Raw genomic sequence first — 105,146 nt, forward strand, 5'->3', positions numbered from 1 at the left:
CTCAGGAGGGAGGGGATGTGGGGACATGTGTATGCATATGGCTGATTCGCTTTGTTGCACAACAGAAACTAACATAGTATCGTGAAGTAATTATACTCCAATAAAGATCTAATAAAAAAAAAGAAGATACATGTGGTAAATCAGATGTAAATAATGCCTGGTAAATAAATACACATTATTGTGAAAAAAAAAGAGAAAAGAATCAGAGATTTGACAGCAGAGGGATGGGGTGAGGGCCACTTGGCCAGGGAGGTCTAGAGGGGACATGTACCCCTTATGAAGGGGCTGGGGGAGAGAGTCAAGCAGTGGTCTGCAGAAAGGGCACACCAGACAGGGGGAACAGCACGTGCAAAGGCCCCGAGGTGGGAATAGAGCTATTTTTATACTTACCCTTCCAAGGTCACCTTTTTGTGTTAAAATTTTGTCTCAAAAGTCCTCAGAATATCTAAAAGGAAACAACCCAAATGTCCATAAACTAGTGAATGGACAGAAAGTCATCCCTCCATACACGGGAACATCACTCAGCCATGAAAAGGACAGAAGCCCTGACACTCCTACAACGTGGATGGACCCGAGAACACGATGCTCAGTGAGAGAAGCCAGACACAGAAGGACACGCAGTGTGTGATTCCATTGATGAGAGACGTCCAGAACAGGCTGATCCAGAGGTACAGAAAGTGGGTTCCTAGTTGTCAGGGGGTGGGGAGGGGGAGGGCGCTTCTTTTTGGGGTGATGGAATGTTCTGGAATGAGATAGTGGTGATGGTTGCACACCCTGTGAATGGATAAAAATTGTGGAATCGTACTTTAAACGGATGGATTGTGTGGTATGTGAACTATATCTCAATAACTTTTTTTTAAATAACAAAATCAAAGTTAGCTGCTACAATTCTGCCCCACGACCCCTGCATTTAATCCTCACCTTCCAGTTTCCTCTGTCCCCGTGGCCGAGTTGGGGTGTTCGAGTGAGGGGTCTCAGGGGGGTGGACATAGGGGGGCCTCCTCCCTCTCTGAGCCTCGGGGTCCTCTCCACAGAGTGGGGGGATCCCTCGGCTCTCCCTCCGTGGTGCTCGGCAGTGGCCACCCTCCGTCCCACTGCTGCTGGGCAGGGCAGGCAGGGCACACACAGGGGTCTTTGTGCCGCTTCCTGGCCTCATTAAGAGGCAGCCCCCGTCGCTGGACCCAGCACGGCCGAATTAATTAGCTGAGAGCCTGCCCTCTTGGCTAATTGTGCCCTGGACGCCGCAGTCCCTGCGGGTGGCACTGAGGCAAGGAGCAGCCCCGAGGCCCCAGTCTCTCCACCCTGTTCTGTGCCTCTCCGGGGCCAGGCTGGGGTGAAGGCCCCTGGGACCCCAGAAGCCTCTGACACATGTCTTTTGGAAAGCCAGGAGGGAATTCGAGATGACAAACCCCCACCCTTGCCTGGAGCAGTTGGAGAAACTGAGTCACCCCTCCACAGAACTTGGCGACCAAGATGGCACCGAATTTGGTTAGATCCTAAAAGACCTGTCATAGAACCCAAGGACCGCCCCCAAGTGAGGACGAGGGTACAGGAGGTCTTGACTGGCCCTGGGGTCCAGGGATTCCCACCTGCTCAGGTGCATCGGGTGACAGACACTTAACAAGCCCCTGCTGTGTATTCAAAGCCAGCCCCGTCTCTTCCTTCCATCCTCCCAGCTGCCCCAGGGGAGAGGGGCTTGTTCCCCTCTCCTAGGGGTGGTATGAAGGGCACAGCACCCCATAAGATGCTCAGTTTGGGGCCAGGCACCCAAACAATACACAAAACCAAAGGATCACAACCGGCCCCGGGGTCTCCAGACATTCCTTAAAGACACCCCTCCCCAGCAGGTTCCAGACCCGACCTGCGGCCCCAACACAGACACGCAGCCTGGATGCTTATGCTCATTTTATTATAAAAAAATACAGAATCCAAAGTTGACTGTGATGGGTGGGGTGGGGGGCCCGTCGCCAGCTCCAGGCGTGGCAATGCCGCCCGCCCACGACCCCTACAAAAGTCCCCTACTGGTGTGCCCGAGCCATTTCCCGGCGGCCGCACACCATATATATTTATATATAATATATATAAAACACAGATCAGGAAAGGCGGGTAGAAATATGAAATCTGTATAAATGCGCTGTTTACTTCATTAGAGTGTTTTTGGGAAGGGATTTCTCTTTTTTGGTGGTGATGTTCCCCTCCCCCTCCGTTTTGTTTTGTCCTGTTTTCCCTTTTCTTACAAACATTATTAGTCATACAGTAGAGGGAAGGGGGTCTGACAGACAAAGGAGCTTATTGTGAAGTGCGGCTTCTACGCTAAAAAGTCTACCCCAACCCCCCCATCAAAATAAAAGCCCCCCCCCCATGAAGGGGTGAGAGAAAAAGAAACATTCCAGTCCATCCTCAGGAATACAGTAAAAATAAATCACAGTATATACTTGCTGGCTCTATTTACAGAAATATAACGTCTTCTCGGCCTCGGGGGCGACTGTGTGAGGCTGGGGGGACAGGTGGGGCCTACGTCATCTCTAAGACGTTGTGATGCTATGATTTCGAGGAGTCCAGGGCTCCATGGTGGCTGCTGGTGAAACCCCGTGGTTTTCTGCTCTAGGAGACAATCACCAGGAGGGAGGAGGGTAGAGCTGGCAGGACAGGGGTCTGAGGGTCCCGGACCAGAATCGGGGGGACTCACCAACCACCCCTTCTTCCTCAGGCCAGCCTGTCCCGTGGCACCTGGGGTTCCACTCCATGGTTGCCTCCACCCAGGACCCAACAAATGGAGTGACCAGGCCAGGGGTGCCCCAATTCCCCTCCCCTCAAGGGGGCCAGGGACCCCTGCCCCGTCTGTCCATTCTGTTTCCTTCCCAAAGTCACAGGCGACAGCAAGGAATAAATTAAATTAAAAACTCAAGTCTTTCTGATGCAACCATGAAAAATACACTTAGAAAACAAAAACAAAAACAAACGTCACCAAGAGATCCCAGGGTTCAGCATGTCCCCCGGACAAAACAGCATGGCCAGCTGAGCAGACACCTGGCCCCTCTGGCACGGGGTGGGGGGACCTCAGCTGCCCTCACCCACCTCCAGCCCTGGGGCGGGTGGACGGCCCCCTGCCCGGCGAAGCAGCACCAGTCGTGGGAGAAGCGGCGTCTCTATTTGGTCTCGGAGGCGGGCCATCAGGGCGGGGCCAACGTCCCACTGGGGATTAGGAGCCCAGGAGGGTCCACAGCACAGGGACGGTGCTGAGGAAGAGCTGGCAGCTGCGCAGGCCACTGCATGAGTTATTGCTGGTGAAGATGGGCTCGGGGGCCTCATACAGGGTCTCGTCTGAGGGGACAGGGAGACAGGGGGTCAGGGGCAGGCCTCCCACCCCCCACCCTGCTTCCTAGACCTCACCACGACCTGACATTGTTAAACATCTCCATTGCGGGACTTCCCTGGCGGTCCAGTGGTTAAGACTCCACGCTCCCAATGCAGGGGGCACAGGTACAGGTTCCACCCTCGGTCAGGGAGCTAAGATCCCATATGCAATGTGCAGCCAAAAATAAAAATTAAAAAAAAACACTCCATTTCGCTACACCTCCGAGGGCACAGAGATTTCTGTCCACCTCGGCTGAGGCTGTGCCTCCAATGCGGAGCATGGCAAACAGAAGGCACCGGGTGAAGTGGCAAGGCTGCAGGACCCCCCTTCCCTATGTTTCAGGAGCTCAGAACACGGACCCATTGGTCCATCTCAGAGAACTTCCGTGATACCCACTCACTGGGTGAAGGGGGGCTTTGGTCTCAGTGAAGCCCAGCCATGGACTTCAACCCTCATTCTTGAAGGTCTGAAATGGCCCCATTTGCAGATGGAAAAACAGAGGCTCAGGCAGGGCCTGTCCCAGCCATCGCTCAGGTTGTGGGACTTCCCAGGCTATGTCATGACGGCCTCCTAACTCCGCTGATGACTCAGTGGGTTCTGTGAGTTAAGGACCCTACATGAACCCCCACCGAGAACTTACTGGTCGGTCGCACGTAAACCTTCAGCCGCAGGCAGGGTCGGTCCACAGCATTGGGGGGTGTGGCAGCTGGAAGAGAGGAGCTGGGGGTTAGTAGGGCAGGAGGCTCTTGGTGCCTGAGACCTCTTGGGGCTGTATCCCCTTCCCTATGCCCGTAACCCAACCCTGACCCCAGGTTGGGGAATCCACCCATAAAACTCCTCATCAAACATTAAAGCCCCAGACACAATGCCCATGATTTCCCAGAAGTCCTCTTGCACTCTTCCCCTACCTCTCACTTTGCTGAATCCTAACCCCAGAGACAGGGGTCAGGTGAGGTGTCAATGTCACCCCAGGGCTCCATCTCACCCCAGGGCATCACAGGGCAAAGTTCAAAGGTGATGAATAAAAATAGGTGTGTTTCCAATCAGCAAAAAAAGGGAATTCCCTGGCGGTCCAGTGGTTAGGACTCAGCTTTCACTGCCAGGGACACGCTTCCATCTTTGGTCAGGGAACTAAGATCCCGCATGCTGTGCAGCACGGCCAAAACCAAAACAAAACAAAAATCAAACAGCAAAAAAAAAAATCTGTGTAACCAAATGATTGACCAGGGATCAAATCCCTGCTCTCAGGGTGCCTGTCGGCAAGTCACCCCCTATCTGGACCTCATCTGGCCCATGGGAGGTGCTTTGGAAATCATTCTTTCCATCTGGGTGACGCCGGAAACCCAGTTACCCCTGGGAAGGAGGCAGCTTCTGGCCTCACCTGGAGAGCGACCCACACCACCGAGTCATGTGCAGGCCTAAGTGCATTGAGTCCTCACACCTAAAATTCCACCATAGGGCTCCCAGCTTCTTGGCCCACTTGGCAGGCGGGGGAGGTACCAGAGCATCAGCCATGAGTCAGGAGGGAGGAGCTCGAGGACCAGGACAGGGGCAGGGAGGGAGGCCTGAGGCCCTGCGGGTGGTGGGGCTCACACACATGAACAGGCACGGGCACCCACACGGCTGCGGCTGGGCCTGCCCCCGCCTGTGCTCTCGGCCGGTCCTCTCTGTGGCCATCACCTCTGCCCGCCCCCCAGAAGCCCCTCGTGCTGGGAGATGAAGATAAAAAGCACGTAATAAAAGTAACACTCATCACAGAGATAGGACGAATAATTACAATAATTATCTTTATGAAACTCCCGTCTCAGAAAGAAAAATGTAATTTTTCTTATATTATGGAGACTTAATTTAAGCACCTTCTTCCCCTCCCCCACCCCCTTCTTCCCTGAATTAAAAAGAAAAAATCCAGATAGAGCAGAGAAAGGAGGAAATGGGAACCTTGTAGAGTTTAATTTGACTCAGCAGGAACCGGGGTGGTGAGGCGCTGGGTTCCTCTCCGAAGCCCCGGGGGCAGACACCCCCCTCCCACCTGCTCCCCATCAGCCCCCAGGACGCTGAGAAACGGGACCCCACAATCCGTTGAAGTCTCACCGCCTCGGGAGAGGCATGAGTCCGATGACAAGGTGGGCTCCCTGATACCCCCCCTCGGCAGGGGCGATGCCTGGACCCCAGTATTCCTGGTTTAGGTTCTCAGACTACAGTCTGCCAAGACCCCACTGAACGGGAACTTGAACCCAGCCCCGACTCTGCCGCCTCCCCAGACCCTGCCCTTGGCACTTGATGGGAAGGAAAAAGGGGCCCCTTGGGAACCCCTGATGCCCAGGACAGGTGGGGGCAGCCTACCCGGGCCCCCCGCAAGGCTCACAGCGGGGCACGCATGCCCAGTGTCCCAAGGCTGCCACCAGCCGACAGTGAAAAGCTCCTCGGGGAATCTGGGCGCGGATGGGCCGCTGGGAGATGGGCGGGTGGGCCCGGGAGACCCCTGCCGGGTTCAGGGTTGGTCGCCCTCACCCCCTCCCTCAAGATTCCACAGGCCTCAGTTTCCCGCCTCAGTGCAATGGGGGGACGGCACCCCTGGTCTCAGTGTGGGACAGGCTGACCACATGGTCCCAGTCCAGAGGCCCAGAGGCCGAGGTCACAGGGGGGTTTGCGGGGAGGATGGCGAGACCACCGGAGCGCCCACCCGGAGACAGAGGCCAGCGCGGAGGAGGGGCACCCCCCCGCGCCCCTGCCCCGCCCCCACTCACAGATGTAGTAGTACTCATGGCCCGGGCGGAACTCGAAGCCCAGCGAGAAGGGCGTGAAGAGCTGGAACTTCTCCGAGAACTTGAGCGGCCCCCCGGGCGCCGCGGGCCGGTTACACTCCCAGCGCTTGAAGCCGCGCTGCCGGTGGTCGCAGGAGGCGTGGCCCTCGCCGTTGACCATGTACAGCACGTAGTGCTCCATGCGCTCGGCCGGCGGCAGTGGCGCCCCGTAGTGCGGGCAGTAGATGTCCAGGTAGTCGTTGATGCTCACCTCCACCGTGTAGCCGCCGCCGTCGTCCGCCGCGCCCGCGTGGAACCTGGGGGCGGGGCCGGCGGTCAGCGCGGGGGGAGGGGCGGGGCCCGAGATGGGGATGACAGATCAGCGTAAGGGAGAAGGGGAGGGTCAGGGATGGGGTAAATGGAGAGGGGTCAGCGGTCAGTGCGTGGGAGGGGACGGGGTAGGGGACAGGAAGCACGAAGGCGGGTGGGGACGGGTCAGTGCAGGTAGAAAGGGGTAGGTCAGAGATGGGGAAGGGGGAGGAGTTAGGGGACCGATGGGCGGGCACCCTACCCACAGACAGGTACCAGGGTCGGAGCCCCCAGCCCCCTGCCTGGCACAACCCTGCCCCACCAAGGCCACAGCAGGTTCCTAGAGACTGGGACTAGCGCTGAGCCCACGAGATGGGTGCTGGGGAAGAGGAGCTGCCGCCAGGCATTCTGGGTAACCACATGCAAACAAGCAGGTGCCACGTGACTCGGAGCCCCCCAGTCTCTCCATCCCCTGCAGAATCCACATCTGGGCCCCTCAGCCGCAACAGGCCTGGCACAAGATGTCCCCCCCCACGAGGAAGCCCCTCTCCAAAAACCTTACTGCTTGACTTCGATGCCCCCTCCTCCAGGCAGCCCCCCACCCCATCCCCAGATGCAGCCTCCTCAGCTTTCCTTTTGCAGATTTGCCTGCCAAGAAGGCCGAGGGCAAGACTATACTTTCAGGAATCATTTCTATAGTTCGTTACTAGAGAGGTTTCAATATTACTCAGCCATAAAAAAAAATGAAATTGAGTTATTTGTAGTGAGGTGGATGGACCGAGAGTCTGTCATACAGAGTGAAATAAGTCAGAAAGAGAAAAATAAATACCATATGCTAACACATATATATGGAATCTAAAAAAAAAAAAAAAAAAAAAAAAGGTTCTGAAGAACCTGGGGCCAGGACAGGAATAAAAACGCAGACATAGAGAATGGACTTGAGGACACAGGGAGGGGGAAGGGTAAGCTGGGACAAAGTGAGAGAGTGGCATGGACTTATATACACTACCAAATGTAAAATAGATAGCTAGTGGGAAGCGGCTGCATAGCACAGGGAGATCAGCTCGGTGCTCTGTGACCACCTAGAGGGGTGGGATAGGGAGGGTGGGAGGGAGACGCAAGAGGCAGGGGATATGGGGATATATGTATATGTATAGCTGATTCACTTTGTTATAAAGCAGAAAATAACACACCATTGTAAAGCAATTATACTCGAATAAAGATGTTAAAAAAAGGTGGGGGGCTTCCCTGGTGGCGCAGTGGTTGAGAGTCCGCCTGCCGATGCAGGGGACACGGGTTCGTGCCCCAGGCCGGGAGGATCTCACATGCCGCGGAGCGGCTGGGCCCGTGAGAGCCTGCGCGTCCGGAGCCTGTGCTCTGCAACGGGAGAGGCCACGACAGTGAGAGGCCTGCGTACTGAAAAAAAAAAAAAAAAGAAAACGAAAAAACAAAAAGAAGGCGGAGGGCAGTGTGGGACACAGGCCAAGTGTTCCCAGCCTCTCTGGGGCAAGCTCTGCCCCTCCCCTAGCCTCAGTTTCCCCAGAGGGGGCGGGGTTTGGCATAAAGGATGCTCAGGCCCTCCCTCGCTCAGTCCAACTCAGGGGTGCCCTGGGTTCAAGACCCCCAGCTCCACCCCTTCCATCCTGTGTGACATCCTTCCTTCTTCCTCCAGAGCCTCCAAAATCTGGCAGCTACCCCTCAACTTCCTGGTCACCCCACCAGCTTCCCCACCCCTGACACCTCCACCCCCAAGCCCTGCCTCCCAGGCTTTGCTCTGGAGGTCTCCCCACACTGTCATGCAGCCTGCACCCCTTTCTCTGGGGGGGGCCCTGACCCAGGCTCATCTGTCAAGGATGGAGGTCAGCTGAGCGAGGGACTAGCAGCTCCCCTTCCATCACCGCCTCAGGCTACAGAGTCAGGAGCTCCTAGACCTCCTGGACGCCGTGCCCCAGGCCCCTGTCACGTAAACGTGGCCTGGACCGAGGGGGGACAAGGGGGCCTCCCAAGAGGGGCTTATTAGCACATAAAAGGCCTGAGCATCAGAGGGTTGGGGGTCGGGCTCCCCCAGCCTCCTCCACTCCCTGTATCGGCCGGGAAACTGAGGCCCATTGTGGGTCAGAGGCAGGGAGGGCTGCTAGGATCCCAGCCATGCCGCTGCCTCCGAGCCTGCCGTGCCAGCCGCCCCAGCCTATGGGAGGGAGCAAGGCGGCCCCCATGCCGGGTGCGCTAATTCCCACAGCTGGCACCTGAGGGGGCGGCTGGATTATCAGATGGCATCGGCTGGCCCCCCGCCGCCTGTGAGACTGCGCCAGGTGGGGGCGAGGGCTCCTGGGAACCCAGAGCTGGAATGACAGAGACAGGGGACCAGCTCACGGTGCCTGAGTCTCCCCCTCCGTCAGCAGGGACCCAGCGTGATGATTCATGTCTGCGGCTGAGGTCAAGGCTCGCAGAATTTCAGCTTGGGGAGCAGGGGGAGTGGATTCACCTCCAGCCCCTTCCCTGCTCCACTGGGTTCGTCCGGGGATGGGGAGGCCACCCCCTCTCGCAGAGGTGGGAAGGCGTTTGCAGAATAAATGTGTCTGGCCTCGGAGGTCAGCTGGGGGCCGAGGAACCTCGGTGGTTCAGTCACAGGTTGGAACCCAGCTGGGTCTCAGCTCCTCTTCTCAAAGCCTCAGTTTCCAACTCTGTGCCGTGGGGATGGTCCTCGAGGCTGATGGGAGAACTCCAGCTCTGTACACAGCAGGCACTGCATAGATGCATGCGGGGCAGTCCTGGGTCGGGCTGGGACCCTGCCCGTCCCTCAGGCAGCTCCACGGCTGGCCAGGCACGGGCGTCTCATTGACCAGCCGCGTCCTCCGGCCCCTTGGGCACGATCGATGCAGAAGCTGCTCCAGGCTTTTTGAAAAGTCTTTTTCGCTCCTTCCCGGCCCCACTGAAAGCCCCATTGATCAGCTGATCGATGGCAGCTGTGGCCCAGCAGCCGCCCAGGGACCCAGCCTCACCCAGGTGGGCCCTGCAGGGGAGGCTGTGACGCGGAGCCACGGGCAGTGGGGGGAGTCCTGGTCCTGGCCTCCGGCCCTCAGTGTTCCCTCTTGTCCCTGGCACGATGCCGAGGGATGTATACTCAACCTGAGAACGTGACTCCACGCGTGGTCTTTCTGGAGAGAACGGACTCCAGAAGGTGGGCTTCCCTTTCCTCCTGCCTGTCCCATCAGGCTTGCCTCCCTCCCCCCGTGACACCTGCACCGTCAGGTCCCCCAGCTCACTTTCTGAAGAACATCAGAGACTGAAGCTGCTTTGCTGCCTCAGAGGCTGGACGCCTGGGCCCCACTAGGGCGGCCAGACTCCTGGCCTCCCAAAATCCAGGTCTCACTTTTCTGAGTGTATATCAGACCCCGTGACCCACTGCCTCAAAGCCCTCCATTGGCTCCCCCCACACAGAACAAAATCCACAGTTCTCCCAGGCCCACGAGGCCCTGTGTGGTCCCCATCCATCCCCAACCTCATCGCCCTCTGGCTCCCCCAGCTCACTCCCTTCCAGGCACACCAGACTCCGGGCTGCTGGTCCCACCCCAGGGCCTTTTCTTTTTGGCTGCGTTGGGTCTTTGTTGCTGCACGTGGGCTTTCTCTAGTTGCGGCGAGCGGGGGCTACTGTTTGTTGCCGTGCGTGGGCTTCTCTTCTCTTGTTGCAGTTGCAGAGCACGGGCTCTAGGCGCGCGGGCTTCAGTAGTTGTGGTGCCTGGGCTCAGTAGTTATGGCTTGCGGGCTCTAGAGTGCAGGCTAAGTAGTTGCGGAGCATGGGCTTAGCTGCTCCACAGCATGTGGGATCTTCCCGGACCAGGGCTCAAACCCGGGTCCCCTGCATTGGCAGGTGGATTCCTAACCACTGCGCCACCAGGGAAGCCCCTACCCCAGGGCCTTTGCACATGCTGTTCCCTCTGCCTGGCACGTTTTTCCCTACTTTTCCCAACTCATCTCGTTTGGACATCATCATATTTATACCTTTAAGCAGCCCATTGTCTGCCTTCCTTGGATCCTGGGGGTTGGCCTCCTTCTCTGCCCTTTTCCCTGTAGCCCACACAGGCCCTGTATACAGTGGTGATCGATATATGTTTGCTAATCAAACAAAGGCCAAAGACTCGAGGTCTTTGAGGTGCTAGAGTCATGGGGAGCAGAAAGCTGCCCCCAGGTGGGGGAGTGAGGACCCCAGACAGGCAGGTCCCCAGGAGAGGCCTACACCCACACACACACCTGAGCTCTGGCCGCCTAAATGGACCATTTTTCTCCCTTCCCTGCTCTAAAATAGTGAGGGCCTTGCTGCGTTGGCATTCCTGTTCCAAGTTGGCGCCTCACCCCTGTTCAGGGTGACGCTTATGCAGGAGAGTGGGCCCCCACCCCAAACGGAGCCTGGTGAGAGCAAGACAAAGCCTTCATTTCCTCTGTTAGTGCCGAAGCCTGATATGCAAATGCTCCGCAGGAGCGCAGATAGAGATCGAAATTCTCACTAAGGGGTTAATGACTGACTTGGGATGGTTCCCAGACAGGGGCTCCCCGAGGCTTTCAGACCTCCCCGCCCCCGCCCTGCCACACCTTCACCCCCAGCTGCTCACCCTGCCATCCCCCTGCCAACATCCACCCTGCAGGCAGCCACCCCAAAACCCAGGTGACCCTTACCCGCCACCAACCCACCCACCACCCCTTCCCCAGCAGCACCCAGCCCGCAGCTAATCAGCTCCAATAGGACTGTCAAGTCATTAGATGCTAACAGCAAAGCCACTAATTAGGAGTCTCACCCAAAATGGGGGTGGGGTGCTGTGCCACCTTCCCAGACTGGAAACTGAGGCACAGGCAAGGTGGGCAGGGGAGTCCGTGTCCCCCTCACTCCCTGTGGCTCTGCCTCTATCTCCCTGGTCTGAGTCCATGCACAGCTCCTACTAAAGGCGCTCAGACATGCCAACAAAGACCTCAGCAAACAGCACGCCCAGGCCAGCCTGAGTGGGCAAAACAGCCCCAGGGCCCAGGGTGGGCCGAGCTCACCCATCCCGGCCTGCCACCCCCAGCAAGACCCCTGAGACCTCAGGGTCCTCCCCCAGCTTTTCTAGGGGCCAAGAAGACATGTCCCCCATCCAAGGCCTGGCTGCCTTCCTCCTGCTGGCGGGAAGTGGGGAGGACCTCCCAGAAAATTAGGGCCCCAAGGTGGCGCAGGATCAGCTGAGAAAGGACGATTATGGCCTTGTGTGTGGATGGGTAAACTGAGGCACGGGCCCCAGAGCTGAAGCAAGAGGTAAACAAATGGGGCTGGGTGGGCGGGAAAAGTAGGGGGAGGGCCTCAGGGCCACCCCACCCCTCAGGCCTTGGTCTGAGGCAGGAGGAGGCCCAGGTGCACGGTCCACGGGGCACACCTGCCTCGGTCACCCCGCCCTCCTCTGACCCCCGGTGTGCACGGTGTCCCTGATGCTCCTCGGCCAGCCCCAGACGTGGCTGCCTCTTGGAGGGGGTCACCCCACTGGACCTGACTTCCTCATGACCACAGATGAGTCACTTTCTCTGGGTCCATGCAATGGGGGCCTAAGGGGGAGCCCGACCCACGGGGTGGGCAGATTAGGGGATGCATGGCTGGGTTGGGGCAGGCGAGGGGCAACGTGGCCCAGGCGGTGGAACGAGCCCCTCAAAGCCAAGGTCCCTGCGTGGGAGGGGGTGTGGGGACAGGCCCCCCCACCGCAGGGCCAGCCGGCGCAGAGCTCGGACTCTGGCTGCTGTGCTCCCAGCCTTCGGCTGCGCGTCTGCCATGGGGCAGCCACAGAGGCGGCTGTGCTCCTTCCCTGCATGGCCCACCAGGTGGGGGATGCAGCCAAGTCCCCTCTGGACCCATTTTCCAAAGAGACAATTTCCCCAAAGCAGCACCTTGGGGGGGCAGGGCTGGCTGAGTGCCGGGTCCTGAGGAGGAGGAAAGGGGAAGGGGGGTGTCCCGGAGAAAAGCTGCTGCGAGGCGGGACCCCCCCAGCAGGCCCAGCTCAGGAGCTGCAGAACCAGCCGTCGGCCCTGCAAGAAGCCTGTCTTCCAGAGCCCCGTTCACGCACCTGCCGTCCCGAGGAAAACCAACTTTGCACCCATGACCTCGAGGGACCCGTGAACCCCACGGGACGTCTGCTGGGGGGTCCCAAGATCAGAGACGGCCGCCCCTTCCCCGGCCCAGCTCCCAGGCAGGCTGGAGGGCCCGCACCGCCCTGCATCCTGAGCTGGTCCCCAGCCTCGGTTCCTTTCTCTGCAAACTGAGCAGCCTGGGGAGGGGAGAGGCCCATGCAGGGAGGGACCAAGGCTGGGGACAGGGAGCCTGTGGACCCCAGCTTCAGCGCCCAGGCCCCTGGCAGGGTGGGGGCATCTCAGAACCAACCCCCAGCCCCGGCACTGCGGTTCCCCCCCTAACGTCGCGACTGCTGCAGATGTGAGGGCTTGGTCCCCGAGGCTCCCCCGCTTGCCCACAGGAGCTGCATCGGTTTCCTCTCCCCCTCCGGGGCCTCTGATTCCCTGGGGTCACGCCCATGCCTCGCCCGTCCACACTGCGCCCTGCTGCCATCCGCAGAGCTGCCATCCACAACCCACCGGCTCACTTCCTGGAGGAGGCGCGGGGGCTCCGAGCAGCCAAGCTGCCCACCCGAGGGCACAGCCGGGCTTCCCGGATCCCTGAGTCCGAGCCCCGGCCCCCCACGGCCCCCCAGACCCATGGATCCTCACTCTCCAAGCCACCCCCCACCCCACCCCGCAAGCCGGCTGGTCGAGCCTCTTCCAAAGGAAACAAAAAAGCCTCATGCGGCAAAATATGGCATCGCCCGCTTCAAAGCCCGTTCCCCGGAGGCCTGGGCGAGGCTGGCAGGGACCGGGGTGCCCGACATCCCCCCCCATGGGGAAGATGCTGCCCCAGTCGCCATCTTCCCACCCGGTCGTTTGAGAGGGGAATGTGGCTGCTGCCCACACCCGAGGGCGATCAGAGCCTCCACCCGGGTCCGCACTGCTGGGTCCACCTGGGTTACAGGCCCCCAACCAGGTGGGGGCCCCGGGGATGGTGGGTGTCCTGCCGGTGCCAGCTCTGAACATCGATGGCCCCTCTGCACTGAGGGCGGCACGGTGCCTATGGGACCTGGCCACGTCCACCCAGCAGGAACCCACTGGGCTGGAGGAGGGGGCGGAGGAGGAGTGGCCGGGCAGGCAGGGAGGGCAAGCTGTGCCCCCACTGGTGTGCAGTGTCTGCCCCCTCACCGGAGCCCCCGGGATGGCCAGAGCCGGGCCACACACGCAGACACTCTAAAGACATGCATGCATCCCACATACAGATGCACCTGCTCCCCAGGTGCCAATCTGCACACACAGATATACACACGCACCTCAGACACCACGTACATTGCACACCCAGACACACTGCTGCAAACATGCATGCACCCCGCACATGTGTGTACTCCAGGCACACTCACGTGGGCACGTGCAAACGTCCAGGGCCAGGGTCGCTGTGCACACGTAGGCACACGAGCGTCTGTGTGGCGGGGTGACACATGTGTTCCACACACACAGTTCTGCACCTCCCAGGGCCCCAGGACCCCCGAACATCATGGGCGAGAACACGCAGCTACACGCAGTGACACATGCAGACACACCCTGCAGCCCAAATAGACTCCTGGGTGCCCCCGGGTCCCCCACGTACACAGATGCACCCGCAGCCCCACGCTCGGCCCGTGAGCAGCCAGCCAGGACCCCCGGCCCAGTCCCACCCGGGCCGCGGACAGGTCCAGAGACACCCAGCAGCCAGCCCTGGAGTGCCCGGCCCAGGCAGGGGCTGGCCAGAGAGACGGCTGGACAGCCGGCTGGTCGGGGTGCCGGGGCCAGGTGGCTGGACTGGGCTCCAACCTTTGGCTGCGGCGGAGGTGGGTGCAGGGCTCCCTGGCAACGTCCGCCAGCCTCACATGTGCAGGAAATACATGGCACAGCAGGAGAATGCAACTGGGGAGACATAGCCACATACGCATTACCTCGGCGCGGGTACCAGGCCCGGCAGGGCGAGGGTGGCCGGCCTCACTGCGGCACCGCCTGGGCCTGGCGGTCCCCCACCTGAGCGCACTCATCCCCTCCCACCCCCGCTCCTCCGCTGGCTGCCCAACCGCCCACCACCCAAGCCTGCCCAGCCCTGGCTCCGTCCCCGTCCCCACGGTGCCTTTTGTGTGCACCCCTGTCTCCGGCACGGACCCTGTCCCTGCGTTCCCTGTCTCCTCCGCCTGCTGCACCACCAACTCTCTGTTTCGACCCCATCCTTGTCTCTCCCTGCACAGGCCCGTCTCTGCCCATGGGACTGCCTCCTGCATGGGGCCCGCTCAATGACTCCACACCTCTCCCCGCACCCCCCTGACCCTGGCAGCTGCCCCCGGGACTGGGCGCTCTCAGGAAATCTCCATTCCGGGTGCCCTCGGACCCCAAGGCCGGACAGCACCCCTCCTCCCGTGACTGGCACACACCCTGTCACCGGACGCAGATTCCAGTCCAGACACCCCTGGACACGAAACCTCCTGAGGAGCCCCCGGGCCTCCAAGGCCCCCTTTGGAAGAGCCCCTGAACCTCAGCGATGGATGGAGCCCCAATTCTGGACCCAACCGGGCTTCTTGGGCAAGTGACTCCCCAGGGCCCCAGACCCCATCGCAAGAGGTTGGGGAGGTCATCTCCTACCCAGGATGCCCCAGGCGGAGAAGGGGGAGGAGAGGTAGGAGAGGAAGGCCCTGACAGCCAGGGTCTGCTCTGGACAGCAAGGCCATCCCCTCGGGCGGCTGGTTGGAGCAGGGCTATCAGGTCAGCAACAGGAGGCGGCCGAATGGCCGACCAGAACCCGGCCCCAGGGGCTGCCTCCTTCCCAGCCGAGATCCTGCCTGCGGCCCGGTGGCAGGTGGGGCAGCAAGCGGCCCCAACGACCCCTTTCTGTCCCCGTTTGAGGCTCCTCGCGTGTCTGGCGTTTGCTAGAACAAAGGACAGGCCATGCCGGGACGGAGATTCCGGAGCTGAAACCAAAAACTTGGGCCGGGGAAGTGCTGCCCGCTGGGCTCCCTGCTCGGCCGCAAGGAAGAGCCTTAATCAAACCCACATGTGACCAGCGGGGCGGGCCGCGTGGGGGACCAGTTCCATGGTGGCCCGGCCAACCCTCTTAGGCCCGGGGTCTCTGCCCTCGGCCCCGGGGCCCAACCCCAGGGCCAGGCAATGGAGGGGGGTGTCTGGGCATGCTCCCTGCTCCCACCCAGGACCCTGACTGCCCTGGTCCCAGGCCTGCCTCAAAGATGGCCCATTATGCAACTTTCCAGTGGAGGGTGGAGAACGGTGGGGTACAGTGAGGGGACGGCGGTCTGTGGAAGGCGGTGCAGCTGGCGCTTGAAAACCAAGAGAAGGTGACTGCTAGCAGAGGGTCATGGGGCGGGGAGGCCAGCGGCTCTGCCCCCACGTGCAGCCCGGCTGGCTTCGATGTGACCGCGGGGCTGACCGGGAGCAGCAGGACCCCGAAGCCCCATCTCCCACGGATCCCCAGCCCGCTCCAGCCTCCCAGACCCTGGGTGGCCTGAGGCGTCTGCTGCTGTCCAGGATGTGGTCAGTCACCAACAAACTTTTCTCACTCGATAAACAAGGGCTGCTGCTGCCCCCCAGATGGCACTCAGCGCCTGACACCGAGCAGGACTGCAGGCAGGCGGGCGTGGCAGGCTGGGCACAAGGCCACCTGGGTCCCTGCCCCAGCTCTGCTCCCCTGGCCGTGACCTTGAGCCAGCCGCTCGGCCCCTCTGTGCCTCAGTTTCCCCACTAGCGCCAGGACAGGAGAGGACGCCACCTGGTCAGGACTCCCGGGACAGACCCCCAGCCCCCTTGGTGCCTCAGTCTCTCTGTCCCTGCAAAGCGGGGGCCGGGGACCCCCTGCAGCGAATGTGGACGCCGGGCCGCAGGGAGGGACATTCTAACTTCCCCAAGTTCATCTGGGGACCCGCCGGCAGAACGCACCCCTGGACCCCTCCCCCGAGGGGCCACGGCCCCCCACCTCCGGGCGCGGCTCAGTGACAAGGTTCCCGGGAATCCCCACCAACTCTAAAGCCAGCGGGGGTCCCTGGAGAGGCCAGAAGATGGGGTGCCCCAAGTCCGGGGAGGGAACTCAGGGCCGCACTGCATCTGAGAGTGCCAGAGGGGATCCCCAAACTCCAGGGCCGGTGGCGCGCCGGGGCATGCAGGGCGCCCAAATCTGCAGGCGGCGGGGCGCCCTGGGGGTAGATGCACACGGAGTGCGAGTCCCCCAAACTCTGGGGGCCGGAACTCCCTGGGGGCGCCCTGGGAAGCGGGCGCCCCTACTCCGGGGGCAGCGCGCAGGGTCGCCCCGAGCCCGGGGCGGGAGACCAGGCTAGGATGGGGGCGTCCGGAGTCTCCCGGCGCCCGGTCCCCGCCCGCGGCCACGCTCACCTGGGGTTGCTACGGTTCCAGTAGACGGCGTAGCGGTCCGAGTTGGCGCGGGCGGCGTCCTCGGCGCGCGCGAAGGGCGGCGGCGGCGGCGGCAGCGGCAGCAGCAGAAGCAGCAGCGGCAGCAGCGGGCGCTGCGCGGGCGCCATGGCCCCGGTCCGGCCGCCGCGCTCGCCTGGCCGCCGCCTGCCAGCCGTCTCCGCCTCCTCCGCCGCCGCCGAGCGGGCGGGCGCGGGGCGGGCGGGAGGAGGGAGCGCCGGCGCTTGGAGATCCCCAGCCGCCCCTGCCTGAGCGCGCGCGACCTCGGGCGCCGGAGAAGTCAGGCGGCGGCGGGCGGGGCGCCGGGGTCGCCCCGGGCGCCGGCCCGGCCGCTCGGACTCTGAGAACGCAGGCCGTCGCCGCCGCACCGCCGGGGAGGGGCCGGGACTCCGGCCTTTGTCCCGCCCGAGCGCCGGGAGGGCCGCGGGCGCCCCCTCCTGCCGTGCCCCAGCCGCGCGGGGGCTGGGCGGGGGGCTCCAGCCCCCGCCGCGCCCCTACATCTCCACCCCCCGCCCCGCCCCGCCCCGACTTTCCGGGACGCGTCTCCCCCCGTCGGGCTGCCTGCACCCCCGGGGTCCTGCCCCCCCGAGCCCCCCCGGCCACCCCAACTCTGCGGGGCCCTGCATCTGCCCCTGTCATCACGGGACCAGGCCGGGGTCCATGAGTTGCTCTCAATCACCTCCATTCAAGCCACCAAGCCGGTCTCCAGAGCCTGGCCCGGTGCCAGAAGCAGAAGACACAGAGATTGCTCACCCCCATCTCCCCTCCCTCATTCAAACCCAGACCCCAAAATCCTAAACCAGGCCCAGCCAATGCCGTACCACCCTGCCCAACCTGGTGAAGAGTTTTACAGTCAGGCTGACCAAAGTCCAAAGCCAGTGTCCACTGCTGCCACCCAGGGGGACCCCAGGGCAGTCACTTCTCCTCTCTGAGTCTCTGTTTCTTCATCTAGGAAACAAAATAGGAATCCTGACCTCAGCCCCTAAGGGTGCCAGGCATAGTAGGTGCCCAATACTCCCAGCAGCCCAGAGTTGGGTCCAGGCCAACAGCATGTGGGAGCACGGGGAGTCTGACCCGGTCGGAAGCTAGGAAGGGCGACAGGTGGAGGGTGCAGCTTCAGCAAAGGGCTAGAGTGCCTGATGGGTTCGGGGCACTCAGTGACCACTCCCGGAGGAAGGGGGCAAATTGCTGACTGTGGAACTGGGAGACTGTCCTTCACTTCTGTCCTTATTCATGCCATAGTCTCCCTCACCAGACTCTGAGTTTGTGGAGGTACGCTGTCACCAAGTGCTGGCAGGAAAGTCAGAGGTGCCCAGCCAGATTCCACCTCTCTGGCTTTGTTTCACTCTCCCAGGCCTGGCGCAGGGTCTGGGAGTCAAGAGCTGGAAGGTCCCCATGTGAGGGATTATCCAAACTCCTCACAAGAACCTTGAGAGGCGAGAGACCGGCAAACTAAGCTTTGCCCCAACCAGGCAGGGATGGTAAATACACCCGCCCCAGCTACGTACACATTTCCGATATACTGTGGCCACGTTCCACATGTGCCTTGAGCTTCCTGCTGTCGTCCCGGCACTTACCCCTCTTTGCTTGGGCTGCACCGTGCCTGGGAGGCCTTCCCCGCTCTTCCTGTGAAATTCTGGTTCCTCCTTCAAGGCCCATCGTCCTCCCTGTACTTCAGCCACCCCCCAACACCCCCCCACAAGGTTCTCTGTTCTCTGCCCTCCAGGGGACTCTGCCCATCTCTTTGGGGTGTTCTGGCTTCTGGGTCTTGTCCATTGACTGCAGGTGCCCATGTTTGAAGTCCCAGGGCTGGCTGAGGTGGCTCCACAGAGGAGGGTGGGAAGGCCGAGAGAGGACCAGAACTGGCCCAGGGTCACCTGGCAAGGCCCCGAACAGACCATCTGGACACCGCTGGAGTGAGGGCCTGGGGCTCCAGCCACACAGGCCAGGCTCGGCCCGGGCTGGCTGGTCTGGCTCTTTGAGAAGTGATGGGGCCACCACTCTGGAAGGCGTGGGGCCTGAGCCCAGGAAGAGGGGCTGCGAGCCCAGGGGTGCCAGGTCTGGCCAGCAAAGGGGTCCACCCAGAAGCTCTCTCTGCCCTGGGACAAGAGCACCCTCCATGGCATGGGACCTCATGGAGGGGTGAGGGTCTCTTCTGTCACACCCACCGGGACTTGGACCCGCAGGGTTGCAGGGGTGTGGGAGACAGAAGGGCACAGCAGGTGAGGGGACATCCGGCAAAGGCCTGGATGGGTCGGCTCATTTGCATGCAGGGGCCACCGAGGCGAGAGCCACCACCGCCGAGCGGATTTGAGCAGAAGCTCCGTTTTCCTTCTGTTCTTGTCTCTCTCTCAAGGTCAGAGCCCGAGCAGGGACAGGAACAAAGGCGCACGTCCCCCATTCAACCTCCCTGCGCCCGCTGTGCTCCCGGAGGAGGGGCCCCCGGGGAGGGGAGGGGAGGGCAGAGCTGCTCCACGGTCCGGCCCTGGGCAAGGCGGGGACGGGGGTGCGGGAACAGCTGCCCAGCTGCCCTCGCGGACCCCTGACCGATGGGCCCCGCTGTGGGCCCCCAAGAGGCTCTGTTGCCTCCCAGAGTGGGTGGCCATCCCAGCCTCCAGGCTCTGCCGGCGGGGGGGGGGGGTCAGCTAAGGTCAGGGGTCGTTCTGGAGTAAGCTTCTGCTGGAATCAAGGGTCAGTGGTCAGGCTCACTTTGGGGACCGGGGTCAGTCTTAGGTTCAAGGCTCAGTCAGGGTCAGGGGTCACTCAGGGTCGACTGTCAGCCCCAGGCCCAGACCCAGGGCAGGGTTTTTGATGGGATCTGTCCCTATCCACTGCAGTGTGAACTCCTGGGCTCAAAGGTCCACCTCAGACTCAGGGAGGGTCTTGTCTGAGCCAGGCCCAGACCTGCCCCTAGTCTGTGCCCAGCACCCCCTGCCCACCGCCCACCAACCCTGACCGATCACCCCCTACCCACTGGCCCCTGCCCACCCCCACTGGCTCCTGACCCACCACTGGTCACCCACCTCCCACGAGCTGCAACACATCACACACCACCCATCACCCTCTGCCCACTGACCCCCGGCCCAGTGCCCACCACCCATTACCTGTCGCCCCAGTCCACAGGGTAAATTCCCAGGGCTTGGCCTCAGCGACCAGCGCCCCCTCAACCTTCAAAGGCCACAGCGCCTTGGAGAAAGCTAAAAATATGCGGGCAAAAATTTCTCATTACAGAAAATATTGGACGCAGTCCACCGCCCGCTCCGGTTCGAGCGCTTTTCAAGAGGCGGGAAGGGGTCGCCAGGGAGGGCGGGGGGGCCTTGGCGGGTCTGGGGCTTCACTGAACCAGGTCAGAGCAGGTCTCAAGAAGAGTTCTCCAGGCTGTGACCGAGCATAAATGAACTAACCTGTCCCTTTCCCTTGCTGGTAAATTAAAATTCCCACCCTCGTGTCCAGTGTCCAGTCAGGCCCTTGAAACCTCAGCCCGGACCTCAGATTCCTGCAAGCTCCACAGCCAGGCCAGCGCCGGACCCAGCTATTCCACCCCCCCTCCTCCCTCCTCCCCCTCCCAGCCCCAGGGCCCTGGACACAGACCCCCCTCTTCCCAGTGGTCACCTGACAGTCTGGGGGCTAGACCACTACTGTCCAAAAGAAATTCCCACAAGGATGGATAAGTCCAACACAGGCACCACCAGAAGCTCCACATGGCTACTGGGCACATGAAATGTGGTCAGTGCGATGAGGAATAAGACTTTAGACTTCACCTACGTTTAATTAACGTGGATATAAATAGCTAGTCATGGGCTTCCCTGGTGGCGCAGTGGTTGAGAATCTGCCTGCTAATGGAGGGGACACGGGTTTGAGCCCTGGTCTGGGAAGATCCCACATGCCGTGGAACAACTAAGCACGTGAGCCACAACTACTGAGCCTGCGCGTCTGGAGCCTGTGCTCCGCAACAGGAGAGGCGACAACAGTGAGAGGTCCACCGCGATGAAGAGTGGCCCCCGCTTGCCACAACTAGAGAAAGCCCTCGCACAGAAACGAAGACCCAACACAGCCAAAAAAAAAAAAAAAAAAAAAAAAAAAAAAAAAAGCTAGTCATGGTCACCATACTGGTGGCACAGTTCTGGGTGGAGCCGTGCCCGAGTGGGCACCTGGACCGCCACTCTTGTCCGGGACCAGGACATCAAGGCCTGCGTGGAGAAGGGAGGTGGCGGCTCAGACAGCGCAGAGAGGAGATGGGGCAGAGAGGAGATGGGGGGCGGGGCTGAGCCCCCGGGTAGGATCGGGGATCAGTGGAGGGGTCCTAGGAACCCCAGGGAGGGCACAGCTCCCTCGCCTGCTGACCCCAGGAGAGCGGGGGCCACGTCCGAGGGAGACCACGTCAGAACCAGCAGAGGGGCCCCCACCTACAGGGAAGACGCCTGGCCTTGACCAGCTTCCCCGCCCCTTCCCGGCCCCAGTCCCCAGACGGAGAACCGAGGTTGGGGGCGGGGCCGTCTAGCCTCACAGCGAGCCTCCCGGGAGACAGAGACCCCCAACGTGGCCCCCGGGCCGAAGGGGCTGCTTTGCTGCGTGTCCAGTGGGCACTCCCAGGGTGGGCGCTGGGGGACGGAAGTGGTGGGAGGGGCCTCGAGGGCGCCGGGCTGTTGGTCTGCGCACCCTCACCCGGCGCGGGCTTGGGACCCGCTGCGGGCGACACCCATGTGCGCGCGCGTGTGGGCTTGTGCCCTGTGTCCGTCCCGCACGCCTGGCGACCGTGTCGCCTGTCCTCGCAGCCGTGTCATGCCTGTGCCCGTGTGTGAGTGCGGAGAAGGTGCAGGAAGGCCTCCCGAGCCAGCATGCACATGCACACGCACACGCGGCCCTCCAGCCATCCGGGCCCGAGGGTCTTTCATCTCGCGCTGACAGGCCCCTCTCCCGGCTCTTAGCCGCCGAGAACTTCCCGCTAATAGTGCATTAACCTTGGCGGGGGCTGCCAATTACTCGGCACTAGCGCCGGGGTTGCGGTGCGCGCGTGTACGGCGCTGACAGGTGCAGGGGCCGGGAAGCGGGCGGGGCTCCCCCCACCCGAGGGGGAGGGCAGGAGGCGCGGGGCTGCGGGGGCGCGCGGTGTGTTCCCGGATCCGGATGGCGGAGCGCCGGGTCTCTCCTGACCTCATTAGAGTAATTACTGTGCCTTTTGAAGCTCGAGAAATCGCTCAGAGCTGTGGGAAAGGGGCGCAGATCACGGGGTGGGGGCTGGGGGCGGGCCGTGGACGGTGTCTGAGCGCCTGTTAAAAGCGTGTCCCCCCCCCCCAAAAAAAAGCGTGTTCCAGCGGGTCAGACACGGAGACAGAGTGACAGAGAGGGACAGAAACCCATGGAGGCTGAAAGGCAGTGCAAATAGAGACACCAACAGGGAGACGAGCAGAGGTTCAGACAGAGACGTAGAGACAAAAAGAGATGCGTGGAGAGAGACCCACAGGGGGAACAGATGGGGAGAAAGGGCGGCCAGAGCCCGGGGGTCAGGGGGCGTGACATCTCAGGGCCTCCCAGGAACTCTGGCCTCACTTCCTCAACCCTCCCTGGCTTCTGGGGACCGGCTCGCCACTCCGTACAGGACCCTCCCAAAGAACGGGGGTGGCAAAGGCAGTTAGGACTTCCTGGAGGCGGCAGCTGCTGGGCACCAGAGGGGGAAGAGGAAGTGTGAGCAGACTTGGGGCAGGGTCGGGGGCTGCCAACAGAGATGCCCAAGGAAGCCAACTGGGGGCCAACGCAGAGGACCCCGGCTGGAGAGAGGGGTGGCCAGCTGACCATGACAGTTCTTCTGCAGGAACCCAGGCTCAGGCTGAGCCAGGAGGATCAGCAGGACTGCAAGGTAGACGGGCCGCAGGGGCTGATGGGTCTTGAGTGGGCAGCAGGCTGGGACCAACCCATGGTAGACATGGCAACAAGGTGGGGTTGAGAAGGTGTGCGAAACAGGGCCCCCGACTTCGAAGTACTTCCCCACCTCTACAACGGTTTGCCTCAGGCCACGCCGGGACCACAGGCCAGCATGGCACAGGCCGGGCAGCACAAGGCTGCCACCTGGTGGCAGCTCCTCCTAATGACAGCTCCTCCTAACGACACGGCCTTGGTGCCTCCAGCCAGCAGCCCGGGGGAGACCTCAGGCTGTGGGCAGCCACAGGCCAGCCCCACCTCTCCCACTCTCCAGGACCACAATGACAGGGTGCGGGCGGGGGGAACAGGCCAGAGCTGGACTCTGCCTAGAAACAAGGCCCACAGAGGAACTCATCAAGCCCCTCACCAGGGATGGGGACTGAGGTACCCCGATAGGACTCAGGTGCCCAGTATGGAACTCAGATGGCCAGTATGAGGACTGAGGCACCCCAATGGGGTGCAGGTGCCCGGGATGGGGCTCAGGTGGGAAAGGGGTTAGGTGCCCAGGGTGGGGGTCGATTGCCCCAAGGGGATTATGGTGCCTGAAAGGGGTTCACATTCCGGGGATGGGGCTGAGGTGATCAGGATGGGGGCTGAGGTACCCCCCATGGGACTGGGGTGCCTGGGATGAGGGTCAGGTGCCCCAGTGGGACTCAGGTACCCACGATGGATCTCAGGTGGCCAGAACGGAGGCCTGAGTGCCAGAATAGGTTTCCTGGGATGGGGGATCAGGTTCACCAGTGATTCCACAAGAGGCTGATGGGGGAGAGGCAGGGTGGGCACAGCGAGCCTCAGGCTGCAGAAAGCTCCAGACCCATACACTACAGCCTGGGGTTCCTTAGGAAACACCCCCGAAATAGTGGTGTGAGTGTGGTGAGGCAGAGAGCATGAACTTTAGGGGCCCCAGGCTGAAGGCATTATGGACAGGGGAGCCCTGAACAGGAGCTTTGCTGGATGAATAGGAGTTCTCCCTAGGCTCAACAACAATGACTGGCAGGGTCTTTTTCCAGGCAAGGGGGAGTAGTTCTCCCCCATCTCTTTGTCTCCTTTGTGGGATTCCTCACGGGACCCTCTGGACACCTGAGGATGGGACCAAATGGTCACAGGTGTGAGAACTAAGGCCCACATGGAGCCCAGGTCTGCTGCCCACCCCCCACCTGTGAGCCAGAGCGCTGGGTCTGGCCCACTGTGGAGCTGGGTACCAGCTACAGAACCACTGATTGCCTTTATTGTCCTCAGCCCAGGGATACGGTGCTCCCAGACAGGCCCCCTAGCCCACCCGCCTACCAGGCCTCAGCTTGGGGCTGCCGCATCCCCACCAGGAAGGGTGATCGGCACAAGTCACAACGTGGCCAGGGGACCTCAGAGTTCTGCGTGCTGCTGCCGGGGACCCTCTGGCTTCCAGCCGGTATCCTGGGCGGTCTTGTCCGGGGGTAGGGCTGGGGCGGCTTCTGGCAGGCCGGGCAGGCCCCACACAAGTTCTTTGGTGGCAGGAAAATCAGCAGGGCATTCCAAGCACTGGGAGGGGCCCTGTCTCTTGTCTTTCCCACAGGGCCGCTGGAAATGCTGCCTTCCCGACCTATACATCTGGAAACGAGGGGTAGGAGGTGAAAAGTGTTGGGTGGGGAGCCCACCCTGCCCCCGCCCCACTGTGCCTGTGCCTCTAACCTGCCCAGCCCCCACCCCCAGCCTGCAGGCCCTGCCAACTCCCTACCTGGGGGAAAGGGGTGCCCCAGCCAGGAGACGTCTGAGACCAGAGGGATTCCCAGGCCATACCCACACCTCCCTCGGGGGCTTGGAAAGTCAGAATCGTCCTGTGGTCTCTCAGCTACTGTGCCTGAGCCCCAGACAAGCTGGGGTTAAACAGGCCATCCCTCCCCGCTCAGGCCCTGTCGCTGGCCCTGCGCCCAGTGGCCACTGGGTCACTGCCGTTGTCAGCCCTCTTTCTTTGTCTCTACCATTGCCTCTGCCTGGGATGCTCTACCCCTGGCTGGAGCTGTGGAGAGGCCGTCTCTGACCCACCCCCCCACAGCTTTGCTAGCACCTCGCAGTTCATTCTCCATCTCTGACACTGATCTTGGCCTTCAGAGTCAGGCCCAGAGCAAGTGCCCACTGACTCAAGCACTGCAGCCCGTTCCCATCTTAAAAGAAATGAGAAACTGAGGCTGGGAGATGGACGTGCCTGGGACGAGGCCACACAGCCTGCGACGGCAAAGCCAGGCCCAGCCACTGTTGCGTGCTGACTGCACTGAGGACCTCACTGGCCAACAGTCTTCCTAACTCTCTGGCCTGCTGACCCCACCCCCCAACCCAAGGAGCCCCTGAAGGTGTGTGGAGGGCTGCCCTACCATCTCAGGTTCCTTGTTTCAAAGACCGTCTCCTCGTCGCTGTCCAGCGATGCCATCTCGGTGGGGTCCTCGGTGTTGGCCAGGAGCCCGTACCTCCTCCGCTGCGGCTTTTTCAATCTGGAAGCAGACCCAGGCTTGCTCAGAGGCCCTCTCATAGCCCTTCGGTGGAGCTGCTGACACCCTGCCCTGCTTCCCACCTTCTCCGATAATGCTCGTCTGCTCGACTCCCAGAGTCTTGCTGTGAACTTTCCGGTTCCAACTGCGTTTCTTCTCATAATGGTCACAATCATCATCAGTTGCTGTGGACATCTCCCTTGGCAGGGCCCCAGGGCGTAGGCCCTTGGGCGAGGACCCCTGGGATGGGGGCGCTGTAATTCCATTTTACTAATGAGACGACTGAGCCTTAGAGAAAGTTTGCCAAAGACATCAAGTAGAAGGCTGTCACGGGCAGAAGCCCCGGCTCCTGACCACCACCAGGGAAAGCACGGGACCCTCTGTGGTGGATGTGACACGTATTCAGATGGGAGACGAACATTGTGTACCCACAGCAGTGTCAATGCAAGACAGAAAAGGCCCCTTCAGAACATCTTGATATGATCAGCTCTGCGTGACAAAAGCCCTCTGGAGATCAGCCCCAGAGAGGAAGCCAAACGGGGAGGACAGGAGCCTGAGGAGGGGGTCACGGGCCTGCAGGAGGCAGGGCATATGCCGCGGGGAAGACAAGGGGGTCCTCAACTCTTGGGGAGAGCGTGTGCAGAACCTAAACACTGATGATCACGGCCAACTCTGGGCTGAAGAAACAGGAGGAGCAAGGTGCGGGGGGCAGGCTACCGCCAGGCCCTGGTCACGCTGTGGGCGTTAACTACAGGGAAGGTTGCGGCCAGGCCTGCGAGGCAGATGCAAGTTGGGTTACTGAGCGCTGCGCTCGTCGTCACCGGGCTGGGGGAGCCGCAGAGGGTCCCGGGAATTCCCGGTGCCCTCACCACCCCGCAACCTCTAGTCTCGGTGGCTGCGTCTAGAAAACCGACCCCAACCTCCCGAAGGAGCGGCGCGTCACGTGATTGCCTGACCCCACCCACTCATCCCCACGTCCCCACCCACTCACCCCCCACGTCCCCACCCACGTGACGATGGCGCACCGCGGCGGAGAGGCGGGGCTCTCGCGCCGCAACACTTGGGGCGCAAGGCGCGCGCCGATTGGCCGCGCCAGGGCGGCGGCGGCGGCGGCGTGCGCCTGACGCACCTGAATGCCCGGATAAGGAAGTATAGCACGGCCAGGACGATGAGGCCCGTGACCACGTAGAGGGAACGCAGAAGCGGCGAGTCCGGCGAGCCCAGCGGCCAACGGTGTGTACTGTTGTGCGGAGCGCCCGGCTGGCTCCCGTTCGTCACGGCGGGCTGCGGCAAGAGCGTGGCCTGCGTGCGGCGCAGCGACGGGGTCGCGGCGTCCTCGGCACCGCACAGCCGCGCCGGCAGCAGCAGCGCCGACAGCAGCAGGAGCCGCGGCGGCAGCACACGCAGCCCCATAGCCCGGCGGAAGCAGTAGCCGCGCCCCGCCCCCGCGCAGTCACTCACTGGCGCGGGGGCGGGGCCAGCCAATGGCCCGCGGGGGCGGGGCCTGGCTCCCGGAAACGCTCGGCCCGCCACCACCCCCGGCCGCTCACCTCGCTTCACCCGAAGTGGGGAGGAACCCCGCGCCCCGCCGGCTCCGCGCGCACCCCGCCCCCGAAGGCTCGGAGCCGCAGTTCTGTGTCCCCTGCCCGGAGCGTGAGCACCGCGGCCGCCCCGCAGGGGGGCTACGATGAGGGGACAGGCGCGACCCTGCCCTGCGGGCCTCCCTCCCACCTGGGCCCTGGAACTCTCGCGTCCCCGCCCCTAGTCGCCCTGGGCTTCGGTGACACCAGCATGGTGGCCCGGTGTCCCTGGCCCTCCCGTCTGTGGCGAGGGCCAGGAGGGACCAGACACACCCCGTGGGAAAAGGGGGGTACCGGTGACCTGGACCTCACCCGGCCGCACCCTGCTGAGACTTGAGGTAATCCGCCTAGAGCCCAAGGCAGCTGGAACCGGGTCTCAGCCCCAACGTTCTGCACCCCCAGACCAGGCCTGGAGACAAACTGCCTGGAAAGGCAGGCCGGCTCCGGGGGCGGACAAGCTGAAGGTGCCCGGGGTTACTCTGACAAGGCCTCTGCCTGGCCCTGGGGGACGCGCCGCCAAGGGACCACCTCCTCCTTGGCTCCCTCGGCCTGAGAGAACTGCCCCAGGGGGAGCGCAATGAACTGCCGCCTGGCCTTCCGGGTCTGGATCCAGCTCGTGGCCAGAACGAAGGCCCCAAGAGGAGGCTATCTCTAGTGGACTCCCCGCCACAGCCCCTCTGGCCAAGCCTCAGGCTGAAACTCAGTGTCCGCCCTCCACGACGCACCCCACACCAGACTCAGATTTGTGGGTGGACACACCATCCCTTTATTCAAATGCACCTTCCACATTTGTCTTGTCACATCACGAGTGAGGACTGGCCGCCGTGCCAGCGCCACATGCCCATCCTCCTGGAGCACCTTGAAGCCCCGCACCCCAACCTCGCCAGTGAAGCACCTGCTGGGAAGACGGGAGAGGTGAGAGGGGGGACACGAGGGCTGCTCGAGCAGGAGATGAAGACGCTGCCCCCGACAGGGGTCACACAGCCAGGACGGGGAAGAACCCACCGCAAGGGCCAGGGCCACAGGGCCACATGTCTCCCCCGCCGAGAAGCACTTACAGGTGACGGGCTGCAAGGGCAGGCAGCTGTGCCGCTGGCTGTTGCTCCCAGGTGAAGTTCCTCCTGGGGCAGTGACCCCCAGGTCATTGTTGCTCTCGGGTCACCCTTCCGGGTCGCACTGGCTTCCATTCAACCTGCCAAAGCAAAGGAGTGTTAACCCTGACACCCTGGCTGAGCTCACAGCCGCCCCTCCCCGACTCCCCCGAAACCATCCATAGCTCCTAGGAGGGTCTCAAGCTAGTCATCGGGGCCAACCCAAGAGGCCCCGCCACGGGCCAGCATGCCCAGGGCGGGCCTGCGCCTTTCAGATGGGCCAGGCCACTTTGTACTCTTAAGCAGAGCCAGCTACCCACTTGGGATGGAGCTGCTTAGAAATCGGCGCGGGCTCTGAGAAAAAACTCATGGCAGCAACAGACATCAGAGAGAGCTAGTTAGGACTGTGACTCAAAGAGGTCTGGAAAAGACAGTCAATTGATGAACAAAAAATTCCAAAAGGCGGGGCGTTTGGTTGTCTCCAATCCTGCTCAACTGCCCGGGCCGCTCGCCTGGCTGCAGGCAGGGAAAGGCAAACGGCCGGGGTCTGCCTTTAGTTCTAGCTTGATTTTTTTTTTTTTAAAAAAGAAAAAGAAAAATCGAAAAGCGAAAAAGTCAAAGGAACATTCCCCGGGTACACGACTTTACTTTCAAATGAGCTCTCAACAAGAGGAGGGATGCGGACGAGCAAAAGGAGTTACCTCGAATTACAGGACTATCTCCACATATGAGCTAGCCCAGGGAGCAGCTTGCGTCTCAGAGGTTTCTGTTGGGCGCACAACACTTCTGTCCTCCGAGGGGCTGCAGCTTCCATAGGCTAGCAGAGAACGCTCAGAACTTGTAAAGCAACAGCAGAGCTAGCTAATGAGCCGGTCAGTCTGTGGTCACCCGGGGACCCTGCCTGTGTCTGCTCTCTGGCCTGCTACTAGACTAAGGGGTTCAAGGTCAGCGTCGGGCGCCCGCGTGTCCACCGTCCCTGCTAGGCTGCCCGCCCCATCGAGCCTTCCAGCTGCCACGGCCAGAAGCGCTCCGGGGCTGCCCTGCGGTCCGAGAGCCCGCTCCCGTCACCCACCTGCTTGCCTAACTGGGGCCGGTGGCTGTCGGCTGTCACAGGGGCCCAGCCAGCGTCACTGACCCTGCCTTTCTCCTCTAGCTGTGGCAGCCTCGGGAGGGACTGCGAACCTAGTCCTCTAGCTGCCCTCTCTGCTCAGGTCTGCCTGCCTCGAGCCCCTGCAGGGCGCGTGTGGTGCAATCAAAGGGAGATGGTCAGAGCGAGGTTCATTCAGATGGTCTTTTAATCGGCTTCGTGAAGCCAAAGAAAACTGCGTACAAGAACTCCTTCACCACTTCAGATACAACATTGACGGGATATGCGTACGTCTTCCGGCAAAAAAGGACAATATAAATACACATTTTCAAGAACCTCTCGGGGATGTCTGCAAGTCTACTGTGGGTCCCACAGGACAGGTGGGGGCCCGGGCCGGGCCAGGGCAGCCCGGGTGCTCTGCTGCCGCCCGCACGGTTCTACCACGCTACACTCAGAAACGTGACACCGAGTTGGAAAAAAGCTACAACTTGCTCAGCTTCCGACAAAGAGCAGATTCAGTCTGTTCAATCTCAAAGAGAAGTGACTCGGGGCACCCAACTTCATGGGGCCGACCCCACTGAAATGAAAAAGAAAAAAAGCAACACAACCGAAAACAAAAAAACAAAACTCTCACAACCCCTGGTGATTTTCTAAAAAAAAAACCTCTTGGCTCACGGTAAAAAGGTAAAAGTAAAACTGGAAGTGCTCTTCAAAACGTTTTTAAGACTCTTAAAAACTGACAGCACTTCCTTAAAAAGCAAAGTGTAATAACGAGGCCATCTGGGGGCCAGAAGCAGTCAGGCTGTGTTTGACAAGATCAGAACCAATAAGACTACAAAAGTGGGTACAAGGAGGTGTGATCACTACACATTAACGATTCAGCGGAGCTCCCAAAATCTTTAAATATACGGCCATTGGAAGGACGATCTCGAGCAGGAAGGATTTTTACTCGTTGTGTGTAGCTGAGAACAAGAAGCAGGCACAGTGTAAAGGCGCTGAAGCACGCGACGAGAGGCAGCATTCCACTCCCGGCCCAAACCTGGGGGCTCAGCCCTGGGGGCTCGGGAGCGACCAACCCCCCCCATGGCCGAGGGTGGCGGGCACGGCCCACATGCACGGATGCGGCCTGCTCTGGTCGGTGGGCCCTCGCTCTCCCTTTCCTCCTTGGTCAGCCTGGTTTTGCCTTTACGTTCTGTGGCAGAAGTGGCTGCTGGCACCGAAACCCAAGAGGACAGTCTCGTCCCTTACGGGGCAAACATAGTGACCGGGTCTGAGCACTGCCCAGAGGGCACCGAGGCTCACTGAGCTCCCACCACAGGCCCTTGGAGCGCCGCTTACCGTAACTGTCATAGCTGTCTCTGTAGGACCCGCCCGAGCTCCGGTCACCGCAGCTGCCACTCTGACTCCGGCTGCAGGAAGGACACAGTTGAGCGCCGGGGGCCACCTCGGGGGACTCTCACCAGTCCCTGTGCCAGCGTCCCCACAGAGCCTCCCAGGCCCCCCTGCGCAGGACCGCCGCCCGTACCTGCTGTAGTAGTCTCTGGAGCCTCCATAGCCCCCACTCCTGGAATCGAACCGGCTCCCCCCGTAGCCGCGGTCCCCTCCTCCTACAGACGGGACGGAAAAGAGAAGTGAGTGTCAGCTCCTGCAGCAGTGCCCCCACCTTGTCCCTGCAAGTGGCACTCACCTCTGGAGAACCCACGGCCCCGGCCTCGGCCCCCGCGGAAGAAGCCCCGGCCCCCGGCAGAGCCACCTCGGTACCCGCGGGATCGGTTATCAGACGATTTGCCAGCCTGGTCGACCCGGATCTGCCGCCCATCCACAGACTGGAGAACAGAAGTGGACACGGTTAGCCTCTGCACTTCCCGCCCTCGGTTTGCAGCCCGGACCCACTGAACCCCAGAGCAGCCGGCCCTCACCTTCCCGTTCATGGCCATCATGGCGTCCTTGGCATCGTCGATGTTCTCAAAGGTGACAAACCCAAAGCCCCTCGATCGCTGGGTCTCCCTGTCCTTCACGACCACCACTGTGCAGGGGAGAGGTCCGTGGTCAGCACCCAGCCCTCCCCGTGAGCAACCTCACTCAGCCAGCAGTCTGGCACCAGCCTCACCTTCTGAGATCTGTCCATATTTTGAGAAGACCTGCTCCAGTGACTGCTCGTTGGTGTCAAAACTCAGCCCTCCGACGAAAAGCTTGCCTTCATCTGATGCCATGGCGGCCTGTGACAAACATCAGCAAAAGCCTCAGAGGTCCTGAAGGGGCTTTGAGACTCAGCGCCTCCCCCCCACTTTACTTTATACAAATAACACATGTTTCGGGGGGAAACGTTAGGAAACTATTTTTCTGCCCTTTAACCATCCCAAGCCCACACCCAGGACTTAATTCAAACAAATCCTTAATTCCTGTATCACTTTGGGTCCCTGGCCGCTTTTCTGTGTTTGGGCCAACTCCGCTCCCCAGACTGGGGGGTCCCTGAAAGTTGGGGCCACACCGCGGTTCTGCAGTACTCCTCAGTGCTGCCTGGCTGTGGGGCCCCAAAACTCCAGCCACGGGACGCCCTCGTGGGACGTTTAGGGCTGCACCCTGAAGGCAGGTATCGACCACCATCGTCAAGGGCTGAGTGCACCTTGGTTTCTGCCCGTTGCAAACAGCGGGGGGCTAACTCCTAACCCGACCGTCGCGGGGCGGGCGGAGTGGCAACGTGCTTGGTCCACTGCTGGGCGCTGTGCAAGCGGGGCGGGGACTCTGCGCCGGGATATCAAAGCGAGGCGGTGCTTATACCGACCCTTTACAGGCTGGTAGCCTCCGCTGAATGGCTCCGAAACACAGGTCAGAAGGCGCCCTGCAGCCACGCAACTGGGACCCAAACTTGGGGCGTTGGGGGTGGCACCGGGGTTGTGTCGCCCTCGCACTACTCCAACGGGAAATCGGGGAGGAGCCCCAGCCTGGCCCCACCCACGCGCGCATGCGCCCCGCGCCACTCCATCCGGGCACTCGGCGCTCCCGCCATTTCGCAGGGCGCAGCTTCGCGCTCGCGGCCGCCATTTTGCGGCGGTGTCCCGCTCGCGAATACCCTGGCCCACGGGGGATGCCCTCCGACCGCGGTTCGGCCCGGTCTCCGCTGCCCCTCGCCGCCGGCGGGGCGGACTACACCCCGGGCCCGCCCCGGCACCGCCCCCGCCCAGGGGCGTGCCGCCGCCGCCCCGCCTCCTCCGGCAGGCCGCAGGCCGCCCGCCGCCCCGGGCCCGTGGAGCCGGTGCCGCCAGGGCCCTCACCACTGAGTCGGGCAGGTCCCTGGCGCAGGCGGGAACACGGAACAGCACAACGACCCGAGCCTCCTAACGCACGAAGTGACGGGGGGGGCCGCCCTGCGCCCGCCTTATGTACTTCTTCGCTAGGCCCCGCCCCCGAGCCCGCCCCTCCGCCCCGCGCCGGCCAATTCGAAGCCCTGGAGGCCGTGGCTGTGCCTCATATTCATGAGCTGGGGGCCGGGCCTGTACAGGCCCCGCCCCCTCCCGCGAGCGGGCGCGGGGCACAGTGTACGGCGGGGACGCGCATGGTCCGTAGTCCCCCGCCCGCGCGCGGGAGGCGGGGCCAGTGCTCGGCGGGGCGGAGCTGACCCACTTCCGCGCGCCCGCCCCCCCCCCCCCCGGCCTGTGGCGGAGAACAAAGGGGTTCGGGCGGCTTCTGCCAGTGGCCCAAGCCTCCTGGGAACCTTCTGGGAGTCGCTGGAACCCAGACCTTTGCGGTGCTCCCGCAGTTGGCGACTTACCGACCTCACCCAGGTCCCCACACCCACCCGAGATCCAGTTCTCGGACACCCCAACTTCATGTGAACCCCGATATCAGTCATTATGTACTTGCCAACATAACCGACACCCCAGAACTCTCAGAACCCCAACGCTCCACTTCGTGTGATCCGCCCCAAGGCCTGCCCAAACCCTAACACTGAGGCAACTCCATTTATGTGGACCCCAATATTCTCCACGATCCCAATTCTTCCTGCTTCCCAACTTTGGGTCACCGCAACTTCACCCAACCCAGTTTGCCTACGAATCCCAACCCGCAACCACACCTAACTCCCACCCCAATCCAGACTTCACCCAGTTTGGTGCAGCACCCACACCCCACAGTCACTTGGCCAGACACTTTTTGCATCCCAGCTCTAAACCTCAGGCTGACCTCGACTTGGACTCTCAAACCCATCATTGTGCCCAACTCTCGAGTCTCCACTGCACCCCAAAATTCAGCTCAGCCCCCCATCTCCCTTTCACTGCTGTGCTCCAGCCGCCCACCAGCACACCCAGAACCCACTTGGTTCCTCCCCCTGAATCTTTTTTCTGTCTGGGGGGTCCTTGAGACCTCTGCTATCGGAAGAACCAGCTTTGCAGAGATCTTCACCCCCAAGGCTGTTCCTGGGGGCCCCTCTTGTGGTCACCCCTTTCCCCCTGCCCAGGCTTGGCTTACGTTACCTTCTGTGGCCCTGGACCCTTCCATGGGTGGAAGAAGCTAGTGCAGACCCCTGCCTGCCCAGACCAGAGGCCCAAGCTATACCCCTGCCCCAGAAAGTCTTCAAAGGGCATACCTTCTGCATAAAAGTTAGGGGGAATTTGAGGGACTTCCCTGTCTATACAGTGGTTAAGACTCCGAGCTTCCAATACAGGCGGCGTGGGTTCCATCCCTGGTTGGGGAACTAGGACACCGCATGCCGCACGGCGCGGCCAAAAAAGCTAGGGCGATTTGAGAACAGAGACCCCTGTTTTGCTGCCTACCCCGAGAAAGTTCCAGCCCCACTCCAGGCCCCAGACTCGGTGGGTCTAGCTGATGCAGTAGGAACGAAAGCATGGACACTGTCTCCTGTGAAAAGGCCGCTGGGACCCCTCCTCGGGCTCAGGACCCCTTCCCCCAGGCAGCAGCTCATGACTCATGGCGCACCTCGTCCCCCCACGCCACAGCCCCCCCATACAACTCCCCCGTCAGCCGCAGCCCGCTGCTGCGTCAGCCACTCACGCAGGGCGGTTACTAAAAGGAGCAGAGAGAATCAGCATTCAGCTCTCGCCCTCCCGCCGGGGCCCATGCAGGGGGCCTGGGGTCAGGCATGCCCAGCCCAGGAGTAATCCTCTCCCTTCTGATCTGCTCCCCCAGCAAAGTCAGGTCGGTGGCTCCTGTCCCCAGACCAGGCGAAGGGGTCCTTGCAGTCACTGGGGCCCCTCATCACTCTTTGTCCGCCCCCCGTCCCCGCCCTCACTGTTCTGTGGTTCCTAGTCTGCCTTCTCCTGGTTTTGTGAAGTTCTCTGGTTCATTCATTCATTCCACCAGCAGTTATCAAGCGTGTACTTACTATGAGCCTGTTGCTGGGTACGGGGCTCCATGCGTACCCACGACTGTCCTGGGTTCCCATCACGGTGTGGACCTTTACCTATGGATACGTATGGATACCATACCTTTACCTATGGATATCTGTCTCCAGGTGTGCCTGCACCGGACATTGTGTGGGAACTGTGTGCTTGCGTCTCAGATGTGTTACCTGTGTTTCTGCGGCTACCGACTCCCTGTGACTCGGTGTGTACCTAGGACCTTGTGAACCCGTGAGGGGCGAGATGGGGGGCTGGTCTCAGGGGGCTGGCACCACCTTCCTCCCTAGAAGGTGGTGCTAGCTCCCTCGGCCGCGACTCCACGCTCTTCCCGCGGACACAAGGGGGAGCTACGCCTCGCTGTCAGCCTGGCCGGGGGCTCCCGGTCCCGCCCCGCCGTCCAGCCGACGGCCGCGAGCACCAGCGTGGGAGGGGGTTCCCGTCCCGCCCTCAGGCCCGCCCTCGCGTCTCCGCCCGGGCGCTGGGGGTGGTCGGCGAGGAGGGGACTTAAAATAGCCGCGGGCGGGGGCGAGGCTGCTATTCACGGCCGGGACACGCGGTGCTCACCGCCTGCCCGGCGGGACGGGGCTTAGGCCGGAGGTCCCTGTCTGCACACTCACAAGACTCCCCTCCCCGGGCGCCCGCCGAAGACCACCCCCGGGGCTGCGCCGGCGTTGCCACGGAGACGGGGGCGGGGCTTCCTTGCTCCCGCACCGCCCCCTCTGTCCTCCCCGCTGGGTCGGGCCCGCCGGACGCCGGGTCCTCCCCAGACCCCGGCTAATGACCGGGCGGGAGGCGGTAATGAGCGTCTGGGCTCGGGTCGGGCGTGGACGGGATGAAAGGCGCGTGGTGGGGGGGAACCCCGGGGCTGCGTAATTACAGGCCCCTCCCGGCCGGCCAGGAGGGGGCAGGGACGGTGCACCTGGAGGCCGCCCGGCGCGGGCGCGGAAGGGGACCGCCCTGGCAGAGACTCCAGCCCGCCAGCCTGGCCCAGATCCCCGGGGCTCAGAGCTAGGGAGGGGGAAAGCGGGGACTGGATGTGTGTGTACGTTGCCAGGTGTGGTGCACATGTGTGCCCGTGGGCAGGGGACTCGTGGGTACAGAGATGGAGAAACAAGGTTTCTGGGGACCATGCCTGTGTGAACATGAAAATGGGGCCGTGTGCCTGTGCACATGGCTGTGGAAGTGTGTGCATAGAGCTCACACGTGTGTGTGTGCAAACTGGCATGGAGGGGTGTGTGTGCGTGTGCACACATGGAAACATGTTTGCATGGTCATGCCTTATGTGCAAGAACACAAGGGGTTGTGCGTGGACCCCAAAGCATGTGCATAACCAGGATGTGGGATCAGCCGGGGACAGCGCTGCTGCGTGTGCATGACGCGGGGGAACCGGGACTCACAGATCATATGTGCCCATGGCTGGTGGCGTGACTCATGCCCCTGGGGTGGGAACATGCCACGCGCTGTCAGCAGCCGCCGGGGTCTCTAGGGCAGAGGAGAGCTACAGGAGGCCAGAAGCCAGGAGGAGGAGTTTAACTGCCCCCCCCACCCCGTTTCCCACCTGCATGAGTAGGTGGGGACATCTGAGATCCCTAGGTGGCTGCCAACTGTGAATTGGCAGGAGATTCAGCTGCCTGCGCCCTGGCCTCAGTTTACCTCCTGTTACTAGGAGGGGTCTTCCTGGTGGAGGGGGACGTGGGAGGGGGCACCTGGGTGGAGCTCCCTGTGACTCATGGCCCAGGAATGTGGAAGCTGCCACTCTTCTGCTCCTGCCCCAGCCCCCATCCCAGAAGTGCAAAGGCCAGGCAGCGCATGGGCCGTGCTGGTGACTGCAGTCCCCACCAACGGCAGGCACACGGGCTGTGGAATGGGACCCGGGGGACATCCGGAGGCCCACACCAATAACATGCATTCATGCAGAGGACATACGTCAGGTGTGTGTGAAACGCCAGGGCCTGTGCATGCGCAGGGACCCCTGTGTGCTTGTGGAAACCCCAAGGCTTGCCTCGGTGGGGGCTGGGGATGCAACCCCCTGGGTTTCTGAGACGGGGGGAGGGCTGAGGTCCACAGCCCCGCCCCAGGGGCGGGAGGAGCTGACCCCCACTGATGCCCTGTCCTCTCCCTTGAACTTGGCCCCATGTACAGGCTCCCTGCAGGCACACAGAGGGGTCGAAGCACCCCTGACTGGGGCTGTGGCATCTCCATGGCAACACTGGAGTGGCAGTCATGGAGAGCACACCGCCCTGGGGCAGCTGCCAGGGGCTCAGGGAAGACACCTGTGTGTGTCCAGGTGGCCGCACACAGCAGTCCCACGTCCTGGCCTCCACACCCAAGCAGGCGGACACAGGTGCCCATGGACCTCGTCCAGCCTTCGATCACCATCCCACCCTGGAGGGTCAGCGACGGCCCGGTGCCCAGCTGTGCAGGTAGGCGGTGTCCGGGCTCCTGTCTGAGCCTAGGGTGCATCATCTGAGAAGTGGGCACAGCAGCAGCATCTCCTGGGGTCAGCGGGGGTGATGGAAGGGCAGCCGGTGACAAAAACACACCACGGAGGGGCTCCCAGTTCTCTGCTGTTCTCTTCTTTCTCCGTGTCTCAGGACACTCAGGGAATCGCTGGCCATGCCGGAGGAAGCCCCACTTCTTCTGAGGGCGCACACAGGCCCCTGCACCTGCCCCAGCCCAGTGGCCGGCTCTGCTCGGCTGGGCCTGCAGGCGCGCACGGTGCGTGGGTAGTGTTTGTGGCTGGAGCGTCCGCGAGTTTGGGTGCCGCCTCGGCTGAGCTGCGTCTCTGAGGGTCTGAGTTTGGGCTGCCTGGTGTGACCTTCAATTTTGCGGGTTTTGTCAGGGAGGTCTTGGCCCAGGGTGAGAGTGGGTTTTGAGGGTCACACAGTTGATTGAGGTTGTGGCCCCCAAAGTGTAGCTTGGGGCGGGTTTGGGGGTGTGGGGGCAGTGTGCATTGGGGTCCCTGTGCTGCAGAGCCAGAGCCTGTCACTTAGGTGGGATCGGTATGTACCCGTTGACTGCGGAGGGTGTGCAGCGCGTGTGTGGGACGGGGAGACGGGTTGGTCTGGGTCTGGTGGCGGTAAGAGGCCCTGCGTGGGCGTCTGGGCTTGTGTTGATTTTCCGCGAGGCCTATGGATAGCGTCTGGGGTGTGGGCCGTGTGCAGGGTAGATGTAGCCAGCTGTCTCGGGCCACCGGCTCCGCCTGCCGGCGGGCGACCTCCTCCCCCAGACCCCGTGGGGCCGGCCCCGCCCACATTCCAGAAGAGTTAGGGGGTGCCCTCCCCAGCCCCCGCCCGCTCCCGACCTCTGACCCCGGCTCAAACCCACTCCCAGCATCCCGGGCACCGAACGCCGCAGCAGCTGGCCCCAGGGAGGGGCGGCGAGGCGAGGGTGGAGGCTGGAATGTGTGCGGGGGGTGAGGGAGGGTGCCCCCGAGAGGGGGCGGAAGCAGGGGAGGGGCCGGGAGGAGGAGCCGGTGAGACCGAGAAGGGAGGAAGATAGAGAAGAGACCTCCAGGGAGAGATGGAGACCCGGACAGAAATACAGACAGGCCCAGAGATCGAGGAAGGCGGAAAGAGGAAAACAGAAAGACACAGGAAAAGAGAACTCAGAGGGAGCAGGGGGAGGGGCACACGTGGGTGGGGAGAACAGAGGCAGCAGGCCTAGGACAGAGTCCCCTCCGAAGGGCAGTCTCCAGTCGTGGAAGGGCCCCAGGTGACAGCGGCCCCGCCCGCGCCTGCGGGCTGGACGATCTCCCATCCCGAGTGACACCGGCGGCTGCCTGTCCTCTGCCCTCCCAGGTCTGGGCGGCCGTGGGTGGGGCCCCAGCACCCTCGGCCGTAGCTCGGCGACTCCCGTTCCCAAGGTGCCTGGAGAGGAGGGCGTTCCCGCCAGGCGCGGTAGGGGTGGCTGTGCTGGGGCAGCCGCCGGGTGCTGGGGGTGCCGGAGCTGGCCCCAGCGGGGCACCACTCCCTCTCATCTTCCTAGAGGCCTGGCTCCTCCCTGCCTTCTTCCCAAGCCACCCCTCACCGCGTCCTTTGGCACTTCAAAACCGTGCAGCTTGCCCCAATTACCCATTTGACCGCCCCCAGGGGACTCTGGCCTCCAGCAGAAAGACGTGACCCCAGTGACCTTCTGTTGCCCGCCCACAGCTGCCTCATCACCCCAGAAGTCAGCACCTGGATCCAGGCCTCCGTCCGGACTCCACACTTTGGTAGCCACACCTGTCCACACCGCCAGCCCCAACCTCCATCAGTCTCAGGGCTCTCTGCCCGCCCGGCTAGCCCCAGGGGCTAACCTCGGACCAAAGGTTTGCTCACATCCTCGCCACCCGGCAAAGGCGACCCTGTTTACGACGACCGCAGCCTGCTGCCTTTTCAGAGTGGACTCCTGGCCACAGCAAAACTGGGCCTCAGCCAGGCAGTGACGAGGACTTCCTGCCGCCATAAGCCCCCACGGGCCCCCAACTGTCCCGGCTCCTGGCTTGTAAGCTTCCAGGTGCACAGGGGCGTCTCCAACTGCTCCCCTTCCTCCAATCTCCGAGCTCCCTGCAGCCCCCTTGCCAACCACCACACTGTGACCCAGAGGCCACGTTCAGACAATGCCCCATCGGTCCCTTCCCAGGCTTCTTTAAAGCCCAAGCAGAGCGTCCAGAAAGCTCCTGGGATATTCTGGCCTTTGCTCTCTCCACCCGCCCCTGCTCCTTGGGGTTCCCATCTCATCACCCCCAAGCCAGACTTGAGGAATCACCCCTTTCGAGTCCTTGCCTTCGCCTTTCGGTTTAGGCCCCCCAAATTGACTTCCCAGTTGTTCCCCAAATGCACCCGCTTTCACGTCTTCAGACATTTGCACACGCCATGCCCCCCACCTGGGGCACCAGTTCCCTCTTCCTATCCTTGGCAAAGTCCTATTCCTTTGGCAGGGCCTCAATCCAAGTGCCCTCCTCCCGCTCCTCGCCCTGCGTTCCCCCCAGCCCGGGGCTCGCGCACACGGGATCGTGGGGAGGGGGCAACAGGCAATGGCCCGGCTTAGAAGGGGGGTGCACGTGCAGCGCCCCCGGGTACGCCCCCTCTTCCGTCCCGGAGCTGTCGCAGGCGTCAGACCCCTTGGCGCACATCCCACCTCCAAACTGAGGACGTGCGGCCGCCGGGGCCGCACGCCTCCGCGCCGCGCCGCGCCTGCGCACTCAGCCGGGCCACGCCGCAGTCCCACCTCCGGGCGGCAACCCCGCGCAGCTATTGGTGAGTGCGGAAGAGGGAACGACGTGGCCACCAATGAGGCGTCCCAGGGGTGGGCGGGGCCTCGGCCGCCCGACGAGAGGGCGGGGGCGGGGGGGCGCCCTCCCCACGGTGACGTCAGGCCCGGTTCGCGGCGCGTTGCCATGGAAGCCGCGTTTCCATCCCTGCGGGCTTCCGGGGGCCGCCCCCTCCCATTCAACTTTTTCCTCAATGGGGGGAGGGGGCGATGCAGGGCCGTCCCCGCCCCCTGTGATTCCGCGGCCCCTGCCTACTCCGGGCCTCGGTTTACCTTTCCGTGCTGCCCACGCCCACGTGGCCTGGCCTGCTGCCTCTCCGGTCGCTGCACCCCCTTGGCTGGGCACCTCTCCCCTCTCAGCCCCCGCCTCAGGTGTGTGCGTTTCAGGCCTGCGCAGTGGGAAGGGGCCAATGGCCGCAGCACCCAACCGGGGTGGGGTTCTTCTAGGATTCCCGGGCAGGGCTGTGACCCTCAGACCCCAGGGCTGGGCGCCAGGCAGCGCCCTGAGGATTGAGTTCCCCGGCAGTAGACCAAGTGTCCCCTGCTCTGCAGCGTGCAGACACAGCCCCCGTGATTCAGCGGGTGCCACCATCTACTCCCTCCTTCCGCATCTCCCACCCAGCCCTGTAGCGGCCACCTGGGTCACAGCCCTGACCTCCGGGGACCCGGTGCGTGGGCAGGGGGTTCGACCTGAGCTGTCCCACCCACACTTCGACCCTGCGGTCCTCCGGGCCCGCGGGGACGTTTGCGCCTTTGACCTGAAGGTCTGAAGGGATCAGTCTGACCTGGGCATCCTACCTTCCTGGCGTGGGCGTGCGATGATTTGGGGGTGACTGGGTGGCAAGAGGGACAGAAAGGCCTTAGCAAGCTGCTCCCAGGACACTCCTGAGACTGCACCTGTTTCCCTTCCCCATGGGCGGGACTCCTAGAACTGAGGCTTGGGAGGGCAGGGTCTTGGGGTATAAGAAATCAGCCGGGGGATGGTGGTCACTAATGTAACAATCACCCCAGTGCTCTGGAGCAAACGGTATTTCTCTTCGGGCCTCGGTTTTCTCATCTACCAAATGGGAGGGTAATTAGTTCTCTTAGGTGGCTGCGTTAAGTGAGGAAATACATGTGAAATGACCTTCAGTGTTGTTATGATTGTGTGTCTTTGCCCAGCCCCAAAGTGGATGAAGGTGGGACTCGCCACCTGGCCCGGCCCTCAGAGAACTCCAGGTGGGCAGGGGTGGGAGATTCAGACCGGGGACGTTCCAAGGCAAAGCAGGGGCGCTGGCTAGGGGTGTTCCTGGGTAGGGCACGGCCCGGAGGCTCAATCACGATGGTCAGGGATGGGGAGCGCTGGAATGCAAGGCCGGGCAGGCCGAAGGGAGTCCACGCAGGGCTGGGTGGAGCCAAACCAGGAGGCCTCGAGCGCCAGCCCCAGGCCCTGGCTTGACTCTGGGAGGGAGAGGGGGTGCTCTGGAGGCCTGGCGCCATACCCCAGGGGTGGGGCTCGGGTCAGGGGTCCTCAGGCTGGGCCCCCACGCGTGGGCGGACGGATGGAGCTGCTTCCCCCTTTCTGGGGCTGGGGAAACCGTGGCGCAGAGCCTGCGGCCAAGTCTCCCTAGAGACTGAGTCCCTGGGCTCGCCTGCAGCCCACTTTAGAGCCTAGAACCGAGAGGCCCCACCCAGGGCACACAGGCGGGCAACCCCGTGCCCACACCCTGCAGGACTTCCGGCCTTGGGTACCGGGAAATAGCCGGCCCCTCCCTTCCCCGCCAGGCGGCTTCCTGCCCACCCTCACCCCAAGGCGGGGAGGGGGCGTGGGAACTGTTCCGGGACGCGCCCCTACCCCCGCTGGGCGCCCTGGGAGCACGTTCCGCCTCCCACTCCCTGGGGTGGCGGGCTACCCCAGCATCTAACCCGGCCCTCCTGAGACAGATCACCCCCTACCGTACTCAGCCCACTCTGTGACAACCAAGACCACCCCACCCCCCGAGATGAGCAGGCCGGAGGTTCACTTGTTTCATTTTCTGTTTATTCCTTGAAATCACGGTGTTTGTGTAGGCTTTTTTCTTTTCCAATTTCAGGTTTTCATACAGGAAACTCCCGCAAGGTGCTGGGACACCCCACAGCCCGACCCCCCGAGGGTGGGTAATGCTTTCTTGGGGGGGGGCCCTGGCGAGGGCAGAGAGGGGTGGGCGGTTCCTGCCTGGGGCCTCCACCCTCAGACCAGCGGAGGCACAGACGTTATTTAAAAATCGTTAAAAAAAAACCCCCATCAGAACACACATTAAATAGATATCCAAGACAGCGCTTCAAAAACAAACCCGCCCCTTTTTTTTCTTTTTTTTTTTTTTGGAAAAACGAAAACAAAAACAAAGATCCTTGACCCCCACCCTCTGACCCCTCCCTGCCCACCCCCCCCCCACAAAAAATTTACAGAGCTACAGTTAACACAAGATGTTCACATCTGAAACCATTAACTTTAAACACATAACCGGGGGCAGGGTGAGGACCTGGGGTTCATCTAGGAGGGAGGGGCAGGCAGAGGGCGAGGGGTGTTGCGCAGCACAGAGGGGCGGGGCCAGGACGAGACTGACAGGTGGGGGGCAGGGCCCAAACATCTCCATTATCAGTAAAAAATAAAAGTGAATGAAAAAAACCCTCCACCCCCACTGAAATGGCCCCAGTAAGGGGGGGGGGAGGTCTACCCTGGGGGATGCCCCTGGGGCATGGGCATGAGTGGGGAGGGTCCAAATTAGACCAGCAGCGAACCCCCCCCAAGGGGGTTAATGCTACACAGCGTTGCCCCTCCTGGGGTTTCACAGCTCAGCACCCCCTCCCCTCCCCTCCCAGCTGCCGGAGGGCCCCCAGACACAGTCCACAGGCCCAGATCCCTCAGGTTGGGTGGGGAAGGAGGGCTGGGGGCGTCAAGCCCGCCCCCCCAGCCATTGCTCTCCGTATTTTTCAAGAGATTCCCAACCACTATTGGCTCAGTCAGAAAATTAATAGTCTATAAATACCCCAAGCTCAGAAAAACGGGGTGGGGCGGTGGGGTAGCGCTGAAGGAAGTCGCACAGTGCGTGGACGGGGTGCAGGCTGGCGGCGGGCACCTCCCCTCCCTCCCTCTCCTTTCCTGGCAGGAAAAGGTCCCCCACCCCCCACGCACCCCAGCGCACACCGCAAGGCAGGCTCTGGCCAGCCTCTCCCCTGAAACGGCTTTTCTTTTCTTTCCCAGGAAAAAGGAAGATGGAAAAGGAGAGACCAGGAAGAGAAGAGTATGGATGTGGAAGAGAAACAGTCCCTGGCGGTCAAGGTCGCACCTGCCGAGTTGTTTTAGGGCCAGGGTTTGTGGTGGGGGCCTCTCCTCTCCGCGGCCCCCTTCCCTGTCTGTAAAGTGCATAATGAGGCATCTACATTTTTGACTTCAACCTGAAAAGGGTGGGGAGGGCGGCAGAACGGAAGGGGGGGGCGGCTTCCTTGTCTCCGCTCTCAACCATCTGGAAAGAGTGCTACATATTTGGAGCTTGGGAAGGTGGGCGGGAGGGACCCGGCCAGGTCGGGGATGAGGATGGGAGATGGAGGGAGGGGCGGGGAGTGTGAGCCAAACCGAGGAGGCAGGAACCCAAGTCCATGGAGAGTTCAGAAAACCACGGTAGGAAGTGAAATTTCAAAAAAAAAAAATGGCCGCGTAACCGGGAGGAGGAAGCGCCCCACTGCACTGGCCAGCCGCTGGCCCTCCTGCGTGGGGCCACGCTCACAGGCCACCTTGGGCTGGGGCGATGGACAGGGTTCCTAGGCCACCACGAACTCTGACTTGATGTCGGGGTTCACTTCTGGCTTCCAGACGGCGTCCTCGAAGTCGAGGCCCAAGCCGGCCGCCTCACTGGGGCCGCTGCCTCCCCCGCCGCCAGTGCTGTCGCTGCGGCCGGCCTTGCGGCTGGGCGGCCAGTGGTAGGGGCCCCGGGCGTCGCGCCGGGCCTTTCTGCGGAGCCGTTTCTGCTGGAGCAGCAGCTGCAGGCGCTCCACCTTACAGCGGGTGGCTCGGTTTTCCGTCTGCCGCAGCCGGTCCCCTGCAGAGGAGGCAGTGACCATGACCCTGAGGGCCCCTTGGAGGCCAGACCCCCAACCAAACGCGAGGACCTGCAGCAGATGGGCATCAGGCCCGGTCCAGCCCTCGTGGACGCTCCCTCCAGCGAGTGAGGGGGTCAAGAGGGTCTGCTGAACTTTTAGGTCGTTAATTCCACGTCTGCTGACCAGCGGGCTGTGAGCTCCATGAGGGCAGGGGCTGGCCTGAGCCAGGCGCTGGGGACACGGCTAGCATAAAAATGAGTTGGAGCTTGAACCCTTTAGGCTATTTCTGTGACCCAGGGTAGGACTCAGGCTGTGCCTTGGTTTCCCCTTTGAGACCGGGCCTGGGGTCCCACATCACGGTTCTACAGGACTCCGGAGGCGTCCGGAATTACCACATCTCTGTGGTGGCGGGGCGGCACAGGCCGCCCTTGAGCGGGAGGGGAAACTAACCCCCTCCTCGGCCTGACTGGCCCATTCACAGAGGCCCCACGCACCATCTGGAGAAGGTGCCTGAGGGGGGCGAGGAGGAAGTGAGGATGGACCCCCCCCTTGGAGGGCACAAAGATGCTGTGTGCCTCCAGCACACACACTCCCTTCTCTACACGCGCCTGCGGAGCAGGGCGAATGGCAGCTGGCGGCCCCCTCCCCGCCACCAGCGGCTCAGCTGCTCTGAGAAGCGCACAGAGGGGCCTTGAGAGACCCAGAACGGGGTGGGGTGGGGGCGGACACTCACCCGGGGGCTTGCACAGGCGGGCCTGGCTCAGGGAGGCCGGGGCCGCGGCCGCCAGCTTCTCGCAGGAGGTAGTTTTGGGGGCGAGGTCCGGGGCACACTGGGCGTGGCACCTCAGCTGGGTCAGCGATGGGGGCATGCCCTGGTAGTGCCGCGTGGCACTCAGGAGGTCGTTGAGGATCTGCAGGATGGTGCCGATGTCCCGCCTCGGCCGTCCGCTGCTGTCCTGGCAGTTGGGGTGCAGCGTACCTGCAGTGTGGATGAGGACCCCAGTGGTGGACGTGAGGCCTCAGCAGTGCCCGGGTCCCATGTGTGCAGGCGGAACCCCTGGGTGACACGGGCACTCGCACCCACCCATGAGGACACGGGGCCTGCTGTATGGCCAGGCACATGCATGGAGATCCCGGGGAGCGTGTCCCATCCCTGGCGTGGGTCCATGTGACTGCTCGCGGGGCACGCCACGACACCTACCAGAGAAAGTCCCTGAGAAGACCCCCGGGGCATGGTTCACGAAGCTCTCGATGACTGCGCCAGGTTTGCGGGAGCGGGACGTGGGGCTGCCCCCGGCGGGGGATGTAGGGCTGGCACTGGCGCTGGCAGGGGGGGAACAGTCCATCTGCTGATGGGGGAGGGAGGCACATGAGCTTTGGGGTTCAGGGTCAGGGGATCACCCACCAGACCAGCACCAGCTCAGGGTCTGGGGACGGCCCTTGACACAAAAGACATATCCGGGGCTCTGACGTTCTCCCACCACGTCCTCCCCCAGACTCACCTCGGGGCAGGTTGCAGAGGCCGAGTGGGAGCGGAAGGAGCCGGCTGTGACAGGGGAGGACGCAGGCGCAGGGCCGGTGGGCACTGGGGGGACGCGGGCAGCACTGGACACTGGCCGGCAGGGAGAGGACACAGGGGTGGTGGTCATGCTGGGGTCTCCACGGGCAGCAGCGGCGGCGGCAGCCAGTACGTGGCGGTGCTGCAGTGGGGCGTGCTGGGCTGCGAGCTGCAGCTGGACGAACATCATATGGTCACCCACGCGCAGCGCCAGGGTCAGCGGCGAGCGGCCCGACAAGAAGTCACTGACCTGCAGAGAGTAGCCCGTCAGCCCAGGGCTCCAGCCTGCGGTGCCCCCAGCCCGGCCCGGCCCGGCCCCCCGCGCTGCGTGACCTGGGGCCTCTCGCCGCCCCTCTCTGGGCTCTGGGGTCCCTGTCGGTGCCACGGATGCTTAAATAAAATGAATCGGTATTTCCGGAAGCTGCCTCCGCCAGCCCGGCCCGGGCTGGGCGCCGCTGGGGGCTGTGGGGGGACAGAGGCGGGTGAGACGGGGGCCTGGCCTGCCCTGGCCAGCTTGGTTCTTTCAAGGGGAAACCGAGGCCAGAGGGGGCGGGGCCCAGCCAGCAATCACTGCCCTCAAAGAACCCTCATCTCACACCTCTTCCCCACCCTCTCTCACCGGTGAACACTGCAGGGGCCTAGCTCAGGCCCCCTCCCAGCTAAGCCACTGGAGCAGAGAGTGGGCGGAATTCCTGGACAAATTCTTGTCCTAACCTTTGCTTTCTCAAGATAAATATTTATCTGTTCTGGGCGGGGCCAGAGGCTGAGGGGGAGGCGTTGCCTCTGTGGGCGCTGGGGGGGCCCTGACCGGTTCCCTGGGGCCCGAGTCTCCCAGGGCCTCAACACAGCCCATTCAAACGTGAACCTCCAATCTGGCAGCCCCTTCGCAGCGGGCGAGGGGTGCATACGACCCCCACCTGCACTGGACCCCTCCTCTGGGGCCCGGCCAGTGCTGTGCTCTCCCCAGGCCAGGATGGGGCGGAGGTTTCTGAGAAGTGACACAGGCCGCGATGACTCAGAACCACCCCCTCCCTGCTGGCAGCGACTGGCGTAACCTTCCCTGCTTGGGGGCCGTGGGGAGAAGGCAAAGGAGGCGGGCCGAGCGCAGCCCCCACCCCGCAGTCCCTGTGCACACGCCCTCCCCAGCCCCAGAGATGCCCTTTGCAGGAAGGGCCTGGGGTGGCTTCCCAAGAGCAGCTGGAGTGTCCCCCCCACACTCCACCCTGCAACTTCCTCCCAGGGGAGGGTGAACGGGCAGGCATGACTCGGTGCCAGGAGGAGAAGCAGCTCTGGGAGCCCAGTCACTCCGCCCAGAGCCTCCCATCTCCCTCCTGACGTAGACACCCTGCAGCGGATGTGAACCAAACACGCCCAGGGGCCCCCTGCCAACCACAGCCCCTCCAGGAGCAGGGAGCTCAGTTCACAGCTGCCCCAGGAAAGCACACGCCAGCCCCACCCGGCTCCAGGGACCCTGGCTCTCCCCCCACCCCACTGCTCCTCCTGTCAGCAGACCACCCAGCTCCTGGGTTCCCCCCCCTCAACTCCTCCGCGCCAGCCGGTTGGTGAGGGCAGGATGCTACACGCTGGGAGGGGGCAAGGGCCTCAGGGCAGGAGGAAGGGAAGCCGCTGAGCAGGTTCCTGAGGCCGAGAGCCAGCCCAGCCCAGCCGGGGAGGCCGGGGACCTGCCACCCCCACCCTGGCAGCGGGCGGATAGCTGAGGCCTGTGTCACCCTCCTGGGAGGAGGGCCCCGCTGCCAGAAAAATGAGGAAAGGAGGGGGAAAGAAAAAAGAAAAAAGCTGCAACAAAACCGGGAACCCAGTGTGGGCCAGCCCCAGCCTTCCTCTTCATCGCTCTCCCGGGCGCTTACTAAATATTTTCCTAACATCCTGTCTGGTCTGTGCTGGCCCCAGGGGCTGGGCGCCCCCGCCCCCTCCCCCTTTTGGGGCAGAGAACAAAGGGCAGAGGGAGAAGGGGGAGGGGTGACTCCCCACCCCTCGCAATGGGGTCACAGAAGGCGGAAAGAGTATCACCCAGTCCTATCCCTCCCCCATCAGAAATGTTAAAAAGGTCGCTCTGGGGAAACCGCAGTGGGGCGGGGGGAGAGCGCCTCAGCAAAGCTGGTGGGGCTGGGGACGCAGGCCTGGTGGTGTGGGAGCATGGGCCAAGGTCACCCCGCAGGCAGGCTTGTGAAAGCTAGGCCCCCTCCCCCATGGCGGCCACCGTGGGAGAGAAGGCTCTCAAGGTCAGGTGGTGAGTGCTGGGGGGGCGGGGAGGAGGAATAGGAAGCTGGGTGACCAGGCCAAGCTGGCACGAAGGCGGAGCGGCGCGTCCCCTCCCCTCCTCACAGGCCTGCTGGGAGCACAAACAACCCCCAGGCTCTCCAGAGTGGCCGGGCACTGGGCCTGCTGCCCCCAAGGGCCAGGAGGGGGCCGGCGCGGGTCTTACCTGGGTCTCAGTCAAGCTCTCGAGGGCCTGCATCACAGACTGTTCTGGCCTGGAGGCCTGAGACTAGAGAGAGGAAGAAGAGACCCTGAGGGCGCACCCGAGCCCCGGGGTTGGGAGGGCCCCGCTTGGGTGGGGTGGGCGGCCCTGAGGGGAAGGGGTCCAGTGCATGACGGGGACTGTGCTCGAAGGGGAGGGAACTGCCTGTCAGTGTGGGGCCTCGGGGCGCACTGCCCCAGCCATTTACCATGAGGCCGGCCTCCACGGTGGGCACGAGCGTCAGCTTGCTGCCATCCCCCACGCCGAACTCCTGCAGCTTCCCCGAACTGAGCCGGCTGAGTGGGGAGGAAGGAAGAGGGTGAGGCTACACCAAGACAAGGCAGGGGCTCGGAAGCGGAGTCCGCGGGGGAGGGCTGGGCTCGTGGGGTAGAGACAGGAGTCCATCACCCCCGCCCCTTGTGGCCTCCAGATCCAGAGACCTGAGTGTGTGCGTGCCTGAGGTCAGACCCTGGGAGCCCCTGCTGACGGTGCAGACCCCTTCTTCCAAGGAACCCCAACTCTGGACTGGGGGCACTCCCTCTGCGCCTCAGCGAGGCACGTTTTTCACCATCTAGGCCTAGCGAGCCCCTTGGCACCTTCCCCCCACCCTGGGGCCACCCCCCTGTAATTCAACCACCGGGACCTGGGCTGTCCCTGCGGGACAAGCGCTTAGCCTTTCCGGGCTTTGCCGGGCGGGCCTCCCCTCCTCCCTCCCTCCCTCCCTGGCGCAGGCCGCCGCCGCGGCCGCCGCTCAGACAAAGGAGACCCTCCCCCTCCCGCCCCTCCCCCACCGGGGCCCCTCCGCTGGGGATGGACACTGCGTGTCCCCGGAGGCCCGCGGAGGGAGGGCTCCCCGGCCTGGAGGCGATTTAAATGGCGGGGGGGGGGAGGGGGAGACTGCGGGAAGCGCTTGGTGGCGAGAACAAAGGGGGGCAGAGAGACGCAAGTGGGGGGAGAGGCAGCCAGACGCAGAGGGGGCCGCCGAGCAGATGCGGAAGCCGGCGGATCGCAGGCAGAGGCAGCCGCCGCGCCCCCCACCCCCGTAGCTGGGACCCCCGCGCCACCCGGGACTCCTGCCTTCCGGTGGGGGACGCCGCCTAAGCCCGACCCGAGGCGCCCTCGCAGCCGCCTTTGTGCAGCGACCCCGGGCGGGGGAGGGGGCCAAGACTGGCAGGGCCGAGCAGAGGGCGCCCGAGAGCGCGCGGCGCGCCCCCGCCCCCCGTCTGGCCGCCCCCTTCCTTCCCCGAGCGGCGCGCTCTTTGTTCCCGCCCCGGGGCCGGGGCCAGAGGGGGCGGCGGGCCCGGGGGGCGCGGGGACTGGGGGCGCGCGGTACCTACGTGTCTTTGTGGAGCAGCGCCAGGCGCTCCTTGGGCACTTTGAGGCGTTGGGACAGCCGCTTGCGCAGCCCCTCCACCGTCTCGTCGGGGGGCACCGACAGCTCGTAGCGGGTGCCCGTCGTGCTGTGGATGGCCAGGCTCATGGGCGCCGTCTCGGCCGCCGGGCCCAGCTCGCAGGCACCGCCGGGGGCACCGCGCCGGCAGCTCCGGGCGCCGCCGGGCTGCGGCTCCATCCCCGGCCCGCGCTGGGGGACTGGAGTCCGCGGGGCGCCGCCAATTCTTGCCGCGCCTCCGAGCAGGGCGGGGGTCTCCCCAAACAGGGGTCCTCGGGGCCCCTGAGGGCGGGGGGCAGCGCGCTTTCCCTTCGAGAAGGTCCCAGGAGCGGAAGGCGAATCAAGAATCAAAAATCCGAGTAGCGCTCCGGAGTCGCGTCGGCTCGTCGGGGCACCTTCCTGGGTGGGGACTACACTCTCAGCTTCTTTCAAGGGGTGCGGGCGCGGGAAAGGGTCCCGGAGGAGAGGGCGCCGCTCAGCCTGCCGCGTTCAGGGCCGTCTGCCGCTCGGGACGAGCTTCTCCGCGCGTCCCCTCCCTTAGCAACAGCCGCCGCCGCCGCCGGAGGATCTGGGGGTGAAAGTAACAAGAAAAAAAAGTTATAATGTATCAACGTCCCGAGGGGCGGGGGCCTCCGCCCCCTCCCATTCACTACTTACTCCGCCGGCCCGCGCCGACCAATCAGCGCGCGCCGAACTCCCAGTAGGCCACACGGGCCGGCCAATGGGAGCCCCCGCGGCACCGCCCCACGTGGCCGCGTGGACCCGCCCCTCGCTCCGCCCCTGTCTCGGCGGCCAAGCGGAGCGCGGAGGGGGCGGGGCCAGCTCCGCTCTGCCCCGCCTCCGCGCCCCCGCCCCGCCGCGGCCATTCATAAGGCCCGGGCCCGCAACAAAGGGCGGGCGGCCCGGCCCGGGGGGCGCGGGACCCAGGCTTGGGGCGGTGCGCCGTGGGGGAGGGTAGTGGCTCCGCGCCGAAGGAGCAGGAAGCCGGGGCCTTCTCCCAGCGCCGATCCGGGAAGCCGCCGCGAGCGGAAGCTGGACGCGGTCCCCGCGCCTCGTGGCCGAGCCCAGGCTGGGGGGCTCGCGGGAGGGTCGGTCCGGGGCGCCCCCACCCGTGAAGCGTGAAGCGCCGGCAAGGGGTGGAGCTGCGGGCGGGGCCTGCACCCCCGTGGCCGGTGCCGTGGTGACGTGGCCGGTGCCGGAGAGGCCCTCCCGCGCCGGTGCCACCTCGCGTCCCACCCCAGTCCCGCGGGCCGGGCCCGCTTCCCGACTCGCGCCCGCCCGAGCCGTGACGTGACGCGGCGTCCCCGGCTGCGCCCGCGCGCGCCGCTCGGGGCTGCGGTGAGTCAGCAGCGCCGGCGCGCCCTCTGCCGGCCCCACCTGGGAGCGCTGCCCGGAGACCCGGGGAGGGGTCGCCGAAGCCTCCAGGGACAGGGGGCAGTCCGACGGGACTGCGGGCGTTGTGGGAGCCTCGCTAGGGGCATGAAGCCTCCAAGTCAGGAGACTGGGGCGTCACAGTCGGGGAAACTGAGGCCGGAAAGGCAACTAGCTCAAGGTCACTCTCGGGGAGGGGGAGTGCCCGGGGGGCGGGGCGGGGGCAGAGGTCCCTCCCGGGCTGTGCTGGCTGCGCCGAGTGCCTCCCACTCCACGTCCCGGGGGGCTTCCCAGGGCTGGAGACACCTTTGAACACTGCCTGCTCAAAGAACAAAGAAAAGTGGGGCACCCTCAAGAGCCTAGAGTGGGAACCCCCTTCCTCGGCCCGCGAGGTCCCGCCCCCCACTCACCGGGAGAGGCAAGTCCGACGTCCCAACTGTCCTGAGTGTACCCACGTCCGGGGCAAGTGCGCGGTGGCGGAGCCGGTCTGGGGCCGAGCGGGCGGCCCCCGAGCCTTTATCCGCGCCGCCTTCCCTCGGGGTGGAGTTTGGGCGGCCAGGGGGCGGGGGGCCGGGCAGGCGGTGACGCAGGCCGGCCCCCGCCCCTGCCTGCCGGCCAGGGCCCTGGGGCGCCGTCGGGCCTGGGCCACTCGCCCCCTAAATCTCGCATTTTAAACGGGGAGGGGGTGGCGCTCCTTGAATGCTACGAACCCGGGGTCACAGTCGGCCGCGTTGACCACTCGGGCGCACCCGCACTCCGGCCCGTGCTAAGGGGTTTCGGGGTGCACAGCTGGATTCCCTGCCCCGCCCCCTTTCTGGCCGAGTGCTTCCGCCTGGGGGCGCCCGCGTGGGGGAGCGAGAAGGGGGGCCTGAGTCAGCGGCCTCGGTCCAGGAAAACAGGCTGGGGTCACCTGCCTGCAGTGGGGGGGCCCCTGCCAGCTGCCCTGGCGGCCGGGCCAACTGCATCCCTTAACGGTGACCTCAGAGGGCATTTATGGAGCGATTCACCAGCGCCAGGCCTGCCTTGTGCATCCAGTCACCACCCGCTGGGCTTTGTGACCCCATAGGGTACTGACCTTTGTGAGCCTCAGTTTCTGCAGGGTGGCAGTAGAATGAAGTGAGAGAACACAGCAGACATCACTCTGGAGCCTGGGAATGTGGGGCCCTCACCTAGGCCTGACAGTATTGCCATCATCCCATCAGGCATGCTCACCTGCTGGTGTCCTGCCTTTGTGGTGGGGGTAATCACCCTACCCATTTTACAGGTGAGGAAACTGAGGCCACGCAGCCATTAACAGGCAGAAGCCTGGCATGTCCTCAGGTGTGTCCCTACAGGTCGCCCTGTGTCAGGGGGCTTTCTAAGGATGACCCTGGCTGAGGGTAGGGCCCTCTTGTTCGTCCCTCCCTCTCTGTCCAGAGGAGGGGGACCCCAGGCCACTTGTCCACTTATCTGGTGTCTCCCTTTATCTGACCTGACCACCTCCGCCCCCAGCCTTGCCCTGGGGGCCCCTCCCAGGGCTGTGCTCCTTTCCAGGTCTGCCTCCTGCTCCTACCCAAGGGTCCTGCAGCCTCTGGCCCCCCACCCTCTCACAGGCACACCCAGACACTCCCAGCCCCACAGGGTCAGGGCTGGGCTTGAGGGAGGGGATCAGGAGGCTGGGGTTGAGGCATGGATAGGAGTTTGCCAGACAAACAGAACACTGCTCGGGTGAGAAGCAAGTCAGCGCAAAGCACCAGAGGCTCTCATGAGTGCCCCGAGACCCGGTGATGGGGCCGGGCTGAAGGTCTGTGGGCCTGGCCTGCTCTGCCTGCAGGGAGAGCAGGAAGGCAGCACAGGGAACCATGCGCTCTGAAGCTGGAGCATCTGAACGCTGGAGGGCTCACGGAGGGACAGGCCAGGTGGGACCCTCATGTGGGCAGGTGGCGCTGGGTGGGGTGCGGCTGAGACCTCCAGCGGGTCTGTGATCTCACCGGGCCTGGTTCGTCTGCCTGCAGGGAAGTGGGCTGTCTCCTGGTATGGGGCCCCTGAGGGTCACACACACAGGGGAGGGGACCAGTGGCCCCTGCCTGGCTTTGCAAGTCCAAGTTGATAAACGTGCCAGATCAGCCTAAGGCCTGTTCTCTCCCACTCATAGCATCCCTGTGCTATGGGGGGCAGTCCCAGGCCATGAGCGCACTCAAGGCACGAGGGGACCCCTTCCTGGGAGGGAGACGGACCCTTGGGCACCGCCTGGCCCCACAAGGCCCAAGGCCTGCACTCTCAGAAGGAGTCGTGACCCCTGGTTCCTGGCCCTGTGGCCCATCCCACCCTGGGTGCCTCCCACCCCAGGATGCAGCCTGGCCAGCACAGGCTGTTCCTGAAGCTGTTCGGGCACAGGTGTCCCCAGGCTGGGCTCTGAGGCGTGCATGTCCCCCAGAGGGCCTGCACCGTGCTGGGGGTCCTAGCTGTGTGGCTATGTCCCATAGCCCCGGGCTGTGGCCTCAGGGGGTGATGGTGCAGGCAGGTTCCCTGGTGTGAGGACCACTGGTCCAGGGTCTCCTCCCACAAGCCCCCACCAGCCCCCAGCTGTGTCCTTGCCCTTATTTATAGAACAGATGAGAAGCCAGTCCAGGAACTCAAAGACCTGGGCTCTAAGCCGGGAGACAAGGAGGGGAGGGGTGGGGCTGCATCTGTGACCCCATGGCTGTCCCAGCTTTAGCTGAGCTGGGGTTTCCTGAGGAAGTGGGGGCCAGCTGCTTGGACCTCACCTGCACAGAAGGAGCAAGCCCCAGACGGACACCGCCCAGAGCTGCAAGCTTGCCTGGAGGCTCCCCGGACATCGAGCCTCAGAGGCAGCTACGGGACAGTCATTCGCATAGGACCGTGACACAAGACCACACAGCCCACCCGTGCCAATGACAAGCCCGGGAGTGGCTTCTCCGTCACCTTCTGGCTGCCGGTGACACACCGAGAGGCCCAAGCTTTCCCACACACTCACCAGCCTGAAATGCCCCACCAGCTCTGCTCTGACCCAGGGCCAGGGAGGGGGGCAAGGAGGTGGCCAGTGCCTGGGCCACCCCCATGGTTGCAAAAGTGAGTTACTGGCTGAAAGAAATGGGACAGCGCTGAAGCTTCAAGGTGCCAGGACCGCCCCCGCCCGGCCACCCCACCCATCTGGGGCCAGTCCAGGGGCCTGGGTGCCACGGAGGTGCCAACACTACCAGGGATCGGGCACCTGGCCAGCTGGGGCCACCCACAGGCCAGGCAGGCACAGGGCAGGGCCTCCGTGGGAGCCGGCAGGACCCACCCCTCCTAGTGCAGCTGGGGCGGGGCCGGGGAGCTCACGGGACAGACGTCACAGTCTGGAACCTGGCAGAGCCTCATGTCTGTCCAGCAGCCCAGGCCCAGCCCAGAAGTGGCAGCCACGCTGCTGCCTGCCGTCTCCAGCCCTGGCTGGTGACCTTTGCCTGTGCCCACCCTCCCAGCGTGACAGCCAACAGCCTTCCCACAACCCAGCCTGGTTTTGCGAGCTGAGCCCCCACCGCCAACACCCCAGGCGGTCCAGACTACAGCCTGCTGAGCTGGGAAGGCTGAGGCTGGCTGCCCCACCTTGCTGCGCACACACAGGAAACTGGGGGAGAGGCCACGCTGGGTCTTGAGCCCACCACCAAGCAGGATAAAGTCAGCGTATGCAAACTGGATTCCAGGTGTTTAATGAGGGTTCGGGCAGGGAGCAGGCTGTCCGTTGCCGGTGGCTGGGAGCAGAGGTCTCTGCGGCAGATGCGGCAGAGGAGTGGTGGCCAGCACGTCAGGTTGGGGAGATCTTAGGAGGTGGGAGAAGAGCCCTCCGGGGTGAGAGTAATCCCCAAGGGTAGGGCAAGTGCCCGACCTTGACGCCAGCCCCCAGGCCTGCCAGAGCTGGCTTGTTTCCCTGGCTTATTCACCACAGAGAGGCAAAGCCCTGAAAGGCGCTCTGGGCGGACGCCGGCACTGTGCTGCCCCCTGGTGGCTTCCCTAGCGAGGATGGCTCCCCCAGGCTCACTCCCCCAGCCTCCCAGCCAGCCTGCACCCACAGGAACTGGGTCCTCACGCCAGGCCATCCCCTGCCCAGCTCTGGCCCAGTCTCCCTGCCGGAGCCAGCGTGGGGCACGCACCGCCTACTCCAGGGCCTTCACCAAGGCCTCGTTGGCCTCGATGCGGATTTGGATCTCGGCCCTCATGGCCTCGTCCGTGGCCCCCAACAGCTCCGACTGCGCTTTCTCCAGGTTCGCCTTGGCCACCTGCAGGGGGTGGGTGGCGGGTGAGGGCGAAGCAAGGAGCCCAGCCCGGTACCTGTTCCCTCCCTGCAGTTGGGGACTTCTTGGCCGCTTGGAGCACCAGCTTCCCCTGGGACACTCACCCCCAGATCCAGCATGTCCAGTGTGACGGCTTCCTCGGCCAGTAACTGCACCGAAGAGTCAGCGTTTACTGTGACCGAGCCACTGCTCACTGCAGGAGGAGGGGGAGTGAGAGGTCCATGTATGGGCGTGGGGACACAGTCAGCCCCAGAGCCCCTGCAGGGCCAGGAGGGTGACCACACAGCGTGGCTCCAGAATCCAAAGGCCCCAGCACACAAGTGAAGGGGGCCACCAAGTGCATCTACCGCAGACTGGACATGAGGACAGAGCCCCCTCCTTTTGCCCAGCAGCCCAGGAGTTGAGCTAGGGTTAGGAGTGAGCCGGAGCTGGGTTCCAGTCTGGGTTGTACCGCTGGGGCCACGCTCTGGAAAACCTCCGAATTGAGGATCCTTTCTCCTCCGATGGGCCCCCGCCAGGCCCACTGCTGACCACTTACATCCCTAACTACACCCAGCCCAGTGCCGGGGAGTTCTATATCCTTGGTGCCCTTCCTGACGCTGCCAACTGAAACGAGAACTAGCTCGTTGAGACAAGCATCTCCCACCCAGCCCCTTCCCTCTGCCCTCCCAATCAACTCACCAAAGTATTTGGAGATGGTGCCGTCCTCAGCGTGGACCACAACCAGCCCTGGTCGCAGGACCTGCAGTGTGGGTACGTGGGCTGCCAAGATGCCAAACGCTCCGGTCTGCGTGGGCACGTCCACCTGTCGAACGTTGGCGCCATTGAAGAACACCTAGACAAAACACATAAAGAAAGGGTCACTTCAGGCTAGTCCCTCTGGGAACAGCAGTCAGTCTCCCCCACAGTTAAACAACCAAGGCAGGACTGAAAGCTGACGGGGGACACGGAGTCAGCCGATGCTTCGGTGGGGTCCTCGTGCAGGACTGCAGCGCCTTCATCTACTTGACAATGGAATCCAGGCACCCTAGCCCTAGGGTAAGGAGACACGGTCAAGGCAAAACCAGCGAGCCGCCTGCGGAGGAGCGTACAAGAAAGGTGCCCAGGGGCTCAGGTTCTGAACCCGTGAGGAAGGGCGCACATCGAAATGGGGGGCTGGCTGAAGGGAGACCTGAAAGTTGGGCGGTCTGATCCCGGACCACACGGGGGAGGGGCGCGGGTCCGAAATGGGGGTCGCCGACCTGAGGGTTGGGGGCTCGGATCCTGGGTCACACGGGGGAAGGGGCGCGGACGCGGGGTCCAGAATGGGGTCTCGAGACCGGCGGACGTCCGAACCTGCGTGGGTGAGGCGAAGGTGAAAGACATCTGTCCCAGGCCCGCGGCGGGGGCCGGGGCGGCGGCGGCCTCGGCGTAGGCGCGGGCCTGGAGCACGAGGCGGCCCAGGCCCGGGCGGCGGAGAAACGCGGCGGGCAGCATGATGGCGGGCGGACGGCGGACAGCGGAGCAGGGGCGGGCGGACTCCGGCTGGATGCCAGCGGCCTGGAGGTCGAGGAGAACGACGCTCGAGGACTTCTGGGAGAAGAATCCCGACGAGGGCGCAGGCACGAACTACGACTCCCGGCGCGCTGTGCGCGATGTTGAAGACGGCGAACAGCCTGGACGTGCGGCATGCTGGGAGTTGTAGTTTCCTTCCTGCAAGATCTCCCAGCCCGGTGGTCAGGTGCGGGGGTCGGTTACAGGGCTCTGCACGGGGAGGACCAGAAGCCCGCGCGGAGAAAGAGACACTTAATTCAAGATTTTGGGGGCGCTCACTGGATGTCAGGCCCTGGGGAGACATCAGGGAAATATTAAGATTCCTGCTCTAGTTTGGGGTGGTGGAGGCGTTTAACAGACACTCAACGTAATAAATTGTACAGTATTTTAGGAGGTGACAAATACTTAAAAATGAAAAAGCAGAGTATGGGGGCCGGATGGGGCAGGCTGTGACTGTAGGAGGTGCAGGCGTCCCGGGAACGGTATCTCAGGCGGAGTGTCCAGCTCCCGTAAGCGTCCAGCGGTATAGGAATCTCTTGGCTGCAACTCCAAGGGCGCCGGCAGAGGGCGCGCCGCGCCCGGAGATGCGCCCCCCGCAGCCCCTCCCGGCCACCGCCTCCGCGCGCTGCTGACGCAAGGGCGCGTGCGCGGGCGGCCCCCGGCTCCGCGGACGTCACCGCGGCCCGCGCAGCCTCGCTCGCGGCGCTGACGTCACCGCTCCGCCCCCGCGCGCGGGCAGGTCGGCACCCCGGGTTGGGCCCCAGCCCCCACCTTGGGCTCCGGGAAAACGTGGAGTCCGGCTAGACCGGGCTGGGGTCCACATCCGGAAGGGCCTTGGGTGAGGAGAGGACGGATGCAGGGAGCGGGGGGGGGCGGGGGGGTGTCACACCTGGGCTCGTGGCTGGGTAGGTGCTGTGGCCGAAAGAGTCTCTCACACCAGGGAGGCCCGGGGCCTGGCGCCCAGGCCCCCGCCCCCTCTCTAGGCCAGCGCTGTGAGGGGTACTCGTGGAATCAGTCTTTATGCGCTGGGCATCCTGGCCCTAGTCGGGTGTGTGCAGAGGGAAGCTCTGCTCCCATTTCTTAGGGGTGCGTCCTGTGCACGGGTTGGATCCTACTGGAATGGAGGCCTATTCTCATATGCTTCTCAGACCCATCTGTTGGACTTGTCTCTAATCCCCACTCCAGAGTAGCCAAGGGGTCGGGGCATCACCTGTTACTCAGGTCCCCAACCCGGGTTTATCCTGGAATTCTCTGGTGTACCCATCGACAAGCCACCCAGCTTGGCCCCTGCAGCTACCTTTACTGGCTTGGATGGCCCCAGGCTCCTCCCCTAGCTTCACCACGGCGCCTTCTCCACAAACAGCCAGAGGGACCACATCATTCCCCTGCTGGGAACACAAGCTGCTTCCCCCTGGTCCTCCAACACATTCACCTTCAGCCCACACACTTGAGGACCTCAGGGACTTTGCCCATGCAGTTCCCACACGCCTGGAGCCAGCCTTCCCGGGTAATTGTCCACTTGACTGCCCCTTGCCCTCCTTGGGCAGTGTCACCCTTTCATCCACTGGACACACACCTTCTCTCCCCTGTGCTATGCTCTGCTCGCGGACCCAGCTGTAAATGAACTGCTTTTGGAGGTCACCGCAGTGGGGGCAGGGTTGAGAAGGGACACAACGCAGAGGAACAAGTAACAGGCAACGACGTGCAGGGCCTCGGAGAGAAGCAAAGCGCAGCAGAGGTCCGGAATGTGGGGTGGGAGTTGCTTTGTTAGCAAAGGGAGTCAAGAGGAGATGAAGAATTTGTCGTTGGGAAAGAGGTGAAGGAAGCTCCGGAGGGGATAAGCTGTCCAGGCCTGGCACCTGCACGTGCAAAGGCCCTGAGGTTGGACTGGGCCTTCCTCTTTCACTGGAGGAGAAAGGGGTGCCATTGTGCTGTGCTGAACACACGGCCAGGCAGGCTGGGATGGGACCCTGACCAGGCTGGTGGCAGATTGGTGGCCTGCGCATCTTGAAGGATGAGGCACAACTGTCTGAGAAAGAGCAGCTTTGGGGTTGACCAGGCATGGGGTTTCTGCAGGGGTAGTCCTGTTGTCACCTCACCCAGGGCAAGCCCTGGTGGCACTCAGAATGCGTTGTGTTCCATTATCTTTGCTGCTCATCCTAACAAAACAACCCTGACAGTGCTGCCCACGTAGGGGAAGAAAAGTGGGACATGTGCCCTGGAGCCCCTAGGCTGTGCACCCCGGAGACTCCCAAACCGGGGAAGCGATGGATAGGGAGTCTGGGCACCCCCGGACTCCAGGCTGCGGGGAGTCGTGCGCCCTGGGACCAACACCCCTTTGGTCCCCCGTCCCCAGGGATCCAGGGGAGGTCGGGGAATCGTGCCGCAGGGGCCGGGGGCGGAGATTCAGCTGTCTCGGGAGAGGGCGGCTCCGCGTGGGGAGGGGGCGCCCAGGAGCACAGGCTCCGCCCCCCGCCCCCGCCGGAAGGGACGGGGAGGCGGTGGCCGCCGCGGAGCAAGCGAGAAGCGGCGGCGAGCGCGGTGGGGGCGGCCGGCCGGGGACCCGGCAGCACCGGGCGGCACCGAGCGGGTCGGAGCGGGCTGGCCGCCAGCGCGGTCACGTGTGTGACCCCTCCTCTCGCGCCTGCCTCCCCCGCGCGCCGAGCTCTCCATTCATAAATTCTCCGCCTGCTCCGCGGCTACCGGGCGCCGGAGCCCGCCGGGAGCGCCGTGCAGCAGCCCGCCCGCCGCCCATGGGCCGCGCGCCCCGGCGCTGAGGTAGGCGCGCGGGCCTGGGGCTGCACCGGGGCGGGCGGGGGACAGGCCGAGGCCGCACGGCCCGCCCTGGCTAGAGACCACCGGCCCTCTCCCGCGAGGCGGCGAGGCCGGAGGCAGGGAGCGGAGGGGCCAGGGCTGGCGTGGGGGCCGACATGCCAGGCTCTGCACCCCTCTTCGGCCACCCTCGCCCACGCCCTCCTTCAGCCTCAGTTTCCCCCTGAGAGATTCGGCGAGAGCCGTGGCGTTTCCGCCCCCGGGCTTAGCCCGGGGTTGAGATGTGCCCGAGGTCGGCTCTCTGCATCTCATTGCTCGCCATCCCGGTCCCCGGGGCCGGTTGGGGACGCGGGGGTGGGCGCGGTGGCGAGCTCGATCGGGAGCCGCGGCCCGGCGGGACTTTAGGGTGGCCCGTGGGCAACCTCCGCCCTGGTCTCCCGTCCCCACTTGCTCCCTAGGAGTCCACCTCCCTTCCCCTTCGGCCTCCTGCCGTCTTTCCTGGTCTCCTGTCATCGTCCCTGTGCCTCTGCCCCCTCCCCCTCTAACCTGAACTCATTTCCCGGCCTACATAGAGGCGTCCCCTCCCCCGAGAATGCCGGGGAGCCGCGGCCAGCCTCTGACCCGAAGTGCCGAGGACACCTGGCTTTTCCAGGACCCTCCCCTGCTATGGGCCTCAGTTTCCCCCGCTGTCGAGTAGGGTGAAAGTCCCAAAGGGTTGGGGGCGCTGGAACCTGTGCACAGGCTTTCCCTTTCCTGTGGGGAAGGGTCGCGCGCCGTGCCCACTCAGGGCTGCTGGTCATCCCGGCCCCGGATTCGGTTTCCTGAGATTCCAGAATGCGGCCACCGGTCCTTCCCGCCGGGAAGAGCCGCGTGTTGGGGAGGGCGGTCAGGTGCAAAGTCCAGGCAGTCCCTCTCACGAGAGCTGAGACCCTCTCTGCCTCAGTGCCCCCGGCGTCAGGCAGACGTGGAGCCCGGCCGGCTCGGCCGGGGACGGGTGCGGCGGGGGCACGCCGCCGACCGGGCACCGGCGGGCGGCGGCGGCAGCAGCCATCTTGCCGCCCGGGGCTGGCTCCAGCCGCCCCTGCAGGAGGCCTCCCTCCCCCGCGCCCCCTCCCCTCCCTAGTGCTCCCTGGCAACCCGCCCCCCCCCAGCTTGGCCTGCTCGCTCAGTCGCCATGGGAACCAGATTCTTGAGGGTTGGGAACAGATGCGCCTCCTTTGGCCTTTTCACTCCCACCGGCACTGGGCGGAGGGGGAACCTGTACCTCCAGGAGTCGTAACCTGGAGTCCCGGCGCTCAGCCCCTCCGCCCCCTCCCCGGGCTGGCCAGCCCCAGGGATGGCCCGAGTCCCCGCTATTCTGGAACCAGTCTCCTGGGGCCGAGGCGGCCCCTCCCGCTCCCTGATGGTGCAGGCAGGGCCCCTGGGGTCTGGCGGTAGTGAGTTGACGGCCTCAGTTTGCCTATTTATTGTAGAGGCGCTTCTCCTTTCCTGGGCAGGGAGGGCTCCCGCCCCATGCCACCTTGCCGGGCCGGCCCCACCGGCTGGGGAAGCTTTTGATACGCACGCGCCTCCCCTTTTCAAAGATGGGGACATGGATGTCTGATCTGACCCGGGTGGGGGCTGCCTTGGGGCTCCCCCCCACCTCTTCGTGAGTCACCGCCCTGTGTGGTCCCCTGCTCGAGCTCCCGGGAAAGCGGGAGGAGGGACAGAGGAGCTGGAGCTGAGCAGGCCCTGCCCCCCCAGGCCCCTCCTCCTAGCCTCAGAATGCAGCCCACGGCCACCATGGCCACGGCCGCCACCACCTCCACCACGGTCGCCCTGACCACGACGTGGGACAACGCCACGGGCCGCCCCACCGTGAGTGAGGGGGGCTGGGGGGAGCGGGGAGGACGGGGGGCGGGGCCGCCAGAGTCCACGCCCACCGTCCCTGACCCTTGACGCTGGCCCCGCAGGGGGAGCCCGACCCTGTCCTGGACAACTACATGCTGCTGGTGGTGGTGATGGCGCTCTTCGTTGGGGGCACCCTCGTGGTGCTGTCGGGCGCGCTGCTACTCTGCAGGCGCTGCTGGGAAGTCCACAGGCGCGTCCACAGGTGCGCGGGGCCCCCAGCCCCACGCCCCGCCCCGCCCCGCAGGGGAGCTGGGACAGGTCAGCCTGAGAGCCCCCGCCGCAGGGGCGCTGGGCCTGCTTCTGAGTGACGGTGCCCACGTGTCTGCGCCCACGTGTCTGCGCGGGAGCCTGGGAGAATGGGGTGGGTCCGAGGGAGTGGGCTCCCGTGAGCTCAGGATGCCCCGGTAGCCATGAGCCCTGCGGGGGACCCCGTGGGCAGCGCCCTGTGTCCTCTGGCCCACTTTGCTCTCCTGCCGCCCCTCCCCAGAGCCACAGAGGAAGCAGAGAAGACCACCACCAGCTACCTGGACAACGGCGCCCGCCCTGCCCAAGGTGAGGAGCCCTCCCAGGCCCGTCACCCCCCGTCTGCCCCCCTCCCCCCCTCCCCCCCTCTCCCCGGGCCGCCTGACCATCTGTGTCTGTCTGTCTCCCCCACCAGACTGGGCGCAGCTCGAGTCCGACTCATCTCTGTTTCCTTAAGCCCACGCGTAGGTGCTCACAGGCGCGTGCTGCGTGAGTGAGTGTGTGAGCGGATGAGCGAGTGCCCTCCACCCACCCACCCCGCCCCCGGTGGTCAGTCGGGCCCTCGGCGCTCCCTTCCCGACTCGGCCCCCCAGCCCAGCCGCCCGCCGGCGCCCGGCGCGGCCCACCCGGGGCCCACCCTCTCTTGGCTCTCCTCGCAGACCCCGAGTTCAGGGGGGAGGAGCCCGAGGGCCAGGACGCCGAGACCGAGCGCTTCCTGTCCACCAGCTCCACCGGCCGCCGGGTGTCCTTCAACGAGGCGGCCTTGTTTGAGCAGAGCCGGAAGGCGCAGGACAAGGGCCGCCGGTAAGGAGGGCCCGGTGCCGGGGCTCACCTGGGAGGTCACCTTGCCTCCCTGCGCTGGGCTTGAGGGGGGGAGCTGGCCCCCGCCGGTGCCTGGCTGTCCCCCACTCCCAGTGGGCAGGGTGACAGTGGGGCCAGGGAGGACGCTGGGGCGTGGGCAGAGGGACCCAGCTCGCCCAAGGTGACGGGCAGGCGCGCTGGGCGCAGGTACACCCTGACCGAGGGGGACTTCCACCACCTGAAGAACGCCCGCCTCACCCACCTGCACCTGCCGCCCCTCAAGATCGTCACCATCCACGAGTGTGACTCAGGCGAGGCTAGTGCAACCGCCACACCCCACCCCACGGCTGCCCCCAAGGCCAGCCTTGCCATATTCCAGGTGAGTTGGGGGTGGCAGCTGGCCTGGAGCTTGGGGGCAGCCCACACTCCCCGAGCAGGCACCACTTTTCCCACCCTCTGGCTGCGCCCTTCACCTCTGGGTGGGGAGTGGGGCCTGGCCGGGTCCAGCGGGTGGTGGGTCCAGCACGCACCCCCCACACCCGTGCTCTTTGACCTGTCACTGCTTCCTCCCCACCCCGGCTCTGTCCCACAGCCCCCGGGGAAGGCCCTCACCGGCCGCTCTGTGGGCCCCAGCTCCGCCCTGCCAGGTGACCCCTACAACTCGGCCGTGGGCCCTGCCGACTTCGAGATCAGCCCCTCGGCTTCCAGTGACTCCGGGGAAGGCACCTCGGTGAGGCCCCTGCGCATGCATCCCCTGTCCCACTCCAGGACGGGGCAGCCTGTGGCCCCCTGCCTGGTCCCCGAGCTTGGGGGGGAAGAGGGGCAGGTGGCACACAGGGCACATGCACGGCTGGCTCACCCGCATACAGGGCAGTCCAACAGCTGCAGAGGGTGTGGTCGGGGACCTATCCCAGCCCAGGGGACAGGACCCCCTCTGTCCAGGGCTGGGGGAACAGAGGTGGCCAGCGCCTGGCCGAGCCCTGGGGAGCCTCTCAGGCAGGGTCTTGGGGGGAGGAGGCCCCAGCCCACCCCCAGCCCCCTGTTCTTTCTCTGCCTTCTGTGTGAGTGCCGGGTGGCCAGGGCTGGGCTGGCACTAGGGCAGCAGGGAGGGGCTGGGGGGTCTGAGAGCATCCCTCTTCCCTCACAGTTGGACGCGGGGGCCAGGAGTGCCAAGCCTGGTGGGCCGGGGGCCGCAGCAGGGCCTGGGGAGGCGGGCCCAGCCTCTGGGGCAGGCCCCGTCCTGCAGTTCTTCACCCGCCTGAGGCGCCACGCCAGCCTAGACGGGGCCAGCCCCTACTTCAAGGTCAAGAAATGGAAGCTGGAGCCCAGCCAGCGGGCGTCCAGTCTGGACACAAGAGGTGAGCTGTGGTCCCTGGTGGGGAGCGAGGCCCAGGGGTGGCCCCAGGAGAATGTGGAGCAGGCGGCTGTGCACCCTGGGAGGGGTCCCCAGCGCCCACCCCATGCTGGCCGGCATCGCCCGCTTACCAGCGGGCATCTCGCCCAAGGTCAGAGCTGGTCAGGAGGAAGAGCCAGCGCTGCACGCTGAGCCCCGGAAAAACCAGGGGTTGTCAGGCTAGAGTGGGCATCAGTGAGCGTCACCTACGAGGCACTGCATGGTGTTTCTGGCTCTGCGGTCAGTGTTTCTGCTGTGGTGGCATGAAAGCCCTAGATGGCGTGTAAAAGAGGACGGTTTTGGCCAATAAAACTTTATTTACAACTACAGGTGGTGGGCCTTGGATCCTGCAGACCCCTGGTCACGGGGCCCTGGATACAGGGCTTCCACACCTCAACCCAAGGACCATGCATGTGTGTCTTGGGGGGGAGGTGGCACCAACAGCTACAACCATCCCTGCTCATAGGAGCTCGGCGGGGCCAGGCCGCTGGGGTACCTGCTGCCCTGTGGCGGAGGTGGCGGGTCCCACTGCCAGGAAAGGCGGGGCGAGGGGACGAGCAGTGTTGGAGGCCAGGGAAGGTGCGTGGCCAGTGACAGTGCCAGTCCCCTTGTTGGGGCCCGGCTCCAGCTGCTGTGGGGTGGGGGGAGGAGTGAGTTCTGGCTGAAGTGCTGCTGGCCGGGGAGGGGAGGGGAGGGTTCATCCCACTGCGCCATTGGGAGCCCAGACAGAGCCTGTGATTCGGGAGGTGTTTATAGGCAAATGCAGGCACAGAAGCGCCCAGAACCTGTTTGCTGGGTGACTGTCATCCCCACCCCTGAGGCTTTCCCACTGAGGCCTCCCTTGTGGGAGGGTCCTGGCCCTGGGCCCACAGGGCTGGAGCTGGCAGGAGAGGGCGTCACCTCTCCCCCCTCACCTGTCCCTCACTCTCCCTCACCTTCAGCCTTCTTCGGCACTCTAGCCGGGCTGTGTCTGTTACCTGGTGTCCAGGACAAGGCTGTGCTCTGGCCACACCTGCCTGCCAGGGCCACTCGGGCCAGTGCTGCCGCCTTGGCACCTCCAGTCCCGCCCGCCCAGGCTGCCGGGCTTTCGGTCCTGGCCTTTCTGCCCTGGGTGCCTTGGTTTCCCCACCTGCACGGCCGGGTACATGCTCACCTGGTCCAGGCTGGCTCTGTTGGCTCAGGGATCAGGGGGCGGGGCCCGGGGTGGGAGGGGCCCAGGCAGGCTGCTGTACCTTCCTCTGCACAGGCTCCCCCAAGCGACACCACTTCCAGCGGCAGCGGGCAGCCAGCGAGAGCATGGAGCACGAGGAGGGGGACGCCCCCCACGTGGACTTCATCCAGTACATCGCCAGCGCTGGCGACACTGTGGCCTTCCCGAGCCCCCGCCCCTTTCTGGCCAGCCCCACCAGCCCCGCCAGCCCGCCCCCCACTCTCGGCAGGTATTTTTCAGTAGATAGAGGTGCTAGGGGTGGGCCCCTGCCCCACCCCGTCCCCCATAGGTGGCCCAGGGAGCTCTCTCCCCGCCCTTCGGACAGGCGGTCGTGTTCCTCTGGCTCCACCGTCCTTCCCGGAGGCTGCCTCGCTGGGGCCACCTCTCCAGCACGGACCAGAGGAGGGAAGCAGGGGGAGACTGGGTAAGGGTAGAGGGGCGGGCAGGGCCTCCAAGACAGAATGCCTGCTCAAGTAGGGCCGCTGTGGGTATGTGCCCGCGTGGGTATCCCTGCTTCCTGGTGGAGCCTGAAGGGTTCCACTGTGGCCCCAGGGTCCCTCTCCCCTGTCCATGCTCCTGAGGGCTGGATGGCCGCTACTCAGAAACTGTTGTGACCACTTCTGCCAGCGGTACCCCCTCCCCCAGCCCAAGGACAACTCTGCTGAAGCTCTGGGCCCACATCAGTGGGATGGGGAACTAGATCCTGGAAGCAGGGCTCCCGACTCTTGGGCATTTCCTGGTCTGGGTAGTTAACACTTGCTTTGTGTGTATCTTCCTCCTGGCTACTTGTCAGTCTATGGTGGGGGGCTGAGGCGACACACTGAGTCACCCAGGCGTACGGGCTGAGCTGGACCCTGCTTGGTCCAGTCCATCCCCAGCCACCCCTTGGTACACGAAGCTCCTAGTCGAAGAAGGCCATCTCCCGAGAAGAGCCTTCACTCTTTCTGGGCGAGGGGCCAACCTCCTGCAGTGGCAGCAGATACTCTGGTCACATTCTTTAAGAGGCCCTGGTTGAACGGCAGGCGCCAGGACGGCTCCGGGTTTACCCGAAAAGCATCCAGTGCAGAGTGAACAGGCAGCATACAAATACATCATCTTCCACAGGGCCTGGCCGACCCTAGAGGGTTCCCACCCGTGCCCACCCTCCCGGACCCAGAGGCAGGGTGGCCGGGGAGGGGGTGCGGGGGGCCTGGGCTGCCTCCTGACGGCTGCGGCCTGGTTTGCAGGCTAGAGGCAGCCGAGGAGGTGGGCGCCGCAGGAGGAGCGAGCCCCGAGTTCCCCCCGGAGTGCGGCGTCAGCGCGGGGCCTGAGCAGCAGCAAGACTCAGATGGTGAGCGAGATGTGGGGCCAGAGCAGGCCCAGACCATCTACCGCGACATCTGGAGCCTGCGCGCCTCGCTCGAGCTGCACGCGGCCACCGCCTCAGACCACAGCAGCAGCGGCAACGACCGCGACTCGGTGCGCAGCGGCGACAGCTCGGGTTCCGGGGGCGCCGCACCCGCCTTCCCGCCACCCTCGCCGCCGCCCACACCACGGACGGCGGACGGCGAGGCGGGCGGGCCGCGCAAGCTGCTGCAGATGGACAGCGGCTATGCCAGCATCGAGGGCCGCGGCGCGGGCGACGACGGGCCCCCCAGCGCGCCCGAGAAGCAATCCTCCTTCACGAGCTCGGGCCGCGAGGCCACAGTGGGCTGTAGCTTCGAGGGTCCCGTGCCTGAAGCACCCGCCCGGCCTGGCAGCCCGCGCGCTTGGCCTCGCCGTGCCCCGCGCCGCGACTACAGCATCGATGAAAAGACAGACGCGCTGTTCCACGAGTTCCTGCGCCACGACCCGCACTTCGACGACGCCCCGCCCGCCGCAGCGCGCCACCGAGCGCGCGCGCACCCGCACCCCCACGTGCGCAAGCAGTGGCAGCAGCGCGGCCGGCAGCACAGCGACCCAGGCGCGCGTGCCGCACCCTCCGCCCCACCCGCAGCCCAGCCCGGCGCCCCCCGCCCCGCGCGCGCGCCCCTGCGCCGCGGAGACAGCGTCGACTGCCCACCCGACGGCCGCGCAGGCGACGACCCGGCCGCGCCTCCCATCCCCGTCATCGAGGAGGAGCCCGGCGGCGGCTGCCCTGGCTCCGGCCTGTGCGCCGGGCCCCCGGGCGCGCTGCTGGACAAGCTGGCGGCCAGCCTCGACGACAGGCTCTTCCCGCCGCGCCTGGCCCAGCCCATCGCCGCGGCCCCTGCGCTGGCCGCGGCCGCACCCACGTCCCCCGACCACAGCCCGGCCTAAGCCTGCGCCCCGCGCCCACCTCGTCAGCTTATTCGGCACCGGCGGGGCCTCGGCGCCGGACACACCTGGGGCGCGACGCCCTGGCGCGCCTGCGCTGGGACCGCGGGCCTCGAGCACGCGCGCAGTGCCACTGGCACCCTGCACCAGACCAAAGTGCGCACGCACACAGTCCCCTCCGGGCACTTCATTGGGTCGACTAAAGGGAGTGTGGCGGATTCTCATCTTCGGGGTTCCGAGGGCCACATTCAACTTCCCTTGGCCCCAGACAGCGGCCTCGGGCTAGTGACCGTGGGCGCCGTGCCGCGCCTCCGGCACGACGCAACGGGAAGCGCATGCGTAGGGCTTGCATCCTGGAGGGGCGATGCGCGCCGACTGCGCGAGACGCATGCGCAGAGCGCCCCTCCCAACACCAATCGAGCCTAGAGACGCGTCCGGTTCGCACGCGCCGGAGATAGCGCTAAGGCGCACGCGCAGGGACCAAGGGGCGCCGAGGCTCCGCGAAGAGAGGGCGCGCGGGCCCGGGCTGTGAGGTGAGCTCGAGGCCGTGGCCTCCAAGCCCCCGAAGCCGTTTACCTCACCGCAGCGAGTGCTCGCGGCAGTCCGCGCCCCTCCGAGCAATAACCGTACCTGCCGCCGCCGCCCCCAGCCCTGTACACGCCCCCCGGTCCCCTCCCTCCCAGTGTCTGCACCCTGAACCCGCCCTCCGCATGTTGAACGGGCCGCACTTCCCGTAACCACACTGTCCAAAGAGCAGCCAGGACTCACCAGTGTTTGAGACACAAAACCCAAACGGTCCAAGTTTCAAGTTTCCCAAGCTTTATTTATTGCCAAAAGATGGGGCAGCCCTCACCAGCGGCTGAGTCGCCCTGCCCCCGCCCCTCGAAGCTTCGTGCTGTCTGTGTACCATCCAGTGATGGAGTTCGTGTTGTTTTCTGATTGATTATATTTACTGCATACTCTTACTTGCTCTGGGTTTTCTCTGGGGACCCAAGAGTACAGAGGCCTTGGGGGGGGAGGGGATCAGCCCCCCCCCCGGCCATTGCACTGTGGAGCTGTGGCCCCTGGGCTGAGCAGAGGGGCCTGTGGAGCTCTGGGGAGACCAGGTCACCAGAGAGCACAGAGATCCAGCATGGCCAGAGGCAGACACGCGTGGGAGGCCCACGTCTCCACCCGGCACCACCAGCAAGACCTGCAGACCCGGGCCAGCCCGTCCACTGTGGGGTCCACAAAGGGCCCCAGGCTCAGGCTCAGACTCAGACCCACCCCCCCACCTGACAGCACGTCCTGCCACCCACAGTTCCCAAACATCCCTCACAACCACAGCTCAAATCCACCTGTTTTATTTTTTCTTAAAAAAGGAGAAGAAAAAAGAACCAACCAAACAATGAAAACAAGGCAGCCGCCGGGCTCCCCTGGGCACTGGGCATGCATCTCGGTCGACAGGCCTGCTTGTCCTGCCCGTCCCGCTGCGGCTGTGGTTGGTGGGAACACATCACCAGGTGTGGGAGGCGCTAACGAGCGGCAGAGTAAAAAGAGGGGTCAGGGCGGGCGAGAACCAGTAGTCTCAACATAAAGTGCATGGCGAGGGCTGGCATGGGGCCGCGCTGGGCCCACTCCCTCCTCCCCCGGCCGGGGGAAGGGGCTCAGCACAGGATTGCAGTCAGCAGGAGGTCGTGTCCACCGGCCACCAGGGGAGGGCGGACCCCAGTCCCTGCTGTCCCCCAACCACAGCCCTCCAGGACCCTCTGGCTTCCGGAGGGGTGGTCAGCACGAAGGGTGCAGCAGTGGCCTTCCTGGGCAGTGGGCGGCAGGCCAGCAGTCCGCGGGAAGACTGAGCAGGACCTGGCCGGGGCTCCTGGAGACAGGCTGAGACCAGAACAGAAGGTGGGTCACTTTTGGGTCAACGCAAGGCCCTGCATCCCAGGAAGCAGGCCCCCCCCCCTGGGGCCGCCCAGAGGGTGGGGAAACTGAGGCCTGGTCATGCCTCAGTGCTGTCAGACGCCTCAGGAGGCCAGGGAGGGCTGCGCTGCCTCAGGGGCCACCCCGGGCATCGCTGGCCACCTGGCGGGATTACACACGGCCCTTCTGCCACGGAACCGGGCCTCCCTCCAAAGAGTTCCTACCCCACCTGGCTGGTTCTGATGCTGGCAGACAAATTCCTTGGGGGGCGTTTCAGGGGCAGCTCCCTGGGAGAGAGGACATGGCTGGACAGGGGCTGTAGCCTCAGGCCCCTACCCCACTGCTCACATCCTGAGCAGGCGATGGGGTCTCCAGTGCCTCTGGGGCCCAATCGCCCTTTGTGGACTGGGCAGTCAGGGCTGGGAGGAGGAAGCAGGGAGAGGAGATGACGGCCTCAGTCAGAGCCCAGCCCCTCCAGGCCTGCTCACCCTCCCACCCCCCCACCCCCCAGCCTCTGACGCCAGCATTGCCCCGTCACAGAAGCAGCCTGGCGGGGTGGGGGTGAGCCCCGCAGGTCTGCAAGACAGGCTGCCGGCTTAGGGGCCCTGCTCCTGCACACGCTGCCCCCCGACCCCAGTGCGTGGCCAACGCCCTGATGAAAGTGACCTCCTGAACCTCCAACCCAGACCCCGGGGGTGAGAGGCACAGGCCGTGACGGTGACACCAGCCAAGCAGGGCAGTGCCCACAGCGCGCCCCCAACCCATTCCTCCGGTCGCGGCCACGTCCCACCTGCAGGCGGCCACTCTCACTGCTGCTTGCAGGCTGACAGCCGGCGGATCTTGCTGCTGGCGGAGCAGGCCTTGCGGGCGGGGTTGGAGGCGGCGCTGGCCCGGCGCTCCGCCCTCGACCTGGCTGACTCGGTGCCATTCACACACACAGCTTTGGGCGGGCCCCGGCTCTGTGCGCTCCGACCAGCCTCCTCCTCCGGGACCTGTCCTAGGAGGGAGAAGGCAAACGTGTGCTGACTGGGGGTCCCCGACCAACACGCCCCCAGTGCCCCACCTGCCTGGGCCCAGGGCACCTCCACCACCTGTCCCACCTGGTCCTGCCAATGGGGCCCTCATCCAGGGAGCAGCGGGGCTGGCCTTCGAGCCAGCCACGGTGGGGCCCAGCCTACGCTCACTTGCCTGTTCAGGTGTGAGTGGAGCCCTGCACTCAGGTGGGTGGGAACACAGTGGACACCAGGGACCTGGGGCCCGAGCCTCGGCTCTCTCACCTGTGCGATGGCCAGACCTCGCTGGGCCCCGTGGGACTCGGAGGGGCTGGGCTCGGGCCGGGTGTCTGGACTCGCCATCTCTCCCACAAGAGCCCGCCCCGGCTCTCCACGCCGGGCACAAAGGGAGAGGCCGTCACAGATGCCTGCCATGCCCCAGCCCCGACCGTGTGGGCTGCCAGCCCTCACCGGGTCCCGGGGCCACCTGCCCTGCTGTGTGCCCACTGAGGCATGGGGAGAGGGAAGGGTGCAGGGAGCCTGTGCTGCCCACGGTGCACCCCCCTCCCATGGATGTCGTCAGGAAACGGCCCTCAGCTGCCTCAAGCCCATCTCCGCACACGGAGCCCCGTCTCCGCCAATGGCGTCCCGTGCCTGCCTTGGCCTCAGGACCTAGCCGGGAGGCACCGGCCCGTGACCGGGAAGCGTCTCAGGTCAGAACCCAGAGTGTGGGGGTGGGGGCAGTGTCGGCTGCCTGCTCTGATGGGGGAGGGGGGCTGCAGGGGCGCCGAGCACCGAAACTCTGCACAGGTCACCTGGGGCCCAGCCTCCGGCACAGTGACCATGGTCAGAGAGCGGCTGGAGGGCACGGGATCTGCCCCACATGCCCTCAAGGCACTGGGGCCACTGGCCCCGACCAACCAACACCCGGCCCAAGGCCCAGCACCAGCCCTCGGGGTGGACGGCAGGACCAGGGACAGACCAGGGACCCAGGGGAGAAGCTGAGAGCCTCTGTGTCCACACGACAGGACCAGAACGGGAGGAGCCCCAACACGGCCCGCTGCCGGCCCACGGGCAGGTCAGCAAGAAGCAGCTGCCCGACCTCAGCACAGGACCGTCCATCCCCACGTCTCGTGTGGCGGACGTTCCCAGGCCAGGGATCTGGCTCGGGCCCAGAGAGCTGCTCTTGAACAAGCCCTCCCCAACCCAGGCAAAGCAGCCCCAAGCCTCTGGAACAGGCCTGAAGAGACGGTGTGTGGTCAGTGCCTCTACAGCCGGCCGACCAGCAAGGCTCATGCCCAGGCACCTGTCCTGGGGCCCCAGTGCCTCTGAGAGGCAGGACACCTTGCTTCTATCCCGTGGAAGGGACGGAGGCTCCAGGAGGCCTGACTCAGGACTGGACCGTGGCCAGGGTTCCCAGGGCGGGGGCATCTCACCTGACCCCAGGACCCCAGGGGGAACGGCTGTAGCCAGCTGCACCAGAGGCCTGAGTGTGCCCCCAGAAGAGTGGGACACGCGGACCCACCCTGGGGCTGCTCCCTGGAGGCCCCGCTGGCCACCCTGCACACGGGCTCTTTCTACAGTAAACACCTAAGCCTGGCCGGCGAGCCAGAAGAAAACAACCATGACCCGCACACACTCAGCGCGGCAGACCTTTATGCAGGAGCCTGCGGAACCAGCCCCGGGACAGCACAGCACCAAGGGGCGGCGGGTGGGGCAGAGCTACACTAGGGCCCGGGCTCTGCCCAGAGCTCCTCGACGGCCCTGGTCTCAGCTTCCTCTCCAGAAAGGTCTGAGCACTGGCTCTCCTGCGGGTCTCTCTCTCTAAGCCCTGCCTCAGACACCTCCTCGCCACCTGAGGAAGAAGGCCACTCGTCAGCAGGGTGGCCATTGGGGGGAGGGCCACCGGACCCTCGGGCCGGAGGCGGGGCCTCCCCACTTCTCCCGCGACCCCCGGGGACTCACCGGGCACTGTGAAGTCCTGAGTGTAGATGATGTCGTCCTCAATGTCGAAGAGCTCGTCATCTGCGGCGTCGGCGCAGCCGTGCAGGTCCTCCAGGTAGGGCACCACCGTCATGCCGCGCCACCGGTCCTTGCAGTCCGCGCTCGGCGGGATGGGCACCGGCTCCTCGGCCGGCGGGTGCTTCTTCCGGAACCAGCTGCGGAAGCTGGTGGGTCAGGGCAGCCGGGGGCTTGCCTGGCTCCCCACGTGGGCCCACCCCCAATTCCCGCTGAGAAGCACGCGGGGTGGGGGAGGGAGAAGGGGCCCAATGGGAGAGACTGAGCCAGCAAGACCCCCGCGGCCCTGACCTCCCCCTCCCCTGCCCCCACTCGCTCTCACCACATGGGGCCCCAAGTGGGGGAGCCCTGCGGGGACTCACCTGTGCTGCCGGATCTGCTGTATGGAAAACCGCTTGGCCGGCTCGTATTCCAGCATCCCTGCCAGGGAGACCAGCGGTGGGTGCAGGGGCCAGCACGGGCAGAGGGCCCTCCCCTGCCTGGGAGAGGTGGGGACGCCCGTGGGTGCCCGTACAGGGGAGGGGGTGGCGTGAGTGAGCGGAGCCCCCTCCCCTGCAGGCCTGGCCTCTACAGCTGGGCGCCCAGCACGGGGGCAAAGATGCTAAGCCTGTAGCTGAACGGAGGCGGATGCAGCCGGGGCTGTCTCCCTGTCTCGACACGAGGGGCTGCCTGGCAGACACTGCAAAGCGAGGGCGCGAAGACCAAGACCACAGAAGGCTGGGATGCAGGACGGACAGCCCACCCCAGTGACCCTGACCCTGTCCACACGCCCCAAGACGACAAAGCACATGGCTTGCCCCTGCTGGTGCCCACCCGGCTCTGGCAAGCAAAGCCTGTGGCTGTCCATTCTAGCCAGGACACCAAAGCCCCCCGAGGCAGCGGCAGGAGAACCGGAGGCCTCGAGGGTGACACACCATACGTAGACACTGGTGTGAGGGCCTTTTGCCCAGCACCCGAACACTCAGAAGGGGCAAGGCTGACCTGCAGGCTGTGCTGGGCTGGCCTGAGGCAGCAAAGGGCGGCACCCCCCCCCCCCAAGGGCTGCAGGGAGCCCAGGGCCTGAGGTCCCCAGGTCCCCAGCCCCCACCATGCTCAAGTGCCCACCCCCTTCCCCATGGGAGGACTGAGCGTGACGCAGAGAGGGGGATGGGGGCGGCAGGGCTCTGCACACCACCTCTTGGAGGTGCCTTTGTTCTCAGGAAACGAGAGGCCATTTCAGAAGCTGGGGCTCAGAGAGCTGAGTGTCTGGGTGGTGTGGGAGAGGAGGAAAGGTCACGGCCTCACTGCAGGAGGGCAGGGCCAGGGCGGTGTTCCGGAGACTCACAGGGGAGGCGGCCCAACAGCCCAGCCGGGAGGAGCCTGCATGCAGAGTGCAGTGCAAAGGCCCCAAGGCAGGCCTGGGTGGAGGAAGCAAGGATGGGACACCCTGCCTGGATCTGGGGACAGTGACACGGGTGCCCTCTGCCATCTCGTCGGTCCCTCTTGGGACTGTTTTGAGCGTTTATGAGAGTGAGGGTGGCAACAGATCATCATCTGTGTCACTGGAGCAAAGAAAGCTCCGTACAGAGGTAACTCTGACCCACCAGCTCCTGGCGAGGGAAGGAGAGTCTGAAACACCAGCTCACTGCCTGCAACGGCCCTCGGCCCTCAGTGGAGCTGGGGGAGGCCAGGCGGCACGTTCCAGGCACCCCCAAGGACAGGGCCCATGAGCTGCTAAGGAGCGCTCAGGTGGGGAAGGCCGGGACTAAGCCAGCCGGGCCGCCGCCTCCCGCTTGCTGGCTCCTCCCATGTTCCAAGACCCCAGGCGGGCGGTATGCCCAGCCCTCTGAGGGTCCTGGGGCTGCTGGCAATGCAGGCCTGGACTGCGGGGGGGGGGGGCGGGGGCGGCCCGCAGAGCACTGGGAACGCGGCTGCCGAGCTTCATTTCACCTTCACTAACAAGCCAAAGAACCGGCGAGACTCAGTCAGCAGAAAGCTCAGGGGCCACACAGGACTGTGAAGATCCTCTTGGCTGTGCATCACACGAAGGCAGGGCACTGACCCAGCGTCCAGCACAAGCCGAGGGGCAGGTCAGTTACACAGAGCCCGGGGACTGTGGGCAGGGAACCCAGGACGGTGCCGGTCGCACAGGGCGATACCCTGCATGTGCTGCGTCATCAAAACTAACTTCGGGGCTTCCCTGGTGGCGCAGTGGTTGAGAGTCTGCCTGCCGATGCAGGGGATGCGGGTTCGTGCCCCGGTCTGGGAAGATCCCACATGCCGTGGAGCGGCTAGGCCCGTGAGCCATGGCCGCTGAGCCTGCGCGTCCGGAGCCTGTGCTCCGCAACGGGAGAGGCCACAACAGTGAGAGGCCCGCGTACAGAAAAAAAAAAAAAAAAAAAAAAAAAAAGGTGAAAACTAACTTCGAGCAAGCCCCAGGATGCTGGTGTGGCTCCCGCCCATCCACACCTAGACAGGCCCCTGCCATGCACAGACAGCGCCACCTGCTGTACAGCCCGGGAACTGCAGCAGGAAGAGGCCCCCACAGGAGACCCCCATTCAGCAGGCGGACTGGGGTCCCCGCTGCTACTTCACTGTAGGGATGGGGGATCAGAACAGGGTGGAACGAAGGCCCAGGGCAGGCAGTGGAGCCCAGAGGAGCCAGCGGCCCCGCGCAGGCGCCCCTGCACCCACTGCTCTCCACACCCAACTAGGCTCTGCACCACCCTGCCCCGCCCCGCCCCGCGTCGGGGAATTGCACAGAGAAGGGCCGGCCCACGGGAAACCCACGGGGGCCCCAGTACCCGCCGCCAGCCCGCCCACCCCCGCAGCCCAGCCTCCTGCCTCAAGGGCCTCACCTTTGAGCAGGTCTGAGAGTGGGGGGCCGCAATCCCCCGGGATGGTGTAGTCCCCCTTCCCGATGTTCTCAAACAGCTTGTAGATGTTGTCCCCCTCGAAAGGGTACAGGCCTGTCGTGATGTTGTAGCTGCGGCCCCGGGAAGGACAGACCAGTCAGGAGGGCCTGCCTCGCACCCCAGCCTGAGGCCAGCCTGGTCCTGAGCCTTAACCACCCCCACCTGTGGGGACTTGGACTTGTTGAGGAGAATGTTCTGGAACACATGGTGGTGGCGGCTCACTAGGAAGATATGGAAAGCTACCGGATGGTACGCTCTGACACGGTGGGTCAAGGGTACACGAGTCAGCTCTCAGTAACATGAAACGGGACACCCACGACGGCGGCTGTGCGCACAGGGGGCTGCAGCGTGAACTCGCCTCGGGCAGGAGAGGCTTCCAGAGAACCCAGGCCCACTCAGTGCCGCCTGAGCTCACGGAGGAATAGGCGACCACGTGGCGGCGTCTGGGTGGGGGGTACGCAGCGGTGGGCCAAGCATCGCCGGCAACTTGTGGTGTCTGAGAATTCTCAGCCCCAGGGGCCAGGACAGAAACACCCGCCCAACAGCGACTGTGGCTGGTGTGGGAAGCAGCGCAGGTGGAGACCAGCACAAGCCCAAGGTGGGCGGGGGCCAGGAGGACGGCCGGTCCCAGTGCCTGTCCCCCCACCCATGGGGACTCCTGACCCCAGCTCCGTGGCCTCCACAGACTCTGGGGGGCGGCAGCAGCTGGGGGACCTGCCAGGAGGGGCAGGTCATGGAAGCCTGAAGCCCAGAGGGGGTACCTGGGGTGGGGGGGTGAGGGAGGACCCCTGGGGTGGAGGGACCCAGGCCCAGGGGCACTTACAGCGTGACCCCAGCTGACCAGATGTCCACCTTGAAGCCAGAGAAGGTGTCCAGGCCGTTGGCGATCTCAGGCGGCTGGAACGCAGGGGAACCCTGGCTCGTCCGGCACGTGTCGTCCTCGGCAAACGGGTGCAGGGCCTGTAGCAGCACCAGGCAGCCCTCAGGGAGCAGCCCTCGGGGGGGCCTGGACCCCACCCCATGTCCCCACCCTGGGTCCGGCTTGGGGGGGGGCACCTACCTCGGCCACGCCCAGGTCAGAGATCTTGAGCGTGCCACCCGTGGTGAGCAGCAGGTTGCCGGGCTTGATGTCCTTGTGCACGATGCCCTGGCTGTGCAGGTACTCCAAGCCGTCCACCAGCTGGCAGAAGTACCTGCAGGGCACAGCCTCTGTGAGGCGCAGCCCCACCTGTCGGGAACCTCAGCTGCCTGGAACGGCTGCCTGCAGTGACCCAGTGGGACCAAGGATGGGAGGCCAAGGTTCAGGGGCCGTCGGCGCCGGGCGGCCCATCAGGGAACCAGAGGGCCAGTGGCCGGGCCGAGCCACTCCTGGGACCCCGCTGCAGTAGCTCCCACCATGGGCACCTGCCCCAGCTGCCCCCCCAGTCCAGGCAGCCCAGGGGCCCTGCTGCCCCCCTGTTCCCCCTGGGGCCAGGGACCCAGGCCAACCCACTGACCCCTCACGCCACAGGCCAGCTGGTCCTACAGCAACTGGGTGTTAGGGGTTGACTGCCCAGGAGAACTAGCCAGCTGGGGCAGTACAGGCCACTGTCAGGAGCTTCCCAAGCACAGGAGGCCCCAAAGCCTCGGTGGCGGCCACAGTGGGGCAGGGAGGTGCACAGAGAGGAGCTTGTGGGGCTGCCAGGGCGTCCACAGCAGGCGGGCTGCGGGACTGCAAACTGAGCCCCAAAGCCCTGAGTTCTGAAACATACTCGAGCTTTCATTTCACTGATGATCAGAATTAAGTTGTTTGAACGCTTGGACCCGTGAGTGACCGGGCGGGGGCGGAGGGGGCAGCAGTGGGGCCTGCATGCTCACCCGTGGGCCTGGCACACGGGGAAGCGCTTCTCAGGCACGCTGTCCAGCATCTCCTGCATGCCGCACACGCAGTACTCCATCACCATATACGTGCAGCAGCGGCAGTGCTAAGGAAAGCACGCTCAGCCAAGACCCCGCTCCAGACGGGCCATCCCCAGGGAACAGACAGATGCTAGGGGGTGAAGGCTGCACTAGTGCAGTGAGCTGGAGACCCCCGAGGGATCACAGGTGCTGCAGGAAGCCCCCCGGTCGTTTCACAGCCCATGGAGAAGCTCAAGCCCCAGCCCTGGCCCCCAAAGGAGTGAGGGAGGGGCGTATAGGCCCTGCGGAGAGAAGGCCTGAGCAGGGGTGGGAGGCCAGGGAGAGACAAGGGCAGCACAGGGATGAGGCTGAGAGCAGGGATGGGGAGCCCGGGGCCAGGCTGAAGCCCCCGAGCCGCATCTACACCGTGGAGGGGCAGCCCTGCGACTAGGATGGAGAGGACCCCCATTACCCTGCATCCAGCGAGTCAGTGACAGGCCCCTCTGCAACACAGGCCCCTCAGCAGGCCCCCGGGCCCCTATACCCTGCTTCTCGGAGCTGCAGCCCAGGAGTAAAGGGCGAAGGCCGAGGACACTCCCAGTACACCGTTGCCGCAGTGACACACTCCCCATCCCATCCCCCATGCATCCGCCACAGGCCAGGGCCACAGCCTCCCAAACACAAGCCAGGAAAGCACCCCGCTCCAGGGACCAGGCTGACAGCAGGGCCCCAGCCCCACAAGAGAACAGGTCTAAGTGGAGAACCAGCCCGCATCCTGCAGCGCCCCCCGTGGGCACTCGCTGGAGAGGGGCCCCGGCCCCAAGGGCGACGTCAGGGAACACGGGGCACCCCGAGCCCCAGAAGGATATATCTTCTGCTTCTCCTCGTTGTACAGCACGTCCACCAGCTGGATGACGTTTTTGTGCCGTAACCTCCTCAGCAGCTGGATTTCCCTGAAGACAGAAGACGGAGGCGTCAGCCAAGCCCCGCAGCCCGGCAGTGCCGCCGGCCCCCAGGAACCGTGCAGAGGGCAGCACCGGAGTGAGCAGCTCCGCACAGGGGCAGCTAGTCCTGGGCATGTCCCCGAGCCCAGCAACACGACTAGGCCCCGTCCCCGCATTTTAACTGAAGATGCACAGAGACCACAACGAAGGCCGCGCGGGGACAGGAGAGCACGCGGGAGTTGGGGCTCCAGCCAGGTCCCCGCATCCCCTCACCCCCTCCTCCCTCTGGGACTGAAGCCCAGGCTCCCTGCTGCCGTCAGGGCAGCTCCACCAGGACTCCCTGCAGGAGGCGGGGGCGGGCGGGGGGGCAGCTCTGCAGAAGGTTGAACAGTCACCAACTGACCCAGCACCTCCAATCAGGGCACGTGCCCAGGAGGACCAAGAGCACGGTGACCCGGTCACACGTGCTCATGGCGGCACCGTCCACGGAGCCCAAGGGCGGATACAACTCCAGTGTCCCCCCACACACGGGAACGTCACTCAGCCATGCAAAGGGGTGAAGCCCCGACACTCGCTACAAACATGGATGGACCCTGAGAACACGATGCTCAGTGAGAGAAGCCAGACACAGAAGGACCCACAGGGTGTGATTCCACTGATGGGAGACGTCCACAACAGGCCAGTCTACAGACAGAGAGTGGGTTCCTGGTTGTCAGGGACTGGGGATGGGATGGGGTAACTGCTGATGTGGACAGGACTTCCTTTTGGGGTAATGGAATGTTCTGGAACTAGACAAAGATGAGAGTTGCTATGAAGACACTAAATGTCACCAAATTGCATGGTATGTGAATAATATGTCAATAAAGATTTTTTAAAGTCCTCACTGGGAAGCCCAAGCATGAAACATAAGACCAGCCGGGCAGGTGAGGGGTCCCCAACGTCATGAGACCCGAGTCGCACGCCTCCCACTGTCCACATTCCATGAAGAGGTCGCCTATTCCAGGAAGCTGTTCCTGACCACACCCCACCCTTGCACACCAGCTCGGATCCTGTGCCTTCGACACCACCCACCCTCCCCAGCGTAGGTCCTCCTCCCATGCAGATTTCCCCGGCCAGGCACTCACGCAGCCTCTGAAGGGAGGGTGCCCTGGAAACAGCATTTGTGTGTAGCGCCCACTCTCCAGACCCATAGCATAGGAGGCCACCGACTTGCTGGAGGAAACACAGCTTTGCAGCTGCTTCCCATGAGCTCACTGCCTGCCTGCCTGCCCCCCACCCCGCTCCCACCCTCACCAGAGGGTTGCGGGTCACAGCAGTAACTCTGCCCTCATTCCCCCCATCATTCCGCGCTTACCCCTAACCACCTGACCTTTGAGGTCTGAGATGCTGCACACATTTCAATCCACACCTGAGTGGGAGGGAGGGGAGGAGACTCACAGACGTTGGGGTCACACTGGTTTATACCGCCTGACCTTTGGGATTTATCCTGGTGTACAGTGTGAGCAGGGATCACACTCAATTTTCCCCCAAATAAATGACACACAGTAGCTCCACCTCAGCACTGTGATGTCGGGGCGTCCTGGGCTCTATGGGGTGTGGAGCAGGATCCCTGACCTCCACCCCTTTGATGCCAGGAGCCCCCCTCCCTCATCGTGACAACCACAGATGTCCCCAGGTATCGCCAGGTGTCCCTGGGGGCAAGACGGCCCAGGTGAGAGTCCTGCTAAGGATCAGGAACGTCCTGGGGTGTGGGGAGTAGACCTTGTACCGCCCCTTCTGGCCTGGGAGCCCCTCCTGACCTCTGGCAGGTGCTCCCTAAACCTTCCCACCTCGGGCCCCAGTGCTGGTCCCCCAGATCCCACTCACTCATTCAGTCCTGCAACGGACAGGCCTTACCAGGCCCCTGTGGGTCAGGCCCCGGGCAGGTGGGTGCCCTGTTCGTGGGGGCTTGGGTGCCCCTCTGATGCTCCGGGTCCACCACCACTTGTCAGGGAGCGGCCCTGTGCCCCCAGGCGTCCTTCCCGCTCTCGCCCAGATCACCCCACAGCTCTGACTCCCGGCCTTGCTTGCTGCCAGCTCTCCAGGGCCAGAGCTTGGCTCTGGTGACTCAATGACCCTCCCCCGCAGGCAAGTCCCCTCCATATCTATCTGACAGTCGAGGGCTGGTGGCCGCCCCGGGCCGCACGGCACAGCAGCCTTTGTCGTGACAGTGGTGACCAGGCCTTTGGGGTCCCTGCCAGGACTGAGTAGAGAACTCCTCCTCGCAGGGGTCCCAGCGGCAGGGGTTCCAGGGGCAGGTGCAGAGCCGGCTCCCCTCAGAGGCCAGTGTTCGGCACCTGCCGTCCACCCAGCCAGCCAAGTACCCACTGAGCTACCTGGCCAGAGCCGCCATGGGGTCTGCGGCCCAGAGGGGAAGGGTGTCACATGGGGAGCAAGCTGTCACAAGCTGCAAGCTGGGGGGGCTGAGGGAGGGCCCAGAGCAGACTCTGACCCTGTGCCAGCCTCCCCGGGAAGCTGGCTCCGGGCACTCTCCCTCTCGTCTCCATCCAGAGGCGCTACAGGGGCTAACTAAACCGCACGTGTGGACACCAGGAGGCCCTTCGTACCTGGAGCCAACGCGTGGCCACCACCTGGAGCGCTTACAGCCAGGCTTCAAGCAGCGTCTGCCGACCCGAGAGTGGGAACGCGCCTGAACGCAGACACAGGCTGCCAACAACACGCGTGGCAGCTCCGGGAGGGGGGCCCGTGGCTAGTCACGGGGAGCTCACCCCAGGCCTTCCAAGGCGAGGACAAGCCCCACGGCTCTGCCTTCTGTGCCGTGAGATACCTGGGCCTGGAACCATCTTCTGGGCCGCACCTCCCCATCCGCCCACTGCCCTTGGGGCAAACTTCTGTGCCGGAGGAGGCGGATGGCAGCACCCCTCCCTCCACAATTAAACAGCTCACCCCCTACTCCGACGCCGACAGAGCCAGCCCTGAAGGGAGGTCCCCGCGCTGTGGGTGCGTCGAGCGCTCATGTGGTCAGTTAACTGTGATGGAAACCTCCTGGAGAAAAACATGTAAGTTCCATCATGGATACCAGGGAAGTGGCTACAGTGTCCAGCTCCTCCGAGAGAGGAGAACCACGCCCACAGGCGGCATGGAGATGCGCGCTCCGAGCGGGTAAGAGGGGCGTGCAGGAGGACCCGCGAGACATTCACTGCAGAGACCGGGCCAGGGAGGGGCCGCTACACCTTCTCTGAGTTCTCCGTCTCCTACAAGGCACACCACTGACCGGAAAAAAAGAAAAACAGTATTTAAAGAAAGAGGAAAAGCCAGGCGCTCAGCCAGGATGCAGGAAGTAAAGTGACAGGAAGCCGAGCCTTCCGGCCCAGCTGCAGCTGCTCAGGGCGGGTGTCACAGGGACCTGCCTGCAGTGCCGCCCGAGCAGAGCGGACTGCTGGGGACGGACTCGCTGACTACCCACGAGGGAGACGGAAGAGCCCCTGGAGCTCACAGAGGAATGGAAAGGAGCTGCCCCCGCGGTCGCCCATCCCAGAGCCACCAGGGGTGCACCCACCTCACTCCCTCCAGACAGGGGTGGGGACAGGGATGGGGCCACAGAGAGCAGGGGAGGAGACGATGGCAGCTCTGGACAAGGGACGCTGAGGAAGACGCCCCTCACCCCTTGGCCTCTCTGCTGATGCTTCTAATCATATGGCAAGAGGCCATCGGGGATCCGGGAGGGAGACTAAAATGAGGAGAAATTCACTAAAAGTGAAGTTCAACACAAACACTCGCTCATGCAGCTTCCCAGAGCACAATTCCTAACGGGCACCAAGTGGGGACAACCCGAATGTCCACTGACGGGTGAATGGATACACCACGTCCCTCCACACCTGGGAACATCACCTGAAAAGGGGTGAAGCACTGACACTCGCTACCACGTGGATGGACCTTGAAAACACGATGCTCAGTGAGAGAAGCCAGACAGAAGGACACACGGTGTGCGATTCCACTGATGGGAAACGTCCAGAACAAGCAGATCCATAGAGACAGGGAGTGGGTTCCTGGTTGTCAGGGGCTGGGGGAGTGACTGCTGATGGGGGCGGGGTTCCTGTTGAGGGGATGGGATGTCCTGGAATTAGAGGTTATGGTTGCACACTCTGTGAAAATACTAAATGACACTGAGTTACCCGCTAATAGTTGAATTTTATGTCATGTAAATTATGTCTCATTAAAGCCGTTAAAAGAACAAATCGCCACGCAGTGCAAGGTCAACATGGGATACAGGGCAGCTTTGCTGTGATTCCCAACACACTCCTGAGTGAGGAGCCAGTGTCCCCTCCGCCCCCTGCGCCCCGGCCTGGGGTGTACCCCAACGGCCCCCAAGCTCCCACTGCATCTCACAGTCACCCCCTTGACCAGGGAAGGACCAGACAGGGAGGCCGAGAGGACGTTCAGTGCGGGGCGCCTCGGTGGACCAGTCGTGCCCTATCGCTGCCAGCCTGGCCTCACGGCAGAATCCTTCCCAATGGGGGGTGGGGGGCAGGTGCCCCAGCAGATGCCAGGACCTGGCAGAGGCCACTCAGGACGGGAACAAAGGGCAGCAAAGTCCAGGCTCTGCTGCACGTGCTAAAATTCCAACCACTCACCCCCCCAGGTTCAAGTACCTGCCAGTCACTGCTGGCCTGGACGAGGGAGGCCCAGCCTAGAGATTGGCGTCGGTCTGCTGGGCCCCAGCCACACAGGCAGGGACGCCGATGAAGAAGGAAGCTGGCAGGGCCCTGAGCCACCCAGCGCCAGCCCCGCACGGCTCACCAAGCACCCGCACCCCGCACACACTGGGTACAGACCCCGACCTGCCCACACACAGACGGGCCGTGGGGCACACAGACTGCCCTGGCCGCTGTATGCTTCTAAACAGCTGATGAAAGTATCTTGGGACAGGTGAGAATCCCGTGAGCGGGACCCATCTATGCCACCCAACTTCCCCGGGGGGGTTGCGTCAGAGGGGCATGTGCCCACCGTCCGTATGGGCGCGAAACCCCATGGCTGCCCCCGGCCAGGGAGGCGCCAGCGCGGCTTCTGATGCCAACCGGGAAAGCAAGCAGGTACAACTTACTGTTGAAAATGATCCTTAGGGGAGTTTAATTTTTCATTAAAAAGTGCTTGAATAGGTAATGAAAACATGCTAAAGAAAGGCTCAAAGGGAGTGTGGCAGAGGCATTAGTATTAAAACGATGAGTAATTTTTGTCTTACTTCTTGGTGGTTTTCAGAACTTTCGTGTTCTACAATAAGAGCAAATTAGTCTTTGTGAGCAAGAGGGGGACAAGCACAGACCCACAGCAGCCCTCCTGGGAGAAGCCACAAGAGGGGAGGACCTCCTTTAACACAAAGTGCATTCTTTAAGGAAAAGCTTCCCATCCCAACTGGAGCTGGAGGACTCCTGAGGCTTGTCTGGAAAATTCTGGACGCTTCACTCCAAGAGAAGAGTCTGGAGTTGAGTTCATTAAGTCTCTCCAAGACAAAGGAGCCTTTTTTCCCTGCAGCCGCCTGGCGGCAAGGCTGACCCAGAAGCCTGGATCTCTGGGCCGGGGAGTGGACTCCCAGCCCTTGCTTGAGCCCAGGGCCTCACCTCCTCCAGCCTCCAACCCGGGGCGCTCTGTCAGGACTCAGAACAAGGGGACAGGGTGCCTCCGAGCAGGGCGCGCCCCCTCACAGCGCCCAAGGAAGGAGGCGCGGTGGGTTTTAACCCGCAGCCGCATACCCAGCAGGTCCTCACGCCACATGCTGCAGACGGCAGGAGGCCGCACGGGGCCAGCGCTGCGCTCCAAGGGGCCTCAGAGAGGTGAAGACCTGCGCTTCTAGGGCTAAGCTGGAGGAACCAGTCCAGGCCCTGCAGCTGTGACACCTCGTGTTGACTGCCAGGCCGGCTGTGGACCGCCAACCACTCTGCCTCCCAGGCCTCAGTTTCCCCTCCGGTTCTTCCGACAGACACTGTGTCTCCACAGCTCCTGGGACCGCGGCTGACTGCTCAGGAAACGAGAACTGGGAGCCAGCAGGCTGCGACCCTCCAGTGGGGCAGCAGAGCGCAAGGGTACTCTTTGGGTGGTGAACAAACGTCCCCTAACTTGACCTTGGGCATGTGCATTTGCATGTGGGGAGGGCCTTTATCACGTGTACATCACGCTTTGGCAGAAGTGGGCCCTCGACACCTCCATCGTGTCTGCGGATGTGCTGGGACCCACTCAGCTCTGCTGCCCCCAGTCCACGCCCCTGGACGCGTGCGCTCCCTGAAGCCCCAGGGATGGCCAGCAAGGTGGGCTTGGGTGACTCTAGCCAGACAGATCAGTTGGGGCTGGAAACCAGCCTGGCCCCTTGGGGATGGACTCTAGGAACCCCTCCTACCTCGGAGTGCTACTCCCAAGAGGCTGGGGCCTGGGGTGCCAAAGCAGCCCAGCATAAAGCACCAGCACCAGAACACCTCCACGAACCCAGGCCGACCTCAGACGGAGGGAGGGTGCATCCAGGCTGCAAGAGCTCAGCACCCCGTTCCCTGGACAGATCCAGAGATGAGGCCTAAGAGGAGCCAGGAGGACGAGGACCAGCCCTGGAGAGCGGGGAGGGAGGTGCGGGGGGGGGCGGTGCAGTGGGGCCCAACCCGGAGCAGCGGCCAACTGGCATCCCGAGGGCCACGTCTCCCCCACACGCTTCTGCCTTAATGAGAAAATGTGACTTAGAAGCAGGGAGTGGGGATCTGATCAGAGGCATGGCCTCGCTTGGCCCACAGGAGGGCACCCGCTGTCCCCTGGCCTGTCTCCCCAGGACACCAGTGGCCCCTGCCCCACCCCTACCCTGCAGGTAAGAGACGGGCATAGAGAACTGAACAACTGGCCCTGGGGCGCCTGGCCCCACCTTCGCCGTGGGTCCACAGCTGGGGCACTGATCACAGCCAATCAGGTCTCAGCACCCTGCTCCCCGACTTGACCACCCTAGGCATCCCAGAGTAGGCGAAAACAGCTGGGCAGCGCGCTGTCACACCGCGTGAGAGCAGGGGGGCCAGGAGGAGGGAATGAAAGTGGATCTGGGAGCAGCACTCCCAGTACTGGCCAAGGTCACCAGCCAGTCCCGCTGCCGCCTGGCCCGTGAGATAAATCCCTCGGCTTGGGCAGGGCAGGGTCCCCCCAGGAAGCAACGATAAGGAGGGGTGGCCCCTCCTGAAACCAGCAAGAGGGATGGAGGCAGGGCTCCCACCGTCCTGGCGGCGGGGGGGTGGGGTGGGGTCTGCACACAGACCCCACCGTCTCTGGGATGTCAAGGGGCAGACGGGCGCCTGAAAAAATCCGTGTAAAAAGTTTGCGGGGTCACAAGTCGATCCCCTTCTCAGGAGTCACCGGGCCTGCGAGTCGCCAAAGTGTCCTGTGTCACATCCCAGGAAAGTGAGAAAGGGCGAAGTTCCCCCCTGCTGACTGATAAGCCGGTGCAAACAATTATTTTTGGCAACCGCACGGTCCCCCTCCAACAGGATAAACAAACCGCGTGTCCTCGGCCCTAGTAAGAGCCGCACGCTGCGCGGAAACCTGCCGGCGGCGGGCAGGCAGGCCCTTTCCGAGCCCAACTGCTCGCAGCCAAACCAACGGCGGCCGCTTCCGCCGGGCACCTCAGCCCTCCGGACAGCTGGGAGGGCAGAGGGGGTGAGGGGCGCCCCCTTCCGAGTAGGGTTCCGCATCGGCCGAGACCACAGGACGCCCAACCGCAACAAGCTAGCCTGACTTCACCAAAGTACCATAGTGAGTTGCCCAAGACCTTCCCCGGCTGGTCGGCTCGGGTGCTTAAGGAAAGAAAGGACGGAAGGAAGAAAGCGAGAAATGGAGGGAAAAGAAAGGGAGGAAAAGAGGAAGGAGGGGGCCGCCCAGCGGGTCGCGCCCCCACCAGGAAGCCCGCACTTACTTCTTTACGTTGGCCTCCCCGTTGGGGATCCTCCGCAACTTCTTCTTCTTGAGAATTTTGACGGCTCTCCGGCACAGCGTCTCCGAGTCCAGCACCTCCTTCACCTTGCCGTACGACCCCTCCCCCAGCAGGTCCCCCATCAGGTACTTGCCGATGAGCTTGGCCCGCTTGCGGCGGGGCTGGTAGATGACCTCGGTGGAGTCGATGCGGTGGATGAACGTGTCCATCCCCACCGACATCAGCTCGCCCTCTGTAAACATGCCCAGCTGCTGCGGGTCCGCCACCTCCATCCTAGACCCCAGGTCTCCGACTCCCGCCGGCGTTCCCTTATCCCCTTTCTGAGCTTCGCGGTGGACGGTTCTTCCGTTTGTCACCCCCCCAAAAAAATTCCCTTCTCCAAAAGTAAAAGTCAACAAAATCTCAAAAAAAGGAAAAAAAGAAAAAAAAAAGGAAAACCCTTCTTGGAAAAGAAACGATTGTACTGAACGTGAGTTCAAGAGGCGCGCCTGGTCCAGAGCCCGGGCAACCGGGCGTGCGCAGCGTCCCAAGTCTGGGGGCCGCCCGGCCTCGCAGCTTCGAGGCGGGCCGGCGCGTCCACGGGGGCCCTCGAGAGGCCGGTGGGGCCGGGAAGTGCTAGGTCATTCTCCAGGGACTTTAGACCCTCGAACGAACACGGACGCGGCAGGATCGAGTCTTCTCCGCGCCGTCCATTACCAGCGGCCCATGGCGCGCGCCGGGGGCCCCGCACAGGCCGGCCCCGGGGCCCCCAGAGCTGGGCAGTTGAGCTTAGCCGGGGGCCGGGCGCGCCGCTCGGGGGCGTCTCCCGCCGGCCTCGCCGTCCGGTGAGCCCGAGACGCCGGCAGGTGCGTGTCCTGAGCGCGCGGGGCACCTCCGTCCGGCCCAGCCGGCTCCCGCCAGCGCCGGGGCTGCCCGGGGCCCGCCGGCCACAGGGAACAAGCCCCGTCCGAGCCGCCCACTGCCCGGGCGCCCGCACACCGGCCCGGGACCCCGAGCGGCCGCGCGGGCCCGGCGGGCGCCCCTCCCCAAACGGCAGCCCGCACTCGCTCTCCGCCCGAACGCCGTCGGCCGCGGGCCGCGGGGCGCGCGGGGCTCCGGGCGGCCGAGGCGGCGCAGGCCGCAGGCCCCGGGCCGGGGTTCCGGAGGCCGCCGGAGCCCGGGCGGCGCGTCCCCCGCCGCGGCCGCCGCGCGCGTGGAGCAGGCGGGGCGGCGCGGGGACCCAGCCCATGCAAGGCGGCCGCACTGCCGGCCGGCGCCCGTCGCCGCTGCCGCCGCACCCCGCCTCACTCGCGAGGGCCCCGGGCCGCCTCCCCCTTCCGCGCCCGACACGCCACCGCCATCTTGTTTACCTCCTCCCCCGCCCTGGGCCGCCTCGCCGCCGCACGCCCGCCGCGGGCCCGCCCCTCGCGGCACCGACGTGCACGCCCGTTGGCCGAGCCGACCTGCCCCGCCCCCTCAGCGAGCCCCGCCGCCGCCGCCCATTGGGCCGTTTGGACCCAGGCGGGCGACCGAGCGGGGATTGGCTCGAGCCAGGCCCCGCCCCAGGGTTGGATACTCCTTGCTCATTGCTCCGCGGGGGCGCCCGTCAATGGGAGGGGGCGGGAAACAGGCGCGGGGAGGCGAGGCCAAGACGCTGACCTGGGAGGGGTTGGGGGCTGGGGTCGGAGGTCGCGAGTGCCAACGGCGTCTTCGGAGCCGGCGGGGTTGGAGCGCAGCCCTTGCGGCCGGGACGCGGCTCGGGGACCCTGGTGGGTCCCTACCAGGGCCTCTCCCCCGAAACCCCGTTTGAGGCGAGGTCAAGGGTCAAAAAGTAGCCGAAAGTGGCCAATTCGAGGCAAAAAGCCTTAAGAATCTCTCGGCCCAGATGGGGAGAGAAGTGCGCTGGGCGGAGTCTGCCCAAAGAAACTCACGGGCTAAAACTCAGAACCCAGCTGGGATGGTGCCAGCAAAGTGCTTTTGGATGAAAAACAAACAGAGTTGGCAAAATACTTAGTGAAACTGAAAATGCCTCCAGGCCTGTGTTGGTTTTTTTTACCTTTCTGTTTTTTATCGCTAGATTCTTACTTTGCCGGAACAAACTGCTTGTCTTGAGTGGAAACGTTGGGAGCTGACACCATCGGATTTGAGCTCCAGGTTGGGGGTTCTGAGCCTGACACCTGTGAACTACCTAAACCTATGTGCAAAATTGAGTGTGCGCATGTGCTTATTCTTGGGGACATCCGTGAGTTTCATCAGATTCTCAAATGACCCACAGAAGAGGGGTTTCTGTGGCTTTGGGGGTGGAGGCCACAAGTCACACCAACATACCAGCAAGTCCTAATCAGAACATGTGGATTAGCCCGAGATTTCTAAATCATAAAGATCAGAGCAGAAACCACTGAAACAGAATAGAAAGAGAATAGCGAAAATTGATGAAGCCAAAAGATTGGTCTTTGAAAAGATCAAAACAATTGATAAAACTCTAGCCAGACTGACCAAGAAAAAAGGATGACCAGTATCAGGAATTAAAGAAAGGATATCACTACAGACCCTACAGATATTACAAGGATTAGATATAGGAACGACTCTATGCCCATAAAGTCAACATGAAATGGACTGGCACCTGAAAAGGCACTAAAATGAAAGCTTACTCAAGAAGAAATAGATAATTTACATCGTTTTATATCTATTAGAGAAATTAAATCTGTAGAGAAAAACCTTTCTTTTTTTGGCTGCACGGCTTGCAGGATCTTAGTTCCCCCATCAGGGATCGGACCCAGGCCCATAGCAGTGAAAGCACAGAGTCCTAACCACTGGACTGCCAGGGAATTCCTGGGAAAAACCTTTCAACAAAGACAATTAAGACCCAGATGGTTTCATTCATGAATGTCCATCAAACATTTTGGGAAGAAATAACATTGGTTTCAAACAATCTCTTCCAGAAAACTAAAGAAGAAGGAACATTGCCCAACTCAAATTCCTTTTGGTATTTTCTATGTTTTTGACTGCTGGCTTACGCCTAAATTTCTTGGAATCTGGGGTGTTTGATAATTTTGGCATCTGTAGGCCTCACTCTCCTTCACTCCACCCCTCTCCTGATGTTCAGGACACATGGAAGGGTCTCGGGAAATGTTTGGTGACCATTGCAGAAAGAGTCCATGAAGGTGAATCTCAGCTCAGACGCCACCTTTTCTGAGAAGTCCTCCTGATCATTCCTTTGAATGTAACCCCTTTCCAGTTTGATATTCTCCTTAACACTTGTCACCAGCAGAAATTGTCTCATTTATACATTCCATTACCCGTTTTTCTTCGGTGTCTGCAACTACACTGGGAGCTCTCTGAGGCAGAGGCTGGGTATGTCTTGGCCACTGCTGCATCCTCGGCAGTTTGAGCTGTGCTGTCCAGTACGGCAGCCACTGGCCACATGTGTCTGTTAAGCTCCTGTAATGTGGCTACTGGAATTGAGATGTGCTGTGGGTGTAACCACACACTGGATTTTGAAGCCTTAACGTGAAAACATGTTAACATGATATATGCGTATATACATACATATATGTGTGTATATATGTATATCTTAATAATTGTAATGTGAAAACACCCAATAACTTACATTGATTACATGTTGAAATGATAAGTTTTGGATATGTTAGGTTAAAATAAATGCTATTAAAATTAACCACTTCAGGGAATTTCCTGGCAGTACAGTGGTTAGGACTCCACACTTGCACTGCTGGGAGCCCAGGTTCGATCCCTGGTCAGGGAACTAAGATCCCACAAGCTGTGCGGTGCAGCAAAAAAATAAATTAATTAAATTCAATTAGATTAACCACTTCATACCCACCAGGATGACTATGATCAAAAAAAAAGGATGATAACAAGTATTGACAAGGATGTGGACAAACTGGAACTTTCATATAGTTGGTGCAGCCACTTTGGAAAAAAAGTTGAAAGTTTAACATTGAGTTACCACATGGCCCAGTAATTCCACTCGTAGGTGTCTGCGCAAGAGAAATGGAAGCATACGTCCACACAAAAACTTGTACACGGGTATTTGCAGGAGCATGATTCACAGTAGTCAAAAAGTGGAAACAACTCAAATGTCCATCAACAGATGACGGATAGACAGAATATGACATATCCACACACTGGAGTAATATTCAGCCATGAAAAGGAATGAGTCATTGACACACATGGATGAACTTGAAAACACGGTGCTCAGTGAGAGAAGCCAGACACAGAAGGCCACCCAGTGTGATTCTGTTGATGGGAAACATCCAAAACAGGCAAATCGCAGAGACAGAGAATGGATTCATGGTTGTCAGCGGCTGGGGGAGGGGCTGGGTGTGTGTGACTGCTGATGAGGACGGGGTTTCCTTTCCAGGTGATGGAATGTTCTAGAATCCTCCTTCCACGCTCCTTACAGGTGACTGAGGTTTGCAGAGGCAAAGCCCCCTGACCAGGTGCCTGGTGGAGCGGGCACTCACATCTCAGTGCCCAGCCTGGGAGCCCCCAGGAGCCCAGTAAGAATTCTAGCATCATCCTCTCCGGGTGATGCAGGCCTTGGGGCTGCCCAGCTGTCGTGCTTATGTAAGGTTCATAGCAAGCATCAAACCCAAGCCAGGCTAGCACAGAGCCAGTTTGGGGGGACCTTCCCAAGCATGATGAGGTTGAGACCCCTGTGAGGGCTGCTCTAAGCCTCTCTAGGGACCTTCTCACAGGCCCCAGCCCTTTGCCCAGCAGAGAGCCTCAGCTGCAGAGCTGGGCCGGGGCAGGGGGGGTGGTTCCTGGCTTCTCCTATACCATTTCTCTGAGTGGGGGAGTAACAATACCGTATGTCATCAAATATAAGAGCCATGGTAAGTGAGATATACTATTACTTTATGAATCACCACAAAAAGAAAAGACTTAGCAGCCAGGGATGACACTTTGGACCTAGAGAGGCAGCGTGACCTCTGGGACAGTAAACTGTGACAAATGGGATTAGTAATAGGCCTAAGCCATAGTTACAAATATTTACGGGAGCCCTGGGAAAAATGCTTTGCCAGCATGCTCTCACCCTCACCATCCTTCGGGTTCTGTTAAGGACCCTGGGTTACAGGTGGGGCCCAGGTTATATAGGTGGGGGGCCCCAGGATGGGGTCTCAGGTTACCATTGAGGGGCTCCAGTTTCTAGGTGGGGTCCCCAGGTTATACGGGGAGGCTCTAGGTTTAGGTGGGGGGCCCAGGTTATAGATGGGAGCCCCAGATTACAGGTAAGGGGCCCCAGGTTACAATGGGAGTCCTCAGATTATAGACGGGGGCCTCAGGTTGTAGTGGGGGACCCAAGGTTATAGGTAGGGGGGCTCATGTTACAAGTGAGGGGCCCCAGGTTTGAGGTGGGGACCCCAGGTTATAAGTAGGAGCACCAGGTAATAGCAGGGGGCCCCAGGTTATAGGTGGGTGGCCTCAGATTATAAATAGAAGTCTCCAGGTTATGGGTGGGAGCCCCAGATTACAGGTAGGGGACTCCTGGTTATATGTTGGGGCCCCAGGTCATATCAGGGGCCCCAGGTTATACATGGAGCCCTCTGGGGCTCAGGACTTTCCTGTGCCCCCATCTCCTCCTGTGTACCCCATCCCTCTCACCTCTCACTTCTCCAAATCCCGCACAACTGTCACACACAGACATGCATGCTCAGCCGGGCCCCAGACTTGCTCGCTCCTTCGCAGCTCCCTCGCTGACCCCCTTCCTTCCCTCAGGTCTGATAGCAAGACCCCCTTCACCCCTTCCGTGAGGACCGAGGAGGCAGAGGTCTTCCTGGACCCTCTCCTGGTCAGCTGCCCCACCCTGGGTCTCCTCCCACTTGGCGGATCTCTTAAATGTTGGGCTCTTGGCCCCAGGACCACCCCTCTCCAGAGGCACAGCTAAACCCCCACCTGCGGAGTGGGGCTCCCAGGAGCCAGAGGTGTCGTTTCAAAAACGGGGTCAGCCTCTGCCAGGAATCCAGCCATGGTTAAGTTAGGGGATGGGTCTGTGTGGACCAGCGTGGCCACCAGGGGGCGGGTGGGGATTGTGGCCGAGGTTAGCCGGGTACGGACGTGAGCATGTGCATGTGTGCGTGAGAGTGTGTGTGTGTGTGTGTGTGTGTGTGTGTGTGTTGCCAACAAGAGAAGCCACCTCAATGAGAAGCCCGCGCACCGCAATGAAGGGTAGCCCCCGCTCGCTGCAACTAGAGAAAGCCCCTGTGCAGCAATGAAGACCCAACGCAGACAAAATTAAATAAATAAGTTTATCAAAAAAAGAGAAAAAAATGCCCCCGTTCCCCCCTGTAGTTACCTCCCTCCCCCAGCCCTTCCCAAGTGCGGATCAAGTTTGGGCCTCTTAGTTTGATCTTCTCTGGGATGTCACGCAGTGGAATCAGACAGTAGGAGCCTGGTCTCCTTCACCTCACATAATTCATCTGCGATTCATCAGTGTTCTTGAGAGCACTGACTCCTTGTTAGGTCTGGATGATGTTCCTTCATACGGACATTCTGTAGGGTTTTTTTCATCCTTTGACCAGTTGAGAACCATTCGGGTTGTCTTCAGTTTTTGGTGATTACAAGTCATGCTACTTTGAACACGTGTGTGCAGCTTTTTCTGTGGACAGAAGACTTCATTTCTCTTGGGTTAACACCCAGGAGTGGAACAGCTGGATCATCTGGCAATTCTGCATTTCACATTTTGAGGAACCGCTGAGCTGTCTTCCAAAGTGGCTGCATCCCCGCTGGCAACATCTGAGGGTTCTGGTGGTTCTGCATCCTTGCCAGCACTTTGTTTTGTCCAAATTTTTTTGGTTTTGGTTTTGCCATTCAAATAGGTGGCACATTACCACACAGGCATGCACAAAAATGTGGCCACATAGAGGAAAGGATGGATGCTCAGTTATGTGCTAAATAAATATAGTAGAATGTTAATCGTAAGAGCTAGGTTTTGAGTTTTTAACCACAAAATCCTTTCAACTCTTCTCCACACTTGAAAATATTCATAATAAAAAGTTGGAAGAAATAATCCAAGGGACTTCCCTGGTGGCGCAGTGCTTAAGAATCCGCCTGCCAATGCAGGGGACATGGGTTTGAGCCCTGGTCTGGGAAGATGCCATATGCCGCGGAGCAACTAAGCCCGTGTGCCACAACTACTGAGCCTGTGCTCCAGAGCCTGCGAGCCACAACTACTGAAGCCCGCGCGCCTAGAGCCTGTGCTCTGCAACAAGAGAAGCCACTGCAATGAGAAGCCCGCGCACCACAATGAAGAGTAGCCCCCACTCGCCACAACTAGAGAAACTCCACGTGCAGCAATGAAGACCCAACGCAGCCAAAAATAAATAAATAAATAAATAAATTTATAAAAGAAATAATAATCATCCAAGGGTGGACTGGAGAAAAAAACAAGACCGGCCAGGGGTGGATACTGGTTGAGGCTGGATGGGTGTGTGGGGGGGCATCTACTTTCTCCTCTCCTGTGTGTTTGAAATACTCCATAACAAAGAGTTCGGGGGCTCATACCTCACACCCCTTAGGATGGCTATGAAGGAAAAAAAACAGAAATAACAGGCTTTGGTGAGGATGTAGAGAAATTTTTGGAAGACTTGTGGACAGCTGGAGGGAATGTAAGAGGGTGCAGCTGCCATGGAAAACAGCCTGGAGGTTGCTCAAAAAATTAAACATAGAATCACCATATGACCCAGCAATCCCACTCCAGCGTACATACCCAAAAGAATTTAAAGCAGGGACTCGAAGAGATATTTGCACACCCATGTTCACAGCAGCATGATTCACAACAGCCAAAAGGTGAAAGCAACCCTAGTGTCCATCGACCTATGATGGATAAACACAGTGTGGTCCATCCACACCACATGGTCCATCCATGGTCATCCTCAGCCATGAAAAGGAGAGAAGCACTGACACTCGTTACCACATGGATGGACCTTGAGAACACAAATGCTGAAGCAAGGCATAGAAGGACACACAGTGTGTGATTCCACTCATAGGAGGTCCTTATGGTTAAGATGCTGAAATTTATGTTATGTGTTATGCTATTTTATGTTACGTTACCCCTAAGACGTATGTTACATTACGTTCTCTAAAAATTAGGAGGTCCAGGAAACAGTCTCTGGTCTTCGCTGGTGGGACCAAATGGTCCCAACAAGGGCAGTGAGGCCACATCTTCTGAAATGACAGACAGCTGCCAGGGCTTGCTCCCTGGTTCACTTGCCCATGTGGAGGAGTCGGAACCACGTGGCTGTCCCTGGCAACCCCAGGGGGCTAGACCAGGGTATTGTCTGGCTGAGATTCCTCTGGAAGGACACCCAGGGCACCGTGGGAGTGGGATGTTCATCTGGGCACACCTTTTTGTGGTAAAATACACATAATATAAAATTAACCATCTTCCCCATTTTTCTTTTTTTTTTTTTTTGCTGTACGCGGGCCTCTCACTGTTGTGGCCTCTCCCGTTGCGGAGCACAGGCTCCAGACGTGCAGGCTCAGCAGCCATGGCTCACGGGCCCAGCTGCTCTGCGGCATGTGGGATCTTCCCGGACCGGGGCACGAACCCGCGTCCCCTGCATTGGCAGGAGGACTCTCAACCACTGCGCCACCAGGGAAGCCCCCTCTTCCCCATTTTTAAGCTGACAGCTCAGTGGCATTGAGCACCTTCACACTGTGGTGCAACCATCCCCACCATCATCTCCAGAACTTTCTCATCTTCCCAAACTGAAACTCTGTCCCCATGAAACACTGACTCCCCAGCCCCTCCCCCAGCCCCTGGCCCCCACCATCTACTTCCTGTCTCTGTGGATGTGACTCCTCTGGGGACCTCAAGTGAATGGAATCAGACAGTATTTGCCCTTCTGTGTCTGACGTATGTCACTGAGCATCATGTCCTCAAGGTTCATCCACGGTGAAGCAGGAAATCTCCTTCCTTTTTAAGGCTGAGCAATATTCCGCTGTGTGGATGGACCATGTTTGTTTATCCGTCGATGGACACTTGGGTTGCTTGCACCTTTGGCCATTGTGAATCCGCTACTGTGAACATTCACACACAGGCAGGTACCTATTTGGGTCTCTGCTTGCAGGTCTTCTAGTTCACACCTGGTAGAAGAGCTGGTGGGTCAGGTGGCAATTCTGTTGAACTTTTTGAGGAGCCAGAGACTCTCCCACAGCAGCTGCCCTCTGGATGTCCTTTTGACTCTTGAATTTTGAAACAAGGGAATGAACTATCTATTCAAAAACTTAAATCATCACAGGGAAACAAATCAGCAAGTTCTAGACTGTGGGAAACTTAACAGGAAAAACAACCGGGTTTCATGCATAAAAACACAAAGAACAAAAAAACCCACCAAACCACAGAAAAAAAAAATGAGGGGGGAGGTGAAGCTATAAATTAAGACGTGAGTGGCATCAGCTACATTTTGTTTATTTGTTTGTCCATCGATGGGCATGAAGTGACCAGGTTGGACTGGGTCACCAGGGCCAGCATCTGCTGGGATGCTGTGGGCACCAAAAACTTTGAGTGAAAGAATGAGTGAGTGAATGAATGAATGAGTGAATGAGTGAGTGAATGAGGAATGAGTGAGTGAATGAATGGAGTGAGTGAATGAATGAATAAGTGAGTGAGTGAATAAATGAGTGAGTGCATGAATGGAGTGAGTGAATGAATGAATGAGTGAGCAAATGAATGAGTGAGTGAGTGAGTGAATGAGTGAGAAAGTGGGGTGATGAAGGAGGAGAAAGCCTGCCCAGTGCTACCCATGACCACTCCAGCTTACTTAGGACCCCGGGTTCCCAGCCCCAGCTCTGGGTTTCCAGACCTACCTTGAGCCTCTGTGGACCCACCTCTGAGATAAGCTGCTCATTCGGATCCAGGGTCCCTGGATGGCCAGGGAAACGCCAAGGAAGGGGCGAGGCTGACGGCCAGCCCTGTGGGAGCAGGGTCCTGGCAGATGAGGGTCCCTGGGGTATCTGTCCCCACCGTGCCCAGGGCTCTCCTCTCCCTGACAACCGCACCCTCATGTTGATCCTTCTTGGCCTTAATGGCAGGGTTGGGGCTTTGGGGCAGCACTTACTAGAATTGGACACCTGTGGGGTGGAAGAGACATCTGTCAGTATTACCCTCCCTCCCGGGACCATTAGCCCATTAGCCCATATTTGGGCTTTGGGAGCCAGAGATGTGGTGGCCAGCTTGACACACAGCCAGGCCAGCACAGACCTGAAATTCCGGGACATCATTGGGTACCCCCATCGTACAGTTGGGGAAAATGAGGCTTGGGAGGGGAAGGCTGGATTGGGGGTGGATGAGGGACCCACCAGCCCAGTGTGCCTGGTGGTCCGGGGCGTGTGGCTTTGGCTAGGGGTCATTTTGTTCCAGTCACATTGTCCTTTCATCTCCAGTCACCAGAGCAGCTTCTGTCTTATCCCAGGGCCTTTGCAAATGCTTTTCCCACAAGTGTCCACACAACTCCCTCCTTGATTCATTCAGGTTGTGGCTTCAGGTCCCCTGACCCTCCTGGCTAAGCCCCCACCCTGACACACACACACACACACACACACACACACGCTGCCCCCAACAACCCAGGCTGCAGGATCCTGTTGCCCTATTCAACATGATCTCACAGGGTTGTGCTGTGGTTCTAAGGCACAAGCATGTGTAGGTGCACAGGATTCAGGTGTGTCTTCTCCCACCTGCTGCCTGGGAAAGCTGGAGGCCTCATGCCCCAGGCCACCTAAAGACTGCCAGTTATCGGTGGGAGGGAGACGCAAGAGGGAGGGGATATGGGAACATATGTATATGTATAACTGATTAATTTTGTTATAAAGCAGAAACTAACACACCATTGTTAAGCAATTATACTCCAATAAAGATGTAAAAAAAAAAAAAAGACTGCCAGTTATCATCATAGTGCTGACCCGGAGTTCGCCTCTTGCTGGCTTGGAGGCCAAGGTCCTTCCTCCCTCTCACCAACCCCTTTTGACAGAGGAGACTCCTGGGCTCAGAGAGGTCCTTGCATCCTTGCCCAGGGATGTACATCCATGTAGAGTAGGGCTCAGCCAATCCTTTGTGTCAAGGGCCAGAGAACAAACATTTTCAGCTTTGCGGCTGGATGGACTCTCGTAACTGCTCAGCTTGGTCCGTTGTGTCACCGAAGTGGCCACAGATGATGCTTAACGGAAGGTATGTGTCTGTGCCAGTGAAACTTTGTTCGTGGACAGTAAAATGTGCATTTCATGTTATTTTCATGTGTCACAAGAGAAGTCTTCTTCTGATTTTTTTTCACCCATTTCAAAATGTAAACATCACTCTTAGGGTGATAGAGTCCTCATACAGACGGACGGTGGCTGGACCGGGCCTGCGGACCAGAGTCTGCAGACTCCTTCAGGCAACCTCACTCTATTGCACTCAAGCACTGAGCTGCAAGACAGTGGTCCTTCTTTGCTGAGGCTGGAGGCTGTGTGGAGGACAGACCCTTAAGTGGCCTGTGATTCCACCTCCTGCTGGTCATGCCTTGGTGTCGTCCACTCCCCTTGAGGCGGGCAGGACAAACAGGCTGTGGCCAAGGTGACATCATACACGACCAGACCTACATCCCCTCCCTGTGGGTTTGACAAAGTGAAAAGCTGAGTTGGAGCAGCCCACGTGCAGCCAAGGGCAGCCTCCAGCCAACAGCTAGCAAGAAACAGGACCCTCGGTCTTACAACAGCAAGGAAATAAATCCTGCAACAACGTGAGGGGGTTGGAAAGCAGCCCCCTCCATGGTGGAGCCTCCTGATCAGCCCCCAGCCCTGGCCAACACCAGTGATGCAGCCTGAGCAGAGGACCCAGCTCCACCAGCCTTGGAAACTGTGAGATTATCAATGCGTGTGTTGTTTTAAGCCTCTGTGTTTGGAGAAATTTGTTATGCAGCAGCAGCTAACTAATACAAGCTATATGTGGGGACCATCCCAGCTTCCACCATCTGTTGGTCCATTCATTACTTTACATCCAGCATGTATTTATTGAGCACTACTGTATACCACTCATTCATTTACTGATGCTGCCCCCCACAAAGCCCAGAGTGGGATGACTGGCCAACCTTGCCCAGCAGGGGTCTCTACTGCCCAGGGCTACTCTTCCTGTTTCTGATCCAGTCCAGAGGGCCCTTATCCCACTGGCTGACTTTATACACCACATTAGCTGACATCATGGGGTTCTTACCCCATTGGCTGACTCGATACAACCATGTGATCCCAGCTCGGCCAATCAGGGCTTTCCCTTACCTGGCCACAGAGATTGGTTCAACAAGGACATGTGACTAAAGTTGGGCTAATCAAAACCTTCCCAGTGACTTTTGCTGCTTTTCTTGAGGAAGAAGTGCTGACCTTCTTCTGGGGCTGTTAGGCTGATGGGGGGATTTGGTCTGGGGCTGCTGGCACCATCTTTGTCCCCTCAAAGGGGGAGACTGTTGAGGAAAAAAGCCAAGAAAGAGGATGGCAGAACTGAGAGATGGAGAGGTAGACAAATCTTTGTGACACTGTTTGAGGGTCCTGGATCCAGCTGAGCCTGAAACTAGCTGGACCAGGGACGGTCTTGCCCCCCGGGGACACTGAGCAACACCTGGAGCATCTGTGGTTGTCAAGGCTGTGGGGCTCCTGGCATCAAGTGGGTGGGGGGCAAGGAGGCTGCTCCACACCCCACAGTGCCCAGGATAGCTGCAAAACACAAAGAACCATCTGGTCCCAAATGTCAGCAGTGCTGAGGGGGAGAACTCTGAGTTAAATCTATCCCTGGACCTTTCAGTTCCATGAGCAAAATTTCCCATTTAAAAGAAAAAAGTGCCAGTTTCAGTTTCTGTCACTTGCAACCAAAAGATTCTAATCAAACTGGAGTTAAGACTCATGCAGGGGGTTTTGAATATGGAAGCTACGGGTGGCCAGCCTGGGTGGACTTCATTCCACAGGGCAGGGTGGGAGGACAGGTCAGTCCTTACACTTTCATTATTTTTAGTAGGCTTATTTTAGATTTATAGAAAAGTTGCAAAGATGGTACAGGGAGTTCCTGTATCCTGGCACCCACCTTGTCCTGCCGTTATCATCTTCCATGAGTGACAATGACATTTGTCATTGATACATTGTTATCAACTAAAGTCCTCATTTTTTTTTCAGATTTCTTTAGTTTTTCCCTAATGTCCCTTTTCTGTCCCCAAGACTCCATCAGGATCCCACATGACATTTAGTTGTCACATCTCCTTAGGCCCCTCTGGGCTGTGACAGTTTCTCAGATTTTCCTTGTTTTTGATGACTGGACAGCTTTGGAAGGGGTTTGTCTGGTGTTGTTCTCAGGGTTCGACCAGGGTGATGGGCTTGGGGAGGAAGACCATAGAGGGGAGGGGGCTTCTGATCCCATCACTTCAAGGGTCCATGCTGTCCACACTGATAATCACAGTCAGGGGCCATGGAACTTCTTGAGTGTGTTTGCAACTATTTTTTTTGTTTTTTTGGAGGCCTCACTGGGATTTGAATGCAACTTTAGTTTAGGATTTGATGACGACCTGGCTATGACATCTATCACCCCTTTGATTGCCAGAGTTCATTGCCTTTTGCTTCTTCTTTTTTTTTTTTTTTTGGTGAAATTCACATGACATACAATGAAGGATTTTTTTTCAATGTTTTTTTTTTAAATTTATTTTATTTATTTATTTTTAGCTGCGGTGAGTCCTCATTGATGAGCACGGGCTTTCTCTAGTTGTGGCGAGCAGGGACTACTCTTCTTTGCAGTGCACGGGCTTCTCACTGTGGTGACTTCTCTTGCTGTGGAGCATAGGCTCTAGGCGCCTGGCCTTCAGTAGTTGTGGCACGCGGGCTCAGTAGCTGTGGCTCGTGGGCTCTAGAGTGAAGGCTCAGTAGTTGCAGCACACGGGTTTAGTTGCTCTGTGGCATGTGGGAGCTTCCCGGATCAGGGCTCAAACCCGTGTCCCCTGCATTGGCAGGTGGATTCTTAACCACTGCGCCACCAGGAAAGCCCCATGGACATGAGTTCGAGCCCTAGTCCGGGAAGATCCCACCTGCCACGGAGCAACTAAGCCCGTGCACTGCAACTACTGAGCCTGCACTCTACAGCCCGCGAACCACAACTACTGAGCCTTTGTGCCACAACTACTGAAGCCCGTGTACCTAGATCCCATGCTCCGAAACAAGGGAAGCCATTGCAATGAGAAACCCGCACACTGCAACAAAGAGTAGCCCCTGCTCGCCCCAACTAAAGGAAAGCCCGCACCTAAAGGAAAGCCTGCACGCAGCAATGAAGACCCAACACAGCCAAAAATAAATAAATAAAATTTAAAAAATAAAGTGTACAGGACAGTGGCTTTTAGCACATTCACCTTGTACAACCATCATCTCTCTCTAGTTTGAAAACATTGTCATCACCCCCTAAAAACATCAAGTGCCCAATAGCACTCACCCCCACCCGCCTTCCCAGCCCCGAAAACCACAACCCCACTCTCTGTGTCTGTGGATTTGCCTGTTCTGGATGTTTCCCATCAATGGAATCACACCCTGTGTGTCTTTCTGTTTCTGGCTTCTCTCACTGAGCATCGTGTTCTCAAGATCCATCTGCACTGTAGCAAGTGTCAGTGCCTCACCCCTTTTCAGGGCTGAGTGATGTTCCTGTGTATGGAGGGACACATCATGTGTATCCATTCATCAGCTGAAGTACACTGGGTTTGTTTCCACTTCTTGGCTGTGATGAATCGTGTTGCTGTGAATTTGTTTTTTTAAACAATTTTTACCATAAAGTCCCCAAGCTCATACTGGTTCATGACAAATTCTCACAAAAACCTTCCAAGGAAGGTACGATGATTTTTCCCATTTTATAGGTGGGGAAACCAAAGCACGTAGAGATTAAGTAACCTGCCTGGGGTGACCCAGCCACTGGCAGAGCTGGATTTGAACCCAGGAAGTGTTAACCTCATGGTCTGCTGCTGGACCTCCACTCCATTCTGCTGGTCATTTTTGCAGCTCTGGGGACATGAGACAACCATCGGGGGAGGACAAACATCCCAGACCAGCTCCAATAGCCACCCCCAAATTCTCACCCATTGGAACCCAGATTCCTGGCCTCACCCTGCAGATTCTGATGGGGACACCTGACCCAGGGCTGGGGAGTCTGGCTTCTCCCTCAACTTGGGGGATGCAGGGGGGTGGGATTCCACAAAGTTTTACAAATGCCCCCAATGCCCCTCAGGAGCCTGGCTGCTCACGTGCCACTGGGGCCTGGACATGAGTCAGCTTGGCCCCGGCTGGTTTGGAATTTCCCCATGGGTCCGGGCAGATCCAAGGTGAAGGTTCAGGAAGTTCCAGCGCAGGTGACATCAGTGTGCAGGGCTGGCTGTGGTCTACAACCGAGAGGACGGGCCGGGGCAAGGAGAGGCTTGGTCCACCTGCTCAGACCCTCCTCTGGCTCTTGTGCTGCAGGGACTTGCCGGGAAAGGCCAGCATAGCCGTGCCCTGTGCTGCAAGGGTGTCCTGTCCCCTTGTGACCCAGGAGCATAACGGGTGTGCCCTGCTCTCTGTTCCATCCCTTGTGCCTGGCCCAGGATGATAAATGTTTAATGGATGAACGTGTGGCCACAAACTTGCGGTCAGCCTCGTTTCTGTCCCCTGCGGCAGCCCACTCACCTCCCTCCCGGGGCCCTCTCCCCCTCCTACGCCCACCCTTGCCCTAGCTGCCTCTCTGCTGGTGCTCTAAATCCCCCCTATCTTCCTACTGCCCTGGGGATAAAGCCAAGCCAAGTCCCCCTCTGAAGTGGGGTTGGGTGTGAGGGCACATCCTGAGGGTCCTCACCCCTCCCCCAACCCCTCTCCAGCTCAGACCTGGCTCACTGCTGGCCTTTGATAAAAAGAAATTCAAAGTTTGGCTCCTTCAGCTTTGGGACAGCAGCTGCACCTCCTCCAGTCTCCATCTTTCCACCAGATGAGCTTTGGAGAGGTGGCCCCTCTGTGCCCCCCTGTCCAACATATGTGGCAGATGGAGTGACCTCCAGCCCCACCCTGACCATACCACACCATTGCTCCACAACCTTCAATAGCTCCCTAGTGTCCCCAGGATAAAGGCCTCGCCCTAGCTTTCCACGCCCCCCACCATGCCACCTCTCCCTTCCCAGCCTCACTGCCTGTCCACCCCCCACCCCGGCACACACGTTCCTCTGAGCCTTTGCACGTGCCGGGTCCTCCCTCTAACAGTTCTACCCCTCTGGGCTTGGTGGGTGGACTGCTGATCTTTCTTCAACCTCAGGGCCCAGCCCTGACCCAGCCTCGGGGTGTGGGGGGGTTCCTAGTCAGGTGTCACATTTAACCCCTGCTGCCCTTGTGTCCCAGGCTCAGTGCAAAGGCGGGAAGGCCTGTCTGGGGCGGATCTCAAACCCGTTAGACAGGTTTGCTGTTCCCTGAAGTGGCTCTGGCTCAGAGGCAGCCCTGCCCAGGCCTTGGCAGGATCCCGCTCTGGGCTCAGGCCAGGCAGGAGGGAGCCGTAGGGCCCTGGAACCCGCCAGCCGGAACCACCTGAGGATACCTCCGGGCAAGTGGCAGGTGGGCCGGGTACAGGGAGGGCGTGGTGGCTGGACTGGATGGAGTAGGCTCCAGGCGGGAGGGCTAGTGAGAGCTGGAGATAGAGGTGGGGACAGCGACAGAGACAGACAGAAAGACAGAGAGAGGGGGGAAGAAAAGAAGGAAAGTGACCAGAGACAGAGGCCGGGGGTGGGGGTGGGCAAAGACGTGGCTTGTGGGACCTTGCTGCGTCTGCCTCAGTTTCCTCTTCCGCACCCTGGGGAGGCCTGATTGGGACTTGAGAAGGAGAGAAAAGAGGGGAGTGGGAGAAGGGATGGGAAAAGAGGGGGAGGAGGGGGAGAGGGGAGGGATGGGGTAGGTGGGAACCCAACCCGCTGAGCAGGGGGGAAGTGGGTGTGGAAAGGAGAAGTGGTGAGGGACCCAGGCCCTGAGGAACAGGGAGGGAGGAGGTGCTCCGTGGCCTGGGAACGCTGGGGCTTTCCAGAACGTGGAGAAACAGGAAGTGGCTAGTCTCTGCTTCCACTGGCTGGATGGGCCAGGCTGGGCCCACCTGCCCCGCCTCACCTGCCCGATTCCCCGGGGCTCCTCCTCCCTGGATGGGCCTAGCCCAGGAGTCCTTCCCAGGAGGGAAACAGAGGCTGGAGGGTGGGTGGAGGGGTTTCTCCTGAGGGTTAGCCCAAGAATCTCCTGACTCACAAGGAAGCCCCCAGGGATCTGACCTCTGTCAATCTGAAGTTTTCTCCTCTTTAAACTAATGACCTGCACAGTGAGCTTGCCTGTATGTTAGTGCTAGCATCCCGCCCATTTAGCAGGCGGGAACACCAAGGCTCGGAGAGAGGGAGCTGCTCGCCCGGCCCCCTCCTGGCTTGGCTCTTGGGCCCCATTTCTCTCTGTGGTCTCCCCATGCTGGGTCCCTTAATTTCACTGATAAAAACACAGGACTCCCAAACCAGTTAGATGTGAATTTCAGATACATAGAGGCTACTTCTTTAGCATAAGTATATCCCAAATATTGCCTGGGATATACTTGCACTAAAAAATTATTCTCCGTGTACCTGAAATTCACATTTAAGTGGGTGTCCTGCATTTTATCTGCCGACCCTAGTTCCTCGAGCCTGGTCAAAGCGCCTGGGGGATAGTTAGGGGGCCCCTGCGTGGGGCAGGGGCAGAGGGAGGGCTTGAAGAGGAGGCTCTTTGACCTCAAACAGCGCTTTACCAGACAGACCTGTGGCCTTCTGTGAGCCCTGTCCTCACCGGACGAGGAGCCTTGGGCATTTCTGACTACTGAATGTTCACTTAGGTGACCCTATGATCCAGATGTTCACCTGGAAATATTCATAATGGCTTAATACTAGGCACTGTTCATTTAGCTGTCTGAACAGCCTTGGAGATAGATACTATTATCCGTGGGAAACGGAGACACAGAAAGGTTAACTCACTTTTCAGGGGTCACACAGCACCCAGCCCGGAGCCATGCCTCGAGTTCCAGAGCTGCATCCCTTCTGCTCTCCCAGGCCTCCTCTTGCGATTCCCTGGAAATCCCCAAATCTGACTAATTCCCTAGACATCCCCAGACTTGGCAGTTTCCTCTATGCTGAGATGGCTGGACCCACCCCGGCCTGGGCAAACTGCCCCCATTTCAGGCAGAGTTACCCATAGATACTCTGCATTTACCCGAGGTGGACGTGGTGGAGGTCGAGTCCACGCCTCCCCGCAGCTCGCTCCCTGACCTGGGCCAGCTGAGAAACAGTTCTGTGCCTCAGTTTTCCCACCAGCAAAACGTAGATAATACTGGTCCCTACCCCAGAGGGCCGCAGTGGGAACAGGGCCTGCTTCGGCTTCGGGGGCGTGTGACTCAGGACCTCGCCCAGGCCTGGCGCTGGGGTGGTGGCAGTGGCGCTGCGCTCAGTTGAATGCTCTGCGGTCTCCAACTTGAAGTTCTTAATACTTTTTGAACAAGGGCTCCTGCATTTTCACGTTTCACTGGGCCCCGCAAATTGTGTGGCTGGTGCTGTGTAAGTGGAAGCAGGAAAATGCCACCAGATACCCTGTAAATCAGTTTATTCACCCTTTCAAAGCTTAAGTGTCTGTTGCTCAATTTGATTTCTTCTCATTAGTGGTAAAAAATAGTTCCAAAATCAAGGTTATAACCCAATTGCCAAACACTACGCATGCCAAAGTGAAGCTCGCTCTGGATAAATCACTTCTCTCTGGGTCTCAGTTTCCCCATCTCCTCCCTTGTGCTTGTGGGTTTGGGTATAGGGGTCCTTGGTCTGAATTTTTTAGGGCAAACAGATTTTAAACAGACCAGGCCTTTGAACAGCTTATAATTTGCCCTTCTTGGGACTTCCCTGGTGGTCCAGTGGTTAAGACTCGTACTTCCAATGCGGCGGGTGCGGGTTTGATCCCTGGCTGGGGAACTAAGAACCCACATGCTGCACGGTGTGGCCAAAATAATAATAATAATAATAATAATTATTATTATTTCCTGAGTTTAGCTGCCTGGCAAACTCCTACTTGAACTTCAAAGTCCCAGCTTCAGCACCCCCTCAACCCCTCCTTCCATGATGCCCTAGGCAGACACTGTACTCCTCCCTGGGCTCTAGGCTTGATCTTGCATTTGGAAGTGTCTGGTCCTGGCCCTATTTCCCCTAGACTGGGGGCTTCCTGAGGGCAGGGATGAGAACTGAGTCCTCTCTGGTGCCCCAGATTTGTCTCTAGGCACGTAGCAGCATCCATAAGAATTCACTGAATAGACAAGCAAGTGGAGAGGTGATCTCTAAATTCAAGGGGTACAGGAGGCCTCTGGCTGATGGTGAGGTGGGTCCAGGGATAGGGTCGTGTCTTCATTCCTGCACATCCTGCTGGGGAGGGGGTGGTGCCTCCTGCCCTGGCTCTGCCTGAACCGCCAGGCCCACCCCGTGGTGGGCCCAGTGGGCTCTAGTCGCAGGAACACAGCTTGTCTGTGCCAGGGCTGAGTCCCACCCTGCTCCTGGCAGTAAGGCAAATCCCAGCATCATCTGCATCAGGCCCCTAGAAGCCCTAATGGGGAGGGAGCCAGGAGGGGAGCCACCCAGACCCCGTGGCCCTGCCTGAGAGGATCCTACTTTTTCTCCTGGT

General features: G+C 62.1%; 7 protein-coding genes across 22 annotated transcripts; 1 reads left to right on the plus strand and 6 right to left on the minus strand.

Annotated features, from left to right (window-relative positions):
• Window positions 1-1,904: 1,904 nt before the first annotated feature.
• Window positions 1,905-17,025, minus strand: EFNA2 (ephrin A2). Its single transcript, XM_081231796.1, has 4 exons — window positions 16,876-17,025; window positions 6,106-6,419; window positions 3,999-4,064; window positions 1,905-3,324 (listed from the first exon to the last, which is right to left on the minus strand). Exons 1-4 carry the CDS (start codon window positions 17,019-17,021, stop codon window positions 3,203-3,205), a joined length of 648 nt encoding a protein of 215 aa, XP_081087922.1. The 5' UTR covers window positions 17,022-17,025; the 3' UTR covers window positions 1,905-3,202.
• A 7,017-nt stretch (window positions 17,026-24,042) lies between these two features.
• On the minus strand, window positions 24,043-27,511 carry FAM174C (family with sequence similarity 174 member C; the record flags this gene model as incomplete). Of its 2 annotated transcripts, XM_081233849.1 has the most annotated exons (3): window positions 26,422-27,511; window positions 25,179-25,295; window positions 24,043-24,417 (listed from the first exon to the last, which is right to left on the minus strand). In XM_081233849.1, coding segments are annotated over exons 1-3 (402 nt in total). In that variant the 5' UTR covers window positions 26,706-27,511. The 2 variants fall into 2 exon arrangements, with proteins under 2 accessions (XP_081089975.1, XP_081089974.1); XM_081233848.1 differs by lacking the exon at window positions 24,043-24,417 and having other exon boundaries at window positions 25,175-25,295.
• Window positions 27,512-27,614: 103 nt separating this feature from the next.
• On the minus strand, window positions 27,615-32,448 carry CIRBP (cold inducible RNA binding protein). Of its 2 annotated transcripts, none has more exons than XM_081233847.1 (7): window positions 32,326-32,448; window positions 31,161-31,269; window positions 30,970-31,076; window positions 30,738-30,876; window positions 30,576-30,657; window positions 30,389-30,459; window positions 27,615-28,064 (listed from the first exon to the last, which is right to left on the minus strand). In XM_081233847.1, the coding sequence occupies exons 2-7, from the start codon at window positions 31,261-31,263 to the stop codon at window positions 28,060-28,062; spliced, it is 507 nt and encodes a 168-aa protein (XP_081089973.1). In that variant the 5' UTR covers window positions 31,264-31,269; window positions 32,326-32,448; the 3' UTR covers window positions 27,615-28,059. The 2 variants fall into 2 exon arrangements, with proteins under 2 accessions (XP_081089973.1, XP_081089972.1); XM_081233846.1 differs by lacking the exon at window positions 27,615-28,064 and adding an exon at window positions 29,241-30,012.
• A 9,216-nt stretch (window positions 32,449-41,664) lies between these two features.
• MIDN (midnolin) lies at window positions 41,665-51,041 on the minus strand. 4 transcript variants are annotated; one of them, XM_081233110.1, is made up of 9 exons: window positions 50,931-51,041; window positions 49,097-49,717; window positions 47,968-48,055; window positions 47,724-47,786; window positions 45,611-45,739; window positions 45,222-45,527; window positions 44,921-45,065; window positions 44,453-44,698; window positions 41,665-43,718 (listed from the first exon to the last, which is right to left on the minus strand). In XM_081233110.1, exons 2-9 carry the CDS (start codon window positions 49,327-49,329, stop codon window positions 43,441-43,443), a joined length of 1,488 nt encoding a protein of 495 aa, XP_081089236.1. In that variant the 5' UTR covers window positions 49,330-49,717; window positions 50,931-51,041; the 3' UTR covers window positions 41,665-43,440. The 4 variants fall into 4 exon arrangements, with proteins under 4 accessions (XP_081089236.1, XP_081089235.1, XP_081089238.1 ...); XM_081233109.1 differs by having other exon boundaries at window positions 44,921-45,068; window positions 50,931-51,037; XM_081233112.1 differs by lacking the exon at window positions 45,611-45,739 and having other exon boundaries at window positions 50,931-51,035.
• Window positions 51,042-54,196: 3,155 nt separating this feature from the next.
• ATP5F1D (ATP synthase F1 subunit delta) lies at window positions 54,197-56,398 on the minus strand. The gene is made up of 4 exons (XM_081233683.1): window positions 56,130-56,398; window positions 55,476-55,629; window positions 54,899-54,987; window positions 54,197-54,779 (listed from the first exon to the last, which is right to left on the minus strand). Exons 1-4 carry the CDS (start codon window positions 56,268-56,270, stop codon window positions 54,657-54,659), a joined length of 507 nt encoding a protein of 168 aa, XP_081089809.1. The 5' UTR covers window positions 56,271-56,398; the 3' UTR covers window positions 54,197-54,656.
• A 723-nt stretch (window positions 56,399-57,121) lies between these two features.
• CBARP (CACN subunit beta associated regulatory protein) lies at window positions 57,122-68,088 on the plus strand. Of its 6 annotated transcripts, none has more exons than XM_081231917.1 (12): window positions 57,122-57,165; window positions 60,843-60,956; window positions 61,052-61,247; window positions 61,477-61,541; window positions 61,648-61,696; window positions 61,892-62,036; window positions 62,241-62,412; window positions 62,626-62,763; window positions 63,181-63,391; window positions 63,757-64,005; window positions 64,673-64,865; window positions 65,863-68,088. In XM_081231917.1, the coding sequence occupies exons 2-12, from the start codon at window positions 60,864-60,866 to the stop codon at window positions 66,911-66,913; spliced, it is 2,562 nt and encodes an 853-aa protein (XP_081088043.1). In that variant the 5' UTR covers window positions 57,122-57,165; window positions 60,843-60,863; the 3' UTR covers window positions 66,914-68,088. The 6 variants fall into 6 exon arrangements, with proteins under 6 accessions (XP_081088043.1, XP_081088042.1, XP_081088045.1 ...); XM_081231916.1 differs by lacking the exon at window positions 57,122-57,165 and adding an exon at window positions 57,174-59,105; XM_081231919.1 differs by lacking the exon at window positions 57,122-57,165 and adding an exon at window positions 57,174-59,105 and having other exon boundaries at window positions 62,317-62,412; window positions 62,667-62,763.
• Window positions 68,089-68,237: 149 nt separating this feature from the next.
• STK11 (serine/threonine kinase 11) lies at window positions 68,238-86,446 on the minus strand. Of its 6 annotated transcripts, XM_081231928.1 has the most exons (11): window positions 85,473-86,446; window positions 77,465-77,548; window positions 76,575-76,664; window positions 75,778-75,910; window positions 75,541-75,677; window positions 74,661-74,788; window positions 72,186-72,243; window positions 71,770-71,963; window positions 69,603-69,804; window positions 69,042-69,099; window positions 68,238-68,779 (listed from the first exon to the last, which is right to left on the minus strand). In XM_081231928.1, exons 1-11 carry the CDS (start codon window positions 85,760-85,762, stop codon window positions 68,678-68,680), a joined length of 1,476 nt encoding a protein of 491 aa, XP_081088054.1. In that variant the 5' UTR covers window positions 85,763-86,446; the 3' UTR covers window positions 68,238-68,677. The 6 variants fall into 6 exon arrangements, with proteins under 6 accessions (XP_081088054.1, XP_081088053.1, XP_081088055.1 ...); XM_081231927.1 differs by lacking the exon at window positions 69,042-69,099 and having other exon boundaries at window positions 85,473-86,441; XM_081231929.1 differs by lacking the exon at window positions 69,042-69,099 and having other exon boundaries at window positions 68,642-68,779; window positions 69,603-69,809; window positions 85,473-86,441.
• Window positions 86,447-105,146: the final 18,700 nt, after the last annotated feature.

This window comes from Mesoplodon bidens (genome assembly GCF_964165515.1).
Source record: "Mesoplodon bidens genome assembly, chromosome: 4".
In the NCBI taxonomy this organism is placed as follows: domain Eukaryota; kingdom Metazoa; phylum Chordata; class Mammalia; order Artiodactyla; family Ziphiidae; genus Mesoplodon; species Mesoplodon bidens.

What these genes read in the sequence shown, in the direction of transcription:
- CIRBP (XM_081233846.1), bottom strand. Translation starts at nt 31,263, where the DNA reads ATGGCATCAGATGAAGGCAAGCTTTTCGTCGGAGGGCTGAGTTTTGAC. An exon ending in ATATGGACAGATCTCAGAAG is followed by an intron (nt 31,077 to 31,160) that starts GTGAGGCTGGTG and finishes TCCCCTGCACAG; the next exon opens with TGGTGGTCGTGAAGGACAGG. An exon ending in TCCAGAGACTACTACAGCAG is followed by an intron (nt 30,460 to 30,575) that starts GTACGGGCGGCG and finishes TCCTTCCTGCAG; the next exon opens with CCGGAGTCAGAGTGGCAGCT.
- CBARP (XM_081231917.1), top strand. Translation starts at nt 60,864, where the DNA reads ATGCAGCCCACGGCCACCATGGCCACGGCCGCCACCACCTCCACCACG. An exon ending in CCAGCCTTGCCATATTCCAG is followed by an intron (nt 62,413 to 62,625) that starts GTGAGTTGGGGG and finishes TCTGTCCCACAG; the next exon opens with CCCCCGGGGAAGGCCCTCAC. An exon ending in CCGCCCCCCACTCTCGGCAG is followed by an intron (nt 64,866 to 65,862) that starts GTATTTTTCAGT and finishes CCTGGTTTGCAG; the next exon opens with GCTAGAGGCAGCCGAGGAGG.
- EFNA2 (XM_081231796.1), bottom strand. Translation starts at nt 17,021, where the DNA reads ATGGCGCCCGCGCAGCGCCCGCTGCTGCCGCTGCTGCTTCTGCTGCTG. An exon ending in CCATGAGTACTACTACATCT is followed by an intron (nt 4,065 to 6,105) that starts GTGAGTGGGGGC and finishes CCTCTCTTCCAG; the next exon opens with CTGCCACACCCCCCAATGCT. An exon ending in GGTTTACGTGCGACCGACCA is followed by an intron (nt 3,325 to 3,998) that starts GTAAGTTCTCGG and finishes CTGTCCCCTCAG; the next exon opens with ACGAGACCCTGTATGAGGCC.
- ATP5F1D (XM_081233683.1), bottom strand. Translation starts at nt 56,270, where the DNA reads ATGCTGCCCGCCGCGTTTCTCCGCCGCCCGGGCCTGGGCCGCCTCGTG. An exon ending in CACCATCTCCAAATACTTTG is followed by an intron (nt 54,988 to 55,475) that starts GTGAGTTGATTG and finishes CTCCTCCTGCAG; the next exon opens with TGAGCAGTGGCTCGGTCACA. An exon ending in TGGACATGCTGGATCTGGGG is followed by an intron (nt 54,780 to 54,898) that starts GTGAGTGTCCCA and finishes CACCCCCTGCAG; the next exon opens with GTGGCCAAGGCGAACCTGGA.
- MIDN (XM_081233109.1), bottom strand. Translation starts at nt 49,329, where the DNA reads ATGGAGCCGCAGCCCGGCGGCGCCCGGAGCTGCCGGCGCGGTGCCCCC. An exon ending in CCTCTGCAACCTGCCCCGAG is followed by an intron (nt 45,069 to 45,221) that starts GTGAGTCTGGGG and finishes CTCCCCCATCAG; the next exon opens with CAGATGGACTGTTCCCCCCC. An exon ending in CCGCCTGTGCAAGCCCCCGG is followed by an intron (nt 43,719 to 44,452) that starts GTGAGTGTCCGC and finishes CCTCCTCTGCAG; the next exon opens with GGGACCGGCTGCGGCAGACG.
- STK11 (XM_081231927.1), bottom strand. Translation starts at nt 85,762, where the DNA reads ATGGAGGTGGCGGACCCGCAGCAGCTGGGCATGTTTACAGAGGGCGAG. An exon ending in TCAGGACTTCACAGTGCCCG is followed by an intron (nt 69,805 to 71,769) that starts GTGAGTCCCCGG and finishes CTCCTAGGACAG; the next exon opens with GTCCCGGAGGAGGAGGCTGG. An exon ending in GTGAGAGTGGCCGCCTGCAG is followed by an intron (nt 68,780 to 69,602) that starts GTGGGACGTGGC and finishes TTCTGGTCTCAG; the next exon opens with CCTGTCTCCAGGAGCCCCGG.